Raw genomic sequence first — 144179 nt, 5'->3', positions numbered from 1 at the left:
TTCCTCCCAGCCTTCCCCAAAGGATTTGTGGCTGCTGTCCCCATTATAAAAGGGAACTAATCAGACTTTTCAGGAAGTACTGAACACTGGCTCTGAACTGACACGAATTCTGGAAACCCAAAGCATCACAGTGGTCCACCAGACTAGGTGTTCTTGGGGTCAAGTGGTCAGCAGAGTCTTAGGTCAGGTTTGTCTCACAGTGGGCCCACTGGGTCCTTGAACACACCCTGTGGTTATTTCCCCAGTTCCCAAATTCATAACTGGAATTGACATATTCTGCAACTGGCAGAATCCCCACAGAATCCCCCGCTGTGCCAAGGAGAGATGGCTCTTGGAGAACTGCAGTGATTGTCATAAACTTAACCAGGTAGTGACTCCAATTGCAGCTGCTGTTCCAGATGTGGTTTTGTTGCTAGTGCAAACCAACAGGTCCCCTGGCACCTGGTCTGTAACAGGTATCGGTTTCTCTCTAGGGAGAGATGAGTCTTGGTCCTTGTCCAGAAATTCCCAAGGAAGGTCAGTGACTAGCCAAGTGTGGGGCAACCTACCCCTGACCCAATTGTCCTTGGAGTGGGAGGCAGAACGTTGACCAGTTGGAGTCAGAGTGGGGCTTAGGGGATGTTCCCTGAAAAAGTAAGGTGTTGCTAGCTCCAGAAAGAGAGGGACAAGGGGGTACAGGGCAAGCTGAATGCTCACTGCACATGCTGTTGAGAAAATAAATGCATGGAATAATCAGTACTGTCCAGAACAAACAAACCAACGAAAGTCCTAATATGACTTTGGGGCCTGCTTAGCCACTTTGCACCCGAGTGACCTGACTAAAAGAACTTTGCAGATGACTTAACTGATAACCAGATGGTAATCAGATCAGATAAGTCCCTGTAAATGTCATGTCCATCACAATAGAGCTAGGACCCAGCAGGTGCCCCGTGACTGCTCATGCTTCCCTCTTCTGCAGGGAGGATGCTCTGCGTCTCTGGAGCACGTCCCCCATTGCCTGAAGCACCTCCCCTTGCCTACCCTGATACCGAACAATTCTGCCTCAGCCTAGTCCAGCCCCAGCTGCTGAGTGACAAGTGGGTGTGGATTTGGGGAGTAATGACACAGTGGGAGGCTGATGCCACGGCCAACCCACTTCATTCCACTGGACTTTCACCACCTGAAGAGGCTAGGGCAGAGGGCCACCACATGCTGGTGCCCAGGGCCAGTCCACATGCTGACATCATCGCACACACAGTGGGTGCCCAGGGACCAATCCCCAGGAGCTCCTAGCTGATGAATCAGATGCTCTGCCTGATGGACAGGGCCATGAGGAGAACCCAGCGAAGGGGACATTGTGTGCCCCCCGCTCTCTGGGAGGTCCAGATGTTGCACCTTCCTTCCTTCCTCCCCCAGGACATGTTCAAAAAATGGAGATGGAGGCTTGTTTCTCATGTGGGTTTGAGGCTCTAAAATGCACAGGAAAGGAAGAGCCACATGCAGTCACAATGACCGTGGAAGATCCCCTCAGTGACTCACACCTCCATGGGGAGCCAGCTCTCGGCAAGACAGAGGTTGCAGTGTTTTCTCCCCCAGGGGCACTGATCCTGGCCCCTCAGCTGATCACCAGAGAAGCAGGTGGCTTGTCTTAGGGCTGTGCTGTGTGGCAAAAACATCTGCTGCCACCCTACCCAACTGACAGAGGTCTCCAGCCTCATATGTCTGCAGAAGGGAGCTTGCCTGGCCTCTCAGTGGACAGCTGGACGTGGTGGGGAGTTATTCCCAGGAGGAACTTACTAGTCCAGGACAATTCTTCAGGGTGGACAATTGCTCCCCTCTCAGTGCATGATGCACAGGCCCCTAGAGGATCCCCAGGGGATAGAGCCCAGCTGCCCTCAGCAGCTACAGCTCCTCAGCACACTGCTGGGTGGGTCTCCTCCCCTCCCTCTCTCGTGTGCCCACTCACTCACTGAACTGCTACAGCCTGAATAAACTACCAGCACCCAAAAAATTGCCTTGAGGTCTCCTTTTAGGAGGAACCAAGGCCAGGAGACAAAATGACTCTTTAAACCCCAAAACTGTCCCTGTGCTACTAGGTATGTGTCTGCTGGCAGCCAAATGGCCTGGGGCCGTGGGCACTGTCCACTAGGAGGGTCCACAGCAGGGGACGCTCACATCAACACTTGCCAGAATCTGCTCCGATTGCCTGGTTTATAATCAGAGATATGGGCAGAGATAGAAAAGGGGCACTTTGGAGAACTTGGCCAAAATGTGTGTTATCGAGGGCCAGGGCTTCGTTCATCTCAGGGCTTTGATCCACTGGCCTCACTGCTCAGCACATCCCTCTTGGCAAACATGAAACTCTGTCGTGTGTGAAAGCAAAGGATGGCACCTTCAGAGGCCAGGTGCAGATCCCCAGACCTGACAGGCAGGAGGGAGGGGCTGGCCGCTGACCCCACTGCTGCTCGTCTGAGCTGCTCCGCCTCTGATTACCTCATCCCCTTCTCAGGCAGGGTGAGGGATGGAGCTAATATCAAGTGCAGTAAATTTATTTTCAGCTCAGGCAACACTCTTTATTCTTAATTTGACCAGGTTGTGCACTCAGGTTAGAGTGCACCTTGGAGAGAAGATGAAACATGTGGCATAAGATTTTAAATTATACTCACTCTGCCTGGAGAGCTCTTAGAGGTGGACTAAAGGGGAGGGGCTCAGGGCCCTGACATCCCTCCCTGTCCTGGCTGACATGCCTGGTGTGAGGAGAGAGCAGCGCAGGTCCACTAGCCAGCAGAGAGATCTTCCTCGGGTCACAAGGAGCCCAGCCGTGCACCACCGAAGACAGGAACAAGGAAAGGGACGCCCACTGTGCAATTTACTTCCAACCTCCAGGGGCCATTTCAAATGCAATGGAACGGTGCTTTCTTATTCAGTATCTTTTCAGTTTCTTGCTTTTATGTGCAATGTCTGTGAGAGAGGAGAGTGAAGGGTGGCAGCCCAGGGGTCCTTGGTTGGGAACTGGCCCCGACTGCTGGATCTCCCAGGGTCACCGCCAGCCTCTTGGATGGCCATCCCTCCATATGACCAGCTGCCCCAGCCTCCCCAGCCTCCCCTCAGCCGGAGGGCATTAACAGAGCTGCTTCTGCCGGCAACTTGTCTGTTTTCTGAAAGGTGCTGATGGTTCTCCTACAGTGCACTGACATCCCCTCTATGTTTGGAAATTAAGACTCATTAAATGATGAAACAGCAACTGGTCCCAGGACAACAACACAGCAGGGAAAGAAACAGAGCAAGAGAGGGTGACCCTCACCAGCGAGTCACCTCAGAACACAGAGGACATGTGGGAAAGGCACAAGGAACTAGAATTCTCACCTGACTCTGTCCCTATCAACTGTGGACAGTGTCCTCAGTTTCCCCATCTATACAATGATGCCGTTGGGTGAACTGCTCTTCAAGGTCCACAGGAGGGCCCTGATAGTCCATGAACCATCCTCATTCCTGGCCCTGATCAGAGAGAATTCGATGAGGGGGTGTCAGCAGGGCTCTCCAGGGCTCTGCAACACCTACATCACTCGGGACCCCAATGCTGAAAGCTAAGGCTACACATTATAACAGCCATCTGCCCAGATGGTGATTAACTGGGGCTCTCAGGATCATTGCTTCCCTGGCCTCAGCCCTGTGATAGGAAAATCTTACCTGCCAGCATGTGATTGGCCCCCACTTGAAGATAGGGGATGTCTACTAACCCCCTATCTTACAAGGACGCGTTGATATTACAGACAGAGCTCCAAAGCTTGGCTAGAAGATGTGTTAGTTTAATCACCACTTTAAACCTTCTGTATTGCTTTCATGTAATTTACTTATTGGGAGGTGTTTGGTTGGGCCTTGCAGGGTGCCCCCTTGCTCTGTTCATTGCTGCTCTTGATTTTTTAAATTATGCAGCATGTTCAGTTTGCACCCCTGGAATCTGCTTTGATGTAGATGAATTAAAGTGCAGCCTTGCCCATAGCCCAGCCAGGCCTGAGGGAGCATCTCTGTGGCACGTGGCACCTGTAGAAGCACAAGCAGAGACAGACCACAACTCCTGACGGGTCAGTGTCCAACAACTGGCATGAGGAATGTCTGTGCCTTGGTTGTCTGGAAGGGAGAGCTCAGGTGAGGTTGAGCTCACACACCATGCAGGACATGTAAGCTCAGAGAGTGAGGGACAAAGGAAGGATGCAGCATGCAACAGGGTATGTCCTGGAGCTGGCTAGAACTTCAGAATGAGTCACACATGGCAGTGGGTCACTGTGCTCCCCTGGACAACATGAGATTTCACAAGGAAGCAGCAAGAAGAACCCACCCCTCAGAACAGACCACAGGAGAAAGCTCCTTCCCCTTACTACTTCCCTCTGGCCAGGGTCCTCCACCCTTCAGCAGCATGTCAGGAACCAGGTTCCACACCTCAAGGAGTGTGACTCCTCCAAGCCTGAATGTGGAGGGGACCACATGGATGGGGCACTGAGCAAGGATAAGAAGGAAGGAGGAGGCTGCAGGGAGGGAGAAGTGTACACCACCGTGTCCTCAAGAATGAAACATGACAGTCCCAGCCCCCTAGGTGAAGAAGGAATTAAAAATATGTACAAGTCAACACGATGACTGCTCTCAAGAACATTGGTGTTATGTTTCTATGTCAAACGCAGCTCACTCTGTCTAGAGATGCTCATGGAAGTCACCTCAATGAAGGTCATTTTCCTATTCTCTTAACAGAAAAAAATTGTAACATAGAAAATACAAGAAATAATAAGAACGAGAAGGAAAAGGAGATGGAAGAGGAGGATAAAGGGGAAGGACAGCAACATCATTGACATTTCAGTGTGTTCTCTGCACTACGCACGCTTCCTGAACTGTTCAATTCTCACAACTCCTTGCTGAGTACCATTGTCATTCCATCTTGACCACGAAGACACAGGCACCACAGATTAACTGTTTGCTCAGGTTGCACAGGCAGGCAGGTAGGAGCCAGGATTTCAGTTCCAGCCATGGACTCCAGCACCCACATCCCAACTACTGTGCTGTCTGTAAAACAGCACATGTTCTTCAATCGCCTGAAGATATCTTTCTGGTAATATCTCTGACTTTCCTTCTCCTCAGCCTCTATGCATATATTTACAATTCATTGATCATGCTATATACAAGGGGACTTCAAAATGTTCATGGAAAAATAGAATTAAAAGATAATATGAATCATTCCATGAACTTTTTGAAGATCCCTTGTATAAACTTCTGTAATTTACTATAAGTATCTTCCCTCGCTATTACAAACTCTCTCTGAACATCACTCTCAATAAAGGCATAATATGCACCTCAGCAATATAGCTTATTCCCCTATTGATAGAGATGTAGGTGATTGATTGACATAAAGTTATAGGATAAATGAGAGTTCACCAGGGTTGAAGAGCAAATGGTGTAGAGACAGAAAATCCAGGAAAAGGAAGGTCTCCTGGGCTAAAAAACATAACTTTGCATATGAATACAGCCTAGGGTGGCCAGAAAGGAACACAGTCTGATCCCCACAGCTGCTGCTGCCAGACTCCTGTTTGATAATGGAAGACAAAAATATAGAGGTGGAAAAACTTTTTTCCTCTAACTTCCTAAGTTCAGTAATTGGGGGCCCTGCAAATTAAATCAACAAAAGACAGATTAACAGGGGAAAACATACACTTGGGAGTTCACGAAGAAATGTTGCTCAAGGAAGTGGTTAGAATTTGGGGCTGATAAATACCATCTTAGAGGGTATAAAGTGTTGAGAAGAAGCTAGGCAAAAAAAAAAAAAGGGATGTTTAGGGCTTGGGGGAAAGGAGGTTTGCGATGGAAGGTGACTAGGAAATGTATAGTAAACAAGTGTTGCTTAGTAAGGTTTTTAATGCAGATCAAAGTCACCTGAAGTTGTCTCTAGAGTCATTCTTTTCTTTCTACTATGACAGAAGAGGACACTTCTACAAATGGAGGTTTCCTTTATAAATGTAAATTTCCTTTAAAAAAGAGAAAATTTATGTTCTGTTTTTAGAGCTTTCTCTGCATTTGCTCTTGATCAATTACCTTCAGCTCGAAAGAATTCTTATGCCAAAGTGGGATATTTTGGGGTGGCATATTTTGGCCTCCTTCATTCTCCCATTTGAAACTTTTAAGTGTCATGTAGTAAAAGACAATTGGTAGGTGTAGAGAGAGAGATTCAGGTTAGAAGTCATGAGATAAAGAACATGAGCAGGTGCAGGGCGAGGAGTGGCCAGAGCCGGCTGGCCAGAGACGGTGGGGGGCAGTGGGTCCATACAGGAGCAGGCTCCATGCTCACACCATCCCACTGCCCCCAGGACATGTTCCTCATGATCTGACACCACAAAACCACCATCTTCACAGACACCAAGGAGTTGAGCACCATGTTCGAGCTGAAGCGCATTGTTGAGGACATCCTCAAGCAGACCCCTGACAAGCAGCAGATGTACAAGGACAACCAGCTCCTGGATGATGGCAAGATGCTGGGTGAATGTGGATTCACCAGCCAAAGAGCACAGCCACAGGCCCCAGCCACAGTGAGGCTGGTCTTCTGGGCAGATGCCTCTGAGGTCCTGCACATCGAGCCTTTCTCCAGCCCACCCGAGCTGCCCAATGTGATGAAACTGCAGGACTCAGGAAGCAGCACCAATGAACAACCTGTGCAGTGAGGGTCCCCTGCCCACTCCCTGAGGGCCATTCCCCCCAATAAAAGATATTTGGGCATCAAAAAAACAGTTGTGAAATAAGAGATCTGTAAAGGGGAAGAAAAAATACAAAGACTGACATAAACCCAGTTTTTTAGTCCAAAGAACAATCAGTCAAGAAGATTTCCAGATGTTGAGCTGAAATTATCTTTCTTTTCTTTTTTTTTTTTTTTAATGGATGACCGGTAAGGGGAGCTTAACCCTTAATTTGGTGTTGTCAGCACCACGCTCTCCCAAGTGAGCTAACCAGCCATCCCTATATAGGGATCCGAACCCGTGGCCTTGGTGTTATCAGCACCACACTCTCCCAAGTGAGCCACAGGCCCGGCCCTGAAATTATCTTTAGATGGCAGAGTGAGGACAAGCAGTGGCAATCCGATGAGGTTCCTGGTTTTCAGTTTGAATGTCTTTGGTGATAACATATACAACAGTGTCACAGTCATGGTTATTTTTTAGAGCAGAGCATAGAAGCATCAGCTTCAGCTTGCAGGGCTTTTTAGATGTCCTAATAAGGAGTGGGGCAGTCAGATTTTAGTTGTCAGTGCCACCAAGTCAGGAGGGTGAGAGAAAAATTGGAAACATTAGTTACTGACAAAAGGTACAGAATACCAAGACCCAGTTTACAAAGAGGTGAAAATAGCTCAAAGACAATGAACACTCAAAAGGGTGGTTTATAGTTTTTCACTGAAACATAACATCTCTCTATAATCACCCCTATTTTTTCAAAAATAATGAAAGACATTTTTTGTTTGTGAAATAAGTCTAGTCTCATTAAATTTGGCCTGCTTATTTACAGAAGAGCAGCAAAAATGGTAATTGATTATGTAGGCTCTTTTTAAGTATGTTTTGCTAGAACTTTTAATAAGGAATCTCAGATTAGACGTATAAAAGCCTCTTAGGCTGGCCGGTTATCTCAGCTGGTTAGAGCAGGGTTCTAATAACACCGAGGTCTCAGGTTCTATCCCTGTACCAACCCAAAAAAAAAAAAGCCTCTCAACTCTAGGAAGCCAAACCAAGAACTTTCCATCAGACTTTGCCTGTAATACTTAAATATTTGGGTAAATTTCTCTCATTGTGAGGTCTCCAAATTGTTCTTAAGTTTCTAAGGCTGACAGGGAGTGACATTCCTTACTCACCCGTAAGGCTGGGAACACTGAAAGCCAAGTTCTGGGCCACGTTTGTAAGCACTGGCTCCTTAAAGTCGATCTCACTTCCCTTCCTTTAAACGGCCTGGTCATATCCGATTCTACACCATCATCCTCAAATGTGACATACCCATCAAAGCCTTGGTAATATAACCAATGTTACCAATTGTGTCCTGTTACGAGAACAGATTCTTATGGAAGTTATACAAATAACTGTATTGCCATGAAAATGAGAAAATTCACTAAGAGTTTCTGAATTCTGGAGGGATAAGGCAGGGAGAAAAAGATCAATGTTTCAGTTTTCATTTGCAAAACTATAATTTACCAAATTGCTGTAAGTTACAGGCAGCTTAAAAGAAAAAGAGTTCCTTAAATCCTGAAAACATAACATTAAAAACCAGCAGAGTTTCCAACACAAAAAGCCCATCAAAGAAATCATAATTATTTTTCATCAGTACATTCGGTCCCGTGTAATTAATTCTTGTTTTGCTTGATCTTGGGCTAGCAGTTTTATAAACTCATCAGCTTCTCCACTGGTTCTGAAAATCCTTACCTACTCTGTTCATATGATCTTAGAGTTATCAGAAGCTTGAACTCCAGCCTGTCAGTCTTTTCCATGAGTGTCTTTGAAGAGGGAGCATTTTGGCTTGTAGCTGAGCAAAAGCTTTCAGGAAAACGTCAGAGTAAAACAATAACTGTGACGGACAAAAGACTTAGTTAGCATAGCCATTGCTAAAGACCTAATGGGAGTTCATTATAAAACTGCTGAAATTGACGAGGGAATTTTGTTATTTCTGTGACCTACAGTATTTTAAGATAATAACTAGAATCATGACTGATAACATTATACCAGGACATATCGTGAACAGCAAGGACATTTACACATTTCTAGGAACTTTTACAGCTCCTGAGATACTCATGTTGATAAAACATATTTTGTTATGCAAGTACAACATAAAGAAGGTTTAGCATCAATTCTTATCTGACAATGCTTCCCTTGTAATTTAACGCATCAAAAACCTAATTAATTTAACATCTCTCTTTTTACAAGGTGAGAGAAAACCCTTTGAAATTTTCAGGGGCTCTCTGGGAAATCCCAAAGACAGTTCAAAAGTCTTTACTTATAATTTGATTTTAGGAAGTTAGCAAAAATGTCAAAAGATTTGAAAGCTTGGTTAAATAAGACCACAGGTCACTGTGAAACGATGCTTAGTTATCCATTTAACCAAAGTGACAATAAAAAAATTTTGAAGGCAAATATAGAAAGTCACGTAACTGTAAAAAAAATAAAACAACAAAAAAAGCCTTAGCTTTCCCAATATTGAGAAGACTTGGTTTTTTTAAGTAATCCAAAACATGATAAAGATAACACGAAGCACAAGAAACTGTTTTGATAAGACACAGAACTCTTGTCTTCTAGGCAGATGACCCAACAGATAAAGAAAAACCTTTTGCAATCTCTTATAAAAATAGACCATTAATCTAAAAAAAGTTGTCTTTTTAACAGAGAAAGAAAATCAATTCTAGCTTTGCATTGGTACACTATTGATATTAAAGCTCATTTTAAAACCTTATAATAAAATTTATTTAATGTTATCCCCTTGACCACATGAGATATGATTTTTTATCTCTTTTCTGCAGACCCTTTACAACTTTCTACGTCCATTCAGGCTTTGTCCTTCATTTTCCTCTTTCCAATTAAACAATATTTAAACTATTTTAGGAAGAAATTACTTTCTTTTTTCTTCAACAAAAATAAATCTTTCATCAAGGTTTCAGATCCCCTTATCAGCCAGTTGCCCCCCCCCAAAAATGCATCTTTCACACTTATATACTTTTCCTGACCAAAAACACATCTTTCTGTCCTTTGACACAGAGTTTTTTTTACCCTTGATATTCCTAGTAGTTCATTTACACGTATTGACTAAAATTCTTAGCCCTTTGTAACCCTAATTTCTAGTAAAAATAAGGAAGGAGTAGCAGGTAGTTATGAACTGTCTGTCATTAATCAGCATTCTGTAGTAATTAGCAAATTCATAAATACACCATTTCATAGTTTGTAGAGTCACATGCTTCCTTATACTATAATTTTTCAATGTGGCAAAAGAACATGCTTACTAACAGACCCAAATATCTGTACCCAAGTCTCTCTGTAATAAGAAGCCAAAAGTAGATAAACTTATGTTCAGTAATTAATGTTTCAGTATTTCGTTATACTTAGAAATGGTCTAGATGTTCAATGACTATCTACCATTAAATGTAACTTAGTATAACTTTAGGTTTCAAGTTACCACCAAGATTGGGGAAACTATTTTTAAGCAGACATATTATAAAATATATTTGTTGAGGGCCGAGCCCGTGGCGCACTCGGGAGAGTGCAGCGCTGGGAGCTCAGCGACGCTCCCGCCGCGGGTTCGGATCCTATATAGGACTGGCCGGTGCACTCACTGGCTGAGTGCCGGTCACAAAAAAGACAAAAAAATAAAAAATAAATAAAATAAAATAAAATATATTTGTCGAAAAGTTCAGTTATAAATTTTTATCCCACCTACAACTGTTTTTAATAATTGTGCTTATGTTACTTGTGAAAATTTCATGAGACATTAAACAAAGCTAGTCATCATCTGAAGTTATTTTCTTGTTGACCAATTTTGTAACATATGCATGTTAATCGAATATTAAGAAAGCACAGAAGCAAAGAACCTAAAAAGTTGAACATGTGGGCTCTTTTTCTTTTAACTGCCATGCTTAAAATACATCAAGCAATTAATTTTTATTGTGCACTTTTTTTCTTAGGTTAAACATATTTCTGTAACTTTAAATTTCTAGTAGAAATAATTTCTAGTATTATGAGGATACTTCAAAAAGTTCATGGAAAAATGAAATTCAAAGATAATAGGAATCTTTCCATGAACACTTTAAAGTGCTCTGGTAGGCTTATTTAATTAGTAAACCCAGGTAGAATCAAAATTGTATATCTCCATTATATTTAATGTTGAAAACTATGAAGGCATACCTTATTTTTATTTAACCAACAATATTAAACTAGCTTTATTTATCAAAGATTATCCCAGATCATGTAAACTTGAAAAACATTAGGGTTAATTTCTACATTTCTGAGAATTTAAAAGATTTTAAAATGTATATAAGGGCTTATTTTTCTTTAAGCCACTTAAAGTAGAACTCTTTTAAGGGATTTTAGAAATAAACTGGATAATACCATACAGAAGTAGAAAATACCAGATATATTTAGTGTATATACAGACATACATAAACATATAGATAGACACAAACAGAGATCTTATAGCTTTTCTTTCAAAATTTTAGCCATGAGTCAGGCAAACATAGTAATACAAAACTCACTAGTTTATATTAAAAAGTTAGATCTGAATTGTGTTTCTGGTATATGGAACAAGTTCAGGTTACCTGGTCAGTGAACACTGAAACTTTTTAGTAGTTTTATATTTATAGAGAAGACTATTAAGATTATCTTTCTGCTCTGGTATGTAATCTCATTGGAGGTTATAGGCTAAATTTGGGGCGAGGGAACTTTTGGAAATACCAAGCAGCTATCCGGATGTTTTTAAAGCCCATCAAAGTGGATAAAATACCCAGTTTGTTTCCAACTAGCCATTTTTTCTTAGGAAAGAAGGCCTTAAAATAGCTCCTATAAGGCCCTAAATAATAGCCTTCAATTGGGCCAACTTCTGACCATAGAGCTCTTTATAAAAAAAGAAAAAGAAGAAGAAGAAAGAAAGAAAATCTTTTGACTATCGTATTATGAGGTTTTGGCTGGGACAAACAGTAAATTCTCCTGGCAGTATTGAAGCCCGTTTTTCTTTCTTTCTCTCTATCTTTATTTCTTTCTTTTTTTTTTTTTTTTTTTTTTTTTTTTGCCAAAAACATATCTATTCTAGTGTAACTCAAGACCAAAACCAATAATTTAACCACAAATACAAGAGGTGTCCCGGAAGAGAATGCAAAAGATGAAGGCTCATAATCCAATCACTCCCAAACATGGCCAAAAGAAAGACTTAGATGAACCCCCCCAAAGATGGAAACAGTTGGTAGGATGTCAGCTTCAATGGGGTGCAACCCATATTTCTGTCCAGCTATCCACAAATTCGCAGGGTCCCCAACCTGACGGTTGACCACCTACAGGTGCAGGCCTGACAACCTGTGTCCCTGGCAGGCAGAAAGCCAAGGCAAGCTCTCAGGACACAAGACAGACAAACAAGAAAGTGGTGGCTGTCCCTGAGAGGGAAAGGATCATAACCAAGGAGAACCCAAAACCAAATTCACAATAGTCACAACCTAAAGAACGAATTCTTACAAATGCTTTTCTCCTGTTAATCTAAATTTAGAAATCAAAAGACAAAAAGATTTTTATTGTCCTCATTTGATTAGGACCCTGCAGGCAGGAATCTGGGTGGCTGATTCAGTAAGAACTTTTACCTTTTTATTTCCAGCCTTGTCAGACATCCCAAGGGCTCAGCTGCAACCTCCAAAGTGAGTAGTGTGTCCCAGCTGTCCCTTCGTGGTCACCAAAAAAGTAGGGGAGGAAACATTTTTCTCCCCTGCCCTCCTAGGTTCAATGACTGGGAGCCCTGCAAATTAAACTGACAAAAGACATATTAACAGGAGTAAAAAAGATTTAATTATGTACATAGGCTCAGGAGTTCACCAAGAAATGTGGCTCTAGAAGGTGGTTACAGGGACCTGAGGTATGGAATGGGGACCAGACCCCCCTCCCACAACAAGGCACACTGCACCAGTGCCTCTGGGCCTGCCCAGGGACCCAAGGTATGGAGCTGGAGACCAGACACACCCCAAAACTAGGCACACCACCAGCACCAAGGAGCATGCCGAAAACATCACCTCCGTGTGGGTGGCCCACCACAATAACCATGGCTGCTGCAAAAGCAGCTAGATGCCACAACCACCACGCAGACGGTCCGCCAGCCACTGGAGTGCATTGACACAAGGAGAGTCACCAGCAGAGACAAAGAAAAGAAGAGGATGTCTCTCTCCACAAAGCCCACTTCAGAGTGACAGAAGAAGCATCTGCTCTATGATAATATTGGGGGACCTGAACACACCTCTCAGCATTGGACAGATCATCTAGGCAACAAATTAACAGGGTAACCATCACTCTTTCAGAAGGAGAGAAGAAATCTAGAGTAATTAGAGGTAATTAGAGGGGGAGGGGGGAGGGAGACGGGGATGGGGAGAGATTGGACAAGGGGCATAAAGAATAATTATGATTTGTAGAAAAATATATGCTAGAAATATTGATCTGATCAACATATCTCAATGTTGAACCCCAAAGATATGTATAATCAATTTTGATTCAATAAATAAAATAAATTTTTAAAAATAAAATAAAATAAAACAAAAAATAAAAGGACATCTTACCAAAAAAAAAAGAAGGTGGTTATAATTTGGGATTTAAAAGTACCATCCTAAAGAGTAATAAAGTGTGGAGAAGAGGCTAGACGAAGCAGAGTGTGTTTTGGGCCTCAGAGAGGGGTTACATTATGGGAAGGTGACTAGAAAATGTATGGAAAACAAGCGTGGTTTAGTAAGGTTTGTTATGCAGATAAGAGTCATCTCAGGTGACAAGAGCTGTTGCTGGAGTCATTCTCCTCTCCTGGGAGAGGAGAACACTTCTACAAATAACAGATTTCCTTTATAAATGTAAGTTTCCTTTACAAAAGGGAAATTTATGTTCTGTTTCTAGAGTTTTCCCTGCATCTGCTCTTCCTTAATTCACTTCATCTCAAAATAATCCTTATGCCAAAAAGGCATGTGGTCCCATTGAAGGGCCATCATTCAGCAGGGTGACCTATGTCCCACTAGGCAGGACCCCCACTAGATCTCAGCAAGCTTCCAAGAGCTGGCATTTGTGTAGGTAGTGTGGATGGACACAGGTCTCCTGAGCTTTCTGCAAACGTGTGGCATCTCTGAGTGGTTTGGGTGTATACTCTAGAGCAGCAGAACAGTTGCTGGACTTGTGCTTAAATGTCCCAGATTGAGCAAATGTGCTTCTTCCTAGTGCCCCCCAGAATCCTACTGCAAGGGTAATAAAGGAAGACGAAGCCGGGAGCTATAAGACACCACCAAAATGCTGGAAGCTGTGAAGCTAGTGCATGGGGGACATCTGGTTTAACCAAGCATAAGAGGCCAACCCTGCAGCAAGCCAGGCCAGCGACAGGCTGAAATGGAGGTACAAGTTAGCTTCAAGGACGGTGGTACAGGGTGAAGGGGCAAATAAGAAGATTGATCAAGGAACAATTGATCCCCTTTCCCACCCAATACCAGGAGGCGGGTCCATGCCCTTCTCCCACATATGTCTCAGGATTAGATAGAGTCAGAAAGGAACTGGGCCCAGGTGCCTCAGGCACAGTTGGGAACAGCCAGGATGTGCCTGACCCATAACCAGTGAATAAGGGAAGCTGTTGGCTGGACGTGAGACCCAAGGGCGACGGCAGACCGGGCCCTGAGCAGGTGGTCAGAGATGCGGAATCCCTCTGGGGAAACTGGCCAGATGCACAGACGTTGGCAATTGTGGATCCCCCAACAAAACTGCCCACATCACCCTTCAGTGAAATTCAGAACTTGACAGAGACCTACCCCTTGCTTAGACAGAGCTTTTCGTTTGCATTTTAATGTCCCACATAAATATAAAATAAACCGTTATCTAACCACTATCAGTTTGTGAGAAAACCTCTAACTTGAACAAAGGAAATCAAAACAGACTTACAAGAGACAAGTACAAATAGAAATCAGAGGACACGGAGCAATGCAGAGTAGAAGAAAAGTGCAAAAACTCTGATAAATATCCTCAAATAGATAAAAGGTTTTGCAGCCATAAAATGAGAACAAAATGATACAAGAAATGTAATAATCAGACAAGTTCTTAGGAATTAATACACACACTATATAAAACAGAAATATAAGAAATCAAACAAGTTTTTGAATAAAATGTTGGTAAATATCTCTAAATGTATAACAGAAAGTCAGAGAGAACCAAGAGAAAAGAAGTCCTTAAAAAGTGTGTGAGGTCTGTATGAAAACAATTTTCTGCAGTTTCAGTGGGAAAGTATGAAATGTCTCTGTATTATCTGATTTTAGTCTTTCCTTGTCTTTGAGCTATTTCACAGCGCTGCAGTTTGCAGATCTGGTAGACACGCGGATCCTGACCTGCTCAGTAGAGCCTCAACTGTCTTCCTCCCACTCCTGTGGAAAAACCAGTTTTGCTGCCATTTGCACATTCATTTCAGTGTTCATATTTTTCCACCTAAATTTGTGGGGTTTTTTGATTCTCCTTTGAAACAATTATAGTATAGTATCCGCTTAGTTCCCTCATTGATTAGGAGAATAAAATGTTTATTGCTTGTCATTTTTATATCTGTACAAGAAACATGATTTTACCATTTCCTACAAATTATCATCTTTTAAATACACACACACACACACTCACTTTGCACTGTAGTGTGTGGCGTTAAAATGGCCAGGCAAGCTGAGATCATACAATGTCATCTTCGTAATCAATGGGAAAAATTACAATTGTTCTGTGATCTTTAAAATTTTTGGCCAAAATATGAAAACTCTCTTACTGTCAATTATAAATATATAAGAAAATGGAAAAAAATGAAACTAAGGTTTACTTAGCACATGGTAATTTTAAACATTAGAACTGTGAGAACTAAATTGTTTCTTTTTAAAAAACTTATTGAGAACTTTAACAGTGCTTATATTCTCATCATACAACTTGCAATATTCAGGGAGCCTCTTTTCTATGCCTTGGCGAATTGTCATACTTCTCTCTAAGTTTGGATCCACTTCCAACATTTTATCCTTTGCACTTTCAACGTTATGAAACATCTCCAGGAGTCCCTTTAATGTCAAGATTCTTGCCTGTTTCACTTCCTCTGGAGTGCCTTCATCCCTCCCTCACAGCCCTGTTCCTCATCTACGTTGACAAGCCCCCTCACTCAGTTCCTCCCACTGCTAAATTCTCCAAACTGTCAAGTGTGCACATTCCCATGGGCAGCTATTTCTTCTATAACTCCCTTTATGTTTGATGCAAATTTCATCCTCAGAATTACCATTTTTCCTTTCTTTGCTACCCTTTTATCTTCTTGGGCCAAATCCCTCTTTCAATTATCCATTTTGGTAAAATGTCACATTGATTTATCACTGGGAGACAAGGCAGCAATGCAACTACATGTTTTGCTGTCCGTGTGGGACAGCTGAGCAACCAATCACTGACAGACTTTGAAAGAAGTGACATGATTGGTCACTGATCATGATGTGCATCTGTTATTTATGAAGTGATTAGCAGACTGAAGACCTAGTGACAAAGTCTGTACCTTATGCAATTGGAGTTAATATACCTCTGGAAACTGAAATGAGAACCCTGTTGTTGGAGAACTGGTGTCAGATAAGTTACACTTTATGCATATCAAAATTGTGCAAAGCAAGGACTATTGCATGTGTGTGTGAGCATGCACGTGTATGTGTGTGTGTGTGTGTGTGTGTGTGTGTGTGTAATCAGCATCAGATTATTAGGTATTAAAAACAGAGGAAAGAGAAGCAGAGTGGAAAAAATAATATTGTTTGATATTTTCCTATTATGGAACAACATGAATTTACAGATTCAATGGGCTTTAGAAAGACCTACTTCCAGGAGCCAGGTAAAGAAATGTTGTGCACACTAAGTTAGTGGGTTAAGAATGAGACTTGGCATCTCAACATCAAAAACTAGAAGGAAAAGTGTCTTCAAGGTACTGAGGGGAAAATACTTCTAACCTGGAATCCAGCTGAGCCATCATCCAACCACAAGGGAAACACACGCCAGGTGTCCACAATTTATTGTCCATGAATGCTTGTGCAGGAAGTCATTTGTGAGTGTCCTCCATTAAAGAGAAGAGTTAAGAAAAAATAGGAAGAAATGAGATCCAGGAAACAAAAGATCCTGCACAGGCAAGAGTAAAGAGCATTGCTAGAATGATTAAGTCCTGATTGTAGCAGAAACAGGGACTATTCTAGTTCCAGGAGAATATCTCTGGGGGCAGGAGAAGGGGAGGGGTTGGTAACTGAGATCTGTACTTGCAGGAAAGGCCATTGCTGTGAAAAGATTTGAGAGGAGTCAGATTTAAGCAAATGGAAATCAAGGCAATTTTTAAAGTTGGGAAAACAAAATATCTATTTTGAAAAGAATGTAATTATAAAACACTCAGGTGCAACAATATTTACACCATCATAACAACATGAGTCACAAGTAATGCTTTATTCAAAAACTGTCCTATACATATATAAGGAACTATGCCAGGGGAATGTGGGGCTGTGGTGCTGTTTTTCTTTTGTTTTTTCTTTTCTTTTCTTTTCTTTTCTTTTTTTTTTTAAAGAAGGAAACCACTGACCACAGGCTGGAGTGCCGTTTTTCTGTTGCTAATCAGAGGTTGCGATACTGAGCCAATAGCAAATAGTTCTTTCACTAAGTTTTTCTAGTCAATAATAAAATTAGAAAAACTAAGAAAAAAACTAGAAAAAATGCACAATAGCGCATTTGCTCAATAATTAGCTTAAAATAGCTTAAAAGCAACATTAGCTCTCCACTTGAGAGCTGATAATGTACAACCACATTTTGACAAGTCACTGGTGTAAGGCTGGTGGCAACACAGCCATGAACAGGTCAGGGGTCTGTTGGGTTTGTCCAGAAGCACTCGACACGGGTCCTCTGTGGGGTGACAGTGTTTGCAGGGGCCACACTGCCCCAGGAAAACCTCTTCCTATGCAGCACACCCTCAGCTACCACCCTGTTCCTGGCAGGGGTTCCTCTGAGTAGCTGCTCTGCTTCTCCCTGATGGGGTCCTGTGGTGGTGCCCCACCTCTACTTGCCTGATGTGCCTCGGCGGCCCCAGTGTCAGGAGAGGCTCCCTGGGTGAGCTCCTGTACTCCAGCCCCTTTCAGGAGGCTGCTGGGCTTGCAGGTGGAGACAAAAGGACCCTCCGGTTGTGTGCAGCACAGCCACAACCCCAATCCTAACGCTAACCTCAACCCATGATCGCAGGGCACAGGAGAGATGGGCTGTGCTTCTGTCCCTGGGCCTTCCACAGAGTGGCGGGGTGAGGGGGGACGGTTTCTGCACAGGAGAATAGGTGGCTCCTTTCTGGCAAACCCAGTGAACCCCTGACCTGTGCATGGCTTATTGCCACCAGCTTTACACCAATTGGCTCATCAACACATGGTTGTACATTATCAGCTCTCAAGTAGAGAGCTAATGTTACTTTTAAGATATTATGAGCTAATTATCAAGCTAATGAGCTATTGTGCGTTCTTTGCTTTTTTTTCTAGTTTTTCTAATTTTACTAGTGATTAGAAAACCTTCATGAAAGAACTACCTGCCACAAGCTCTGTTGTCCATAGAAGAATGGGCAGGGCTGGGAGGGACCTGCCCACCCAAATCCCTCTTACACGTGGTAACCGGAGTCACCACTGCACACGTGTCTGGAGGCCAAAGGGGAAAGAGATGATCCCGCCCACAGCCCCTCCATGCTCACAGTCCACAATTGACAGGACTCTGAACCAGAGCTGGGAAAGACCCTCAGAATTCTCCGAGTCCATGCCCCTCCCTTTATGGGTGGGAGTGAGGCTCTGCCCTTGTACACAGCTGGTTACAAGCATGGAGGAGCAGGGCCAGGGGCTCCTGACTTCTAAGCCAGCAATGCTGGCTCTCATCTGAAAATAAATCTTTGCTATTGGATTGGGTTAAACAGGTGTCTCATTGGTCAATGGGCCCTTCTACATTCACTAATTGAGCAGCACATTTTCCTGCTTGCTGGCCACTTGTGTGGAGCTGGCCTTGTCTGAGCTGCCGCCACAGGGCAGGCACAGTCCTGGACGTGTTAGTTGCACTGTCCTGAGTACCTGCAACTCAGACGCTACCCCACTTCACAGAGGCTCCACAACTTCACCTTGAATCTAAATCCATCTCTTTCTATTTAGCCCTTTTTTAGTTCTTCATTTATTTGGGGGTTAGTAAATTAATATTTGCAGAGTGCTCCTTCTTTGTGGGGCTCTGCAGGCATCAGGAGGTTACAGAGTGAAGAAGAAAGCTGTGACCTGTATTCCAGCCCCTCAGGGCAGCCACCAGCAGGTCATCCCAGCCTGTGCATGTTCCGTGGGAGAAGCAGGACCCTGAGATACTAGATTATGCTGGTCCTGGGGAGATGGGACGGGATGCAGAAGAGAGTCAGAGAAGGCCTCTCTGGGATCAATTCTGAGCTGGGGATGGATGGGTGAGTGGGGCCTGCCCATGTGAAAAGCAGAAGATGGTTACCCAGACATAACCACACAGGTCCTCAGACAGGAAGACATGGTGTGTTCCTCATGGCCAAAAAGAGAGGGAGAGAGGGAGGAAGGAGGGAGGAAGGAGGGAAGGAAGCAAAGAAGGAAGAAATGGAGGGAAAGAAGGGAGGGCGGAAGGAGGAAGAAGGAGGGCCACCTTTACCTCATACCTGATGTGGTTGAATCAGAAGTCATTCTTTAGGGGGTTAAAAAAAAAAAGGCCCAGAGAAGTTAAGTGACATGTCCCAGGTCACACAGGGGTGTAGCAGAAATATCAGTAATGAGCATTCTCTCTCGTTCATTCATCATTTCTAAGCAAACTCAAACCAAGCAATCCCTGAGAAATCAACGTTAGGTCAGGAAGAAAGGCAGTTTCCTGGAGGATACCAGGGAGGTGAGCACTGGCGTTGCCCCGTGCTGCTTTATCTGAGCTCGGCAGTTCTGGCACTTTCCTGCTGCCCCTGGAGAGACAACCATTGGACTGGCTGCCCCAAGATCCAGACCCCCAGATAGTTTAGGAACCCGTCTGCATCGGGTCCATGCACCTCAGTCCTCACAGGCGTGTCTCTAGTGTGTGCAAAAGGCAGCTGTCAGAATTGGTCCAGTGGGGACTCCTTTCTAAAAGCATCATAGTGGATGCACGGAAGGAAGATCAACCAAGTTCAGCTGCAAGTCCCTTCACCCAGCATCACCAGTGGTGTGATTCCACCACAGCGTGAGTGAAATTCCAGGGTCCAGTACCATGCTCATGGCTTAAAGGACTCAATTGTGTTAACCACATTTCAAGACTGTACGTGTCATATTCCTCTTTTAACAAATGTCCCTTTGTTATTGTGCAGATATTGTCGGGTAGTTACTGGTGCACAGGACTGAGTGAGGGGTAGTGGGAAGAAAGGAAGGATAGAACAAAGCATTGCTGCTCAAGGTACTCACAGCCCGGAGCGCAAGGTGTGCCATGGCGGGCACGGTCCCACACGCACACGCCACATCAGACCTCAGAGCTCCACGGCGGGATATCAAGTGTATGGGTTGGACAGACTGTACTTCCAAGACCTCTGGGGCCACAGCCAGGGTAGGGGAGCCTAGTGGGCCAGATCTTGCCCATTAGGGCTGCTCCAAAGGGATGATGCTCCAGAGATCCAGCACATCAGTCCTTAGCTCTGCCCAACGTTTCCTGTGTATCCAAGAACGCAGCTGGGACCAAATACCTGGGGAAATGGCCCTTGCAGCATGCCACCCCCAAATCTGAATAAGTCCCCAAACTGAAATCATACATGCAACATTCTCCAGCCACAAAACAATAAAATATAAAGCAAAATAGCTGCCCAACCAAAGCCAAAACCAAATAACCAAATAAATCTTAGTGACAAGAAATTTAATTGACTGCCCTAAGTGATGATGGGCTCAAAGAGGAAAAGACAATTTTCAGTGACAGAAAATTTCAAAAGGAAAATGAGAACACCCTATATTGAGTTTTGGAGTGCCCTCGCACAAAATTGTACTCAGAAATTAATGTACATTCTCAAAGTCACTCATCATCACGCAATTAAATGAATAATCCACGAAAATTCAACTCAAATAGGACAGCAACTTTCAACAAAGAAGGAGCAGAACAAAAACACAGGAGTAACCACGGAGCAGAACAGACGAATCCACCCACAGCCAAGCCTGAGAGAGTCCAGGCCCACGGGAGACCGAGTGGTCAGTGTCATCAAAGGGGTGGAACAGGACAAAGGCCCCAGAGCTCTGGCCAAGGCTCACGCAGAATTCAGCACCCTCAGGGCAGGAGGACCAACCCCACCCCTTTACCTCTTAGCAGTTTCACATCCTTTTTTTTATTATTGGTTATTATTCATGAGATACAAAGCTGATTGTCACAACTCGTGCCCAAGATGTGATGGCCAGATCCTTACTGGCAGCATTCCCATTACTACAAATTGTGATTATACCTTGTGTCCCCCACCCAATTATCCCCAACCTCCCTCCCCATGCCCCTTTCCCCTACCCCACTTTATATCCCTAGGTCTGCTCTCTCTCTCTCTGCAAGTCCAACACACCACCGTAGTCTTTCTTTCCTTCCTTCTTTCTCTCTTAGCTCCCACTTGAGTGGTATTTATCCCTCTGTGCTTTGCTTATTTCACTCAACCTAAGTTTCTCCAGGCTCATCCATGTTGTTGCAAATGGCAGAATTTCGTTCTTTGTTATGACAGAGTAGTATTCCATGTGTATATATACCATATTTTCCTTATCCAATGGTCCATCGATGGACATTTAGGTTGGTTCCATATCTTGGCTATTGATAGAGCTGCGATGAACATGGGAGTGCAGGTGTCCCTTAGACATGATGATTTCCATTCCTTTGGGTATATACCCAGAAGTGAGATTGCTGGATCATATGGAAGATCTATCTGTAGTTGTTTGAGAAACCTCCATACTGTTTTCCATAGTGCTTGTACTAATTTACAGTCCCACCAACAGTGTAGGAGTGTTCCCTTCTCTCCACACCCTCGTCAGCATTTGTTATTCTCTGTCTTTTTGATTACAGCCAATCTAAGTGGGCAGTTTCACATCCTCTTGACCTCTCTTCGAAGTTCTTTTCAGACTTCTGATCAAGAATAGACGGTCCCCAGCATCACCCTCTCCCACAATCAACCAATTTACAACTATTAGAAAGCAACTAATGACAAGCTGGGGCCAATAGAGCCCAGGGGAAGAGGAGGAGAGACCTACAGCGTTCGTGAAGGCAGGAGAAGCCACAATGGGAGAAAGACGGGACTGTTGACACCATTTCAAGTCCCAGCCACTTCAAGCCTGGCCCTGGTGAGCGCACAGAGCAAAAGCTGGCAAAAGCCACCCCGCTGTACCCTTTGAATGAAGTTGCTTGGAGGCTGCAGAGGAAAAGAGGGCCTTGGTGGCCCCCAGGCCAGCAAGGCCACTAACAGCATTCCCATGGACCCACATAGGAGGCAAGGGGCCACAGACAACTGAAAAAAGGAGCCACTCAGAGGTCAGTGAGTCATCACAAGGGACCAGCACATGGCACATCCTATGGGAAGTGTTCGGAGAGCAGGGGGCTGGGGGAGACAGGCCATTGGGGGAACATTGGGGTACAACATGGACAGCTGATCTGCTCTCTTATCAGCACAGGCCCACTCAGTGGAGACTGGTCAGGAATATAGAACTGCAGGGGTGTAGTTTGCTGAAAAGACTCAGGCCCAGACCAGAGTTTCCACACAACCCAGTGTACCTGACCTCACAAGACCCAGAAGTGCTTACAGGGTCAACAGTTAAAACCTGAGATGTACAAAAAGCCTTCCCCAGAGAATCAGCAGCAAAGCAGCAATTTAGCTCAACCACAGGGCTCAAGTGCTGGTCCCCACAGGAAATTCCCCCATTTTAGAATTAAGAAAAGGACAGTAAATTAGTTCCAGTGCATTTTAAGTGGTGGGAATAATGAATAATTCAACACAGAACTGAAAGAAAAAACAAAAAACCCACAGATCAGAGACAAGGTTCTGATATTAATCAGTAAAGGTCTAACACCACTGTAGTGGATTGAATTATGCCCCGACAAAACTCCCTGAAGCTTGAATTGTGTCCCCCAAGTTTTATGTATTAGAAACAGCCCCCACTGTGACTGTTAAGAGGGTGGGAAATCCTATTACGGTAATTGGAAGGTGGAGCCTTGAAGAGGTGATTGGATTGTAGGACCCTGCAGTAGTGAATGGATTAAAAATGGTGGTCAGGGGCGTGGTTCTGAGAGCTTTAAAAGAAGAGGAGAGTTTGTCTTTCTCTCTCTCTCTCTGCTCTCTCTGCTTCCACCATCTTGCAATGTGAGACCCCTGGGTTGCTGTCGCCACCACCCGATGGACTTTGGACTTCCCAGTCTCAGAAACTGTAAACAATATCGTTTTTCTTTACAAATCACCCCGTTTCAGGTATTTTGTTTTAAGCAACAGGAATGGACTAATACAACCACCAAAGAACACCTATAAAACCTAGAAGGAACAGAAGCCCTCCAGGCTCCCAAGCCAGGATTGCGGGAGCGCCGAGGGCTTCAGCCATGCTCCTTTGACATCCGCGTCCAGCCCAGCAATGACCACTGAGCTGCCACCAGAAGCGCCCCGGGCTCCCGAGCCAGAACGAGGGGAGTGCCACAGGCCGCGACCACAGCCCCTTCATCCTCCTCCCACCCTTTCCCCCTCCACTTTCCCCTTCTCCCCCTCCCCCAACTGCTCCACAACAACGTCTTAGACTGTAAAATAATAATAATAATAATAATAAATAATTTTAAAATGAAATACAAATAAATTTTTTTTTAAGTTCTTTTCAATTTTCCATTATGGTACTTGCTGACTACTGGTCTCACGCTGGTATTTAGTCTTAGATGGAACTTACCCACCACTTTAGGCTGCATTCCCAAGCAACCCCACTCCAGAAGACCTGGGACCAGTGCCTCCGGGGTGCCTCCTGCCTCACAGTGATCAGAAGGGCATGGGCTCCCCCCGAGTAGAGCACCAGTTTCATGCCAGCCAGACATGGAACAGTCAGGGCAGGGAAACTGCATGAAACAGAAGGGCAGAGAGAAGGGGCTTCAGGCTGGGGGCCCAGCAGAGATGCCGTGGGGGCGGGGAGAGACCTGCCTGTCCACAGCTCCTACCTACTCCTCCCCCAGAGGGCATCTCGGTTCCCCCTCCCCAGGAAAGCGCCCTGCCCTCCCAGACCCAGCCTGGCCCCCACAGGCCCTTCTGGCTCCCGGGACTTCTCTCTCACATAACTGCAGCTTTACTTGGGAATTATCCCAAAGGGTGATCCCTCAGGGCAGGGTTGCACCTGGCTTAGCTCCCTGGTGTGTCCCCAGAGACAAAGCATCTGGCACAGAGTAAAGGCTCCACTGAGGTCTGTGAAACAGACATTGTCAAAAGGTCGAACAGTGAAGTGGGACAAATACGCCCCCCGTACGTACATGTCTTCCTCAAAACCAGTGAATATGTCACTTTACATGGCAAAGAGGGATTGAGGTAGCAGACAGATGGAAAGCTACTAATCGGTGACCTTAAGACAGACAGATTATCCTGGTTTATCCATGTTGGAAAAGGCTAGAAAGCAGATTCTCTCTTAGAGCCTCCAGAAGGAATGCAGCCTGACCAACACCCTAATTTTAGCCCAGTGAGACCTGTGTTGGCCTTCTGACCTCCAGGACTGCAGGCTAATAAGCTCCTGTTGTTTTAAGCTGCTCAATTTGTGGTAATTTATCATAGCAGCAACAGGAAACTAATACAAACAGATGAGTCAGGCCTCCAAGCTGCTTCTCCATTAAGCTCCCAGCACTAAGATCCAAGATATTTTTAGGGGGGCCCACAGAAATGTTTAATTTTAATGTTTTATTTTAAAACTAGAAGAAAAAATGAACATAACAATAATGAATATATAATAATAAATCTAGCTTGGGCTGTATTTGTCTTTATACAACACAGTCATAAAAGTAATTTTAAATATTTTTTTTTTATGGAGACAGAAGAAAAAGTGCCTCAAAGGGGCCGATGGGGAACAGAATGGAGATTCCCTGCACTCCTCAGGTGGGGAAGCAGTTCAGGGCTTTTGCAGCAGCCAGAGCCCATTCCCTGAGTCAGGAGAGCAGACACTTGGAGATATGGAGAACACAGGGTGACAGTGACCCCCTCTTCTGTGTCTGCTCCTTTTCCAGGAGGAAACTGGGAGCAGGTAACTCCCTTCCCTCTGGCAACATACAATTTGGCATCTGCATCCCAGGTGTAGAGCACAGAGGTGCCCTGGGCCTCAGACCTGCCCTTCCAGAGGCCTCAGCATTCACCTTCAGAAGGCGATTTGCAGAGCAGACTGCAGGCTAGGGGCTGGCTCAGGATTCACACACACATGGAAACATGCACACACGCACACGTGCACACATAAGCACACACGTGCACACATAAGCACACACATGCACAGACTCACACACTCAAGGCCCCTTAGCCCATGCTGGGCATGAAACTTACTGTTGGCACCCCAGGAATTTGCATGTGTCAAATCCCAGGGGTGACAGCCCCCACTGGTCCCGCTGCCCATCACTCACTGCCCCCAGGACAGAGAGACCAACCAGGCCTTGGCCCCTGTATTGTGGAAGGTACGTGTTGGTAGGGAATACAAGGGTAAGGAAGAGACCCGGGCTGCTTTTCTCCGGCTTCATCGCATCGTCATGGGAGGACAAACACACCACTCATTTCTCCTCCCGTGCTGATCAGCTCCCTGGGCCCTGCCTCTGCACAGCAGCCCCCTCCCTGTACCTGGCTGCTTTAACAAGCCAGCAAGATATTTCTGCCTGCGAAGGTGAAAAGAAAAACTAACCCTGCCCCCTCGTGGAGAGTTGGTTTATTTCTTTGGGATGGGTCCTGAGAATTGCCCTGATTATTTTTAACAGGACTGGTACCTTTCTGGAAGCCCTGAAAACACAGTTTATTGCCATAAGGCATGTTGTTGCTTTGCCAAAACCTAGTAAGTAGTTCTCCCCAGCAACTTTGACAGACAGAAAACCCCACCTCAGCCCATCAGCACCCCCTGCCCCACCCCAGGAAGGTAAGGGAGGACAGAGGAAGGAAGAAAATGCCAGAAAGCTGCTCTTCCCTGGAGAGCCCACTTAAGTCCCATCTGGTGGTCGATCTGAAACCTTCTGGGATGCCTGGTTCACGCAGCTCTCAAGACCACTCTGGGGAGAGCAAGTAGAAAGGCAGACCCCACACAGGCGGGACCTCTGCAGACTTCTCTGTCCTGTTTCTGTTTTCTTTTGTTTTAGATTGTTCTTAGTGACAGAGATTTGCTGAGATTAGGACACTTAAGATCACTGACAAATATCCTAGCTGAGTCACAGACATCTGGACCAGCGAGAGGACAGCAGCAGCTGGGATGGGTGGGAAGGATCCCCGATGCCACCTGCGGTGAAGAGCTTCCTAACCCTCACTCCTCGTCTGCCCTCCTGGCCATGACCATGAACAGGGAGGCCTGAGTATATGCATGTCCATGCAGGGAGCAGCAAAGGAACAGGAGAGGGTCTGTGGTCCTGTAGCCTCCACCAAAAAGTCATGTGGGCAATGAGAATGAAGAGCGTTCTTGCAGCTGACACCCGGCTGCCCAGCTCAGGATGGGCCTGGCCTCTGAGGACTGACCCAGCCCCTGGGCAGCCCAACTCCCAACATCATGCCACGTGAGCCGCTTCTGTGTGTACATGGGCACCAGGCAGTTCTCCACACACAAAGAGTGCCCAGGACAGGCCCTGTCAAGGCTATGACTAGTGGCCTGCTCCCCCCGTCCAGGCTCCTGGCCCAGAGGCTCTGCTGGGCACAGCTGGGTCAGGTCACGTGTCCAGGCCAGAAACCCTCTGCCCACTGGGTTAGCATTTACCATCTACCAACCTATCCTTTCAGGGTACCCGGTTCCTATCATGGTGAATAGTTGACTCAGTCATGGAAGTCATGGACGGGGTAGGAGGCAGAGAAGATGCAGGGTCCCTGGAGGCACCGAGAGCTTGCAGAGTGCCCTTCAGGGTCTGATGCAGGGTGGAAAGCAGACCACACAGTCACTGTACACTTGAGGGTTTCTCACCTGCTGGGGGCTCCTCACTTGCCAGGAGCATCATCTATTCACTCGCCCATTTCAGGAGCATCTACTCTGTGCTGAGCCCTGAAGTGAGCTCTGGGACCCAGACAGGAGCCAGGAGGACCCCTGCCCTCTGGGAGGCTCAGCCTGGTAAGGAGGAGGACACATAGGCCCACAGGCAGGACAAAGGATCACAGGATCTCTGAGGGGGACACCTGGGCTTCCATCCCACTCACGATCTCCCTCCAGGGATGCCCCCTCCAAGGCCATAGGGAGGTTAGATCTGCAGAGCTGGGAAGGGTCTCCACCCCCTCTCCTCACACAGGTGGGCGCTCAGATGAGAAATGAGAGAGGAGGTGACGCCTTCACAAACCCCAGGCCACAGGACAGCTGTTAGAAAGTGCTGCCTCAGAGGGATTCCCTTCCTGTCACTCAGGGAAGAGGGCACTTTGGGGTCTTCAAGCCACAGGGAATTGTTGGGCCATATGAGGGTGGTGAACAGGCATAGGAGGAGGAGATGTGGGGGCTGTACCTGGCCCTGCAGAGCCCTCTTGAAGGATCACAGAGGAAATTTTAACCCTGGGTGGGAGTTGCCCAGAACACCTTTGAGGGACTTTAATCTTGGGCCCCTCCATTCCCACCCCCAGACTCAAGAGATCGAGTGTCGTCAATGTCTCTGTGTCTTTGCATGAGGCCACTTGTGGCTGACCAGATTCCAGGCCCTGTGGCTTCTGCTGGGCTGGTCCTTGCACAAAGAGGCCTCATCTACCCATGAAGACCCCCCTCCATCATGAGACACAGACCTCTCCCTTACAAGATCAATGGAAGGGACTCAGAGACTGCTCCCCTGAGTCAGAAAAGCCTCTAATTGCTAGGGCTTCTCTCAGGCCCAGACTGCTCAGAGAATTACACCCTAGCACCAAGCCCTTCTTATTTTAAAAGCCTTATTCCATAATTAGAGCTTTTAAAAAGAAAAAAAAGGCATAAAAGTATACAGAAGCTCATCTGCTTGGAACAGAGCAGTAATCTTGGAAGAAGGATAAGCTCCCAAAAGTTCAGAAATGGCAGCAAAGCACGTCCTCCATGCTCCGAGGCCTGGCTGGGCTGGCAGTGGGGCTGGGCGTTGCTGGTGCACGGTGTGGGAGGTCCCTCTCTGTGGAGATGGGGCAGGGTCAGCACAGAGGAAATGCATCTACTCACCCTGGCCAGGGCCAGGGGCCTGGGGTGCGAACAGCAGCACTGACTGAGGAGGGGCTGGGGGAGCAGATTGTTCCCAATCCACGGGGGGAGCCCCCCTCCCACCCAAGGGAACAGGAAGCCACAGTTGAGCCTGTGACACCCAGGAGGTCACAGGCACTTATTCGGTGCAAACCCAGGCTCCCTTATTTAGAGAGTAAATGTGGTGATGGCAAGAGGGGACCCCAGAATTTGAAATGGCAGGTCCTGGACAGAGTGGCCATCAAGAGCGCAGAGCATGGAGAATTTGCTGGGAGAGGGTGGAGGGACGTCGCAAGACAGAAAAGGGAACTGACCTTCAACATCCGGACCTGAGGAGGGCACCATGGTATGTCTCCTCCCCATCTTCTACCTGTCCCCTCCCTGGTCCCTCTCACTCCCCTCTCGCCGAGCTGACCCAGCAGCCTTATCCCCCAGCAAGACCAGGGACCCCACCCCAGGACTTAGCCTCAGTGCGCCCACCTAGAGACAGAGCCGGCTCAAAAGGAGTGAGGCTGGTGATGCAGTTTAGCCATTGGTTAAGCAGAAACAATGGCATAATCACTGGGTGACAGACGAATGCACAAAGATTCCACCAGACAAACAGTGTATTGCCAAAGAGTCCTTACCAGAAAAGGCGTGGCCCCAGGACTGGTCTTATTTAAAAGCTCCTCGAAAAATAAGACCAATACCTTAAAAAGTGACTTCACCTGGGACATTGCCACCCCTTGTAGACAGTGGAGATGGAGGGACACCCTCCTGTTTACCTGGCCCCTTCCATGGCTGCCTGTGCTGGGCGAGCCTGTGGTCCCTGACCTCACAGCTGTGTCCCTTGGGTGGTCTAACCAGACTGTCATGACAAGCAAAATAAATCTGCAAAGAAAAGATGAGATCTTATCTTTCCCAACATGTGGTTTGCTTCCCCAATTCCACATTATGCTTCACTTTCAATATGAAAACTTAATTGCAACAGAGATGCTCAGATGATATTTCCCAGCTCCCCGCTTCCACAAGTTCAGGCTATTGCAAATGAGGTAAGGAGACCATAATTTCTTCCCCAAGAACCATTATCAACATCCCCTCTGCTGTTGTCTCCTCCCTAACCCCAGCCCGGCTCAGAAATTCTCCTCCTGAAGGGCTCAGCTCAGCCCGTCCCCCTTCCCTGACTCAGGCCCATCAGGATGGGCCCCTTTCTGCACACACAGGCCACGAGCCCCAGTTCTCCACGTGTGGAGTGGAGAGGGCTCCTGGCGGATTCTACTCCTACCACAGCTTCCGCAAAGGAGTCATCAAAGGAAACTGCTGAGAAAATCTTGGGGTTGCTCTATTCCTTTGTCTGAAATTCCAGAAACATTTAGTATTACTAGAGGAAGAAACCTAGATTGAGTCTGACCCCCATAAATTAGCTGCACCTGTGTGGATGAAAACAGAAGATTTGTTGAACTCAATGCTTGCATTACATTTGCATAATACTCTTATTTAAATAATGAGGGAGGGAGGAGGTATAAAGAAGAAAGATGGGTGGGAAATGGCCTATGTGCCTGAGGGCTCCCCACAGCCAGGAGCCGAGGAAGACAGCCCCTCCCCCCGGCACAACCTCCACATCTCAGAGATCACTTGGCAAGTGGTGTATCCAGGGAGAAATAAGCATCACCCATGCTGGTCTCCATTGCCCATTGTCACCTGGTGGGAAGGCAGAAGCAAGTCCCAGGAAAAGAGTGCAGGAGCCACTTGAAGCAGAAGGCCTGGACCAGTGCAACGACTGCAATGCTTCCCGAAAACCCCATATGCTTCCTCCAAGCTGCATCAATCATGGCTTTCCTTTTTTTTTTTTTTTTTTTTTTCCATTTTCTGTATCTTATGGTGCCTTGACACCCTGGGGCCTCACCCACCTGGGAAAGACTGCCCCTCCCGGGGCTGGCTAATTCCTGTGCCTCTCACGTGCAAACCGACGAATTCACACCCATACCTCCAACAACCTCCTTTATGGGCTCTCGCACTCCAGAACCAATATCTCTGAAAGAAAGTGAGCCGAGACGCCAGGTACCGATCAAGCTTTATTAAAGGAAAAGAATCTGCTGGGTTGTGCTCAAAGTGGAGGACAGCACTAGGCCTGGGGGTGGGAGAGCTTAAATAGACTGTAGGGCACCAAGGACTGAAGGAAGCAATCGAGGAGGAGCACTGGGAGGGAGGGGCATTGCACCCATGAAGAAGCAAAAGAGTTTCTATTTCACAGAAGTCACAAGGCTTCTCATAAAAGGAAGCGGGGAGGGGTTGGGGGCAATTTTGTCCTTGGCCTTGCCTAAAATGGCATTGGTCACATCCAAGATGGTGCTGGTCACATCCAAGATGGACACTGGTCATGTCCAAGATCCATCAATTTCCCCTGCCCTAAATCACCCGGGACCAGGAACCAGACAAGTAGAAGCCACCATACAGCCCAGAGCCCACTAAAATTGTTCAAACTTCCAACACTGGGTCTGTTCAGCTGCTCACCCTGCCTCACCCATTCCGTCCTGTGAAAACCACATCAAAGGATTCTGTCTATGCTCACCTCCTAACCCACCAGGTGCTTCCCCATGTGGCCCTGCATGGTGTGGCTTGCCCCTTCCTCATGGGAAGTATGTTACTACTCAACTCGCCTTTCAAGGCAGTTGTCATCTTACCTACCACACCTAATTAAAACAAAGCCCAAGCAGATCACAAAACCCAAGCCCCAGCCACCCTAATAGCCTAGAATGAACAGGAGATGCCTCACAGGTGCCCAAACACTGGGCTGATAAAGCAATATAAAAAATAAAGCACTGGGCTGCAGAGATTGGCATGGGAGAACAATCTGAAGCTACCAGCCCAAGGGACAGACTGCAGGAGCTCAGACAGGAGAGGCATGTGGATCCTCCTGGCCAGGGACTGAAATCACCACTGTTAACACCATCTTCCAAAATAGTACTTTGCATCAAGGTAGCGGCCCATGTGGGGACATCTGCTCTATTTACAGAAAGACTGTTCCATGTGCAGATAAGATGGGCTGTTTATAGATAAACTGGCCTGTCTGTACATATGCTGGGCCATATGTAAAAAGGCTGGCCCATATGCTCCTCTGGCTCCCCCAATTGCAAAGATGTCATATAAATGTGTTGCTCAGAGTTGGTCTGGGCTGAGGCAATTCAGAGCTGACATCAAAAAGTAGCTGCCCTGGACCTGGGCTCAGTGTCCAGCCCCAGGACAGCTGCTGGCCCGTGAAACATACACACTGGCTCTTTGACCCTGGACCCTGCCACCTAAGTGTGGCTCTGCTACAGGGTGTGACTTCATTTCATGCATGTTGCTGCTGGTCTCTGCCCTACCTTTCAAAGCAAGAAGGCAGGAGGGAAACAAACCTGAGCTGCCCTGACTGCCTGCAGAAACCCCAGGCCTGAGGCTCTGGCTCTCAACCCCGGTTCTCCGGCCATGATGCCATGAGACATGTGTGATGTGCATCTGGGCTTCCACCATGCCTCCTGCGGGACAGCATGGAGAAAACCCTCCTCCTGTTTCTGAAATTATTCTGCTAAACCCCTCTGCCCACCCAGCAGATAAACTGGTACTTGCAACATGCTTTCAGCTTTTGAGTGGGAATGAGGTTGCCTGTGATGCATATTTATATCTAATAAGAAACTAAACTGAAACCTCATTACATGAAATGAGCATTTTGATTCTCATCTGGGCTCATAAACAGTTGGGAAATCATTGGAGATTTATGCATCCCTGCAGGCATCTCTAGAATCCAGAGTCATCTGGCCTCTATGTGCACAAACTATTCTGCACCAAGGTGATCCTGTGGGTCCTAAGAGACACTGGCAAAGAGGCCTCCAGACTGCAGTAACACAGAACTCCTTCCTGGCCCCTGTTCCTTACACGCAAGCAGAGATTTGAGGAAACACTAGGTAAAGCCAGCAAGGGCTGTAAGAGCATCTTGTGTATGCCCAGCCACCCTGAGAAGCCAAAAGCGTGGGTGTGGGGGGGACACAGCCCTGCCATTGCTGAGGGTAGAGGTTGCCAAGGCCACTCCTACCTTTGGATACTCTATGGAGGTGCAGGGGGGTCACCTCAGCCCTCAGCCTCTGCCCTGGGCCCACCAGATTCCCAGACTGCTATGGTTAGTTGCAGCCTTCCTGGGCCTTGCATCTCAGGGCTGAGGAGACCAGGAAGCCCAGGGATGGAGCCTGGTGCTGGTCTTCCATGGAGATGCCCCTGTCTCCAGCCTCATGTTGGGACTCTCCACAGGGTCTGTGTGTCAGGCAAGTTGACCCCACCCATCCCCACACTGCATACAAGACACCCTTGTTCCAACCATGTTGCATGAGGTGTGCTGTGGCTAACGGCTCAGCTCTGGAGTCAGACATCAGGACAAAAACACCGGCCTTGGCCATGTGTGCTGTGTAGTCTTGGACAGGTAACTATACCTGTCTGTGCTTGTTTCTTTGTGTTAAAATGGGGAGAGTGAACACATACACATTAAGGGGTTTTGCTTACTTTGAATACCAAAAACAGAGCTGGAGTCAAGGATTTGAGGTACTAATCAGTTTAGAGATGATACCAGGCAGAGGGAGGGAGAATGCCCGGAAGCAAGTCAGGATGTGATGATGGGGGCAGTCGGAGGGGCCGGGATATCAGGCCAGAGTGAGGGTTCAGAGATGGTGAAGGCCACCCCGAAGGAGCGCACCATCCAGAGTTGGTTCACTTGTTCGTTCTTTCACAGCAGCTATTTACGTAGCCAGGCACCATGCTCGTAGATAGATTCTAGTCTTTGGTGTGCTCTCTGGCCCAGGAGAGACGAGGGCAGCTAAGAATTGTCCCCTTCTGAGTTCCTGCCAGGGCCCTGATTTCACCTGAGAGAACCCTCCTCTGTGATTGAGCACATGGTGTTCAGAAGGGTCTTGACATCCTTCGGCAGGAGGGGATGCCTTGGCCTCAGACTGATTGACACCAATACAGGCAGAAGGGACGCCTTGGCCATAGAGATGGCCCAGTAGAGCCACACAGGAAGCTGCTCACCCATCCAACCATTATTTGCTGAGCACCTGCTCTATGCCAGACACTGTTCTGGCACTTGGGGACATGGTGTCCAACGGACAGAGAAGCCTTCGCCCTCATGAGCTCACAGTCCCACAGAAGAGACAGACAATTCACTAAAAAGCAAGTGGACACTACTTCAGGTGGTGAAGGGTACAAGGAAGAGACATGGATCAGGAGAAGAGAGAAAGCACAGAGAGGGGCCGGGCTACCTTGCGTGGAGTGGCCAGGGGCAGGGCTTTCTGAGGAGGTGATGGTGGCTGAAGCCTGACACTTCAGCTCTTAATGACCTTCTGCTCAGGCTGGGCTGAGACCAGGGATGGGTCATTTTCTTGGGACCACAGCTGCCCGGGCCTGGCCCTGAGAGGAGCAAGCTCCACCCGCCTGAGGACAGCCACGCTGGACCCCACGGCATTCCTTGTCTTTGCACTTGCTGCTTAATGCCTCGCAGTGTCCAAGAGAGGACACATGTTCGTGGGATCCTCTCCCCAGTTTGTCAGCCCATGAAATAGGGAACAGTGCCCACGGGTGACATTCAACTTCTGTAGCTTCTCCAGACCAAGCGTTTCTCTGAAACAGGACTGTGCAGCCCCCTCCAGGAAGGGGCAAAGTATAAAGCTCAAATTCCCATTTTATCTTAAAAACCTGAGGTCTTCCAAACAGAGAGGTTTTTTTCCAGTTAGAAAAGAGAAGGAAAAGGAAAGAATAAGAATAAAATAGACCTTGAAAACCCAAGGGAAACAAACCAAATTGGACTTCCGCCAATATAATTATATTAAACTTTTCATTGAAGTATCGTGTATTTACAGAAAAGGAATTAATGGGTTTTTACAAGCCAAGCACAGCCTGTGGCCAGTGCCCAGACCCCAGAACAGGACATGAGCTGCCCCCAACCCCTCTGGGGTCCCTCCAGGCACCACTTGCTCCAGGGAAACCAGTATCCCTCGCCCTCCCCTGGCAGCACAAATTAGTTTTCCCTGTGGAATTTTTTCCCCTAGGACGAAAAATGAAGCAGGGCTGCAGGGTGTGGGGGAAGCTTCCTTTTTTAAAATGACCTGGTTAGAGGGCAGGTGGAGTACAGGCAGCAGCTCTTGGAGAGCTCCAAGGAGCCCCTCGCCAGTCAGAGTGTGGCCACACTCCACACGGAGGCCAAAGGTGCATCTATCTCACACAGTAATGGAAATTAGCAGTTTTACACCACTTCTGCAGATTCTTCTGAAAAGAATAACATGATCACACCACCTTTCCCATATGGATTTTTAAACATGAGGGGGTTTACAGCAATTGGATATAAATTCAATTCTGTCTTGATTACCTCTGACTTCAATGAGCTAATGAGTGCTAAATAACCCACCTTTCATTTAATCAGGGAGCAGGGTTATAGCGATTCTATTTGCATTTTAATTATAGCTCTTCTCAGGATTTCCCCAAGTAGCAGGATCAGAGCAGAGACTTCATCCAAACATCCAGAGTAGAGGCCCCATCGTGTCGGCCAGTCATGGTTTTGGTGGCAACTGGGCTGCCTTTGTCCCTCTCCCTGAAGGGTCAACTCCAGCCATACACAGCTGTTTCTCTTTGGTGCCTGACGTGCTTTTTCTTCATGGTCTCTCTTTTTTTTTTTTTTTTTTTTTTTTTTTTCATTTTCTCTCTTCATTGAGGGAGTGGATGCCTTCTTTACAGAGAAAGAGAAAGATCTGAGAAACTCCCTCCTGAGCAGCTGATTAGAGGGTGAAGGGGTCATGGTCCTGGGGGAGTTTACAAGAAGACCAAGGAGTTTACAAGTTTATGAGAAGATCGAGACATTTACAAGAAGTCCAAGGAAGACGCAGACATCTCCCTCATCTCAAGCAGGAATTACGGACCGTGGTAGGTGACCTGGGGGTTCCACCTCCCCCAGCAGCCTGTCTTCTGTGTGTGCTTGCAAAGAGGCCTTCTCTGGATAAATCCAGTTGCTCTGAGACTGCCAGGCAGCAGACTCCTCTGCACAGCCTGGACTTGGTCCCTTAGGGCAACCCATCCCCCAAAAGGCAGACGAGATCATGTCTGTCTTGGATGCCTTTTCCAAGCAGGAATGTATGTGATCACTGGGGCATGTTTATCTCACCTCATTTAACAGGGCTCCAAATGTGAACTTGCCAGGGATGGTGCTGATTGCAGAGAACACGATCAAGGATACAGAGCACCTCTCAACCGCTGTGGGGGATAAAGAGGGGGTGGGAAGCTTCTATGCCACGTTGCTGCCTTTAAATGGTCTGTCCTAGAAACTGCTGGAAATGACAGTTGAAGGAAACAAGAAAATAATGCGTTTTGCCCTGTGCATTCTTGAGAATTGCTTCTGTAAGTGACAAAAACATGCCCCCAAATGACACCAAACCAGTCCATTAAATCTCCATTAGTCCGTTGTGCGTGCAGCCTCTGTGTGCGTGTGTGGGTGCACAGAGCTGTGCACATGCAAAGGCTTGCGTGCACATGTGTGTGGGCTTGAGAGCGTGCTCAAAGGCATCTGTGCTCATATAGGCATTTACACACCCTGTGTGGGCAAGGTGGATGGCCCTGGGGAGGAAGGTGACTGGGAGTAAGGTAAGGGAAACTGGGAGTCAGAAAATCAAAGCAGGGTCCTGGAGGGGAGGAGTGCCAAGCTGCTGGAAGCCTGGTGGCCTCAAAATGTAAACCCTGGTGCAGCCACACAGCTCATAACTCCTGCTGACCCCGGGGAGTCAGCCACCTGTTGGTGACTGACTCCTGATGGTACCAGCCACCCTTCTGCCCTACTCCCAAAGCCTCGTTGATGGTATGATGTCGCTGGACAGCAGGGCCCTCCCAGAACAATTCTAGCCACACCCTCACCAGAAGGGACTTCCTGCTGGGGGAAAGGTCAGGGAGGGGAAGATTCCCCAGATTGTCACCCACCTTGGACATTCTGAACAAAGGATACTCCAAAGACCAAGCTACCCCTGTCTCCCAAAGGTCAATGACCAGCAATGGAGACCTGTGCTCTCTGACAGCTACCTTTGTCATTTGGACAGAGCTTGGAGCACAGGGGGGCTCTGAGCAAAGGTTTGATCAAAGGAATGAATGGTTGGTCGGCACATGGGGCAATGGGAAGGGTGTCCCAGGCTTCAGAGGTCATGGAGAGCGAGATAAGCAGAGGAGGGACTGCCCTGGGAATTCAGGTTCCAAACCACTCCTGAGAAAGGGGGCTGAGAATGACCCTGACCCTCAGTTGTGGGGGCTTTTACCAAAAAGGAGCCTATTCCATCACCTATCACCCACCGAGTGCACGAGAGAGACACTTAGGTGCATCACACTCTCTGCTTGAGGTGAGCCAACCACCCGATGGGGCAGATCAGGAGACAAGTGGGAGCATGGTAAACAAAATGCCTGAGCACTTGAGGAAATGGGAGGCTAGGACCCCATAGGGAGGGCCTCTGGAGAAAGGCAGGAAGCTGGGGTTCGTGCAGAAGTGGTATAGGGGGAGGACTGGTATGAGGATAGGCCCAGGGATCAGACTGTCTGCAGGTAGGTCTAGATCTGCCATCCTGATTCTGTGTCCTTTTGCACATTACTTATTACATTTATATTTCCTCAACTGTAAGTACTGTTGGCCTCATAGAGTTGTTGTGAGGGTTAGAGGAGTAAGCATGACTCAGCACTGAAAAGTGTGCTCAGCACTGCTTCTGTTACTGGGTGGCATATCCAGGTTCTTGATCCATGAAAGAAGAACCTTTCATGGACCAGCAAAAGGAAAGGAAGAGAGAGACAGAGAAATGGAACATGATAGGGTTTTATTACCAAGCAAAGGTACATGCCAAAGTGCACAGGCATCTCTGCCAGAGAGAGACGCACATGCCCCCCACCTTCCCCATCCTCTCTGTCTCGTGTGCAAACTCTTAATGGCCAACCTCTGCCCCTCCTGTCCCACCTACTGTTCAGGCTGTAGCCAATCCGGTCTGAATATTTATGAGCAGCCTCCCTGGGGTATATCCCTTCTCTGTCTTGCCTCACTTCTACACAGCTCTTAAGCATCTGTCACTGAGCAAAACAGTTACTTTGGGGTGGGCAACTCCTCCCATCCTATGCACTAGAGTGCAGGCACCTGGGGTCCTCAGCCAGGGGCTTGGTGGATGGCGTTGGGTCTACAGCTCTAGGGAGAGCTCAGGAGAAGCTCATTCTGCAGGGCCGATGCTAGGCCAGACCCTCCCTAACCCTCCACCCCATGGTTACCAGCTTGGATACAAGCTGTGGACCTTGTGGGGCACCTGATGATCAGGCCTGATCCCTGATATCAGTTTAGGCACCAGCAAGGACCCAGCATGGAGCAGCCAAGCTATAAATATTTTAGAGTAGAATATAGGGGAATGTTCTATGGGATCTCATTAGAGAAAGATTTGTTGAATATAACACACAGAATCAAATCACAAGGGTGAAGATTGATAAATTTAAATTAATTCACATTTAAAAGTTTCTATAAAACAGAGCAAAGAAGCACACACCAACAGTACATCAAGTCAAGCCACAGCCAGGGAGATATTTGTAATGCTTATGTTCTTCATATTCAAGAATTAGTGTTCAGAGTATATTAAAACTCTCATACATTGCCTGCTAACACTGTACCAGCATTGCTTGGGATAGACTGCCTAGCATGGAGACCTGGAGCAGCAGGTCAATATAGATAAGTATGCTCACAGGTAATTCCCAAAAGAAAAACTAAAAGACCAAGGAGGTATGAAAAGACTCCAAAACTCACTGTTAAGAAGGAAAATTAAAATAAGAATAAGACACCATTTCACAACCAATAAGTCAGCAAAAGTTAGCACCTCTGTCCAGAAGCAAGCAAGCAGCAAGGCACACCCAGCACACTGGGCAAGGGGCAGGAAGCAGCCTTCTCCTCCCAGAAGCAGGTGGGCAACAGAGCATGCCTGAGGTCCGAGGCAGGAGCCAAGGGCAGCATCCCCTCTCCCCAGAAGCAGGCAAAGAGTATGCTAAAAACACCATTTCCACGTGGGTGGCTCACCACAGCAGCCACCACAGCCATGCTGCTGCAAAAGCAGCTCAGTGCCACAGCAGTAGCCACAACCACTGTGCAGGTGGCCTGCCAGACACCCAACTGCATTGACACAGGGAGAGTCACCATCAGAGACTGGAAAAAGGAGAGGATGTCTCTCTCCTCAAACCTCTCTCCAGAATAATAGAAGAAGCAACTGCTCTACCATATGATCAGACATCAACATAGAGATACCAGAAATATAAGAGTCCAAGAAAATATGACACTACCAAAGGAAAACAGTAATTCTCAAATACCAGACCATATAGAACAGAAAACCCTTGAAATGACTGAAAAGGAATTCCAAGCAACAATCTTAAGGAAACACACTAAGATATGAGAAGACTCAGTTAAACAACATAATGAAATGAGAAAAGAAATCCAAGATATGAAGGAGGAAATTTACAAAGAGATTAATAGCTTAAAAAAGAATGTAGCAGAACTCATGGAACTTAAAGATTCACTCAACAAAATATAAAACACAACTGATAGCTTAAGCAGCAGGCTAGGACAGGCAGAGGAAAGAATTTCTGGTCTTGAAAATAGCCTTTTCAAAATAACCCAGATGGACAAAAAGAAAGGAAAAAAGAATCTTAAAAAATGAAGAAAATCTAACAGAGAGAGCAGAAAACCTTAAGCACACAAACATTCAAATCACGGATGTTCCAGAGGGGAGGAGAAAGGAAAAGGCATGGAAAACCTATTCAATGAAATAATAATGGAAAACTTCCCATGTTTAGGGAGAGACACAGACATTCAGATCCAGGAGGCTCAAAGATCACCAAACAGATTCCACCCAAAAAGATCCTCTCCAAGACACATTATAGTCAAATTGGTGAAGCTCCAAGACAGAGAGAACCTTAAAGGAAGCAAGAGAAAAGCATCAAGTAACTTATAAGAGAGCCCCTATCAGACTAACAGCAGACTTCCCAAGAGAAACTCTACGGGTAAGAAGAAAATGGGATGATATATTCAAAATACTAAGAGAAAAAAATTGCCAGCCAAGAATACTATACCCATCAAGGCTATCCTTCAGAAAGGAGGGAGATATAGCATATTTTCCAGACAAACAAAAACCGTGGGAGTTCACCATCACACAACCAGCCCTACAAGAAATCCTCAAGGGAGTCCTGCATCAAGAATCTGAAAAATGATAATAACTTATCTTACTAGCTGTAGTTCTGTTCAAACTTTCTGGCATTTTCATAATTCAGTCTTCATAGGCGGTGTGTTTCTAGGAGTTTATTCATTTCATCTAGATGATCTAATTTGTTGACCAACAATTATTCATAGTATTCTCTTATGTCCCTTTTGATTTCTGTAGATTTGGTTGTAATGACCCCTCTTTCATTTCTGATTTTAGTTATTTGATTCTTCTTTCTTTTTTCTTAGTCCATCTAGGTAAAGGTTTGTCAATTTTGTGGATCTCATCAAAGTAACAACTTTTGGTTTCATTGATTTTCTCTATTTTTTTTTCTATTTTCTATTTCTTTTATCTATGCTCTAATTTTTATTAAAGTAAATACTTCCTTTGCTAGGTCATGGCTTATTTTTCTAGATTCTCAGTGTGCAAAGGTGATTGTTGATTTGAGATCTTTCTTTTTTATTAATGTACACATTTACATTAAATAAATTTCCCTTTAAGCAAAAAAAAAAACCTGCTGGTCCACAGAGAGCTTGTGTGTAAAAGTTATAGGTCCAATCCTACCAAAAATTGATGAGGATACAGAAAAACAGTGTTACTCATTGCTACTTTTTTAATTTGATGAACTTTATTGCATTATAGTGTATGCACAATAAGCTATCCCATTTGAAGTGTACAATTCAATGAGGTCCTAATGGTACTTTAAGACTAAATGTATAATGGGCCGGCCCCATGGTGCACTCGGGAGAGTGCAGTGCTTGGGAGTGCAGCAGCGCTCCCGCCGCGGGTTCGGATCCTATATAGGAATGGCCGGTGCACTCACTGGCTGAGCGCGGTGCGGGCAACACCACACCAAGGGTTGCGATCCCCTTACCGGTCACAAAAAGACAAAAAAAAAAAAAAAAAAAAAAAGACTAAATGTATAATCACCCTGGAGAACAATATGACATCATTTAGTAAAATGTACTTCAACCCACCAGTTTCACTCCTAGGTATATACCACAGAGAAACCCTCACATGGAAAACTGGAGAAATGAACATTTTACAAATTGGAGTATCACCTAAATGCACATCAACAGAAAAATGGGTCAATAAATACAATACTGAAATTAAAATGAATACACTAGAATTATATTTAGCTACATAAAAAAATGCATATTTCAGAAAAATACACACAGTACACTGCTATTTATATAAAGTTTAAAGGCATATAGTAAACCAAACTACTGCAGTTTAGGGATACAATATATATAGTAATAATATGACATTCATAGGAATGACAGACACCAAAGTAAGAATGGTGGTGAGCCAGGAACAGAAGGTGGAGCAATGGGGTGCCCAGGGCTGCCCTAGTATTTACCTATGTCATTAATTAAGCAGGGATATGGGCACATGGCTGTTTGTGTCATTATGTTATTCTCTATACATTTTTTATATATGAATTATTGTATAAGAATAATAATTGAATGCCTGGAAATAATAAACACCAATTCAGGACAGTGGCATGGGGATGCACAGGGGTCTTCTGCTGTAATAGTAAAAATGTGTTTGTCTGTCTGTAAAAATTTGCACCAAACTTTAAAAATATTAATATACATTTAAATGGAAGATGGGAGCATAAATGTGCTTTATATTATTCCCTACATTTTTCTGTATCTTGAAATACAGTATCTATGACATTAGGCTCCAAAATAAGTTGATCACAGTTGTTAGATAAGAAGATAGAGGGATAGAGGGTGTGCAGAAAATAAAATAGTTTAGTCGGGCCCCCTCTCCTCAGGTCCAGCTGGAGGTGGTTCAGCACATTCTTTGTAAACAAGTTGTGTGTGGGTGGAGTTAGTGCACACGCATGCCAATGTATCTTTTTAGTTTGTTGCTATTGTGCATTCTTCAGAGTTTGTGGAGCAGCAGACTGAACTGCTGGTCCACAGAGAGCTTGCATGTAAAAATAGAACATGTTTACTTTGCTGGCAGCTGCTCAGTTTTTCTTTGGACTTTGCCTGTAGCAGTTAAGTTTTTGAGTCTCTTTTTGGACTGCCTAGCTCTTAGATGTGTGTGTACTAAATAAAGCTTACTATTTCTTCAACCAAGGCTCCAAGGACCTTTTTTTCCTGTTACCTAGCTCATAGACCTGCATGTGAAGGGTTTGCAACCCAGTCTGAAAACTGTGCTTGAGAGGTCTGTGAGCTCCAAACCCAGCTCAAGCTGTACAATTGGCATAGACAGAGCAGGATTCTGAGCAGGGACAGAAGCCAAAAGTTCTTGGAAGAAGGAGGAAATGTGGCTACTTTTGAATATGTTGTGCCCTGTGGCCACTTCCCTGCTGACCAGGATCTGGTTGCTGCTCACTATACTGCAAGGCAGCATAGACCAGGCACCACAGCAGAGAGTCCCTTAGGAGGGAGAGGAGGCGTGGCTGTCCTTGGGCTTGTGGTGCCCAGTGGCCACTTTTCTGCTGACCGGAGTCTGGCTACTGATCACTGTGCTGCAAACTGATTGAGTTTTGAGAAGAAAGCAGAGTTGTTGGAAGCACGGATGATTGTCCTGGAGGACGACATGCAGTGACTGGCCATTCCTGCTTCTCACACCAGGGAAGATGACAAATCCAGTGCTGATCGAGATTTGCAGCAGAAATCAGAGCTGTTGGGAACATGGATCAATGTCCTGGAGGATGACATGCAGAGACTGGCCACTCCTGCCTCTCACACCAGGGAAGATGATGAACCCAGTGGTGAGTTGGGGGAGACCGTGTGTCTCCAGGCACGACCTATCATGCATCAGAAAATGAAATGCAAGCAGCGTGTGGGACCAGGTAGACAACCAGTGGGCAATCCACAGGTGACCCAATTCACCACCTATGTCCCATATACCCAGGTTGAATTAGTGGACTTGAGAAGAGTTTTGGCAGAAATCAGGGGAGCCCCTGGCTGATTGGCTGTTGCAGTTATGGGACCTAGAGGTGGATAGTGTGATGTGCTCTGGTGAGGAGATGGAGAAATTGGCCTCCATCACCATGCACCCATCCCTGAGGCAGCGGCTACAGAATAGCCATAGATATGCACCAGGACCAGGTAATCACTCCTTAACGGAGTGGGTGAGTGCAGCTGCCCGAACCATGTGGGTGAATGCTGGAGAAATGCCCAAGATTGTTAGTAAATGGCAAACGTATGCTGAGTTGGCTCAAATAATTCCAGAGCAGGGGATGCAGCAGTCCCTGTTTAATGTGAACACTTGTGGCCCAGACAATGAAAATTTTACAGATAGCATGAGAGACATAGTGCTGCAAAATGCCCTGTCAACATCCTTTGGGTTGCTGATGGCTATACTGGCCCCATACATTGGTCATCCTATACATGAGGTAACGACCATGACAGCCAGCCTGGGTGAAGTAGAGGACAGGAGACAAGCAAAAGGGGTCCAAAAGGTGGCTAAGACCAAACCCCCAACAAAAGCTCAGGATTTTATCCCAAAGCGACCAAGCAAGACTAGCCATAAGCAGATGTGGCTTGACTTGCAGCAGGGGTTGATAGCAAGAAAATTGACCGGCAGCCAAATGCAGTCCTGTCTGCTTTGTGGCAGCAATTGTGCACTGAACAGCATTTCACCAAACGTCTGGAAACAGGTAGCAAGTACTCTCAGTGGATTTAAAAGATGTTTTGGTTGCTCCTGAGGAGGCGGATGAAATGTTCCATTTAGAATAGGGAACAGGCCAAGATACTCATCTTTTGGGGGCAGGCAGGCAAGGACCAGAGGCCTCATGTTGAATTGGCAATGATGAAGCTGATGTGCTGGATAAGGTAAGATGGCTGGAGAGAGCTCCAGCAGGTGATGTAGATGGGTGGCTACATTGGAGAATGCAGCATGCTGGCTGCAGGACTGGGTGGTCGATGGCTCACCAGGTGCTGCATAAACCCAAGAAAAAATGCCCCTGATGGGCTAATAGCTCATGTGAGAGTGCCCCTGACACAGTGGCAGGTGGATCTTCTGGGACCACTGCCAAAGTCAGAGAGTTACTGGTTTTCTGTATGTATGGCCTTGTTGGGCCCCAAACCAGGTAAGATACCTATTCCTGCAACCATCCTTTCTCAGGATGGCAAACTGGCACGTATCTTACCAGAGGGGTGAGAATTCCCCCTATTGGTACCAATAATCCTTCTGTCGTTTTGCACATAGTGCTCTGGCTGCAGGCACAGCACCAGAGTTGCATGATCAGTATGTTGGCCTACTGAATATGCATTGAACTTCCCATCAGTATGACTGCAGGATTCCCATGGAAAATCACACCAATGATGACTACCAACTGGACATGTGCGGCTAAAGGACAGAACTACTACAAGCCTTAAGGCATATTGAACAGACAACAGGTTATGTAAATGTTACGGGTCATTTATTCTCACTAAGGGAACATCATGGAAGATTTTGAACATGTAGATTGTATGGCAAGGGACCCCAAAGGGGTGGATTGTGGGAAAAATAGAATAGTTTAGTCAGGCCCTCTTGCCTCAGGTCTGGTTGGGGGTGGTGCAGCACATTCTTTGTAAACAAGTTGTGTGTGGGTGGAGTTAGTGCACATGTGTGCCAATGTATCTTTTTAGTTTGTTGCTACTATGTGTTCTTCAGGGTTTGTGGAGCAGCAGCCTGAACTGCCGGTTGGCAGAGAACTTGTGTCTAAAAATAGAACATGTTTACTTTGCTGGCAGCTGCTCGGTTTTTCTTTGGACTTTGCCGGTAGCAGTTGAGTTTTTGAGTTTCTTTTTGGACTGCCTAGCTCCCAGACATGTGTGTGCTGAATAAAGCTTACTATTTCTTCAGCCAAGGCTCCAAGGACCTTTTTTTCCTGTTACCTAGCTTGTAGACCTGCGTGTGAAGGTTTGTGACCCAATCTGGACAATGGGCTTGAGGGGTCTGTGAGCTCCAAACCCAGCCCTCGCTCTACAGAGGGGAAGGTGGTGAGGCAATATTTAAAGAGTTAATGCCCAAGAATTTTACAGAATGAAGAAAGACTTAGTGTCCATAGAGCCAAGCATGAGAAAAAAGATACACCCATTCCTAGATGCATCATGGCAAAACAGCACACTTATTCTTCAAGAGGTGGAAAGAGCTTGATTCCTCCAAAGAAAGCTGCTCACAGGTGAGAAAGGCCCTTCCCCAAACCCCAACCCACATTCCCAAAGTCCTCAGCATCAGAAAAGTACAAAGAAGAAATGATTCATCCTGAAAGTGTAACTCTGAGGGGAGGACAGATAAGTAGAGACCTCCTGATGAAATCACAGAATGAGATAAAATGGCAATGACTCATTGAGAATCGATACATAACTACCACACAACTAGTAAATCAATTTAGAACACTATAGACATGGCCGGAAGTCAAATTATTAATATGGAGGAAAAGTTTGGGAAAATCACAGTAAGACTGATAAAAGATAAAACCAAACAAATCAAAGCAATTACAGAGAAGATGATTAGCAGCAGGACTACACCAACTGGGTACAGCGAACCCAGCAGATGAAATAGAGAACTTTTCCCAGAGATGATGCGCTGAGAACATCATTGAAATGAAAGAGTGGGGTCTTCAGATGGGAAGAGCACACATTTTCCTGGGAAATGAAAAGGGGGCCCTAGTTACCCCAGCTTCACAGAGGAAAAGGCACTTGCTGGTTCAGGCATCTGGGGCAGGAGAAAAGCCATACAGCAGGTGGGGGGAGGCCAGGCTTGCCTCAGAGCCCTATAGTCACATCCAGTGCAGAAGAACACTTTGCTTTCTTTTTCTTCTGTGAGGCCCAAGGGAAACGAACTTTATGTTTAACCAAAAAGTAGCATGCATCATATTATATGCAGCATTTTTTAAGATGGTCATTGAGTATTAGCCACAGCATTTTTATACAAATGTATTTGTCTAACTAGCCAGCTGGCTACTGCTATATCAATCTTTACTTTTCCAAATAAGTATACCATTCTATCTGCCAACTTTCTATTCTTCCACCTCTGTATAAACATAGGTGGAAGATTCACGTAATGCTGATGATGGCTTATTTCAGTATTGTGGATAATTGGGTGGTTTACAATTTCTATGTCCTTTTGTTTGAATTCTGTATAGTAAGCCTGTGTCACTTCTATTTTTTTTAAAAAAGTCAATATAGGAAGGAAGGGAGGGAGGAGATAGAGAAGAGGGAGAGGAGGGATGGGAAAAAGGAGGGATGGATTCTGCTAAACAGCAGCTGTGCACAGCTTTGTAGCAACACAAATATCATAAAGACCTTTGCTCAGGGATGGCACGGCCCAGGCAGGTGGAGACAGGGGAGTACGTTTCGCTGCCAGATGATATAACCGAGCTCTAACATGGCACTTTTCTTTTCATCTTGTTGATGAATGAGTGGTAATTAATCACAGAACTTGGACATATCTCACAATTTACATGATGATTTCCAATACTTCTCACAATTGGATCAAGTTTCTCACAGTAGCCAAATGTTCTATAAGTCCAGAAGCTGGGAAGGTGGTTTGCGTGTTCACTAACACCCCCCACCACGCGCGCGTGCGCACACACACACACGCACACACACTCACCCTGCCAGACTCACTCACCATCTACCTCTGCAGGAAGCAGTCTTCCCACTGGGATTTGTCCTGAGCAACAGCCCACCAGGCAGGGTGCCGGCTCCCTTGGCCAGGTCCCAGGGGACTGTTCTCTTCAGGCCATCTAGGCCTTGCCCTCTGGCCCAGGGTCATTTCTGGAAGGGGAGAGGGTGGATACACAGCAAGAGGGAGCCCTCTCCCCTTCCTTGGGGCTGGACAGTGCCTAGGAGTCGGTGAGGGTGAGAGGCTGCACCATAGCCTCTGGTCACTGAGGAGAGCCAGCTTGCCCAGGCTCCATGGGATACCAGTCAGCACTGGCCCCGCACACAGGGCTGGGGGACACTTGTTCGGAGTGGACCACAGCCTGGAAATGAGGTTCTCTATCACACACACCCTGCTGTCACACCCACAGAGTCAGATCTAGCTGCAGGGGGAGCAGCTCCCACCCCAGTCCCCCTAAAGCAGGGTGCAGAGGATAGATCTGAGTAGGGCTCACAAAGGGCACCAGAGGCCAGAAAGAGAGGCCTAGCTCTGGTCCTACCTCGTCACTAACTCTTTGTGGGCCTTGGCCTGGCCTTTCCGCTCTCGAGGCCTCAGTTTACCCATCTGTACAGTGAGGCCCTTCCCATCTCTGACACTTGGTGGAAATGGAGTAAGACCCAAAGGGGCAGTGGAAGATTCACTGATTCTGACCCAACATACCCTTCAATAACCCAGGGCATTGTCTGGAAAGTGGCCGGAACAGAGCAGAAGAGCTCCCAGAGGATCCTTCCAGAAGGATGAGGATCCCTCATGTCCCCGTTTGGTCCTGGGACCCCAGACAGTTCTGTGAGGCAGAAACCCACTATCACCACTGTGTGAGCTATGCGATAACACAGCCTGGCTCACTGCGTCCACCACCACTGAAGCCATCAGGGTCAGCGATGCTGGTCAAAGCCAAGCAATCCTTTCAGTATTGTCACTTCCCTTTAGCACAGAGACGGCAGCTTTAGAGTTACCCTCCTCTACACCAGTGAAGCAAATTCCTGCAGCCTTCTGACTTGATGGGTCACCTGGCATGCTTTTGTAACAGGGTATGAAGAGGTGATAAAACAACCGTCTCCATTCCAAAAAACATTAGCGATCTCTTCTCTCTAAATCACAACTTTGATAAAGTAATTTCTATTCAGAAGACTTAGTGCAATTATGGTGCAAAGCTCAGATCCCAGCTCCAATTCATTTACAATCAACCTGGCGTCTCCAACACACTAATTGAAGCATTATTGCTATTGTCTTCTGTATAAAATATGCACAGAGCATATTTCTCTCTCTTTATTCCCCAAATAAATAGCATATTCTGGCCACAGAACATTTTAGTGGACGTGCTAGTGGGCCATAGGGACCACTGATCCTCACGTCCAGAGAACACTGAGGCTCAGAAGGTTCAGGGACCCGCCCAATGGCACAGAGCTCATGTCAGTGCCCCTGGGATGGCTTTCCTCTGAGGCGGTCACCCCAGGTGACTGTCACTCCAACATTTGACTGACACACACAGAGTTCCTGATTCTGTCCTCTCGCCAGCCACACACACAACCAGAGTTCCCCTCCCACCTGCCGCACACCAATAAAAACTCTAAATTCCCTAGGGATAAATCAAGAATAATAACTTTATGAAAAAATAAAAGTTTGAGTGAAGAATATTTTTTAAAGATCTATACCAAGGAGGGGTCTGGTGGGACTTGTATGGTAAAGTGATCAAGCCTCCCCAAATGAAGCAATACATTCAATGAGATTCCCGTCAAGCACATGTGCCTAAGGGGAGACGTGAGCATGCACCTTTGTTTACCCGATTGCTTTTTTAAATTTGGCTGGCTGACTCCCAAAACTATATGGGACAAGAATAATCAAGATAATTTTAAAGGAGAAAAATAAAGTACAGGACATGTCATACCAGACATAAACACTTATTATCTGTTGTTAATTAAAACCACATGGTGTCTTTGTAGGAGAGACAAATAGACCAATGGAAAAGAATACAGACCACCAAAGAAGACCCTCCAATATATCAAAACTTAGTCTACTAGAAAATAAATAAATGTTGTTTAGGAAATTGGCTCTTCATTATGAATAAAAGATATCTTTAGATCCCTATGTCAAGCCATACACAAAGATCGTTTCCAGATGGAACAAGAAACTTTATAAATCTAGCAGTACTTTAAAACTTTTAGATGAAAATATAGGACAAAGTTTTATAAAACCGTTTTATTAGTTTCATAAACTACATAGAAAAATCACACAACCAAAAATTAATAAAATTAACTAATTTACAACTTAATAACAATAATAAATCTATATAATAAATATTTTAAAATAATAATAAGAGCTGGCCAGTTAGCTCAGTTGTTCAGAGCATGGTGCTGATAACACCAAGGTCCGGGGTTCAATCCCTGTTCCATCCAGCCACCAAAGAAAATAATAATAATGTAGTGGATTGAATTATGTCCCCCCAAAACTCCTTGAAGCTTGAATTGTGTCCCCCAAGTTTTATGTATTAGAAACTTACCCCCCACTGTGACTGTTAAGAGGGTAGGAGATCCTATTATGGTAATTGAAAGGTGGAGCCTTGAAGAGGTGATTGGGTTGTAGGACCGTGCAGTAGTGAATGGATTAAAATGGTGGTCAGAGGTGTGGTTCTGAGGGCTTCAAAAGAAGAGGAGAGTATGTTTTTTCCCTCTCTCTGCTTCCACCATTTTGCAATGGGAGACCCCTGGGTCACCACCAGATAGACTTTGGACTTCCCAGACTCAAAAACTGTAAGCAATAAATTTCATTTTCTTTATAAACCACCCAGATTCAGGTATCTTGTTACAAGCAACAAAAATGGACTAATACAAATAATACAGTCTAAAATTTCCATTCAACAAAAGATCGAGACTATGATAAGATATTTGCAAAGCCTATTGCCAACCTAGGGTTCCTATTGAGAGCACTTAAAGATTTTTGTCTGTGACACCAGCTGTCCTTTCACGGAACAGCTCATTCCTCTGGCAGGGCATGAGCACCTGTACCACCCCCGGCCAGCGCCCACTGCAGTGCACTGAGAAGCCCCACAGCACTCAGGGAATGGCCTCATCCCCTGGACTGATGGAGCCATCCAGACCACAGCTCAAGCGCTCTGACTCACTGTCCTGCTAGGCCTCCCTGAGCCGGTCACACATCAAGATCTCACAGCAGTGCATGACACAAGGGCCTCACACAGGGCATTTATCCCCAGCGGCTCAGCGTTTTCCAATGGGCTGCACTCCCCCAGAGTTGACTGAGGGTCTAGAGGGTCTAGTCTGTGCCCAGGACAATAGTTCTGCCTGTCCGGCCTTCAGAGAGGCCGTGAGAGGTTGGACACTCTGTCTTCATTTCTTTCTGTGGCCATACAGGAAATGTGGATACCAGGGAAGCCCCTGCAGAGGCCCCTCCTTGAAGCATGTCACATGCTGACACACATGTACCAAGATGCCCCACCGGTCTGCCAGCAGACCCCACCTCCTTCCTCTAGCCTTGAACTTGAACTTACCCTGTGTTACCGCCCTCTTTAGTGGCCACAAGATGCAGAATGAACAAGCAGCATTTCCCGTCCAGCTTCCAGAGAGGTATCTCAGCATGCTGGGGTGCCCTTTGTATTAGGGAAGAGGCCACATCTTCCTTCCCTCAAATGCTGAAATAGCATCCAGATGGATTAGGCTTTTGGTTCATGTCACACTCTTAGCTGAGCGCTGAATTAAGAAATAGCATATTTTAAAATTGAAACTAAGTCTATATTTTTATGCTTCTATACCTCATATGCACGGGATATTTTTGGAATATTGGCTCCTGCAGATATTTCCAACATTCAAACTAAAAAAAAAAACTGTGAGGGAGACTAAGTTTAAAACTCTGTAAGTGCTGGAGGTCACCCACAGAGGATGGCAAAAGGAAAAATAATCCTCCAACAGATCTATAAGAAAAACAATTCATAGATCGAGCAACATGAATTGCCAGAAAACAAGATGCTCAATCTTCTTAGCAGAAATACACACATTTTAAAAACAATAACGACAAAATGTAATGTCTGGTGACACCAAGTGCTAAAGAGGTTGTGGATAGGAGAGAGCTGCCCTATGCTGTCAGTACCCCTCCCTGGTGTAGTTAAGGACGCACATTCCCTAGACCAGCAGCCCCATTCCCAGGGTCTGCCCTAGTCACTCCAGCTTCTGTGCTCAGAGGAGGACCTCCACATGCACCATCGATTAAGTGCAGAACTTCCTGAAATAGCGAAAGTTGACACCAACCTAAATGTGAACCAAAAAAAGATTGAACAAATTCTGTTACAGTCACATCTAAAATGACATACAGAAGTTAAAATGCTCACATTTCATTGTCGAGCATAAGGCTCTCAGCTTTGTCCGAGTGCCAGGGGCAGGGAAGAGCAATCCTCCTTTGTGGTCACATGAGAGGGATCCAGAAATCACATCTGCCCCGAGGAGGGCACCGCCAGCCTGAAAGTCCGGGGAACACGTCCTGAAAGAAGCCGGCCCTGGCCAAGTCCTAAAGGGTTCAGGAGAGAAAGACAGGGAGGGGATTCCCGAGGAGGGGAGGCAGGAAGTCACTGCAAGCAGATGTTCCTGAGTCAGCCCCGAGACCCCTGGGGGCCCAAGCTGCTTCCTGGGATCCTGAAGTCAGAACAGCTTTCCTCACAAGGTTGAAGCATCATGTGTCTTTGTCACTCGGCAGACGTGTGATGTCACCAGACTGAACATGGAAGCCCACGTGGGAAACCGCTGCCTCCTTCACACCAGACGACAGGGACGTTCACGAATCTAAACACTCCTGCTCTTCTCACCAGGTTTTTAAAGAAAATATATTTTTCACAAAATGTATAATTTATGTTAGCATGTCATAGATTTCTTATTAACTAGTTAATTAGTTACAATTTTAAATTTTTCTCAGTTCTCATCTTTAAGATGGTAAATGTCAATAAACAAACAATACTGTGGGTTTCTCCATAATTTTTACAAGTCTAAAGAGATCCTGAGAGAAAAACATTTGGGGGTTGCGGGTGCTGGGGAGCTCTGGAGTGCCGCCCCAGGGAGTGCCAGGTCCATCCTCCTAAGGACAGTAGGAGCCGATGGAGGGCTTCCAGCAAGGGGCAGATGTCACCACCATTTAGGATGTGTCTGCAGGCTGTGAATGACAGGGAGAAAAGACCTGGAGGTGGGAAGGCGGGAGGGTCCGAGGGGAGGCCCGGAAGAGGATGTGCCTGGGGAGGTCGTGCTGCCAACGCTGCAGTCCTCCCTGCTGGGCCCTGGCAATGCCCTCTCAGCTGCCGCCCCACTCGGTGTCTCCTGTGCCCATGGAAGGGGCTCGGAGCTGGACAGAGGAACAGAGGCAGGAGGGACGCAGTTCCTGGTCTGGGGGAGCTCAGCGTTGACAGGGAAAAGAGGTGGGAGGTGGAAAACTGGGTGGGTCACAAATGCTGCGAGATCTTCCCTCAGTTGATGGTGTGGCTGGGTGGGTACAGTGTCTTCTATGTCCGCACCTGTGAGACAACACCTGCCCACCCACCTCTGACCGTCCCAGGTTCACCTACAGCCCTGGGTGAAGGGCAGGGCTGGGACTCGTGCTTGTGTTGCTGTAGCTGACACTGAGACGACAGAGAAGGTTCCAGACACACATTATCAAATACAGAGTGAGATAGGATGAATTTTCCAAATTTTATTTGAAGTTCCATTTAAATCCAGCTGCTAGCCTGAACCCCTCCATGAGTGGGCTTTTTCCCTGAAATGGTTAACTTCTGCCTGAGCTCCAAAACTTGTGTCACCCAAAATGTGGCAGCGTCAGGGCTCAACAGGAGACTTTCATGCCCCTGACCCAAAGCAGGCTGGGCGTGAGGTTACTGGGGCCCATCACACCCACGTTCACACATGAGCCACAGAGAACCCTTCACTCCTATTTACAGCAGGACTCACTCGTGTTCCAAGTCAAGATGGTGCTTAAGAAGGGGCCTGGGGACAACAGACAGCTGTTGGAGCACACATTGGACGAACATGACCACAGGCCTGAGGCTCACATCCATGTCCTGTCTCTAACTTGGTCTTTACGTCCTTTTATTTCTCCTTCCTCAAATGCACATTAACTGCAGATGCCCAGCTGAGAAGACAAGAGAAAGTTAATGAAATTACACGGCTGCTTCTCTGAGTTGCATTTCACATTGCAGCTCGTTAAATTAAAACAGCAGAGCGTAGGGCATAGCTCTCTCTGGGGTTTCTGGACGTGGCCCTGGCTTCATGGAGGCTCTCAGACTTGAGGGTGCAGGGAGTGTGTGCCAAGGCAGCCCAGCAAGAGGTGGCTTGTGACAAAACTCTGGCCCCTATGGCCCTGCCTGCCCTTGCTGGTTTCCTACCGCAGACCACTCCCCATCCCTGCTCATGTCTGTAGGGCTGCACTGCTGATCCCTCAGGTGCACCCAGTGCCTGCACACAGCACCTCAGATGTGGGCGTCCATGACTGAGTTCCTGGCTGGCATGTCACCCCCTGACCTTCCTATCTCCCGTTTTACTTTCCTCATATCCAGATTTTATTTCTCATGCTCTTTGTTTGTTTTCTCTGTGGAACATGAGCTCCACAAGGGCAGACACCCCAGCTGTTTAGGTCTTGATCAGTGTGTGACCTTGGGAAAGTTACTTACCCTCAGCGGCCAGATGGGGCTCCAATGGTGCCCACCCTGTGAGCTTTTAGAGACTGAATGGGTGTAGATATATATGTCAGTGAGTGCCTAGACATGAAGTCCCTTAGACTTAGAATATTGCCCAGCATATCTTAAGCACTGTTATCACTATCACTGCCAGCTTGTGCTTCTGTGGACCCAGCACCTTGCACAGGGCCTGGCATGTGGGGACCTTCAGTTGACACTTGTCAAATGAATGAATGAATGAATGAGGGGTGGAGAGAATGAATGATGGTGCTCTGGACAGGGGAGCTGGCCTGGTTGGCTCAGGCTCAACACAGCATGCTGGAGCCTGTGTTCTCAAGCCCAATCTTTTTCTAAGTGCATTTAGTTTCTTTTTTGTTTCAAGTTCACAGAGTGAGGAGTAAATACTCCTTTGGTGTATACAATAGACAAGGACGCTGTGTGTAGGGGTGGGGGAGCGGTGCAATAAGTGAAAATAGCACACGCGGCACTCTAAAATGAGGGCAAAGTGACTGGAAGGGTTGGAAGCAGGGAGGAGGGATGAGGGCTGGGGAGGGCAAGACTTCTTCCTGCTTGGGAACCTCTGCTTCATCCTAGTTTTCAGCAGGTTAGAAACACCCAACAGATCATTCCTAAAGGAGTAACACAGCGTAATTTCTCCCCTTTGACCCTGCAGAGAGGTTCCATTTCCAGCAAGATGGACCAAGCACACTGCACAGCCTCTCCCTGGTCAGAATACGTGGAGCAACTAGCTGAGGTCTCTGCAAACAGTAACAAGTGGGTTGGGGAAGGAGACCAGTATTTGACAAAGCACCACCTCGCAGAAGGCCGAAGGGAGTGGGCAAGGCTTGGCAGTAGCGGGTCTAGTGTGGCTGGAATCAAGGATGAGGGCTGTGGGGGAAACCAGGTCAGGAGCGTCAGCCCCTTCAAGTGGCAGAAAGGCATTTAGTTCTGCAGCCACCACTCCCTGCCCCTCACTCAAATCCACCTCTGAAAATGTTTCCTTCACGGTCACTTACCCTTTGCTGGCACAGCCTGGAGCCAGATTGCTGGTTATCTGAAGACAACATTCCTGTGAGATTTCTGAGACAAGAAACAATTATGCAAATTATCCTAATCCCGTTTTAAAGAATAGAGAGATTGATTGCAGAGACAAACCATTTACACAGACAGTGATGTAGAAGGTGTTTCTGGTGCTAATCTGCCTTCACAAAGAGAGGGATTTTGTTTGTAAACTTCAGACCCAGAAAATTGATTGCTCCACAAATGTCAGATAATTATCTGTCCTCCCCTGAAGCGCTAAATTTAGCAGAAATGCTCTTTCTGATCTCCCCAAAGGAGTTGGTCAGGAGCCTGCCTGACAGGACCTGCGGCCAATGCAGAGTGGCTATGTCCTAGGAGGGCTGGGGAGCTGTGGCCAGAGAGTCCTCCTGGCCTTCCTCCCCTTGGCCGGGTCAGGGGACAGGGAGGGCAGAGTCTACACTCACTTCTAAGCAGGGTGTGCACGAGGGGCGTGTAGGCCTAGCCTTGGCGTTGTGGATTGTTTTTATAAAAGGCCAGAGGAAACCGGTGGGGCCTGGCCTGTGCATTGAGAGAAGAGCTTCAGGGGAGCTAAGTGCGGAAGCCTCTGTCTCCTCCCTGAGGTGGGACCCGTCTGTAAAGCAGGTTGCACTTTGTGGAGAAACATCACCAAGCAGAGTCCTTCCTCATCTGTACTCGGACACCTCCATCTCTCCTGCTGCTTTCTCTCTGCCTCTCAAGAGCATCCATCCCCTGCAGGATCTCTCAGGACAGTGACCTGGGCCTCACCTTGCAGAGCTCCCCTCCTCTCCACAAGGTCTCGGGCAGCTCTGCCCAGCCTTCCATGCCCCGCAGTCCTGATTTTCGAGCCTAGAGCTGTCTGGACCCAGGCTGTGTGAGGATTTTGCTGAGACCAGGCTGGGCAGGGGAGGCGCACCATTGTGCATCTGTCCTGGGCTCTGCATCGTCTGTCCTTCCATCAGATGCTGGTGTCAGGGCCTCCTCAGGGACACTGCAGAGCAGGGCCTGCTCAGATGAGGGCTCGACTGTAGTCCAGGCAGTGCAGACCCTGCCTAAGGTGCCACATGATCCCCTGTGAAGCTTCTCCTCATGGGGAGAGAGCACTGCTTGTGCCCCCCAGTGAGCTGGGAAAGTGCTGCTGGGGTCATTGCCCACATTTTCATTTCATATGTGAATATCCTAGGACTACTGATTCTCTAAAAGGTGAATGCAGAGGCCCTTTCCAGATAACAGGACAGACAATATTCTGTGAAGGTTATTTTTCAGATGAAATCAACATTTAAACCAGTATACTTTGAGTAAAGCAAATTACTCTCTATACTGTAGGTGAAGATGAAGACCTTAAAAAAAAATACTGACCTCCCAGAGGAAGAGGGAACTCTGCTAACAGACCACCTCTGGACTCAAACTGCCACGTCAGCTCGTCCCTGGGCCTCCAGCCTGCTGGCCAGTTCTTCAGATTTTAGACTTGCCAGCCTCCATAATCACGTGAGCCAATTCCTTAAAATCTCTCTCTCTCTGATACATATACACATGCACACACATCCCGTTGGTTCTGTTTCTCTGGAGAACTCTAATATTATTCCTGTTAAGCTGCTTTGGAGAACTGTTAAGAAAATGCGAAAAGGATATATGAGTTCTGAGTAGGCAGTATGATCTCATATTGGCGGAGATCTCCCTTGTGTTGGCATTGCAAAGACACTGTGTACTCATTGGGGTAAGAAAAAGTGTAGTCTCAATAGCCCTCTTACTATTTAGGAAGGATATTGGCTGGCCAGTAGTTCATGAATTTACATAAAACAAATCAATTGCCACAGGGGACCATAAAACCCCAGGGGTACTGAATCAAAATAAGTTTGTCTGCATGCAAACTGTAAGTCGAAGTTTCTACTTTCAAATTTGCTGAGTCACATCAAGTGAGAGCCAAGGAAGAAAAAGCCGACCGTGGGGATGTGCCCAGGATGCAGCTTCCAGAGCAAACCTCAAAGTTTCCCACCATTTCAACTAAGAATTTTCTTCAGACAGACTGGAAATGAACAAAGAAGCATTTATTTTGTTAATATGATGGAAATTAAAATACTACTAATTTCATGAAATACTTGAAACCAATTGTTTTTATAAAGTCATATTTTTAATTTTTTAGGTTCTAATTATCATTCTTGCTCTTATAAAAATCATTCAAATGTTTTTTAATGCCAACATTATGCTTTGTTCTTGGCCACATTAATCCCAAAGAAAGTCAAGGTCTTCATGCATAGATTGAAGATTCCTTGCAGCAGTTGTTAAATTCTTTTCCTACAGCGCCTGGGTGTCATCAGTGTCATGTCTGTGCATTACTTCAGCCCCAACACACACACAGGCAGAAGGAACCAGAGCTCTGCAGTGCAAGTCAACTGCTGATAAAAATCTGGTCTCCTATGAAGTGGTGACTCTCTTCTGCATGCATTTTAGAGTTTCTAAAGTCTGCTGAATTTCAGGAAACTAATCTTTTGGCCTCTTTAGATCATGGATAAGTTCTACAAACCTGTACTTGTGTCACTGTTCCTCAGCTTCCCTTTCCCAGGCTGTTTCATTAAGGAATCTCCATCCTCCACAATCACTGCCTGAGAAATTCCCAGATGAATTTATCTCCCATTTACAGCAGTCACATCTCCAAAGCTGTAACCTTCTTCGGCAGCTGCCTTGTTGCTCGATTTCAAGCAAAAGGTAGCCCTGGGTCTTCATCTGAGCACCAGGACCAGAGTTCTTGCTCTGTGCCCACCACACCAGCCCTTCCTAGCCAGCCAGTCTCCCTTCCTTTGCCTACACAGTCCCCTCAGCCCCAGACACCCTTCCCAACACCTTCTCCTAAGGAAATGCAAGTCATCCTTCAGAGTCAACCCAAATGTCACCTCCCCAGGGATCCTTCCCAACTCTCAGTAGAACAAATGCTCCTCCTCTGAGCTCCCTTCCCACATAGAGCCCATGGAGGAAATACTGTCTGCCAGACACTTAGGTTGGAGAGTCAGACAGAGCAGGGTTATCCCGGCCCCTTGCTTTACTGCTGTGTGGCCCTGAAGTGTGCGTTTGCTTTAGAGAACATTCAGTGACATTGGTGAAGTTGAGTATGTTTGTGGTTTGTACAACAAAGGCAAGATGTTTTTAGTTATGTTCAGAATAGATTAGTTATAGAGCACATGCATGTTACACATGGGCAGGAAGAGATGAAAGGGCCAAGAGACACTTAATATGCATGAGGCTCCTGGGCACTACATATCCATGATGTACCCAACATACCATAGGCACTAAACCTGCAGAATCATGAGGTCTTACCTCACCACCCATTGGTGGTACCTGGTTTGGTCCCAGGTGTCCTCTGCCCAAGAAGCACATAAAACACATGGCTGTGCAGCAGCTGCTTGGCAGCTCCGCTGTGGCCAGGCACACTTGTTCCCATGTCTGTCCAACTGAGCCAATGTGTGTCACAGACCCTGGGCCTATTCAGCAGTGCACACTCTTGCTCAGACCTCAGCTCGTCCTTGTGTCACACATTAGTGGGCAAGGGTGACTGGCAGAGAGAGATGGAGGCTGTGAACGTTTGCACACTGGGAATCAGGTAACGTGGTCCTCCTATCTCCTTCTTACTTCTCACTGTGTCTTTGAATTGATTCAAATATATTAATTTGGTCCTTTCTGTTCCATGAACTCTAAGATAGCTTGCCTAGTTCTGTAACTGGAGGATATCACTGCATCCAGAGAATTTCCCACGTGACAGCCCATTAGCAAGAGACTTCACCTCCCTGGATGACTGTTTTCTCTTCTGCAAAAGGTGTATAATAATCTCTACTTCCCAGGATTAGTGTGAAAACTGAATAGAATAAGGCACGTGAGAGTGTATGGCAGGTAGTAGATGCTCAATGTGAAATCTGTCCTCCTTCCCACTGCCTGTCCCTCCCTCTGTTGGGTCTAGACTTCCACATTGTCCTAAGGTTTGAGATCCTTGGTCCAGTGTCTCACATCATCTCAGAAGCTCCAGCTCCTCACTCTTACACTGACCACTGCCCCTGGGCACAGCCTGGGAAATGCAGCTTGGATTCACTCCTCAGCCAAATCAAGGAAACTGCCAACCAGGGAACCAGAGGACGACATTCATAGCAACCAACAGCAACAGCAGAAGATAGTTTTGCCTTTTCACCTTTCCATCAAAGCACCCAGATTCCCCTGTGGTTTCACAAATGAAATAGGAAAAGATGACCGGCTTGCATAGTCATCTTGCAAAAAATATTCATGTGTCTGAGTGATTCAACAAGACTGGGTCTTGGAAAAATTACTAATAGAAATAGCTTATGCCCAATGTGTAGAGAAAATTTATTGAAGTCTTTGCAGTATAATTTTCAAACTACCTAGCTGCTTGTTTTTTGTGGTGGTTTTTGTTTTTCGATTTATTTATTGCTATATTACAGTTGTTTTGTTTTGTTTTTAAGAGAGAGGATAGGCAGGTATTTTGCACAAAAAAGGTAAACACATTCTAGAATTTTTACTACTGACTTGCAGGTAAGAAACAACCTTTGTCTGGCCCCTCAGTGGGCTCTCCCTCTTAGAGTAAGCTGGAGCACCAGCAGAATCCACCCACATTTCAGGCAGAAAAAGGCATGAGATATAAATAAATAATCTAAAAATTGTGGTCACTGTTGAGAGAATTATATTAAGTGAAACAAGTCAGGCACAGAAAGAGAAATACCACATGTTCTCACTGATTGGTGGGAGCTAAAAATTAATATATAAATTCACACAAACACAAACCGGGGGGGGGGGGGAGAAGATATAACAACCACAACTACTTGAAGTTGATACGACAAGCAAACAGAAAGGACATTGTTGGGGGGCAGGGGGGAGGGAGAAGGGAGGGAGGTTTTGGTGATGGGGAGCAATAATCAGCCACAATGTATATCGACAAAATAAAACTTAAAAAAAAAAATAAAAATAAAAAAAAAATAATAATAATAATAAAAATAAAATAAAAATTGTGGTCACTGAAATTCAAACCACCCAGTGAGCAAACATTTGATCTACACACCATGGCTGAATTGCAAAAGCTGCAGTATGGGTGGTGAGAAAAACTTGGTATGGTCCTTTGCAACAGTGTTCACGGGCAGTATTTCTCTGATGTCATTTCCAGAAGACCAAATTTCTGGGTTCTAAAGTTTGAAGGGTTTGATTGTCCTCAGTCAGTAGGTTATAAAAAGGTTCCTTTACCTGGTAAAGGCCTTGTAGCATTTAGTCTTATCAGAGTTTAGGAGAGCAGGAGATACATTAGGCTCTGTTATAAGGGGCAAATAGGCCTTCTGGTGTCTATTTCATAGGGGGTCAACTTATGTTCTCCACTGGGGGTGGATCTGATCTCCATCAATCTGAAATACATTTGACCAAAGCAATCAGTTGATTCAGTTAGCTTTGCCCAGTGCTATTGTATTTGTAATACCTTATTTAACTGTTTTGTAACTTGTACAGTGAAATGAGTACTTCTATCACTGGAGATTTCTCCAGGAATGCCCCATGAGGGAAACACATTTTCTAATAACCTTTTAGCTACTGTTATGGCATCAACATTTCCAAACAGGAGAGCTTCTATACAACCAGAAAACATGCACTGAAAGTGGCAATTGAATAAAATCCCTCTGTGAATGTTTAAATAGCCCATCAGCTAGCAGAAACGTGCTTGACATTTTGTCTTCCCAGGATTATGAATGTGAGAAACTAAACACTGGTCATAACCCATTGTAGCAACTTTAGAACAGTTACCACACCAATTTCATAATTTGGATCTTTTTATCTCTTTCATGAAGAGTCATGCAGGCAGAGCTTTTAATAATGAAGCTTCAAGGACTGAGGAAGGACCAGAAGGCTGTCCAGACATAGAAATGCTGGTCAGAACTCACTCCATCTTCATGGCCTTCAGCTCCGGCTTCCATAGTTACAATATTTCCCCTGCACAGGTTGCTTAGCAACTGAGAAAGGGAAAGGAACAGAAGGCTATGCTTGTATAAGATAAGGGGAATGACACTAGAAACCCCAAAGATAAGCAATAGGAGGCTGCGAGGCACCTGAGAAATCTTCCACTTCCACAGCCTTTCTCTCTAACACAGCTCCACTTTTCTTTCTAAGTCCCTCATAAGCTTCCCATCCTACCCCCAGGGTTGTGGAGAAAGCAACTGCACAGCACTCAGATTGATACTCTGACTGATCCTTGTAAGTAACTCGCCATTAATATTAATAGCAATAATTATAATAATAATAAACTCCTTGTAAGCCATATGTAGTTGCCTGCTTTGTTCTTCAATCTCAAGATACCTTCTCAGTCTGGTGGACATTATACTGTTAGCTCACACGGAAACACTAGGCTCTCCATGAGTCCATGCTTAACAAAACTGGATTTACATTCTCTTAAATACCAGTTTTGTTTCTCCAACTTAGGTGCATAGCTGTTTATTAAATAGGTTATCATAGGTAATTGGACTTGAATCATAGTGCTCATTCAAATTGTAATATCTTAACAATTTCAGTATTGGCTGACTTAGCATGAAAATCTGACAAAGTATTTACTTATTATTTATTTAATTATTGTCCTGTTCGATGCTGGGTTAGCAGTGTTATAAAACAGTCTCTTCATTAGAGTTCTGAGAATTCTTACCCAGTTCAATGCCATGACCTTTAAGGTTATCAAAAATCTGTATCGGTCAGAGTCCTTTGCAGCCTGTCCTTGAATCTCTTTGAAAAAGCAATTTTGGACTGTAGCTGGTTGCAAATGATTTTAGAGGATAATAATAGTCATAACTGTGAACAACAAAAACTTTCACTGGGCATGGTTAAAAATCTGATGAGTTTATTATAACCAGCAATTGAGAGAGAAATTCAGTTGTTTCCATGGCATACAACATTTTAAGATAATAACTGGAATTATGACTGACAGTGTTATACCAGGATTTTTAGATTTATATGAATTTTATACAATTTCTAAAACAAACATTAATAACATATCCATGTGTATATAACTCAAAGAAAGTCTAGCATCGTTTATTATTTGATAATGGTTCCCATATAACTTACATATCTAATAAGCCTAATTAGTTTAATATCTCTCTACTACAAGGTGAGAAACATATCCTTTAGATCTCCAGGGGCCCAACTGGAAAATACCAAAGTTAATTTGAGATCAAGAAAAAGATTTAACTTAGAATTTGGTTTAGGAAAGTTTGTCAATAACATCAAAGGTTTAAAATATTTAATCTAAACAAGATCACAGGTCACTGTGAAATAGTAGTTATACATTTAACCAGAGATATAATTAAAACACTTCAAAGGCAAATACAGTAAAGTCACATAGTTGTAGAAAATCTTAACTCTTTAATAGAGAGGACTCAGTTTTCCTAAGTGATAGAAAACCAAATAAAGAGAACATGAAGCACAGAAAATTATCTTGGTAGAACACAGAATCTTCGTTTCCTAGGCTAATTACCTAAAAGTTAAAAAAAAAAAAAAAACCTTTCACAATTTCCTATCAAGAGCACACCGATATTTCAAGAAACCTTGTTGTTTTCACAGAGAGGGCAAAATTGTAATTTTACATCAATGTACTCTAGATATTGATGCTCAGTTTTTTAGAAAAATGTTAATTATCTTCTGATCTTAGTCAGCTTGATCACACATAAAATTTCTTTCACAAGATTCATCTTCCACAAACCTTCTACAACTTTCTTAACCACTCAGTTTTGTCCTATATTCTCCTCTTCCCATTCTGATATAATTCATTCATTCTACTTTAGGACAAAAATTACTTTTTCCCTCAATAACATAAAACATCCTTTAGCCTTTTCTTACCAAAAAGAACATCTTTCTCTCCTTGTATACTTGCATAGTTTATCCTTTATTATTTCTAGTAATATTAGTTATACATATTAATTAGAATTCTTAACCCATAGTGACCTTAATTTTTAGTGAACACTAGGAACCAACTGATTGTTAACTGTCAAACCAACAATCTGTGGATTAGCAAATCTATGCATCACAATTTCTATAAGCATGTACCTTTCTCGTTTTTCAGTATGAAACAGTACATAACTAACAAACCCAAATATATTTTGTCTTCCTATAAAATTTAGGAAGCTGAAAGTAAATGAACTTGAGCCTGTGTTCAGCAATTAATGTTTCAGTATTTTATTTTATTTGGAAATGATCTAGATATTCAATAAATATTCATCATTTAGCAAAATTTTTAAGAGTTTAGTTATCAGAGAGACTTGGGAAACTTTTAAATTAAACATATTATAATAAAATGTAATTATTGTTTTTAAAAGTACATTTAATCTACCAAGACTGAACCAAGAAGAAATAGAAAACCTATCTAGACCAATAGCAAGAAACAAGATTGAATCAGTAATAAAAAATCTCCCAACAAAGAAAAGCCCAAGACCAGATGTCTTTACTGCTGAATTTTACCAAACATGTAAAGAACTAATACCAATATTTTTTAAACTATTTCAAAAAATTGAAAGAAATGGAATTCCTCCAAACTCACTACAAGGCCAGCATCACCCTGATACCGAAACCAGGCAAGGACACAACAAAAAAAGAAAATTACAGACAAGTATCCCTAGTGACTAGAGATGCAAAAATTCTCAATAAAATACTAGCAAACCAAATCTAACAGCACATCAAAAAGATTACACACCATGACCAAGTGGGATTTATCCAAGAGATGCAAGGAGGGTTCTACATATGCAAATCAATAAACATAATACATCACATCAACAGAATGAAAGAAAAAAAAAAGCCATATGATCATCTCAATAGAAGCAGAAAAAGGAGTTCCAGTCAAGATGGCAGAATAGATGGTACCCAACGTCACTCTCTCCCACAAATCAACCAATTTACAACTATAAGAATGTAACATCAGCCAAGCTGGGGCTGCTGGAGCTCAGGGGAAGAGGAGGAGAGACCTATTGAGCATGAAGGCAGGAGAAACCATGATGAGAGAAAAAACTGCTTGAAGTATTTTGGGCTATGGCCACTTTAGGGCTCCAGCTGCTGAGCACATGAGCAGGAGCCAGCAGAATCCGTAGCTGTGCCCTTCAAATGGAGTTACTTGGAGGCAGCAGGGGAGAAGAGGACTTTGGTGGCCTGCAGGACAGCAAGTCCACTAACAGAGTTCCCGTGGAACCATGCAGGAGAGAGGAGCCAAACAGCTGAAAAAGGGGAGCCATTCAGAAGCCAGTGAGTCAATGCAAGGGACAGGCACAGGGCCTGCCCCATGGAAAGTGTTTGGAGCACGGGTGGTGGGGGAGACAGGCCCATTAGGAGAACACTAGGACACAGCAAGGACACCCGATCTGCTCCCTGATCAGCACAGGACCACTCAGTGGAGACTGGTCTGGAATGCAGAATTGCATGGGGTGCAGTTTGACAAAAAACTCAGGCCCAGATCAGAGTTTCTACACAACCCAGGTGCACTGAGTCTCTAGAGAGCCGGAAGTACCTATAAGGTCAACCATTAAACTCTGAGCTGCACAAAAAGCCTTCCCTAGGGAACAGCAGCAAAGCAGCAATTTAGCTCAATCACACAGCTGAAGTACTGGTTCCCACAGGAAGTTACCTCGAGTTAGAAGTAAGCAAAGGATTAAAAAATTAGTCTGGCCCAGACACACCACCAATGCCTTGGGGCCCACCCTGGGGCCCAAGGTATGGAGCGGAGACTAAACACCCTCCCTCCCACAACCAGGCATACCTCACCAGCACCTCAGGGCCTGCCCAGGGATCTGAAACATGGAGAAGTGGACCAGACACCCCTCCCACAACCAGGCACACTGTGCCAGCACCTTGGGGCCCATCCAGGGACCCAAGGCATGGAGCCAGGGACCAGACCTCCCTCCCACAACCAGGCACACCACAGCAGCCCCTCAAAGCCCAACTGGGAACCTGAGGCATGGAGAAGAGGACTGGACCCCCCCCCCCACAACCAGACACACTGCACCAATGCCTCAGGGCCCACCCACCAACCTGAGGTATGGAGCCAGGGACCAGATCCCCCTCCCAGAACCAGGCATACCACACCAGCACCTCAGGGTCTTCCCAGGGACCCAAGACTTGGAGCCAGGAACTGAACCCCCCTACCAGAACCAGGCACACCACACAAGCACTTTGGGGCCCACTCAGGGTTCCGAGGCATGGAGCCAGGGACCAGACACTCCTCACAACCAGGCACACTGCCAGCACCAAGGAGCATGCCAAAAATATCACCTCTATGTGGGTGGCCCACCACAGCCACAATAACCATGGCTACTGCAAAAGCAGGTAGATGCTGCAACCACCACACAGGTGGCCCACCAACCACTGGAATTCATTGACACAAGGAGAGTCACCAGCAGAGGTAAAGAAGAGGATGTCTCTCTCTATAAAGCCCATTTCAGAGTGACAGAAAATGCATCTGCTCTATGATAATATTGGGGGACCTGATCACACCTCTTAGCACTGGGCAGATCATCTAGGCAACAAACCAACAAAGTAACCACTACTCTTTCAGAAGGAGAGCAGAAATCTAGGGTTATCAGAGGTGGGAGGGAGAGGGAGGGGGGATAGGAAGAGATTGGACAAGGGGTATAAAGAATAATTGATTTGTAACAATATATAATGCTAGTAATATTGATCTTATCAATATATCTCAATGTTGAACCCAAAAAATATGTATAATCAACTGATTCAATAAATTTTTTTTTAAATGAGCAAAGGAACTGAATAGACATTTTTCAAAAGAAGATACACAAATGGCCAACAGTATATGAAAAAATGCTCAACATCACTAACCATCAGAGAAATGCAAATCAAAGCCACATGAGATATCATCTGACCCATTAGACTGGTTATTATAAAAAAGATTTTAAAAATAATAAATGCTAGCAAGGATGCTGAGAAAGGGAATTCTTATATTTTGTTGGTAGGAACGTAAATTTGTACAGCCATTATGGGAAACAGTACGGAGGTTTCTCATACAACTACAGATAGAACTACCAAATGATCCAGCAATTCCACTACTGGATATATGTCTAAAGGAATGGAAATCAACAAGTCAAAGGGACACCTGCACTCCTATGTTTATCATGGCTCTATTCACAACAGCCAGGAGTTGGAACCAACATAAATGTCTCTCAACAGACAACTCAATAAAGAAAGTGTGATATATACACAGAATGGAATATCACTCAGCCATAAAAAAGAATGAAATTCTGCCATTTGCAGCAACATGGATGAGCTTGGAGAAAATTAGGTTAAGTGAAATAATCTAGGCACAGAAAGAGAAATACCACATGTTCTTGCTAATATGTGGAAGCTAACAAAGTTGATCTCAGTAGAATAGTGGCTGCAAAAGATTAGTAAGGAGGAAGATGGGGAATGGGGAGAAGGTGGTCAGTCAATACAAGATTGAAGAAAGACAGGAAGAATAATATCTAGTGCTCTATATTAGTATAGGAAGACTACAGTCAACAACCAAGTGCTGTGTATCTTTGAGTAGCTAGTCCAGATGATGTTGGATGTTCCCAGCACAAAGAGGTGTCAAATGATTGAGGTGATGGGTATACTAAGCACCCCGATATGGTCATTGCACACTGTATGAATGTACCCAAATATCATACTGTATTCCATAAATATATACAATTATCACAGGTCAATTAAAAAAACAAAAAGAAAAAAGAGAAATAGAGAATAGAATAGTGGTTAACAGAAACAGGGAAAGGGATTGGAGAGCAGAAGACAGAGAAAGGTTAGTAAACGAGCACAAAGTTATAGTTATGATGTCAGAGGTAGGGTTTCAGGGGGCCCAATAGTCAGCCTCAACCAACCCTGTCCTCTTACCAGGTCCTTGACTCTGCCACAGTTAAGAATTCAAGAGCAGAGTTACAGCAGAAAACAAGAACAGATTTAACATGAGATACAGATTTCACAGAGTGTGGCATAACTCCAGAGGCTGAGCAGATCCCAAGTTTAACACAAAGGTAAGAATACATACCTAATGTTCAGTACACAGTGCAGCCTAGCTCAAGAGAATGAGCAGCTGCTTGCTTAAAGTATGTTTTATATGAAAAGAAATACACATTCCACAGGCAGAGTATGGACTGGCTCCACGAGAGTGAGAAATACCTGCCTTCTGCTGGGACTTGGTTTTAATAGTTTTGCCATCTAATGAGTATTCTTAAGGGGGTAGTTCCCAGCTATTTAACACAATCTTCCACATACTCATTTGGTCCCCCTTTTGGAGCATGTTCACTGGTCAAATCCTGTCACGTACACCAGACACATTCAAGAATATTCTGTGCTCTCTAACACCTATAGTGGCAGGTCATTCAGCTAACAAGGTTATATGACCCTTCTCTACTGAGCATGCCCAGCCACTGGATTTGCATAAGCCACCCTCTTGTGGTCTCATTTTCCCCATGTTGGTGCTGAAAATAGGTCTACCTGGCAACATTAACTCTCCTCTACATGAGGTCCCTGAAGAGGGATCTGAGACCTTGGAGTGGCTTGAAACAGAGAGGTGTGTCCTGAAACCTGAACCCAGGGAAACTGAGCAGCTCCTGTCTCATCCCCCCTCAGAGATTCCATTCCCTTAAACTTAAGGGAAGCTGAAGGACGAAGGTCCGTCTTCAGTAGCTGCTTCAGGCTGACTGGGACTGTAGGCTCTGCCTATCTGGGAATACAATCTCTGAATTCCTGATTTAGGGGCCCCAGCTCAGTTTCAGGCAGTTGGGTCAGAACAGGGTACAAGCCACATAGAGCCATCATCTTTGCATGAAACTCTTGGAAGTCTAGAAGAGACAAATTTTAACAAGGTTAAAAATACATGGACCGAAGATCAAAATACAAAAGCTGCTAGTGGTCCTAACAAAGATAAAAACCAAGTAACTGAGGGTAGGTAATTCTTCACAGATTCCCAAATGCCTTGAGAGTTCTGATTATAGAACTCAAATGACCAGATACCTTGTTTATATATCTCTTATACGTCTTCTTCTACTCGGCTTGAAGCGTTTATGCATGTGCAACAAGTTTTATTTATCACAGCAGATAGTCCCCCTTGTTCAGCTAGAAGATAATCTAAGGCCAAACGTTTGTCCAGGACAACACCAGCTAAAAAGTCCAGGGATACCTGTAGTCTTTGTAGGGCATCCCGTCAACATGGCTAACTCTGCTACAGTGTTAGTCAAACTCCTTAGAGTAGCTTAGTGATAGGCAAATCCTCCCCAGGGAACGGCTGGTCCAATAATGGCCCCGATATCAGCCAATATTAGGCCTATGACCCATTTCTTTCTCTGTGTCCCATTATAGATCTTGTTATAGATAAAAACACCATCTGGGGCCAGGTGTCCCAGTGTTCATTGTCCCATGAACACTACATTGTCCATACATGGGTAAGTCCTTGCTTTAAGGGAGGAGGAAAACCTTCCCTCTGGATACACAGAATCTGGGGGCCAATTTGCTGGTGGCCTGTATGAGGGACCTGCACACAAGGAGATGTATCCCAATGGAGCACAAGCCCTTTTGGGAGAAGGTGTGTCTAATTCCTTAGTTATTTGTGATACCCAATTAGGGGAATCAGAAGTGTTACAATTTGGGGAAAGCAGCCCTTCTGATTGAGGAATCATATCCTTAATCCGCCTACTCCATTAAGCATTATTAAATGCTGCCTCAGGAACGTCCAAACTTACTTTCCAGACACCTAAGGGCTGGTTGTATCCTTCCCACAGACTACATAAATTTTTGGTACCTGAAGTTCCCTTGCCATTGGTGATCTTAACAGTGCACCAATGGGTGTCGTTTGGAGTACATGAACCTAAGGAAGACACTGGGAATATTACTGAGGTGGTCCAAGCCATGGAGCTTCCACAAAGCTGGCAGACTGTACTGAAAGTGGTGCAAGCTGTGGAGAAGTGTCAGGTTTATGGATGTCATTGGTTTAGTATTACCTAGGGGCACTTTGATAGTTGATGGGTTAGGTTCCCAATTCGGAAATGTGATATTAAGGTTCCCTTCACGAGAAAATGCTCTTATTGTATATGACCAGACATGTGGATTGTAGTGACATATCCAGCAATCAGAGAGATTTTCCCCTTTAGCTATAGTTAAAGACATACTGATTACAGCATTGTTTGTCCCGTTTTGCATAAATCATTTTAAGTGGTAGGAGGATAGTTACGTAACTGATGTTAATTCTCATCATCGTGACCAAAGTTTCTAGGCCCACGATGGACAAAATAATTCTTTACCCAGAGATGGGGGTCTGGTGAAGTAGCAGAATGACAATACGATAGCCAGTATCAACAGGAAAACCACTAGACCTAGTACTATCTGCCATATCACTTATTTGGTTGGCAGCAGAACCTTCAGGAATTTTCTCTCCTGAATAGGTAACTTGAGGCCTTTCACAGGTTCACACAAGTAGATTAAGTCACCTCTGTCCTCCTGAGGTTCCTGTAAAGGCTCATAAGAGACTGGTTTTGATATGGACAAGCCCAGACAAACTTAAACCTGTACCTGTACTTCCACTTTTTGTTTCATGCCTGTATTTTTGCTTTTCGTTTTGCCTTTGTAACACTCACCACCTTTTGTATCAGCTTAGTCCCCACTGCATGGCTTCTGAGAAAACAAAACTGAAAACCCCAGAAGGATGTAACCTATATAACCCTTTGCAAGCCTGGAGTCGGAGCTCAGACTTTGGAGTGTGAACTCCTCTGGGCCCACCAGTGTACTAAATCTTTGAGTTCCCCAACCCTCCAAGTGACGCTTGGTTTCTCAGCAGTCTGTCCTGTAACATTTCTGGTTCCCTGACCAGTAAGCCAACCAGACTGGCCCCCTGAGCCACCAGCCCAAGAGGGGGCCACCCTTGGAGCGGAGGAGCCTCGGCCCTCGAATGGGGTGGTGCCACCTGAATGCTTTCTCAGGTCCTCCTTCACCAGGACTCCAATGACTCCAGGGTGACTAGCCTTGGACGGACTCAGTGGTGGGACAGACTAACACACACAAGAACATTAGGATCAGGTAAAGTCCCAGGACTCACACCCAGTTCAGTTCAGGCCTGCCTTCAGGCCAAAGGGAAGCCTGATCACCTCCCATGGCCATCTTGCATGTTTTAAACTCTGGGTGTCTGGGTGAGTGAATGAATCTTGTGGTGCCAAGGTGACTACGCCGTGGCACCTGAGTGGGTCCTAACCTGTGATTCCAAAGTCATGTCACATGGCACAAAGGTGACTCCAGCTCCTGAGGACTGCAACAAGGCCCCAGATTCATATGGTTACAACTTAACCAAGATGGACCTGAGAGTCCCACAGGGGACATGGCCAGGCGGACATCTGAATGGCTCTTCCTCTCTGAGGAGGGGCACCCCACCCTTGTTCATCTGCATCACCGCAGCAGAGACAGCAACACGGGAGGCTGATGATGGGGACCCCTTGCTGCCCTAGATGACATGGTAGGTGCTTTTTCGAGGCCGTAGGTGAAGTGTACCTTGGCATCCAATTGCAGAGACTTCTTTGCCACCTCATCCTCCTGGAGGCAACTTGCCCCATTTGCCTCTGAGACATCATCCCCAGGTCCTGACCCCCCTGGCCTTTTTACTCCCCTTTTGGACCCACTTCTCCTCACCACCCACCTTTTACTCAGGAGAGATTTTTGTTCCCCTCTCATTTGCTTCACTACCCCTATTCGGTTTGCCCCCCACCCCACACCAGAGGCCTCAAGTCCCTGCAAGGCCTGGCCGCTTGGGTCCTTCTCTCTCCCCTCCTTGAAAAGACCCAGTGGGAGCTCTTCACCTTTGTGGAGTGATGACATCAATGCTACACTGCTTGGGCTACAGGCCACAGTGGCATGACCTCCCCCTTGGTATTGTGAAGAGAAGCACAGGCATTCTCATCACCATGGGAGGGACCACTTCTAAACCCACTGTCTTAGAATGCATGCTCACGGACTTCAAAAAGGGATGTGCGGGGGATTATGGAGTCAAGATGACTCCTAGAATACTCCGAGCCCTTTGTGAACTTGAATGACTCACCTTTAATGTGGGCTGGCCATCGGAGGGAACCCTCTCTCTACCAACCAGTGGGGCCATACACAAGAGAGTGACAAGGGACCCTGGCCAGCCAGATCAATTTCCTTACATCGACTCCTGGCTGCAAATTGCCCAAACTATACCCCCACACGTCTGATTCTGCATGCATGAGGGACAGTGCAAGTCCCAGCAGCACACACACTCTGAGACCAGCAGCCTACAAAGCTTATCCTTCAGGGGGCCACAGACGATAAGCTATTACCCCCACCATATACCCCATCTCCCCACTGAGCCCCACCACTCATCACCATCCTCCATTGTCAGTCCACCAGCATCGGTCCTGTCACCTCAACGAACACCATCAGCTCCTCCTGCCCCAGCCAGTCCCAAGCCAGTGAGAAGATGCCTCTGCTCTCTGCAGCAACCCCTAGCCCTCAAAATGCCCCTCCAAGAAACCTGAGGACCACCGCAAGTCAACCCAGATGGCAGCGTTCAGCCAGGGCAACCTCTTTTCTACCACCAACTATTCACTACCACTGACCTCTAATAGTGGAAACACCAAACGCTGCCCTACTCAGAGCAGCCCGAGGCCCTTGTCAATCTCCTGGAATAAATCTTCCTCGCTCATCAGCCTACCTGGGAAGATTGCTGCCAGCTAACTTCTCACCCTCTTCAACACTGAAGAACAGTGGTGCACCCTGATAAGGGAAAGGCAATGGCTCCAAGAGCAGGCACCTGCCAGCACTATGGATTCAGAGGCATGGGCTAAAACCGCTGCCCCAGATACCACACCAAATTGGGATTTCAATGATGAGGAAGGAAGAAACAACCTCCAACGATATCAAGAGGCTCTCCTCCGTGGACTAAGAGCCAGTGCAAAGACACCAAGCACGTCTAAGACTAAGCTGGTGACCCAGAAACCAGATGAACCCCATGCAGAATTTTATGAAAGACTATGTGAGGCCTTCCAGGTCTACATACCCTTCAATCCTGAGACAACCAAAAACCAGCAGATGGTCAAGTCCAGTGCTGACATCCACCACAAGCTTCAAAAATTTGAGGGCTTCACGGGAATAAATGCCACACAGCTGATAGAAGTGGCTAACAAAGTCCTTGTCAACAGGGGCTGAGAAGCCCAGAAAGAAGGTGAAAGACACATGAAACATAAGGTGTCCCTCCTAGCTATGGCACTCAGGAATCCAACTCCAGCCTTGGGGCCTGGCCCTACTTGCAGAAAAGGGGGGACAGGACGCCCATCCCTCTGCCAGGATCAATATGCGTACTGCAGGGAAATGGGCAACTGGAAAAACGAATGTCCATGAAGAAGAGGGCCTCCATAGTCATCCCATGATGGGCCAGTCCCCACAAGGGAGAGATATAACCCAGAGCTTCCTCTCCACAATCTCATTGGCTTCACTGGGACAGATACAGACTAGGAGTGACCGGGCTCCCTGCTCCTTGGCCCCAGGGTGCCTATGGCCTCAATGATGGTATGGGGCCAACCAATGACATTCATGGTAGATACTGGCACAGAACACTCTGGTCACCAGGCCTGTTGCCCCCTTCTCAAGCCAAAAAGCAAACATTGTCAGCACTACTGGCACACAAGCAGAGTGGCCATTCAACAAGTCCCAGACATACCAACTTGGAAGACATCTGGTTACCCACAAATTCCTGTACCTGCTGGACTGCCCAATCCCCTTACTGGGAAGAGACCTATTGAACAAACTAGGTGCCCAGATTGCCTTTTCCCCTGGGAAGCCCACAAATCTGTCCCTGGCCAACCAAGAAACATTAATAATGGCCATAACAGTGACAAAGGAGAAAGAATGATGCTTCTATACCCAAGAGGGGACAAGCAAAGGCCTATCAAAGCTCCTAGAATTCCCTATGGAGTGGACAGAAAAGCCCCCCCCACCAACATAGCAAAGAACCATTCCCCCATACTTATTGACTTCAAGCCTGGGGCTACTCCAGTCAGAGTAAAATAATACCCTGTGCCTAGGGAAGTGCAGCTGGGAATCCAAGAAAACATCCACCAGTTGCAAGAGGCAGGAATCCTGGTAAAGTGCCAATCACCCTGGAACACACCACTCCTGCTGGTCAAGAAGCCCAACAGAAAGGAGTACTGTCCAGTCCAGGACCTGCGTGCAATTAACAAGGCTACTGCTACCCTCCATCCCGTGGTTCCAAATCCCCTACATGCTCTTCAGCTTACTCCCCTGCACAGGCTAAATGGTTCACCTGTCTCAACCTCAAAGGCACTTTCTTCTATCTCCAGCTGGCACCCAAGAGCCAACTGGTTTGCCTTCAAATGGGAAGACCCCCACTTGGGAAGGAAGACTCAGCTAACCTGGACCAGGCTACCACAAAGGTTTAAAAACTCTCCCACACTCTTCAAAGAAGAACTAGCCTCAGACCTGACCACCTTCCCGGGAGAGAAGTTGAACTGCGCCCTACTCCAGTATGTAGATGACCTTCTCCTGGCCAGTCCTACTCAGGAAGATTATTGGGCAGGCACTGGGGCCCTGCTAAATCTACTCTCCACATTGGGGTATAAGGTGTCCTGGGAAAAGGCCCAAATATGTCAAAAAGAGATTCAATATCTCAGGTTTCACATCTCCAAGGGACGTCACCCACTGGGGATAGAAAGAAAGCAGGCTGTATGCACCATACCCCCACCAGACACCAAGAGGAAAATCCAAGAGTTCCTCCAGGCTGCTGGCTTCTGCTGGATTTGGATACCAGAATACTCAGAAAAAACTAAGCCTCTATATGAGACTATCAAAGGGCCTGAAAAGGATCCCCTAGTATGAGGACATGAACAAGAGTGGGCCTTTTCAGAAATAAAGGCCCTGCTGGTCCAAGCCCCTGCCATAGGAATACCTGATGTGACCTAGAACTTCAATCCATTTGTGAAAAAAATCATGTGGCTTTGGGGACCCCTCACACAGACTATAGGACCTTGGCAAAGGCCAGTGGCATACTTGTCCAAGCAACTGGACACCATGGCAACCAGCTGGCCACCCTGCCTGCAAGCCCTGGCAGCCACAGTCACCCTAATTCAGGAGGTGAACAAACTCACCTTGGGACAAAACCTCAATGTGAAGGTTCCACATGCGGTGACTACCATGATGAACAGTCAGGGGTACAAATGGTTGACCAACTCCAGAATGGTTCATTATCAAGGGCTGCTCTGCAAGAACCCCCAGGTGCACCTTGAAACAGTGCAGACCCTGAACTCGACCATGCTTCTACCTGCTGAATCCAACTCCCTGGACCACAACTGCGAAGAACTAATAGATGAGATATACTCCAGCAGGCCTGATCTGACAGACCTGCCCTTGACTAACCCAGACCTAGAACTGTTCACAGATGGGAGCAGCTACATCCAGGAAGGACAACAAAGAGCCACATATGAAATAACTACAGAAGAGTTATAAAGGCAAAGCCCCTGCTTCAAGGTTGGCCAGCACAGGGAGCAGAACTATGGGCACTAATCCAAGCACCCAGATACTCGAAGGGGAAACAGGTCAATATCTATACTGGCTCTAAGTATGCCTTTGCCACCTTACACATCCATGGGGCCATATATAAAGAAAGGGGACTGCTGTTGGCAGGAGAAAAGATGATTAAAATCAAAGAAGACTCTCTCCCTCCAGCCCCAGCCATTGCCAACCCCCAACCCCCATCTCCTGCCTTTATCTCCCAACTGGCACCAGCATGTCTTTCACAGCTGCAACATGGGCTGATCCTTCAGGAACAGAAGCTCACAGGCTACCTTGCAAAGACTCTCAAGGAGAAATGAATGCAGGAAGAGATTTTGCTGCAGGACATTCAGCAGCCTAGAAATGTCAAGATGTTTTATTAAAACCATCTAGTGAGTTCTGGTCAAGATGGCAGAATACACAGTTCCCAGCATCACTTTCTCCTACAGTCAACCAATTTACAACTATAAAAATGTAACATCAGCCAAGCTGGGGCCGCTGGAGCTCAGGAGAAGAGGAGAGACTCATGGGGTTCAGGAAGGTAGGAGAAACCACAATGAGAGAAAGAAAAAACTGCTCTGAGCATTTCATGCCTCAGCCTCTTTAAGGCTGGAACTGCTGAGTGCATGGAGCAGGAGCCAGCAGAAGCTGCAGCTGTGCCCTTCAGATGGAGTTACTTGGAAGTGGCAAGGGAGAAGAGGGCCTTGGCAGCCCCAGGACAACAAGACCCCCGCAGGAGGAGCAAGAAGAAGTGAAAAAGGGAGCCATTCAGAGACCAGTGAATCATCACGAGGGACCAGTGCAGGGCCTATCCCATGGGAAGTGTTTGGAGCACGGGTGGTGGGGGAGACAGGCCCACTGGGAGAACACTGGGACACAGCAAGGACAGCCAACCCACCCCCCAATCAGCACAGGACCACTCAGAGGAGACTGGTGAGGAATGCAGAATTGCATGGGGTGCAATTTGATGAAAAAACTCATGCCCAGATCAGAGCTTCTACACAACCCAGATCCACCAGGTCTCTGGAGAGCCAGAAGTACCTATAAGAGCAACCATTAAACCCTCAGCTGCACAAAAAGCCTTCCCTAGGGAACAGCAGCAAAGTTGCAATTTAGCTCAACAACACAGCTGAAGTACTGGTTTCCACAGAAAGTTCCCCTGAGTTAGAAGTAAACCAAGGACAAAAAATTAGTTCTGGCCCAGGCACACCACCAGCACCTTGGGGCCTGCCTGGGAACTGGACGCTTGGAACCAGTGACTGGCCCCCACTCCCACAACCAGGCAGACTAGGCCAGCACCTCAGGGCCCACCCAAGGACCTGAGGAATGGAGCCAGGGACTGAGCGCCCCTCCCACAACCAGGCACATCATGCCAGCGCCTCCAGGCCCACATGGGGACCCAAGGCATGTTGAAGGGGACTGGACCCCCATCCCACAACTAGGCACACCATGCCAGCGCCCCGGGGCCTGCCCAGAGACCAGAGGCATGGAGAAGGGACCCAGACGCCCCTCCCACAACCAGGCACACTGCACCAGTGCCTTGGGGCCCGCCTGGGGAACCAAGGCATGGAGAAGGGGACCAGACCCACCTCCCACAATCAGGCACACAACACCAGTGCCTTGTGGCCTGCTTGGTGACCCAAGGTATGGAGCCAGGGATCAGACCCCTGCCCACACCCAGGCACACCACCAGCACCTCATGGCCCTGCCTGGGGGCCCAAGGCATGAAGCCAGGGAGTGGACCTCCCCCACAACCAGGCACACCACCAGCGCCAATGAGCATGCAAAAAACATCACCTCCATGTGGGTGGCCCACTACAGCCACCACAGTAACCATGGCTGCCATGAAAGTGGCTAGACACCACAACCACCATGCAGATGTTTCACCAGCCATTGGAGTGCATTAACACAAGAGTCAACAGCAGAGGTTAAAAAAAAAAAAAAAAAGAGGAGAATGTCTCTCTCCACTAAGCCCATTTCAGAGTGACAGAAGAATCTGCTCTATAGTAATATTGGGGGACCTGATCACACCTCTAAGCATTGGACAGATCATGTAGGTAAAAAATCAACAGAGTAACCATTACTCTTTCAGAAGGAGAGAAAAAACCTAGGGTAATAAAAGGGAGAAGAAAGAGGGGAATGGGAAGAGACTGAACAAAGGGCATAAAGAATAATTATGGTTTGTAACTGATAGGTTCTGAACATAACCAGTGCCATTTTAGGAAAAGCCATGCACAGAATGGCTGCCAGTCACCCCCTTTCCCTTTACAAGAAGACTCATGACTTCTGCGGAATAGAAACTGTTTTGCTTCTGCATGGGTGCAATTACCCACCCCGATTGTATCAGCCAGGTGGAGCTTCCATATTAGCATAATGCCCCTCCTTGATTATATCAGCCAGCCCTTGGCGCCCCACAACCTATATAAGCTCTCCCACCCTGATGCCTGGCACGCTCTCCCCTTTGAGGGCAGGCTTGGCTGCTCCCCATTTTGAGTGCAGGCTGGCAGATTCTTTTCCTTTAATAAAACTTGATCACTTCCTGGCATTTTGGCTTTCTTTCATTTTGGTGCTGAAACACGGGAAGGGTCCTGGCCAGGACCTTTGGATGATCCCCTTCTCAGGTTGATTAGCCCCTGGCCACCATTCCCAGATCTGCCAAACCAGGTACCTCCAGGACTCTCTCCTTTTGCCATTTCAGACCAATGCATCCGCCATTGGCCTCAGTTTAGGGTGAGTCAGTGGTCCACTCCCACTGCTACGGGTTTCCTTGATTACTCTCTACTTGCTACGAAGCCCAGGCGCCTCGCCAGAGAAATCCCTTTTGTGCCCCCCAGCTATTGGAGAATGCTTCTCTATCCAGTCGGTGGCTCCTCTCTCAAAAAGGTGAACACCAATGAGGACACACCTTGGTGTTACCCTTCTTCTACTGGGACTGATCACCTCCTTTCTCACCCTCGAAATGGGATCCTCACAATCCAAACCTCCATGCTCTATGCCTCTGGGCTGTCTCCTGGACAATCTCTCAGCCTCCAGGGAGACATTAAAACCCAAACACCTCGTTTTCTACTGCAATCAGGTTTGGCCTAAATACAAACTAGACAATGGATCCCAGTAGCCAGAAAATGGCACTTTCAATTTGGACAACTTTTGTCACCAAAGTGGCAATGCCGGAAAGATTCCTTATGTTCACACCTTCTTCTATCTCCTATCATGTCCTTCTCTCTATCAAAACTGTCCTACATCTCAAATTCTCCTAACTCGTGCCCAACCTCCCCTTCTGGACTGAGATCAGATCAATCTTTTGATCCATCAGACCACTCTGTGCCCCAACTACCTCTTTATTCTGTGGCTCCTTTATACCTTCTCTGGGAAGTGGCTGGAATGGAGGAAATCATCCAAGTCCATGTCCCTTTTTCTCTTTCAGACCTTTCCCAAATCAAATAATGACTTGGATCCTTCCAGTCTGACCCAGACACATATGCATCCCCTAAAGACAGGGAGCAGGTCTGGGTAACTACCCAACAGCAGGCAGATGAGGTACATGCTCAAAATAATAGGTGGCCTGTGGGAGCCATTTCCGTACCTCACACAGACCCAAACTGGGACTACCAGGCTGGCCAAGAGGATTGGGATTTCTGGGATAATATGATCACACACCTACTTCACTGCCTCCAAAAATCTACTCACAAGTTGGTCGATTATCACAAGCTTAGAGAAATCACACAGATATCCACTGAAAATCCCAGCAAGTTCCTAACCTGCCTCTCTGAGGCTTTACCTAAGTACACACATATAGACTCAAACTCCCCTGCAGGCATGGCTCTCTTACACTCTCATTTCATTACCCAATCAGCCACTGACATTTGAAAAAAACTTTAAAAACTTGAGGATGGTCCAAATACAACCCAAGAAGACCTCCTCAATGCAGCTTTCAAGGTTTTTAACAATAGGGAGGAGGAGGAGAAGGATCCATACAAAAGAGATCAGGCCAAAACAAACTCCTGGCTAATACAATCTAAGGCTCACATACTCCAAAGCTGGCTGCCTATAGGGGCCAGCTGCCTGGAAACTGCTTCAAATGTGGCCAACTGGGCCACTGGGCATGGGCCTGTCATAACCTCAGGCCCCTTCCTGGGCCCTGTCCTCACTATAAACAGCCAGGTCACTGGGGGTTGACTGTTCCACTCACCAGAGACGAAGTGGCCCAGTCCCTAAGCCACAACCTTTAGTTCGGTGGCTATCCCTACTGGAGCATCTTGGCTTTGCCCAGGAAGAGGACTGACAATGCAGAGAACCCAAAGCCCCCATGGAGATCACCATGCATGAGCCCAGGGTAACTCCTCATAGCAAGTAAGCTGATCTCTCTTGTCATCATTAGAGGAGCCACTTACTCTACCCTTCCTGAATATGCAGGGCCAACAACCACATCCTCTATCACAATAGTAGGAGTCACAGGATCAGAATACCACCCACGGATCACTCAACCCCTTTCCTGCACCCTACATCACACCCAACTCACACAAATTTTTAATAAAGCCTCAATGCCCATCCCCCTTGCTGGGATGGAACCAATCCATTCTTTTCAAATTCAAAGTAAACACTTTAACTCCAATTACAATACTCCTGCTACAGGGTGCCCCCAGATCTGGCCCCTGAGGCTTCCACTTCCCCTTACCCTTGGACAAAGTTAATCCTGTAGTATGGGACATTTCTTCTCCCTCCATTGCTATGCACCACTCCCCTATCCTTTTAAGTTGCAGAAAACCTCTTTGTTCTCTAATGTGCCACAATACCCCATCGCTAACAAATACCTAATAGGCTTAAAACCCATCATACACAAACTCCTTTCTTTGTTGCTTTGCCTCCCTGGGATTCGTCACCCCTTTTCCCCTGGGTGACAGAGCCGCCAAAGATTACTCAAAACCCATGTCTTTTAAGCAGTGAGAAGCCCCAGAAAGGGATTAATATACCAGAACTTCCTCAAGCATGAGGCATTTCTTCCATTTGGGAAATTAACTGCAAACTGTGATTCTCTTCCTGCATTTATTCTCCAGACCAGCAAGTTAGAGGAAGAGACATTGGTAGGGTTTTGCTAAGCACAGTTTAACAAGTTTTAACAATAGAAGCTGGTAACATGCAATTAAGTCGATCCACTAACAAAAGCTTCATCTAGCAAACATTCCTTCTCCGTCCAGCAGCTTTGTAGTAACTTTGCATATCAATTAGTAACCTGTCTTTGAACCAGCAGCCTTGCTGTGTTACGATTCTTATCTTGCAACAGAGACTCAATAGCCTAGGGAAAATGTCCTGTCCTTTGCAAAGCCAATATTTGAAACTGCAAGGCTTTGGAAAACCAGACCCTGTGAAGTACATTTGCTTTATGAATCCTCTACAACTCCCCCCATTTATTTAAAAGAAAAAGCAAAGACTATAGATCATGTTCGTACAGTTAAGACAAGAGCATTTAAAGCAAAGTTGGTATCATTTAGCATGGCAAGTCCTTTTAATTTACTTCAGGTGAGGACTGATGATGTCATCATCTCAGAGTGCAGCTGCAGCGGCATCACTCCAGGTGCTGTGAATTGGGTGTAATAACCAATTGTTGAAACTCTCGAATGGGATTCTGCTCCATATAATAGTTGATTCTGAGACCAGAGACTTTGTTAATGTTAACCTGTCCAGGACATTACTGCTTTCAGAGTGTCTGGTCTTATATAAAATTTTTGATCAATTACGAGTCTTTTGTTTAAGAGCAAGATGTCTCATCCAAGTTACAAACACCCTCTTTAAGGCCAGGAAAATTTAGAGAACGGCTTTTGTAGAGAAGATGTTATTTCCCCCTTTAAGATCAAGGTATTCCTCATAAAAGCATTGATGATTAATATCTTGATTGTAAAGGTTTACTTTTCTTTGTATAAATCTCTTGGTGTTGGGAAGGCTCTTTCCCAGATGGTGAAAGAAGCATCTCGGCTTACTTTCTTTCAGTGATCTGTCCCACGTTGCTGGGATTAAGAGTCCCATGCTCTACCAACTGAGCTAGTTGGGCAGGGAAGGACATTTCCCAGGTGGTCTGTGTCCCAGGTTGGGGGGAAAGATGAACAGCAGGATGAAGCAGCAGTGAGGCCAAATTGAGGCAACATGAAAGAAGGGTCAGAACTTAGAAATGAGACATGCTATCTTGTATCCAAAGTTTTAAATTATATCCTGTTATAAAGAGAGTTAATTTTCATTGAACTTATAAAAATAGCCACATTGCCATAATAATCATATGGACACTTAAAGTTATTAAATTTTGGGGGGATCAAATAGGGAGAAAACAAATACTTTACTTCTGTTTTAAATGACATTTTACCAAACAGTTGGTAGTTAAAGATACCTTAAGAGAGAAAGAGTTTTCTTACATTTGGAAAAACATTAGGAGAACCAGCAGTGTTTCAAAATAAGGAAATTGTAAAAACCCATAATTCTTTTTAATTAATTTACCAATTAACTTTTGTTGTTTTGACCTTTGTGAATAATATCACAAACCCATTAGTTTCTTCATTAGAGTTTTGGAACTTTAGTTTAAAGCTATGAACTCAAAGTTTTTCGAAAACTGTATCTATCAGAGTTTTTACATGAAATATTTGAAGACATAACATTCTAAAATTATAATTAAACCACGATTATGACCAGTAGCATTTCTACCAAAACACAAATATTTTAAAACCTTACAAGATTTTGGAACACATATCCATAACACCTTCAGTACTGACAATGCTTTCCCATATAGTCTAATTTATTAAATAAGCCAATTAGTTTTGATACATTTTTTTATATATCCTTTGAGAAACTCCAGGGCCCTTGGAATTCCTCAAAGTTATTCTAAACCAAAAAGGTTGGGCTTTTGATTTTGGAAAGCTTTGTCAAGCAACAAAAGACTTAATACACTTAGCTGAACAAAATCACAAATTATTACAAAAATAAAACCAAAGTGACAAAGCATTTCAAAGGCAGAGAGCACAAGAAATTATCATGAAGTAAGTTTCTTAAACCAATTATCTAAGGGACAAAGAAAACCTTTTACAATTTTGTATTAAGAGCAATTAAGTGAAAAGACTTCTAGTAATCCTGTTTGATTAGTAAACCCAGGCAATGATGTGTGCTGACAAGAACATTTTTATACATTCAGGTTAGTAAATAGGCGTCCATTTATCCTAGCAAATTATACAAAGCCCAGTTTGAGTTTTAGCTATATTTACCAAATACATATTTATGGCTTCCCAGCCACAAACTTGGTGTATTAGATCTATACCCTTATCAGTTAATGTTAACTAGGGCCTATGCAATATTTTACATAGGTTTCTTTTCACTAGCCATTACAGGTCCCAGGTTTCCATGTGGCATTGTCTAAAAGATATTGTTTCTCCCAGCATGACCAGGAGGCAGAGCTGAAATAACAAGGAGACATATTGACCTACAAATTTAGGTGAAAGGTCTAAACCAAATTTTGAAGATATATTTATCAAAACTTTAGAAGATATAAGTCACGTGAACTTGAAAAGTATGCTTATTTAATGAGCGTGCATTAATTATAAGCCAATTTGGTAGCTAGCACATAAAATGATTACACATACAGACATGAACATATAGACATAACATACAGGTTACAAATGCATATATGCAGACATCAACAAGAACAAACAAGGTTTTGTTCAAGATGTAAAAAAAGCTCACTAGTAAAGGTTTAGATTGTGTTTTTGTTTAAAAAGACTTATTGGTGAGGCCTCACCCTGCCTTAAAGAAAGCAAGATAACAAATTTACATTGTAAAGCAAAGTATGCAAGCCTTTTCAAGAAGATGCACAGAAGACTCTCTTCCTTTAAGAAAATAGGATAGAATTCTGCCACAGGATTTTGTGAAGAAATACATAAATGAGACTAGAGTTTGAAAGTCTGTTTAGGATGCCAGAAAATTTGAGACCATCTAGTTTAGCAGGTAGATTTTAGGTTAGTTTTTGGTTCTTACATGAGTTACTGAGCTTAATGGCTATATGACTGTTGAAGTTTTTTAATTTACCCTGGGTCAATTTGGAGCTTGTTGTCATTATTTTTATCACTGGTGGTCTGATGTGTACCATCCCCGGTGAGATGGTTTGAGGTGTGATGGTCAGGCGTTGAGATTTGGGGATCAGGCTCAATTCTTCATCTGGTTTGGGGTTCCCCATAGGTTTAACAGCCTTATTAGCAGGAATCCATGGCGGGCCTGTGGGTGACAGAACAGACACATACCCTCTCCCCCGTGTTAACAATTCAGCAGATCTCAACCATTGTGGTCCCGTCGGCAGGTGGTGGTATAAAACCAAGGGTCTAGGTCTCTTTTTAGGTGGTATAAAGTGTCATTCTGTGGCCGTTAATTTTTGGGAATTACAATTTTAAAAATTTAGTGTAAACAGAGCTTTAAGAACCTGTTCATGAGAGGCCAGTCCTATATCTATATTACCCCTCCTTTGCTTACTTATTTGAGATTTAAGAAGGCCATTAGTTCTTTCAACAATTGCCTGGCCAGTGGGGTTAAATGGGGTTCCTGTGACATATTTAATGTTCCAGTTGTCACAGAATACTTGAAAGACTTTGGAGGTGTATACCGGTCCATTATCTGTTTTAATTTGATTTGGAATCCCCATGGCAGCAAAGGCAGAAAGACCATGTTTTTTTAACATGTTTAGCAGTTTCTCGTGTTTGGACAGTGGCATGAATAAGACCAGAGTGAATATCAACAGTAACATGTAAATAGCTAAGATTGACTTCCACTTGCCGAATTTCATTACCTGTTATTTCTCCAGTGGAATTAGATTTAGAAAAACCTCTGACAATCGGGAAAAGCACTAACAATATCCTGAGCTTGCCTGTAAGAGATCAGATGCATGTTAGCCAGAACTCGTGCACCCTGATGAAAAACTGATGAAAATAGCTTCCTCTAAAACATTATTATACATAACAAAGCGATCAGCCATATCATTTCCAATTGATAAAGGACCAGGAAGACCAGAATGAAAATGCATGTGAATTACATAGAAATAATAACGTCTTTTTTGAATGTTTTTGTAAGTGTCCAAACATTTCAAATAAAAGATCATTTCCCTCATGGATAGATGCATCTTGAATTACCTGTAAGACTCCAACTACGTAGGCAGAGTCAGCTACTAAATTAAGTGGCTGATTGTAAAACTGTTGCAAAGCTGCAGTGGCAGCTGTCAACCCAGCCCCCTGAGCAGACCCACAATGGACAGCAACAAAATGCCTCCAGATTCCCTGCTCCCACCATGCCACAGATTCCTTTCCTGATCTGCCAGAACCATAGATAAACACAGCCAGTGCCCAAGGGAGGGGAACAGAGGACAAACAGGATCCCAACTGCCTGGGCAGCATTCAGAGTCCCTGAAAAACTCTATCATGGGGTAATGAGAACTGCATATTACCAAAAAAATAAATCATAGCCATCTGCAAAGATTCCGATCATTCAAGGGCAGTGCAAAAATCAGCCCTAGAAAGACCAGAATTAACAACATCAGGATCACACCCAGCAAGCACTCAACCAGGGTCTCCCTTTAAGGTATTAAACAAATGTTGTAATTGATAATTTGGAATACTCGTAGAAGGGCGGAGCCAGTTAATGTGGCCAAGTAATTTTTGTAAGTCATTTAGAGTAAAAGGCTCTTGAATATGGGAAGATATACTTTCTGGCTGTATACTTCTCTGAGTGATTGAAAAACCAAGGCATTTGCAAGGCTCCTTTTTTCGAATTTTATCTGGAGCTACTTGTAAACCATCATTATTAGCTTGTTTGATTAAATGTAAATAAACTTGTAATAGCAGTTCTGGATTGTTATGAGCATTGTCAATTTGTCTAGTTACAGCATCTTGAAGACAATGAATAAAATCTATATAAGGCACAGCGGGTCCCTGTCTAACAGTAGCAAAAGATTTAGTGGGAGCATTCCTGGGTTTATGCGATAGCTCTAAATGTCCCATTTGTAACTGTTGTTTAACAAGTGAAGTACCTTGATTTAATTTTTCCCCTTTAAGAGGCCACTGTTCCACCCAAACCAGAGAACCAGGGGTCCATTGTAGTTTGGTAGGACTGTGGCCGTGGCCATCATGATAAATTCTGAAGATGTCCCAATATAAATATCCCATTGAGCAGGGAGGTCCTGGCCCCATATAGTATGAGGGAGATCTGGAACACAAGACATAATGGAGGCAGTTTGTCCCTCAGGGCCAGTACACAACAAAGGATCTTTACTTTGATAAGGGATTTTGAACCCGCCTAATCCAGTAAGTGTAACTGGTGAAAAAGTTACTTTCCATAGTGCGGTCCAATCCTTTTTAGCAATTATGGTAACATCAGCCCCGAAACCTGTAATTAATTTTTGTTCAACAGATGTCAACAGTGGCGGAGTCTTATATATTCTTTGTATCAAAAACGCATCAGGGGAAGCAAGAGGTTGAAGTCTAGATTTTGTTTCAGGAATTTTGTCCCAAGCCTGTATGGCTCCTCTAGCTGTTTGGTCAAGTAACATGTCCATGCTAATTTGAACCTCATCTCGTAAATTTTCGAGTGAAACAGCATGTAAGGATTCACGATATTCTTGTAGCCATACAGCATATTGAGCAGGAGTTAAAATAGTTTTTCCAGGCCGACCCCATGGCTCACTCAGGAGAGTGCGGCGCTGAGAGGGAAGCGGCACTGGGAGAGCTGAGGCCACGGGTTCGGATCCTATATAGGGATGGCCGGTGCGCTCGCTAGCTGAGAGCGGTGCAGACGACACCAAGCCAAGGGTTACGATCCCCTTACCTCACAAAAAAAAAAAAAAGTTTTTCCAAGTATTTTCCATTGCCAAGCAAGGGGTCATATTATACCCATTAGCAGTTGACTGTAAGCATTCCTCAGTAAAAGTACTATGTAAGCTATTTTCTGTGATACTCTAAATCTTTTAAGCAAGGAGAATGGGAAGTTTTCATGTCTCGATTGAGTCCCAGTTCTTCCAACAGGAGAGACATGATGAGCATCAACTCCCATGTTATGTCTTTCTTTAAGACAGGACTCCATCAAGGGAATAAATGAGTTATTTGCCTCCAAAGGTGGAAGTGGGGGGAGAGGGGGAGGAAGAGGAGGCAAGCATTGTTTTTCATCCTCTTTAATAGCACAAACACAATTTTTCCTTTTGTTAAGGTTCTGAATAATTTTTAAAGCAATTTGACAAAATTTCCAAACCACTATAAGCAATAATAATTTAATTAGATGATGGTTAGTTACTTTATAACCTGCTGCCTTAAAGAGACATAGAAGGACTGAACTACGTTGGATTTTTCTCTTAGACAGTAAACTACCCATAATCGCAAGAATAGAGAGTTGAGAGAGTAAGAAAGCAAAGCACTAGCTAAACACCGCAGCAGGCATGCAATTGCTTAATTGAAAGCCACCCGTAATCCCCTTACCAAGATTTCCCTCTTGATGGGACGAGTAGATGTCCTCTTTTTCCTTCACCTCTTTTGTCAAGGTCCCCCCTTTTGTCAGGGTGATTGGCAGATATACTCTGTATTTTCCTTTCCAAGGCTTGGCAGGTTGGTCTCCGATTCGTGGACGCAGAATTTCCTCACACGGGACACCATTTGTTGCTTTACCTAACAAGGATTTGTCACCCCTTTACCCCTGCATGACAGAGCTGCCAAAGATTACTCAAAGCCCATCTCTTCTAAGCAGTGAGAAGCCCCAGAAAGGGGTTAATATACCAGAACTTCCTCAAGCATGAGGCATTTCTTCCATTTGGGAAATTAACCATGAACTGGGGTTCTCTTCCTGCATTTATTCTCCAGACCAGCAAGTTAAAGGAAGAGACATTGGTGGGGTTTTGCTAAGCACAGTTTAACATTTTAACAAGAGAAGCTGGTAACATGCAATTAAGTCGATCCACTAACAAAAGCTTCATCTAGCAAACATTCCTTCTCCCTCTAGCAGCTTTATAGTAACTTTACATATCAATTAGTAACCTGTCTGTCTTTGAACCAGCAGCCTTGCTGTGTTGCGATTCTTATCTTGCAACAGAGACTCAATAGCGTGGGGAAAATTTCCTGTCCTTTGCAAGGTCAATATTTGAAACTGCAAGGCTTTGGAAAACCAAGCCCTCTGAAGTACATTTGCTTTGTGAATCCTCTACATTTCTTCTCATCTCTTATGGCCTACCAACTTGCCTTTTAATACACCTATCCTTCTGGTTAAAAATTCTAATAGCTCATACCATTGAGTTCAAGACCTCAGGACCATTAATGTGGCCATTTTACCGATAACCACAATCGTTTCTAACCCCTACACTCTTCTATCCACAATCCCAACAACAACCCATTTCTTCTCTGTACTTGACCTCAAAGATGCCTTCTTTTCTATCCCCTTATACCCTTCCTGTCAAAGTTTGTTTGCCTTCACTTGGACTGATCCTGATACACATCACTCCCAACAACTCACCTAGACAGTACTACCTCAGGGGTTTCAGGAAAGCCCCCACTTCTTTGGCTAGGCCTTAGCAAGACTTACTTGAACTTCCTCCAACCTATAGCAGTTTAATACAATATGTGGATGATCTCCTCCTTTGTAGCCCCTCCTATGAGGATTCACAGGCCCACACTGTTGTTCTCCTTAATTTCCTGGCCTCCAGGGGATATTGGGTGTCCCCCAGCAAGACACAAATTTCTTCTCCTTCAGTCATCTACTTGGGAGTCCACCTCACCCCCAACACTAGAGAAATGATAGTGGATCACAAGAGTCTAATTTCTGAACTCCCTACTCCCACACAAAGGGTAAAATCCTTTCTTTCTTGGGGCGTGCAGGGTATCTTCACCTATGGATTCCTAACTTTGGCATGCTAAGAAAACCACCTTATGAGGCAGCCAAAGGGGATCCTGCCATTCCCTTGATCCCACAAAATCCATTCATTCTCCCTTCCAGCGATTAAAAACTGTTCTTCTGAGCCGAGCCCGTGGCGCACTTGGGAGAGTGCGGTGCTGGGAGCGCGGCAACACTCCCGCCGCGGGTTCGGATCCTATAAGAATGGCCAATGCACTTACTAGCTGAGTGCCGGTCACGAAAAAGACAAAAACAAAAAACAAAAAACTGTTCTTCTCACAGCCCCAGCTCATTCCTTTTTTTGAAACATGAAGGAGAATTTCCTCTTTTTTTTTTTTATTTAATTTTGTCGATATACAATGTGGTTGATTATTGTAGCCCATTACCGAAACCCCACTCCCACCCAACGATGTCCTTTCTGTTTGTGTGTCGTATCAACTTCAAGGAATTGTAGTTTTTATGTCTTCTTCCCCCACCCCCACCCCTGTTTTTTTCTGTATGTGTGAACTTATTTATTTTTAGCTCCCACCAATAAGTGAGAACATGTGGTATTTCTCTTTCTGTGCCTGACTTGTTTCACTTAATATAATTCTCTCAAGGTCCATCCATATTGTTGCAAATGGAAGTATTTCATTCATTTTTATACCTGAGTAGTATCCCATTGTGTAGATGTACCACATTTTCCGTATCCACTCATCCAATGACGGACATTTGGGCTGGTTTCAACTCTTGGCTACTGTAAAGAGTGCTGTGATGAACATTGGGGAACAGGTATACCTTCGACTTAATGATTTCCATTCGTCTGGGTATATTCCCAGCAGTGGGATAGCTGGGTCATATGGCAGATCTATCTGCAATTGTTTGAGGAACCTCCATACCATTTTCCATAGAGGCTGCACCATTTTGCAGTCCGACCAACAATTTAGGAGAGTTCCTTTTTCTCCACAATCTCGTCAGCATTTATCATTCAGAGTCTTTGGATTTTAGCCATCCTAACTGGGGTGAGATGGTATTTCAGTGTAGTTTTGATTTGCATTTCCTGGATGCTGAGTGATGTTGAGCATTTTTTCATATGTCTGTTGGCCATTTGTATATCTTCCTTAGAGAAATGCCTACTTAGCTCTTTTGCCCATTTTTTAATAGGGTTGCTTGTTTTTTTCTTGTAAAGTTGTTTGAGTTCCTTGTATATTCTGGATATTAATCCTTTGTCAGATGTATATTTTGCATATATTTTCTCCCACTCTGTTGGTTTCCTTTTAACTCTGTTAATTGTTTCTTTTGCTGTGCAGAAGCTCTTTAGTTTGATATAATCCCATTTATTTTTCCTTTCGTAGCCTGTGATTTGGGGGTCGTATTCATGAAGTCTGTGTCCAGCTCTATTTCTTGAAGTGTCTCTCCTATGTTTTCTTTAAGGAGTTTTACTGTTTCAGGGTGTATATTTAATTCTTTAATCCATTTTGAGTTGACTTTAGTGTATGGTGAAAGGTATGGGTCTAGTTTCATTCTCCTGCATATTGATTGATATCCAGTTCTCCCAGCACCATTTGCTAAAGAGGCTGTCTCTTCCCCTGTGTATAGGCTTGGTGCCTTCGTCAAAGATCAGATGGCTATAGGTGTGTGGGTTGATTTCTGGATTCTCTATTCTATTTCATTGATCAGTGTGTCTGTTTCTATGCCAGTACCATACTGTTTGGTTATTATAGCTTTGTAGTATAGTTTTAAGTCAGGTAGTGTTATGCCTCCAGCTTTTTTTTTTTTTTTTTTTTTTGGCTCAGCGTTCCTTTGGCTATGCATGGCCTTTGTTATTCCATATAAATGTCTGTATACTTCTTTCCATTTCTGACAAAAATGTCATTGAAATTTTTATGGGAATTGCATTGAATTTGTATATCACTTTGGGTAGTATGGACATTCTCACTATGTTGATTCTTCCAATCCAAGAGTATGCGATGTCTTTCCATCTTCTTGTATCCTCTCTAATTTCTCTCAGCAGTGGTTTGTAGTTCTCATGATAGAGATTTTTCACATCCCTGGTTAACTCAATTCCTAAGTATTTTATTTTTTTGGTGGCTATTGTAAATGGGCAGGCTTTCTTGAATTCTCTTTCTGCATGTTCACTATTGGAGAAAAGAAATGCTACTGATTTTTGTGTGTTGATTTTGTATCCTGCTACTGTGCTGAAATCATTTATCAACTCCAAGAGTTTTTTTGTAGAGGCTTTAAGCTGTTCGATATATAGGATCATGTCATCTGCAAACAGGGACAGTTTGACTTCATCTTTTCCAATCTGGATGCCCTTTATTTCCTTCTCTTCTCTGATTGCTCTGGCTTGTACTTCCAACACTATGTTGAATAGGAGTGGTGAGAGTGGGCATCCTTGTCTAGTTCCTGTTCTTAAAGGAAAAGCTTCCAGCTTTTCCTCATTCAGGATGATATTGGCAGTGGGTTTATCATATATGGCTTTGATTATGTTGAGATCCTTTCCGTCTATAGCTAACTTATAGAGAGGGTCTTTGTCATGAATGAGTGTTGAATTTTATCAAATGCTTTTTCAGCATCTATAGAGATGATCATATGGTCCTTGTGTTTGATTTTATTGATATGGTGTATCACTTTTATTGATTTGCATATGTTGAACCAACCTTGCATCCCTGGGATGAATCCCACTTGATCGTGGTGAATAATTTTACGTATGTGATGCTGTTTTCTGTTTGCTAGTATTTTAGTGAGGATTTTTGCATCTGTATTCATCAAGAATATCAGCCTGTAGTTTTCTTTTTTGGTTATATCTTTACCTGGTTTTGGTATCAGGATGATGTTTGCTTCATAGAATGAGTTTGGGAGAATTGCCTCTGTTTCAATCTTTTGGAATAGTTTGTAAAGAATCGGTGTCAATTCCTCTTTGAATGTTTGGTTAAATTCTGCTGTGAATCCATCTGGTCCTGGGCTTTTCTTTGTTGGGAGCTTACTGATAACAGCTTCAATCTCCTTTATAGTTATTGGTCTGTTCAGATTTTCTACATCTTCATGGCTCAGTTTTGGGAGCTTGTGTGTGTCCAGAAATTTATCCATTTCCTCCAGATTTTCAAACTTGTTGGCGTATAGTTGTTTATAGTAGTCTCGAATGATTCCTTGTATTTCAGATGAATCAGTTGTAATATCGCCTTTTTCATTTCTAACTTTTGTTATTTGAATCTTCTCTCTTCTTTTTTTTGTTAGCCATGCTAATGGCTTTTCAATTTTATTTATCTTTTCAAAAAACCAACTTTTTGATTCATTGAACTTTTGTATTGTTTTTTGGGTTTCAATTTCATTAAGTTCTGCTCTGATCTTAATGATTTCTTTCCGTCTGCTAACTTTAGGTTTGGATTGTTCTTGTTTTTCTAGATCTTTATGGTGAAATGTTAGGTTATTCACTTGCCATCTTTCCATTCTTCTGAGCTGAGTATTTAATGCAATACATTTCCCCCTTAATACTGCTTTTGCAGTATCCCACAGTTTTTGGTATGATGTATCATTGTTTTCATTAGTTTCAATAAATTTTTTGATTTCCTGCTTGATTTCTTCTTGGACCCATATGTCATTAAGTAGAATGCTGTTTAATTTCCATGTGTTTGTATAGTTTCCAGAATTTCGTTTGTTATTGATTTCTTGTTTTAATCCATTATGGTCTGAGAAAATACATGGGATAATTCCAATTTTTTTGAATTTGTTGAGATTTGATTTATGACCTAATATGTGATCTATCCCGGAGAATGATCCATGTGCTGATGAGAAGAATGAATATTTTGAGGTTGTTGGATGGAATGTTCTGTAGATATCTGCCATGTCCAATTGGTCTAGAGTATTGTTCAGATCTTGTGTTTCTCTGCTGATTCTTTGCCTAGATGATCTCTCCAATATTGACAGTGGGGTGTTCAGGTCCCCTGCTATTATGTTATTAGTGTCTATTTCCTTCTTCAGGTCTAATAGAGTTTGTTTTATAAATCTGGAAGCTCCAACATTGGGTGCGTACATATTTATGATTGTTTTGTCTTCTTGATGGATCAGTCCTTTTATCATTAAGTAGTGTCCCTCATTGTCTCTTTTTACGGTTTTTACTTTAAAGTCTACTTTGCCAGATATAAGAATAGCTACTCCAGCTCGTTTTTCTTTTCTGTTTGCATGGTAAATCTTTTTCCATCCTTTCACTCTTAGTCTGTGTGAGTCTTTATGGGTGAGTTGGGTCTCTTGAAGGCAGCATATAGTTGGGTCCTCCTTTTTAATCCAGTCAGCCAGTCTGTGTCTTTTGATTGGAGAATTTAAGCCTTTTACATTAAGAGCTGTTATTGAAAATTGTTGATTTATTCCTAGCACTTCATTGATTGTTGTTTGGTTGTCTTAGGTATCTTTTGTTCCTTGCGTTCTGATTTACTGTTTGTTTTCTGTGTTTGTTGGTTCCTTAGGTTGTAGATAGCGTTTTTGTTTGTTTGTTTTCTCTTCATGAATGCCATTTTTATTATACTAGTGGGTTTAGATTTTTCTTGGGTTTTTATGGCAGTGGTAGTTAATTTTCAGGAACCAAACCCAGTACTCCTTTGAGAATTTCATGTAAGGGTGGTCGTGTGGTAGTGAACTCCCGCAGTTTTTGTTTGTCTGAGAAATATACTATTTGCCCTTCATTTCAGAAGGATAGCCTTGCAGGGTTGAGTATTCTTGGCTGACAATCTCTATCTTTTAGTATTTTGAATATATCATCCCATTCCTCTCTGGCTTTTAGGGTTTGTGATGAAAAGTCTGATGTTAGCCTGATTGGGGCTCCCTTATAGGTGATTTGATCCTTCTCTCTTGCAGCTTTCAAGATTCTCTCTTTGTCTTTGAGTTTTGCCAATTTGACTATAACATGTCTTGGAAAAGGCCTTTTTGGGTTGAATACGTTTGGAGATCATTGAGCCACCTGGATCTGAAGATCTGTGATTTTTCCTATACCTGGGAAATTTTCTGCCACTATTTTGTTGAATATGGTTTCAATGCAATCTCCCTTTTCCTCCCCTCCTGGGATACCCATGACTAGGATATTTGAGCACTTAAGGTTGTCTGATAGCTCTCTCAGATTTTCTTCAATGCCTTTTTTTTCTTTTTTTTTGTTGTTGTCTGCTTGTGTTATTTCAAACAGCCCATCTTCAAGTTCAGAGGTTCTCTCTTCAACTTCCACAAGCCTGCTGGTTAAACTCTCCATTGTGTTTTTTATTTTGCTGAATAACTTCTTCAGTTCAGCAAGTTCTGCTACATTATTTTTTCAGGGCATAGATTTTCTTGTACATTTCCTCTTTCAGGTCCTGTATACTTTTCGTCATTTCATCATGATGTCTAGCTGAGTTTTCTTGTATCTCATTCAGTTTCCTTAGAATTATCACTTGAAATTCCTTGTCAGTCATTTCAAGGGCTTCTTGTTCTATAGGATCTAGAGCTTGACGTTTATTGTCTTTGGGTGGTGTACTTACTTAATTTTTCGTATTTCTGGTAGCTTTTCTTTGATGTTTATTCACTGTGGCAGGGGATTTTACAGTCCACAGGTTTGACACTATTGACTGACTAGGATGTTGCTGTGGTTACCAATTTGATATGGCTATCTCAGTGACTACTCAGTTGGCCACTAGTGCCTTGAGTGTGTTGTTGCCTCGGGTCTTGAGCCTCTCCAGGAAGCCACATCTCTGGTCAGCTTGGACTCTGCCAGGCTGCTGGGTGACGGGGAAGTACCACAGGGTGTTGCTCCTGCTGCCGCCGCTTCCCCAGCTGCTGCTGCTGCCGCCACAAATGCCGCTGCCGCCTGCACCACTGCCGCCGGCTCCACTGCCACTGCTTCCCCCGCTCCCGCCGCTGCTGCCGCTATCACTGGTGCCGGTTCCCCCGCTGCTGCCGCTGGCACCGCTACCGCTGGCAGCACTTCTGCTGCTCTTGAGGGCGCCGCTACTGCTGCTGCTGCTGCCGCTGGCTCCTCCACTGCTGCCGCTGCCACTAGCTCCTCTGCTGCTGCCGCTGCCGCTGGTTCCTCTGCTGCTGCCGCTGCCACTTCTGCGGGCAGGCTCAGAGTCGCGCGATCACCAACTGGAAGTGGCAGCAGCTCCAACCTTTCCAGGGGCCCGCTCTGGGGTTGGGCTGGGGCAAGTCGCTACCTTTTCTTCTTTCCATGTAGGCACTGAGGTTTCTTCCAGTCCCTGGGGCCCCCGAGTCTTGAGTTTCCACTGCTGCTGCTGCTTTCAGACCGCCATCTTGCCGCGGGGCAGGCTAGGAGTAGTTTCTGAGGCTGAGAAGTCGAAAGTCCATCTGGTCCCCAGCTCTTTCTCTCCCAAACTTATCTCATCTTTTTGTTCTATACATCACCGAGACCCAAGGACTGGCAGTCACGGTCCTGGGACAAGAGACAGTAGATATTTTCTCCCTGGTTGCATACCTCTGTAAACAACTAGACACCACAGCTCAAGGATGTGCCCCTTGTTTACGGGCCTTGGCAGCAACTGCCCTTTTAACACAAGAAAGCTCTAAATTAGCTTTTGGGCAACAGTCATTTGTTCTCCCCACCATTTTCAAGACTTTCTCAGCCATAAGGCCATGTCGACTCTCTCCCCTTCTTGTTTGCAACTTATCCACCTCACTTTCATTGAAAATTCTCAGTTCTCCTTTAAACCTTGCCCCCCTTCTAAACCCAGCCACTCTCATCCCTATATCATAACCCTATACCATAATCCCTATATCATAACATAATTGCATAGAGGTTTGCTCTCCCCACATGGCCAAGTTACTCAAACAAATCACTCAAAATTGTCCTTTGTGTACTCATTCCTCCTATCAAGGTGGCCTCCAAGTTTGGTCCTTTCCCTCCCACCAGGCCAGAGGGTACACTCTTGGCCCGGATTGGCAAATTGACTTTACTCACATGCCTCCCCACAAAAGGGCATGCTATCTTCTAACCTTAGTAGATACCTTTTCAGGTTGGGTTGAGGCTTTTCCCTGCACTTCAGAGGATATTACAACAGTAACTAGTGCTCTCACCTCAGAAATCATCCCTCATTTTGGACTATCTACCAGTCTCCAACCTGACAACAGCCTGGCATTTATTTCCCAAATCACACACCTCACAGCACACACATTACACATTAAATGGAACCTACACATGCCTTATCGGCCTCAATCTTCAGATAAAAAGCCAATCACCTTACCAAATTGTCCATGGAACTTCACCTCCCCTGGACACTTCTCCCTTTAACACTCACTCGCTTGTGAGCTGCCCCCCACAAGCAACAGGCCTCAGCCCCTTTGAGCCTATGTATGGCAGACCCTCCACGTTCACATCTCTCCCTTCCAGTCTATCACCTTTAGGTCAGTACCTCCCTAGTCTCTCACTTATTAGGGATTTTCTCCGAGAACAGACAAATTCTCTAACAGACTCTACCCCAAATTCCAGTTAACAACAACCTGGAGGGGCCTCCTTGTTCAGACCCCACCCAACACCTCCTTTTATTTCACCCATTTTAGGACATGCAAAGCTAAAAATCTCCAAAACCTCCACCAAGATCTCTGTTCTTTCCCCAATTCCAGAAGAAAAATAATCTTTCCCCCAGCAGTCATCTCACTTTTACAGGCCCACTTTGCATCACTCGCACAAGAGTTACTCCAAGACTAGTCCTGACCTGCTATTGTGGGATTGCCATTGTGGGACATGGTAAGTATATACCACCCTATGTCCCTAACATTTCCTTACTACAGGATTGGCAGCAACTGCCCCCCAAAATTTGTTACAATATAAAGAGATTTCTCCTGGCACTCCTTTACCTCCTATCAGTAGGATGCTTCTTAGCAATTTCATTGTGGCAATGTACCTTTTAAGTTAACCCCTTTTGCCCAACTTTCCAAATGCCTCAAGAACTGACCCTCTCTCTGGTCCTTGCTTCTTTTGGTGTCTCTAATTTCTTACAGGAGCAGATGCAGTCTTTCACCAACCAAAAGGATGCCAAATTGTTCCTGGGAGGAGGATATCAGCCCCTGAGAATGGCCAACCCTTCCCCAGAAGAATATAGCCTCCCCACACAAAACCAATACCCCACCACCTAATTGTTTCACCAGCCAACATATCTTTTACCTTTTTCATATCTTCACCCATCTCCAGCAGGAAATAGCTTCAGAAGAATGAGACCTTAGCCCTTTTTCCCTTCCCCCTATACTTAAAAGATAGGAATGATAGGTTCTGAACATAACCAGCACCATTTTAGGAAAAGCCAAGCACAAAATGGCTGCCAATCCCCTCCTTTCCCTTTACAAGAAGACTCGTGACTTCTGTGAAATAGAAACCTTTTTGCTTCCACATGGGTGCAATTTTCCACCCCAGTCCTATCAGCCAGGTGGAGCTTCCACATTGTTATAATGCTTCTCCTTAATTGTATCAGCCAGCTTCTTGGTGCCCCACAACCGATATAAGCTCTCCCACCCCAATGCCTGGCACTGCTCTCCCCTTTGAGGGCAGCCCCAGCTGCTCTCCATTTTGAGTGCAGCCTGGCAGATTCTTTCTCTTTAATAAACCTTGATCAGTACCCAGCATTTCGGCTCACTTTCTTTCGGTAATTATACATATGCTAGTAATATTGATTTGATTAACATATCTCAATAATGAACCCCCAAGATAGATATAATCAATTTTGACTCAATAAATAAAAGAGGAAAACAAAGTAGAGATCCTCCAACTGCTTGAAGCAGTGTGGGAGCCAACTTAAATGGCCATCATACACTGCAAAGGACACCAGAAAGGGACTGACAAAATCAGTAAAGGAAACCAGCTGGCAGACCAAAGGGCCAAGAGAGCAGCCACCCAAACAAAGCCTGCTGTGGACTTAGGTGATCCTGCCAAAATCATGTTGGTACCAGAAACAACACAACACCCGAGGTACACAAAGGAAGGAGCTCAACGGGAAGCTAGCAAAAGGGGGAGAAAGACCGAGGAGGGACGGTTCCCCAGCAGTTGGCCTACCGGCTGATGCCACAATATCACAAGATGACCCATTGGGAAAAAACAACTCTCGAAACCACACTGAGCAGATACTACTTTATAATCAGTTTCCCTTCGCTGTGTGCCCAGATCAGTTACCTAAGTCCAACATGCGCCCAGAAGAATGGCAGACAAAAACCCAAGCTGCCTCCAGGCACAAGCCGCCAGGACTGCACCATTCGAGGACTTAGTAGTAGACTGCACTGAAGTAAAATGACTCAGAGGCTGTAAGTACCTCCTGGTTTTAATCCTTGGGTTGACATGCTACCCTTAGCCTTACTCCAGGCCTGATGCATGCTAGGGCCTTTGGGGTATTCCCCTTATGAAATCATGTATGGGAGGCCACCCCCAATTGTAGCCAAGCTGAAGGGAAATCCCCAGGAGTAAGAGAACTAGGGCTATCCCAACAATTGCAAGCTCTAGGAAAACTCTCTGTCAGATCACAAGAGAAGTACTAGAACGGGTCCCTATCCTGTTAGGGAACTGGACACAGCCCCATCAGCCTGGGGAGATGGTCTGGGTCAAAGACTGGAAAAAGAGGCCTTTCCAGACTGTCTGGACAGACCCCCACATGGTTGTTCTAACCACTCCCACAGCTACTAAAGTTACAGATCTCATGCCCTGGATCCCCCACACACAGGTCAAAAGGGCTACCACACCAGATGACACAATGCCTTGGACCATAAAGACTGACCCAACAAACCTGCTCAAGGCCCAACTGCAGGGGTGACCAAACAACAGCCCTGCCCTGGTCACTGCAGAAGCTGACCAGTCAACACACAGCTGAAGCTTGAGGATCTCTGACGAGGGAGTGCACCTCTGCAAAATTTATTGGACTGTATTTTTTGGGATTGACGATCCTTACCTTTGTTTTAATTTTCTGCTGTGTGTACCACATTATTTCTTTCCCTTGCAGATCTTCATTAGAAAAGTACCCAGGTAGGCATCACTTGGGACCACTCAATGAAGGGCACCATTATGACTCCTGACCCACGCCCTGGCTCCCCCAGTAATGCCCCCATGTGCCCTGATTGTCACTACTCCATATCCCTATCAACGGCAAAGAGCCTGAATATGATGCTCACTTAAAGAATTAGAAGAGAGCATCCAGGGTGGAATGATATGGACAAGCCCAGAAAAACTTAAACCTGTACCTGTTCTTCCACTTTTTGTTTTGCAGTTGTATTTTTGCTTTTTTTTTTTTTTTGCAACAATGACCACCTTTTGTATCAGCTTGGTCCCCACTGCATGGATTCTGAGAGAACAAAAACTAAAACCCTGGAACAATGTAACCTATATAACCCTTTGCAGGCCTGAGTCTGGGCTCAGACTTTGGAATGTGAACTCCTCTGGACCCACCGGTGTAATAAATCTTTGAGTTCTCCAATCCTCCGAGTAACACTTGGTTTCTCAGCAGTCTGTCCTGCAACAGTTTTACTAGAGAAAAGTGGACCCGACTAGGAGGGCCTTTGCCTCCATGACCTCTGATTGGCTCACCACTACATATCCTGCCTTTTGAGTTCCCATTCAAAGGCAATCTATTTTGAGATACTGTAAATGTTACTAATTTTTTCCACTTGAAATATGTAAGTTGTGCTATAACAAATCATCCTGTCAAGTGTAACCACTGTCCACATAGTTGAGGTTCTGGGATCAAGAAAGTATATTTACTGTGCCTTGGCCATGCCCAGGACCTGACTGACCCCCTGCCCACAACCAGGCACACTGTCAGAACCTCAGGGTCCCACCCAGGGGCCCAGGGCAAGGAGCCAGTCACCAGAACCCCCCCTGCCCACAACCAGGCACACTGCCAGCACCTCAGGGCCCCACCCAGGGGCCCAGGGCATTGAGCTGGGGACCAGACCCCCCCAATCAGGCACACCACCAGAGCCAAGCAGCATGCCAAAAACCACCTCCATGTGGGTGGCCCACCACAGCCACCACAGTAACCATGGCTGCCACAAAAGCGGCTAGACATCACAACTACCACACAGATGGTCCACCAGCCACTGGAGTGCACTGACACAAGGAGAGTCACCAGCAGAGACAAAAGAAGATGTCTCTCCCCACAAAGCCCATTTCAGAGTGACAGAAGAAATATCTGCTCTATGATAATATTGGGGGATCTGATCACACCTCTCAGCATTGGACAGATCATCTAGGCAACAAATCAACAGAGTAACCATTATTCTTTCAGAAGGAGAGAAAAAATCTAGGGCTATCAGTGGTTGGGGGGAAAGGGGGGGATAAGGAGAGATTGGACAAGGGACATAAAGAGTAAGTACAATTTGTTACAACATACATACTATAATATTGATTTGATCAACATATGTCAACACTGAATCCCCAAAACATGTGTAATCAACTATGATTCAATTTAAAAAAATAGGAACAAGAAATTATATTTAAACTGGTTCCCACCATACCTGGTGGGGCACCAAACTGTGAAAAGACACATCACACATCACTTCGCTGCTTATTGCATGGCCTGGGGTCTTTCTGCCTTCTCCTAAATCCCCACAACAGTGAGTATCTATTCCTTCAAGTGTCCCTGCCCTTGAAACTGCTTCTGGCTCCCTTCATAATGACAAACCACTTCCAATACCTTCCACACTTCGAGATCTTCCACCACCACACCCTCCAGACCAACCATATTCTGTTGGAGTGGAAACCCGGCCTCAGAAAGGCCCCCTACCTTGTATACCAGGAGACTGTCCATTCAGGGATAAAATGCCCCTTAACCCCCAGCCACCTTAAGGACTCATGGCTGCCCCAATCCATAGTGACCCTTGAACAAGAAGAGAATTAAACAACTGGCAATCATTTCCATTGCCCTCACAAACAGAGCCCAGGGTAGATGTGCCCAGGCTTGGGAGCATATTCAGTCTGGATACCTCCATGAATATGAATAGCAGCCCATTAGCAGGTCCAGAGTGTGAACACCCCAAAATCAAACCTTCCCCATCTACTAATGGCATTTTTTCTCTGGCTGCCAGACCTCTTCCTGTGCCAGAACTGCCACCTGGGGAGCTGTACGAAAGTGGGGAATACAGAGTATATGACTCCCTCCTCTAGGCCTGAGGGGCCTCAAATGGCTTTTGGAGACAAACCAGAGTTCACAAGCATATGACTGTGACTAGCAGTTTGAATAGCTGTACATGCGAAACAGTGCATAACAGTACCGGTCACCACCTGTCCTTGAGAACTGCACCTTTGGTGAAGGGAATTTGGCCATAGCCTATGCTGTGAGGAATCAGAAAGTGAACATGATGGATATGACGTCCCCAAGCCAGCCATGCCATCAGAGCTGGCCCCCTGAACGCCCTCAGATATCTCTAATGTCAGCTCCTTCTTTAGCTGATTATCTCTAGATGGTCATCCCCAAACGAACTTCACTGAGGTTTCTCAAGTTCCTGAAAGGCCCTCCCCAAATCATTTCCTCAGAGAATCAACTCTAAATGATGAGCAGATAGCTGTTAGCAAGGGAACGGTGCTGTGGCTGCTTCTGCCTACCTTGCCTCAGCTCTCCAGTGAGATCGAGAACCTCATGAATCGGGTACTCCTATACTAGGACATGCAGGAAGCTTTGGTCATGTCTAATTAGCCATCCCGAGGGGTCCCTGTGGAAGCCTCAGGCTATAGCTCACTGTTTCCTCCTGGGCATGTTGTGGAGGAGTATCTATTGCACTTGAGGGAGCATTCAGAGCAGGAGAGCTAATGCCTCTCTCAGAGATTTAGCCTGCACTGCTTGTCAGGATGTAAACTGAGTAGGAGCCGGCTGATGCACAGAGGGCTGGGATTGCCCTGGAATGGCTCCCAATAGTGGGTCATCTACAATGTCAGGCCAATGAAAGAGTTAATTTGGAACCAAACCATTTGACATGATGGAAGACAATGTTTGGTACACAGCTGGAATGGCAGAGGGACAAAAAACATTTATTTATTGTCTTAACAGTTGATTGACAACAGGTGCCTTATTTAGAGTTAACAAGCTATACATCAATTGATACATCAACAATTTTAAAGACTTACATACTTTTGTTAGGAAAAGGATGTCTCACCTGTCATGAGACTTCTCTTCAAGGCTATGAATACTTGTAGAGAACTTCTTGTGTATAGTTCCCTTTTTTTTTTATTAAAACATTCCTCATGAAAGCATTGATGATGAAGTTTCTGACTGAAAAAGTCTTACTTTTCTATATACTGGTTCCTCAGTACTGGGAAGGCTCATTCCCAGTGTGAGGAAAATAGAGTAGTTTAAGTCATGCCCCCTCACCTTAGGTCCTGTTGGGGGTGGTGCAGCACATTCTTTGTAAACAAGGTGTGTAGGGGTGGAGTTCGTGTGCAGGCACGCCATGTATCTTTATAGCTTGTTGCTACTCTTCTGTGTACTTCAGTGTGTGAAGCAGTGGCTCAGCAGAACTCGTGTCTAAAAATAGAGCATGTTTACTTTGCTGGCAGCTGCTCCAAGTTTCTCTTTGGACTGCCTAGCTCTCAGACATGTGTGTGTGTGCACACGTGTGTGTGTGCACGCATGCATGTGTGCACTGAATAAAACTTATTCCTTCAACCAAGGTTCCAAGGACATCTTTCCTGTTACCTGGCTCATAGACGTGCATGTGAAGGGTTTGTGAACCAGTCTGGACAATGGCCTTGAGGGGTCTGTGAGCTCCAGACCCAGCCCTAGCTCTACAATTGGTGTAGCTGGCAGGATCCTGAGTAGGTACAGGAGCCAAAAGCCCTTGGGAGGAGGAGGAAATATGGCTACTTTTGAATTTGTTGTGCCCTATGGCCACTTTCCTGTTGACCAGGATCTGGTTGCTGCTCATTATACTGCAAGGCAGCATAGACCAGGCACCACAGCAGAGAGCCCCTTGGGAGGGGGATGAAGTGTGGCTGTCCTTGAGCATGTGGTGCCTGGTGTCCATTTTTCTGCTGACCGGAGCTTGGAGACTGCTCACTATGCTGCAAACTGAATGAGATTTGAAGAAGAAAGCAGAATTGCTGGAAGCATGGATAATTGTCCTGGAGGATGATGTGCAGCTACTGGCCATCCCTCTTCTCACACCACGGAAGATGATGAATCCAGTGCTGATCAAGATTTGCAACAGAGAAATACCACATGTTCTCACTGATTGGTGGGAGCTAAAAATTAATATATAAATTCACACACACACACACACACACAAAAACCGGGGGGGGGGAGAAGATATAACAACCACAACTACTTGAAGTTGATACGACAAGCAAACAGAAAGGACATTGTTGGGGGGGGAGGGAGAAGGGAGGGAGGTTTTGGTGATGGGGAGCAATAATCAGCCACAATGTATATCGACAAAATAAAACTTAAAAAAAAAAAAAAAAAAGATTTGCAACAGAAAGAGTTGTTATAAGCACGGAAAAATGTCCTGGAGGATAACATGCAGTGACTGGCCACTCCTGCTTCTCTCACCAGGGAGAACGGTGAGGCCAGTGGTGAGTTGGGGGAGACCGTGCGTCTCCAGGCATGACCTTTTGTGCATCAGAAAATGAAATGCAAGCAGCCTATGGGATCGGGTGGACAGCCAGTGGGCAATCCACAGGTGACCCAATTCACCACCTATGTCCCATATACTCAGGTTGAATTGGTTGACTTGGGGAGAGAGTTCTGGCAGAAATGGGGGGAGCCCCTGGCTGCTTGACTGCTGTGGTTATAGGACCTAGGGGTGCATAGTGTGTTGTGCTCTCATGAGGAGGTGGAAAAGTTGACCACCATTACCATACACCTGTCCCTGAGGCAGTGGCTACAGAATAGCCACAGATATGCACAAGGGCCAGGTAATTGCTCCTTAATGGACTGGGTGAGTGCAGCTGCCTGAACTGTGGGGGAAAATGCTGGAGAACTACCCAAGATTGTTAGTAGATGGCAAATGTATGCTGTTAGTACAAACAATTCAGGAGCTGGGAATATGGCAGTCCATGTCTAATCTGAACACTCGTGGCCCAGAAGATGAAAATTTTACAGGCAGCATGAGAGACATAGTGCTGCAAAATATCCCGTCAACGTCCTTTGTGTCACTGATGGCCATACTGGCCCCATACCTTGATCGTCCTATACATGAAGTTAACAACCATGATAGCCGGCTTGGGTGAAAGAGAGGATAGAAGACAAGCAAAAGAGATCCGAAAGATGGCTAAGACCAAACCCCCAAGAAATGCTCAGGATTTTATCCCAAAGGCACCAAGCAAGACTAGCCATAAACAGATGTGGCTTGACTTGCTTGCGGCAGGGGTTGACAGCAAGAAAATAGACTGGCAGCCAAATGCAGTCCTGTTTGCCTTGTGGCAGCAATTGCACCCTGAACGGTGTTTCACTAAACGTCTGGAAACAGGTAACAAGTTACACTCAGTGGATTTAAAGGATTTTTTGGTTGCTCCCAGGGAGGTAGATGAAATGTTCCACTTTGAACAGGGAACAGGCCAAGGTACTCGTAGCCTGATATATGGCAATCCAGATAAGTTCTCAGGGGCCACAGTTCATATAGGTAGCTATGGAGGATATACTGTTGAGGTCAAAGCTGTGTCACTGCCATTAGGCATAGGACGATTACCTCTTCATGTACATACTGTATGCATATCCCCCGTAGCTGAATACATCTTGGGTATGGATGTACTTTATGGTTTGCAGCTGCAAACAACAGTTGGGGAGTTTCGACTGCGAATACGGACAGTAAAGCCTGTGTTATGGGGCTATGTAAACATGACCCACAGGTGTTATGCAAGCCAAGATGTGTAGTTAATAAAAAGCAGTATCGCCTACCAGGAGGACATGCAGAGATAGGTGCCACTACACTGGAGTTAGAGAAAGTTGGCATTATTCGTCCGGCTCATACCCATTTAATGCTCCGGTACGGCCAGTGAAAAAGCCTGATGGTACCTGGGGAACAACTGCAGATTATCGAGAACTAAACAAAGTGGTGCCTCCTTTGCATGCAGCTGTGCCTTCAGTTCACGACTTGATGGATCAGCTGATGACTCAGCTGGGAACTTATCATTATGTATTGGACCTTGCAAATACTTTTTTCTCTAATCCAATATCGGCTGATAGCCAAGATCAGTTTGCCTTCACCTAGGAAGGAAGGCAGTGGACCTTTCAAGTATTGCCCCAAGTTTATCTACATAGCCCATCTGTCACGGTTTGGTGGCTGGGGACCTAGCCAAGTGGACTAGGCCCAGCATGATTATAATGTTTCACTACATTGATGACGTGTTACTAACCTCTGACTCACCTGCAGATTTAACCCAGGCAGCTCCAGCACTGCTAAGTCATTTGGAACAATGTGTGTGGGCCATGAACACAGCCAAAGTACAAGGACCTGGGCTGTCAGCCAAATTCCTAGGAGTGGTCTGGTCTGGTAAGACGAGGGTCACCCCAGAAGCTATTATAGACAAGATACAGGCATACCCTCTACCCACAACTGTAGCTCAGCTACAGACATATTTGGGAATTCTGGGGTATTGGAGAGCTTTTGTACCCCATATGGCCAACTGGCACACCCACTGTATGCATTAACAAAAAAAGGAGCTCCCTGGGATTGGGCTGAAGAAGTAGAACAGACTTACCAAGCTACAAAAAGGGCAATACAGCAAGTACAGGCTTTACAAGTGGCCAACCCCACTAAGCCTCTTGAATTAGACGTACATATAACCCAAGAGGGGTTAGGATGGGGCTTGTGGCAAGAACAAGACCAATTCTGAACAGGTAGGATTCTGGTCTCAGCCCTGGAAGGTGCTGAAGCACATTATACTCTAATAGAAAAGCAGTTAGCAGCTGTGTATTCTGCCTTGATGGCCACTGAAGCTATTACAGGAACTGCCAAAGTCCTAGTAAGGACAACATACCCCATACTAGGTTGGCTATGCATGTGGGCAACCAACCCTAAAATGGGCATAGCTCAGACTCCCACTCTGTCTAAATGAGGAGCATATATAGGACAAAGGAGCATTGTGTCAATGAGTCCTCAGTCCAAAGAGTGGCAAACTGTGCTAGGACGAGTAGAGGTTGTGGAAAAAAACTTTGGCATAACCTTTACCCGTGGAAGTGAAAGCTACACCTTTCCATGATGGACAGAGACCTATCACAGAGGAAGCTTGGTATATAGATGGCTCCAGCATGGGACCCTCAACATCATGGACAACTGTTGCTGTCCAGCCACTAAGATTCTACATGGTATGAAAATGGCACAGGGCAGAGCAGTCAATGGGCTGAATTGAGAGCAATATGGATGGTGATAAAAAATGAGCCTGTGCCATTAACATCTGTACTGAGAGCTGGGCTGTGTACAAAGGTTTAACCCTTTGGATTGTAGCAGAGAATCCTGAGCAATACTGATGCCATCTTGGGAAGGCACTGCTCCATTCTCATTGTCATACTACCCCCCATGTGAGAAACTGTTGACCTTCTCATAGAAACAAAAACCACTGCATAGAAACAGGAGCCACACACAGTGAACCATTACATGGGAACAGGAAGTATACACAATGAAAACTTCTATGCTCGATTGCTTTAATTGCTCACTTTTGGCTTCCGTAACCTAGCTACCTAGCTTGCTTTGTGCACCTGGACAAGTCCGTGTGCCAGTGGGATGTGGTTTTTGCTTTTATAAACTCCACCAGACCAAAGCTAGCTGCTATTCTCCCAAAATACCTAGGGGAGGCAGTCACCAGCTGACTAATAAAGACTCCGTTAAAATTCTTAATTAACTGTTTGGTTCCTTTCCTGGGCAACAACCTCACAACATTTGGAGGCCCTTGCAAGATCTTGTCGCTCAGGGGAACCAAAAACGGCAGCTTCAGACATGAGGCAACGTAGAGAGTCTCCCTAGGGGAGGCCACGAAGAGGGAAATTGGCCTCAGAGTTGCTCTTGCTGCAGACTCTAGGGGAGGCCACCAAGAAGGAAATCAGCCCCTGGGTCCTTTGGCCCCCACCCAAGAGCCCAATGCAACCAAATTCTTCAATTGGCACCAGAGTCTTTATTCGTCCTATTATCCTGCATCTTGGACCTCCACAGGTAAGCTTTGGATTGAGATCTCAAAAATTTGGTTTTGCATTTGGGTATCAGAGCTCTGATTTGAGACCCAAACAGAAGGCTGGACACAGCATTACTTCCCGGCTCTAGGACTCCCATGAGACATCACCGGGTCCTTTCGTTTGTTGGACGTGGCCACTTGTCTCTGTGTTTTGTGTGTTGCTGGTTGTGTGTTTTGTGTGTCATTAACTATGGTCCTGTATAACATAATGGAACAAAATTCCTCCAAACAGATCTGTGGAGCAATCCCCCTACAGTGTATGATTAACAATTTTAAGTACTTCCAAATGAAGGCCACTGATTTGACCTAAGGAAACTTTGTGAGTTAGATTGGCCAACTTTTGAAGTTGGATGGCCCTCATATGGAACTACAGACCTCCCTACCGCCTACCAAGTACTGGAGGTTTGTTTTGGCCAACCAGGCCACCCAGACCAAATTCCATACATACAGGTTTGAATTGAACTAATTACAGAAAAGCCATCCTGGCTAAAAAAATGTTTAAAATCTTGCTTAAGTAAACCTGGTAGCAACAAGACAGAAATTCTTGTGACTAAACCTATTCCTCTCACAGGTTCATCCAAGGGAACTATCACATCCTCAGTACCCCCATCCTACAGGACATATTAGAGGATATTATTGACCTTTCTTCCCCATTCCTGTCTCCCCTAGTGCACCTGTACCTTACCTGTCCTCTCCTGATTCTACTGAACTTCTCAGCCCTCCACATACTTGGAGTGGTACTGCTTACCACTCCAGGCTTAAATCTGACTCTGACCCTACCTCTACCAACCTTTTTCCCATGCCTCAACTCCCTCTCTGCCAAGCTCCCCTTCCCCCGGGGACTCCTCAAGATCAACCGCCATTCATAGTATATGTCCCTTTCTCAACCAGTGATTTGTAAACTGGAAAAAACAAAATTCCTCCTTTTCTGAGAAACTTCAAGGCTTCATCTCCCTTTTGGAGACTGTGTTCTTTACCCACCAGCCCACCTGGGATGATTGCCAACAACTTCTTCAGACCCTCTTCATGTCAGTAGAACGTGAATGCATCTGCCAAGAGGCCCTCAAAACCATTACCAGTTTGAACGGCCAACCTTCTGATGATCCTGTTTGCCTTGACCACATGTTCCCCCTTAGCTGGCCCAGATGGGACCCAAATACAGATCAAGATAGGGAGGCTCTCGATCAGTATCGCCAGACTCTCCTTAGAGGACTCCACGCAGCAGCCCGGAGACCCACTAATCTCTCAAAGGTAAGCGAAACCATACAAGGGCCAAGTGAGTCCCCTGCCACTTTTCTGGAATACTTCATGGAGGCTTATAGGGTCTACACACCTGTGGATTACAAGGCTCCAGAAACTAAGTGGGCGATAAACACTGCCTTTGTTACCCAGTCGGCCCCAGACAATAGAAAAAAGCTTCAAAAACAGGAAGAATTTGAAGGTAAATTATCACCTGAGCTGGCTGAAATAGCGCAGAAGGTCTATAATGCCAGAGATAGCCCAGAAGAAAAACAAAGAGAATGACCAAAATAATGGTAACAGCCCTCAGTGAATCTCAAAGAACAACCAAAGGGCCTAAAAATATAAAACCCCAATTTGGGAAGAAGGGAAACCCACCCGGGAAGCCAAGGCCCACTCTAACAAAGCTGGTGTGCATTTTGTAAGGGAAAAGGCCATTGGAAAAATGAATGTCTCCTAGTAAAAGGAAGAGACCCTACATCCTTCAATAGACACCTCCTAGGACTGATGGGGCCAAGGCCCCATACTTATGAGCCCTCAAGAGCCCAAGGTAACATTACAAACAGGGCAAACCAGTAGACTTCCTCATGGACACAGGAGCTACTTACTCAGTCCTAACTGAAACTGATGGACATTTGTCTGCTAAAAGAACCTTGGTCCAAGGGGACACAGGAGAGTTCTAATCCTACCTCTGGACAGAAGCTAGAATCACTAATCTAGGGCAGTGTACCATTACCCACTTTTCCCTTGTCATGCCAGATTGCCCATGCCCACTGCTGGTAAGAGATTTATTACACAAGCTGCAGGCTACCATATCCTTCCAGCGGGAAACAGGATATCCTGCACCCCCTACATGGATAATGATAACATGCCCAATCAGTGAAGAACATACAGTAGCTACAGAGGCCCCCTACACTGACTTTAGTTCCACCCTAGTGGAACTACAATGAGAGATCCCAGGAGTGTGGGCAGAAACAAACCTCCTGGGCTTAGCCACTCACCAGCCCCCCACTGTGGTTCAGCTTACAAGCCAGGCTACACCTGTTTGAGTGAAACAGTATCCCATCCCCTTGGAAGCCAAACAAGGGATAGCTGTCCACATCCAGAGACTAGAAGAGACTAACATTTTAGTTCCATGCAAGTTGGCCTGGAATACTCCCCTCCTTCCAGTACAGAAGCCAGGCACTTCAGATTTCTGGCCTGTCCAAGATCTATGAGAGATGAAAAAGTGTGTGGAGACCCTCCATACAACCGTCCCAAATCCCTACACCTTCCTCAGCTTGCTGCCACCATCTCACCAGACCCTACACCATGTTAGACCTTAAGGATGCCTTCTTCAGCCTCCCACTGGCTGAGGTAAGCCAACCTCTATTTGCCTTTGAATGGACTGATCCTGAGGGGGGATAGTCGGGACAGCTGATGTGGATGCGTCTACCCCAAGGATTTAAAAATTCCCCAACCTTGTTTGACAAAGCATTGAGCCAAGATCTCATGCCATATTGGAAACGACATCCTGAGGTCACCCTATTACAGTATGTAGATGATCTCCTGTTTGCCACTAAAGACTATAAGACCTGCAAGGAAGACACAAAAGACCTATTATGGGAATTACAAGCACTGGGGTACCAAGTCTCAACCAAAAAGGCCCAACTATGTACCCCAAAAGCCCCCTACCTGGGGTATGAACTACAGGAGGAAAAGAGTGCCTTATCCTCAAGAAGAATGAGACAATCCTAAAGATCCCAACCCCAAAGACTAAAAAAGAGGTCTGTGAATTTTTGGGTGCCGTGGGTTACTGCCATCTCTGGATACCCAGATTTACTGAAATGGCCAAGCCCCTGTATTCCAGTACTGGGGGGAAAAAACTCCTTGCTATGGACTGAGATTGAACAAAAGGCCTTTAGTAACTTAAAACAGGCACTTACCATGGCACCTGCCCTAGCGTTACCAGATGTAAATATGCCTTTCACCCTGTTTATTGCTGAAAGACAAGGCATCACCAAGGGAGTACTCACCCAGGCCCTGGGGCCACGGAAGAGGCGTATGGCCTATCTCTTCAAGAGACTAGACAGTGTAGCCGCCGGATGGCCAACCTGTCTCCAGGCCATAGCGGTAACCACCTCACTGGTGAAGGAAGCCAACAGGCTAACCCTAGGGCAGGATATAAGCCTAGTAGCACCCCATTCTGTACAAACTCTCTTGAAAAGTGCACCCGAACATTGGCTCACCAACGCCCGCATCACTCAATAACAGGCCTTACTCTTAGATCAGCCTCAAACAAAGTTTCTTAAGACAACAGCTTTGAACCCAGCAACTCTCCTCCTGGACGATGACCCAAAGGAACCGGTCCATGACTGCCTCAAAACTGTAGAAGCACTCCAAGGACTCCAACCCAACCTGACTGACATGCCCTGGATGGAAACTGATGAGGTGATGTTCACTGATGGAAGCAGCTTCATTTCCAATGGAATCAAGTGTGCCGTGGCAGCTATAGCAACCCTGGAATGAGTCATTTGGTCTCAAGCTTTAAACCAAGGGACCTCTGCTCAAAAGGCTGAACTTATAGCCTTAACACAAGCTCTGATACATGGGAAAAACAAAACCGTCAACATACATTGACAGTAGACATGCTTTTGCTACAGCCTACGTACACGGGGACCTTTATAAACAAAGAAGACTAATAACATTGGGAGGAAAAGACATAAAAAGAGAAAATTCTAGCTCTTCTGGAGGCCATATGGTATCCTAAAAAGGTGGCCATTATACATTGCTGAGGATACCAGAAAGGTGACTCAACTGAGGCCCAAGGAAACACCACGGCTGACCAAGCAGCAAAAGAGGCCTCACTAAAACCAGTGGGGCCATCAAATTCTTTAGTAATCATACCGGCACCACAACTACCACTGGTCCCACACTACACTGAAGAAGTCACACATGCAAAAGCATTACAAGCCTCGGATAATAACGCAGGTTGGAAAGTTTTACCAGATCATAGGATTTATCTACCCAAAGCCCTAGGAAGACTGTTAATGGAACAGCTTCACCAAGGGACCCACCTCAGAACTATTAAATTGACTGAATGGTTGCAAAAAATAATAATCATTATATTCATAATTTAGACAAATTAACAAAGGACTTTGTGCAGCACTGTGAGGTTTGTTCACAAGTAAATCCAGGACAAAAGTCCGAAGTACCTGCAGGAACCAGAACACAAGGATCCAGCCCTGGGGAACATTGGGAAATTGACTTTACTGAGGTAAAATCTGGACAATACGGGTACCACTATATCTCTTGGTATTTATAGACACCTTTTCTGGGTGGGTGGAAGCTTTTCCTACAAAAACTGAGACCACTCAAATAACACTTAAAAAATTATTGCAATAAATTGTTCCTAGATTCGGCCTGCCTATGACTTTGGGGTCTGACAATGGTCTGGTTTTCACAGCCCAAATTTCCCAATTATTAGCAAAAGCCTTACAAATAAAATGGAATCTACATTGTGTCTATAGACCACAGAGTTCAGGACAGGTAGAACAAATGAATCAAACCTTAAAAGAAACACTAAGTTAAAGTTAGAGAGTGGGGAAAACTGGATAAGCCTCCTCCCCTTTGCCCTTTTAAGGGCTAGGTGCACTCCCTATGTCAAGGGAATCACTCCTTACAAAATGGTTTGTAAGGCCAACCCCTTGTTACCCCATCTCAGGGATGATGAACTTGCTGAACTCAGTAACCACAACCTTCTTCAGTCTCTCCAAGCCCTCCAGCAGGTCCTGCACCAGATCCACCCCTTGATTAAGGAGGCCTTCCCACCAGCTAAGAACCTGACTCTACACCCATACCAGCCAGGAGACCTCATATGGGTAAAACGCCACAACTCTGCTACTCTCGAGCCCAGAGGTCAAGGGCCTTTCCAGATCATCCGAACCACTCCAACAGCCTTTAAAGTAGCATGAAAGCATCAGTGGATACACCACACTCAGCTCAAATAGACACCTAAGTCATCAAAGCCAAGGGAACACCAAGAAAGATGGACCATTCAACACTCCCAGGAGGACCCCTTAAAGATAAGACTCACCCGCTCACCCCCTTAATTGTCCTATGTTTAGCTGTGCTTGTAACAGGGAGCCCTCATCGACCCAAAAATTACACCTGGGAATTGAGGGATACTGTTACTGGGGAGGTCATTCAGTCTATCCACACCCCTAGTGCCCCCATCTTTTTAGCAGACCTCTGTGAACTTATGACTGGAGGTTCTAAGCCCCACACTTATACTCTGGGAGGCTATTTTGGAGGAGGATCCACGTTATTCTCCCAACACTCATGTGGCCAGCTCAATTATGAGCTAAGCCTCCAACAGACCCAATTTTATGCCTGCCCCACAGCAGGCAGCCCTTTCTGTCAGGGGCAAGGAAACTATCACTGCGCCACTGGGGGTTGTGAAACCGAGGCTTCCTGGGTTCATACAGACTCCTACATATCCCTTAACAGAAAACCTCCACCTCCAGGTTGTAGTCAGCCAGGGACATCCAATCCTATGAACCTCACGGTCAGGCTTTGGAACCCATTCATGACCACCACGTGGGAGACAGGCAGAACCTGGGGTCTAAGATTGTATGTTACCAGACAAGACCCTGGTGGCGAATTCACTATTCAGTTAAAAGAAGTTCACCCCAACATCCCAATAGGCCCTAACCAGGATCTCCTACCCCTTCCTCCGCATTCCCTGAACCCTAACCCGTCCCCTAAAGCTCCAAAACCCAGGTCCCTCAACCAAACCTCTGATTATGCCTTCACAAATCCCTTTAAAAACTTTAGATTTGGTTTTCAAGTTTATCAACCAGTCAAACCCTATATTTAAAAATCTGTCAAACCCACAGATTTCTGGTTATGCTTAAATCCAGAACCACCATATTATGTTGGCCTAGGAGTAAACACCTCTCTGGGTGTTAATAACAAAACTGTTAGGTCTCTAAATCTAACTACAATCACCCAAGACAAACTCTGTCCATGGGGAAGGAAACCCAAACTCACATTTGGTGGCATACAAAACCAAAGGCTTTGTATAAAAACTAATAACTATAAATCTCCATAGATCCCCCTATAGAACAGCATGCACGTATGCAATAACCATCAGTGGTGCAAACCACAGGTCCCAAGCTTCCGATTACCTTGTTGCCTGCTCTAACACCTGGTTTGCTTGCTTAACAGAACTAGCCCCATGTATAGCCATCCAATTCTTCCTCACACCCAACAAAACCAAGTTCTGTGTTCTTGTCCACATCATTCCCCAGATCTATTTTTATGAAGGAGAGACAGGAAGACAACACCCTAATCACAAAAAGACCTGCCCCGGTCCTCATCCCCTTACTTGTAGGTTTAGGCATTGCTGGATCCACAGCTATGGGAACCACAACTAATAATAAGTAATCAAAACATTAAAGATGTAAGTCAACAGATTGACCTGGTCTTAGGTTAACTGGAAAAATCTGTTAGCAGACTAGAAACCTCTTTGGATTCCCTAGCTGAAGTGGTACTGCAAAACAGATGGGGCCTAGATCTCTTATTCCTAAAACAAGGTGGATTATGTGTAGCTTTAGGAGAAACTTGTTATTTCTATACTAATCACTCAGAAGTAATAAGAGACAGCCTCTCCCTAATCAGAAAAAGACTAAAGGAAAGAGAAGAATTTAAAAACACAGGCCACAACTGATGTGAAACTTTACTCTCCTGGTCTCCTTGGTTAATGACTCTCCTCACTGCCCTAGCTGGTCCCTTGCTTTTAATTCTACTGTTTTTCACAACTGACCCCCATGCCCTCACCTGTCTTAGTAACTATATCAAACAAAGAGTTCAATCAGTAAAGTTAATGGTTTTAAGAACCTACTATAATAGATTAAACACAAATGAGTCTAAGATTTGACTCATATACATAAAACCAGTGGGGAATGTAGCAGAGAATCCTAATCAATACTGACGCCATCTTGAGAAGGCACTGCTCCATTCCCATTGTCAGACTACCTACCTCTGCATGAGAAACAATTGACCTCATAGAAACCAAAAACACTGCATAGAAACAGGAACCATACACAGTTAACCATTACATGGGAACAGGAACCACATACAATGAAAATTTCTATACTTGATTGCTTTAATTGCTCACTTTTGGCTTCTGTAACCTAGCTACCTAGCTTGCTTTGTGCACCTGGACAAACTCATGTGCCCATGGGATGTGGTTTTTGCCTTTATAAACTCCAGCAGACCAAGGCTAGGTGCTGTTCTCCCAAAATACCTAGTGGAGACAGTCGCCGGCCAGCTAATAAGGACTCTGTTAAAATTCTTAATTAAGTGTTCTTAATTAAGGTTCCTGGACAACAACTGCACAACAGGATCTCTACTTGGAAATGTCAACAGGGGATGGTAGGCCACCGACCCCTGTGGGGACAAGCTGTGTAGCAAGAGTTATGGAAATTGGGACATGAGAAAGAAGTAACTCTTTTCCATGTCACAGGACATTTCCCCTTAGTCAGTCCAGGAAATGATAAAGCCAATGCCTTGGCTAAGGTAAGATGGCTGGAGAGATCCCCAACTGCTGATGTAGCTCAGTGGCTACATCAACAAATGCAGCATGCTGGCAGCAAAACCATGTGGATGGCAGCTCAAAGATGAGCCCTGCCTATAAAATGGGAAAATGTAGCAAATGCATGTCATGCTTATCCAGGATGTGCTCAAGACAGTCCACACCCCCAGTGGGTACTCCATACAGATGGGCAAATAACTCAAGGGAGGGTGCCCCTGACTCGATGGCAAGTGGACTTTGTCGGACCACTACCAAGGTCAGAAAATTTCAGATACATCTTCACATCTGTTGATATGGCTACTGGTCTTCTGTTTGCATGGCCTTGTAAGGCCCCAGACCAGGTAAACACTGTGAAGGCACTGAATAGCCTTACCGCCATGTATGGCCAGCCTGTACTCATAGAGAGTGATAATGGAATCCACTTTACAGGACATGGGGTTCAGAGGTGGGCTTCCCTGTTGTCCATTCAGTGGAAGTTACATGTGCCATATCATCCCCAGGCAGTGGGAATGATTGAACAGTACAATGGTCTTTTTAAAAAGGGGCTAAGGCTATCTGCCCAACCCCCATCCCTGAAAGGGTGGACATGGCAGTTATGGCTGACAGGATTCTAAATGAGAAGTCCCACAAGGGCGGGCCCTCTCCAGTGGAAGTTCTGTTGCATAGGGCTGCAGCACCTATATGACAACAAGTCACTACTAAAGATAAGCTTTTGAAGCCAGGATATGGCAAGAATGGAAATATTCTCTTACCAGCCCCAACCTGTTTGCAACAGGAACAGACAGTACAATGGGAATGGCCATAGAGAATAGAAGCCCCCTACATACACTGTGTAGATCTAATAGGGCCTTGGGGAAAAGGATTAGAGGAAGGCTTGGAAGTTTCACCATGAGTGGCAAGTACCTGGCCTCCTCGAGTAAAGGTAACACAGCCTGGAACAGATAAATGCTCTATTTCAAAGGGCACATTTGTATTATCGTTATGTCCAATTATGAGTTCCCCTATACTGTTGCATGTGGAACCTACAGATCCATCACTGTTAGTGGATAAAGTATGGTATCATAAACCAGGTAAGATACCTAGGCCAGCAACCATCCTTTCTCAGGATGGCAAACTGGCATGTTTCTTACCAGAGGGGCAAGAACTTCTCCTATTGGTACCAATAACCCTTCTGTCTTTTCACCCATAGTGTTCTGGCTAGAGACACCGCACCAGAGTTGTGTGATCAATGTGTCGGCCTACTGAATATGCATTGAACCTCCCATCAGTATGACTGCAGGATTCCCATGGAAAAAATCACACCAACGACGACTACTAACTGGACATGTGTGGCTAATAGTTGAAAGGAGAGAACTACAGGACAAGCCTTAAGGACAAGCTTTAAGACATATTGAACAGACAACAGGATAGAATGTAACAGTCATTTATCCTCACTAAGGGAACATTGCAGAAGATTCTGAAAGTGTTGATTGTATGGCAAGGGATCCTGAAGGGGTGGATTGAGAGGAAAATAGAGTAGTTTAGTCAGGCCCCCTTGCCTCAGGTCCAGTTCGGATGGTGCAGCACATTCTTTGTAAACAAGTTGTGTGGGGGTGGAGTTAGTGCACAGGCATGCCATGCATCTTTTTAGCTTGTTGCTATTCTTCTGTGTTCTCCAGTATGTGAAGCAGTGGCTCAGCAGAGCTCATGTCTAAAAATAGAGCATGTTTACTTTACTGGCAGCTGCTCAGTTTTTCTTCGGATTTGCCAGCAGCTGCTCGGTTTCTCTTTGGACTGCCTAGCTCTTAGGTGTGTGTGCTGAATAAAGCTTATTATTTCTTTGACAAAGGCCCCAAGGACCTTTTTCCTGTTACCTATCTCATAGACCTGTGTGTGAAGGGTTTGTGACCCAGTCTGGACAACGGGCTTGAGGGGTCTATGAGCTCCAGACCCAGCCCTAGCTCTACACCCAGGTATGCTGACCTGACATTGGTGGGGGGCATGGAGATGAAACAGCAATTAGGCCAATTAGGGTAACATGCAGTGAGGTGAGGAATTCACAAGAGACATGCTATTTTATAACCAATGTTTCCAATTGCATCCTGTCATAAAGAGAGCAGATTCTTACTGATCTTATGCAAATAACCATATTGCCAACAACTCATAAAGATACTCTCAAGAAGTATTCAAATTTTGGAGGAATCAAATAGGGACAAAAACAAATACTTCCATCTCTGTTCATAAATTATATTTTACCAAATTGCTTTAAGTTATAGATAGCTTAAGGGCAACCCCATGGCTCACTCGGGAGAGTGCTGTGCTGGGAGTGCCGAGGCTGCGGGTTCGGATCCTATATAGGATGGCCAGTGTGCTCACTGGCTGAGCGCGGTGCGGTCACCAAGCCAAGGGTTGCGATCCCCTTACCGATCACAAAAAAAAAAAAAAGTTATAGATAGCTTAAGAGAGAGTGAGTTTTCTTAGATCTAGGAAACAAGACATTTATGTAAAGAACCAACATTGAAAGTTACAAAACATTGTTTATCAGTTATTTGACTTTGTGTAATTAATTTTTGTTTTGCCTGATCTTAGTTATCAGTTTCACAAACCCGTCAATTTCTTACTAGAGTTCTGAGAAACATTCATTCTGTCCATTGATCTTGAAGTTATTTGATACCTGTGTTTAAGAGTACTTTTCATTTCACTAACCATGGACAAGACTTAAAATGACCATGACAAGACAGTTTGGTTATTTCTGTGGCATTCAACAATTTTAGATTACCAAAATTATGACTGATAGAATTTATATGTAGACACATAAGTTTCTAGGAACCTTATACAATTTTGGAGCACATATCAATAACATATCAGTCTGGCACAAAGGAGCTCAAACATCATTTCTTGTTTGGACAATACTTCCCATGTATTTTAACCTATCAGATTAGCCAATTGGTTTTAATAACTCTCTTACCGTGTAGTCTTTGAGAAGTTCTGGGGCCTTTGGAACATCTCAGTTAGTTCTAGTCAAAAAGACTGAATTCCTAGAATTTGGTTTTGGGAAGTTTGCCAAACAATAAAGGTTTAAGACACTGAGGGAGTTTGGATGTGTTGCCCCCTCCAAAACTCATGTGGAAATTTGATCCCCAATGTGGCAGTGTTGGAAACTGAGTCATGGGGGCAGATCCCTCATGAATGGATTAATGCTCTCCCTGGGGGAGGAGGAATAAATGAGTGAGTTCTAGCTCTTTTAGTTCCCATGAGAGCTGGTTGTTTAAAAGACCCTGGCACCTTCTCTCTCTCTCGCTTCCTTTCACCATGTGATCTGCTTGTACCCACTGGCTGCCTGCTGCCATGAGTAGAAGCAGCCTGAGCCCCATGCCAGATACAGCTGTCCCAGAATCGTAAGCCGAAGAAACCTGTTCTTTATAAATTACCCAGTCTCAGGTAATTCTGTTACAGCAACACAAAACAGACAAATACAGACACCTAATTAAATAAGACCACTAATCATTACAAAATTCTTTCATAAATTCACCCTTCATAAACCATTATTATGACTTAGACATTTTGAGACATGCTTAAACTTTTCCTTCTCATCCCCACGCTTCTCTTCTTATTCTGGAACAATCCAGCCAGTCTTTTTTCAGACAGAATTTACTACACAAGACACTTTCTCACACACAACTATTTTCTTTTCTTTTAACCTTCCTATCCACAACTGCCTCTTCATATCCATAGTTTTCTTCACATCTCTTCTTCTCCTGCATACTTGTTACGTCTCTATCAATGCTAAGTCAGCCTTAATTTGCCTAAAATTTGCATACAGAATGATCTTTCTGGTTTTGGCTGGGTTCACAACTTTGGCCTAAACAACCTTCAGCAGAGACAAATGTAATCCTGTTTGACCAGCAAACCGAAGCAAAAACGTACGCTGATAGTTCTGACAGCATTTCTCATAGAAGTCTGACTTTCAAAACATGCCTTTTACCTTTTTCTCTAGTTGCAGGCAGCCTCAATTCTTTCCCCGACAGTCTTCTGCTTCATCACTTACAGAACTCTGACACAGACAGACACGTTTTGTCCAGAGATGTAGCCAATTTTAACAGTTTGCTTCTCAAGTTTGCCTAGTATAGAGAGAGAAGAAAAAAATTTTTCCTTTTGATCATCAGGTCTTTAATGGCCAAAAGACACAAACGTGGTTACTCCAACCCAAGCAGGCAGAACTTCCCCAAACAAGGCACGAGATTCAATATACTAGGCAGTGAAACACAGGGCAAGGAAACGCAGAAAGGAGAGGCCATCCCTCATGCCTCCATTAATTTGGCTGTTATTGCTACCTTCCAAACAATTAGGTTATGTCTTAACTACTGAGTTCCATTATGTGCATAAATTGAAACTCTTTCAGTCACTTCAGGAAATAACCCACATTTCATCTCTAGCTCAGTGCTACACAATGTTTCCAAATGAGTCCTGTGGTGTCTAAACAAACCCTGCCAGAGACTACTGGCTCCTTTCAACTTCTTTCCTTGACTGTAAGACCCTGTACCGGACCAAGTTTCTGAAAGAAAAACCTTAAGTCACGATGGTGGTGTGGGTGGGGACTGAGGGAGAGGACGACTGCGGGAAGAGGACAAGATGGAGGCACCTCAAGGCAAGATGGCAGCTGGGGGAGGGGCCTGAAGGAGAGGAGGACCATGGGAAGAAGACAAGATGGCTGAAGTCTCCAAAGTCCCAGCCATGAGGTTGGGCCTACCACAGGCAGTTAGTACCCACAGGCAGGCCTGGTACCAGAGGAAAACCGGCTAGGTTTATAGAAGGTTTGCACACAGCTCAAACATGAGAAAACACCCACACACAGCCATCAGCAACGATCAACGCGGAGGAGAAAGACACACAAAGTCTGAAGAGGGAATACTAAAATAAAATCCTGGGGGTGTTTGTTTGTTTGATTGGTAAGGGGATCACAACCCTCAGCATGGTGTCGTCTGCCCCACGTTCAGCCAGTGAGCGCACCGGCCATCCCTATATAGGATCCAAACCCGCGGCCTCGGCGCTACCAGCGCGCACTCTCCCAAAATCCTGCTTTTTTCAGAGCATGTACCCTAACTATTGTATTTTCTTTATCTATTCTAACAGCTTGATACAAAGGGGCACAGTTTGTGATCCAGTGACACCGTGATCAGTTCTATCATGACCCACGTGGCTTGCTCAACCAGGGCGGGCTACCTGCCTAACCTGGGACCCACAACCAGGACTGGTTACCCACCTAACAACTGGGACTGGTTACATGCCTAACCTTGGACCCACAAGCCAAAAACCCGATGCAATCAGACAGAATTAAACTGATGGTGCCCTGCTGGAACTGGGATGCTAACCCACAACAAGCTCTTTATACCTGGGACTCTAACCCAAAACCAGGATTCTAACCGCCCCCCCCAAAAAGAAAACCACTTACCATGTCCATTGATGTAGGATCAGGAAAAGGAGGACCCCTGGTAGCTCAGAGCAGAGCAGTGAGCTCATGGCTGCATTGACAAAGCCCCCGCCACTAGGGGGCGCCCTTCTGGACGGTTCATCACTTAAGATGTTGGAGGTAGGGTCCAGGGAGCCCGATAATCGGCCTCAACCCACTCTCTGCCACAGGAAGGAATTCAAGAACAGAGTTACAGCAGATAGTGAGAACAGGTTTAACAAAAATAAGAGATACAGATTTCACAGAGAGAGTGTGGCAAGCTCCAGAGACTGAGCAGAGCCCACAGCAAGTTTAATACAAAAGAAAGAATATATACTTAAGGGCCGACCCTTGGCTCACTGGGGAGAGTGCGGTGCTGGGAGCGCCAAGGCGGTGGTTCGGATCCTATATAGGGATGGCCCGTGTGCTCACTGGCTGATCGCAGTGCGGACGACACACGAGCCCCTTACCGGTCACAAAAAAAAAAAAAAAAAAAAAAGAATATATACTTAAAGTTCAGCACGGGGTGCAGCCTGTCTCAAGAGAATGAGCAGCTGCTTGCTGAAAGTAAGTTTGATGCAAAAAGAAAGACATACACACTCCACAGGAAGAGTACAGCCTCCAGAAGAGTGAGTAGCAGCCCTGCCTTAGCCTAGGATTTGGCATTTATAGTTTTGCCATCTAATGAATATTCAATTAAGGGGGGGTGGCTCCTAGTTACGGAACATAGTCTTACACATGCTCAGTTGGTCCCCCTTTTGGAGCATGTTCATTGGTCAAATCCTGTCACATGCACCAGACCTATTCAAGAATATTCTGTGCTCTCTAGCACCTCTAGTGGAAAGTCATTCAGCTAACAAGGTTATATGACCCTTCTCTACTGAGCATGCCCAGTCACTAGATTTGCATAAGCCTCCCCCTTGTGGTTTCATTTTCAGCCTGTTGGTGCTGAAGATAGGTCTAACCAGCGGTAGCTTTCCTTCAGGGGAGGACCCAGCAGAGGGGTCTGAGACCTTGGGGAGTGGCATGAAACCGAGAGGTGTGTCCTGAAACAGGAGCCCAGGGAAACTGAGCGCCTTCTTCCTCAGTTAGATAAGAAGAGTAAGTTCTGGAGCTCTAAGGTGAATATAGCTAATAACATTGTATTGTATATTTCAAGATAGCCAGAAAAGAGGATCCTGAATGTTATAACCACAAAGAAATGATAAATGTTTAGGTGATAGATAAGCTAACAATTTTGATTGGATCATTATACAGTATATGTATGTATTGAAATGACAAACTGTGCCCCATAAACATATACAATGAACTGAAATTTTTAATTAATTAATTTTTTAAAATCCATTTATAAAAGTTTTATCCCTCTTATATTCACCTAATTTGTTCATTTTTAACAATTATGCTTGAGTTGCTCATTAAATAAAGCTAGCCATCAGAGGAGTTCAGAAAATGCCACCCCAAAATAAATCACTCTGGTGTATTGATTACCAATAGGTAAGCAGGCAAGGCTTTCTGAATTCCTTTCATCTGTCCAAAGACACAACTTCTTTCACAAACCACAGGCACAGAACTAAGACTTCAAGTCTAAATACCATCACTTGCTCAAACCAAGAAAGAAGGATATAGGTAAAAGCCCAGTTAACGAGTCCTCTCCACATTGGGGAGTTTGGGAACCAGCAAGTGTAGATCTTCGGCTACAAGGATGACCTTTCCTGAGACGGGAAAAACTGAGGGGTGAGTCTGACACAGATGCACCCAGCAAGGCAGAGGCCGGACCCAGTGTGATCCCAAGGAACCACCGCTGGCTCAGTTAAGGATTCCCATCAGCCTCACGGGGGCCAGAATCTACAGAGGTGCAGGGTAGGGCCGCCACTTTACCTGCAGTGAGCTGGAAAAGTGTCCATGTGGCTGAAGTGGTCATTTTCTGTGAAGCAGCTACAGGGACCTGGGTTGGAGACAGACACTTACTCTGGAAGCACTGAAGGACCATAGCCCAAGGCCCGATGACATCATCAACCCTGGGGGACCCTTCCCCAGCTGAACAGGCAGGTTTATGGTGGGGAGGCACCTGAATGTTTAGCTCAGGTGCTGACCTCACAAAGGAGTCAGATAAGTCGGCCAGGACTCCAGCAGCCTGCACCGTGCAAGAGACGTCAGCACCACGGCCCCAGCCAGACAGCAGGACTGTCCACCTAATGTGTGGGGCCAAGTGGAAAATGTGGATTCTTTGTTCAAAATCATAAGAATTGCCAGATGATGATACCAAGATATAAAGCCATATTGGAGTCTTTCTGATCACAGGGAGACCTGGCAGGCTGGCTGCTGGGAGAGAGCCGTCTGCCCTAGGCCAACAGGTCCCCAGTTGGTGTCTGGCACCAGCTCCCTTCATGACCAAAGACTGGCTCAGTTCTAGGAGTGCCCTGAAGCCAGTAGCTTCCCCTAGAATGTCATCCTGAGGCATTTCCCAACTGGACCAGACTCTGGCCTCAGATCTGTCTTATTTGACTAATAAATTATCACCCACGCTCAGAAAATTAACATTCAGAGTGATTCCTGAAAGGGTGCATAGTGCAATAGGTAATTTTCTACGTGAGTTCATTTGGGGGAATTAATAGCTGGCCAGAATCCATTAAAACACTGACAAATGTGAGGAGGAAAGGAAAATTTGGACTGGAAACTCATGTTAATTCCGTGGTGCTTTTTCTCAGGGGATAGAACAGAAGCGAACATTTCCAATTTGGGGAAACCATCAAAGATGCCTCCATGAAGCGTCCCGTCTGGTTTCTCCTAGGCCCGAGCCAGAGGCTCCCCAGTATCGTCGGCCCCGGAAGAAGTCCGTGTGGAAAGAGTCTTATTCTTCAGAGAAAATTGAGACTGTGAGAATCAGATGCAGGACCTGTGCAGGGAGGGACAGAGAGGCGGCACCATCTCCTTCACCAGGACCTAATGTGTCTGCAGCTCATCGGAGGGCATTGAAAGACACAGAGAGCCTGAGCTATCTCGAGCGCATGGTGTTTGAGGAGTCTGGTTCGAGGGATTTATTCCAGTGCAGGTGGTTGGGGGGGAGCCTCAGAAGTCTCAGGGGTGCAGGGCCACACTACAGGCCTCAGGGAGAGCAGCCCCCATGTCCCTCAGCCCTGGGCCTGGCTCTGACACACTGATGCTCCTAGATGCACACCTGCCCTGAAGACACCTGGTTCCCAAACTTTTTAACTCTGAAACGCCTAAATTGGACATTCCTGGGTAGATCAGTTTAAGTTACTGCTTCATTTTCATCCACTTTGTGCCATTATTTCAACCAAACATGTCCCCTGGGCGTGTAGGACAAAGGTGTCTATGAATAAAGGATGATGATTTGAATATTTTTTTCTTCTCCTGCCCCGACCACCTGCTTATGAACTTCTAGAAATCAATTGGTATCTCATGTTGTGTATCTTTGGATGCTTCTAGAGAGATGGTTGTATTCACAATTCAGCATATAAATAATAGGCACATCTAGAACATTATTTCCAGTGGTCATCTGCTAATAAGTTGACATCTGGTAAATGCCAGCTTTTCATTAAATGGCTACATTGCACTTAACTCAATCTATGTGACACAGAATGTGACAGATTTTGTACATTCTTTACAGAGATGCTCTTTTATGCTGCCTTTTAAAATAAAAATGTTAAATTCTCTAATCAACTTACACCTTGTTAGAGGCTTGACACTTCTAATAATTATTTTATAAAGGGCAGTGCAATGTGTCAGATCCCTCCTTCATCCTCCAAATAGGGGCAGTGATGTTCATTCAACAGTTCTTTACTGAATGCCTACTGTGGGACAGGTTCCCTTTTAATAAGATGCTTAGATCTCTGAGTGGAGGACAAAGACTGGTGGTCTTGGGGAGTGAGTTCATTCATCTCCTACACAACCTTTCTCTGTTCACCTTTCCCAGGAAGCACATCTAGGTTGGGGGCAGATGGAATTTACTCATGGAAACCTGGTCTCTATTTGATGTCACTGTTGCCTGACATCAGAATCCTGTGCCAGTCCCCAGACTTGCTCCACATCACATGATGCAGAAGCAAGAACTGTCTCGTGTGTACTTAGTCATGCACCTGTTCACATCTTTTCTACAATTTTTGCATCCTTCTCTTTTCAGTAAACATCATCACCTAAGCGTGTTTCCATACCAATAAGTGGTTTGCAAAGGTTCCAGAATGCACCGTTATTTATCTTTAGTCAGCATCACCCTGGTGGATATTCAGTTTCTTAAGTTATTATAAATAACATTCACATTCCTCAAAAACACACTTGAGTAGTATTCATGATTAAGATATTATCTTGGTAGATATTAAATTGCTTCCCCTGATTTTATTTCTCTTTTCCAAATAAAGAGTCAGTTGTGTGGGCTGTTCTCTTTGGAAACTGCACACTCACATTCCAGAGGTGGAAAGCGAGACTTCCTGCCTGCTTTTCATAGAGTGTGTAATTATGGAGGCCTCCAGTCCCAGTAAACAGACCTCAAGTTCTTCTCCCTCTCTGACTCAGACACAATATCTGGTCTGGCCAGACAGCATCTCTCCCTCATGTTCATTAACCTCAGGAGATTAAATGTCACCTGATATATAGGACTATAGCTTCTCAAGATCTAACATTTTGGCTGATAAGAGTCAGGCACGGCCAGGTGCTCACATGTGTGCATGTGACTGGGTGATACCCAGGTGCCACTAACCCAGACATCCAGCCAGCCCACCTCCCCAGAGTGTGCATCAAATTCTAAAATGAAAAAGGACTCTAAGGAGCCAAAACACACCCAGACGGTTACGTTGAGGCTTACAACTTGGCACATGAGCTCGTCTGGTTCTCCTTTGCAATCTGTTGTAAAAAGTTTAGCTGGATGACGGCTGAAGTTGTAGAAAATGGAAGGTAGAAGTGACATGCTGTTTGCAGGAGAGGCACACTGGCAGCAGTGACAGGGAACGGAAAGACTGGAAACCTGTAAATAACAGATTAAGGAAATCAAAAAGTCCAGCAGATTGGGGCAGGCAGCATGGAACCCCCTCTTTGGGTCCAAGAGCCTTGTTGCTTTCTTGTTCAGTGAGCCGTGGCCTGTAGGCATCAAAGAAAATAAAACGTTCACTCAAATCAGTATTTTCTGTTTAAGGCAGAGATGTGTGGAACTTATTTTAGAAATATGTGCATGGAGTGACTGACTGCAAAACCTCAGTACTTAGACCCATGAGTGCCCATCCCTCCAGCTGTCTCCGTGTTTGTGTATGCCATAGCTCTCCTCAGATGAACAGGCGGGCAGAGCGACACAGAGTTGTAGAACAGCCCTTCTCTGGTGCAGGCCAAACAAAGAAATGTAAAATCAGAGCCATTTCACACTCACCATGGCTGTCCTGGAGGGACACGGTTTCCTGTCACTGTGATAAACAAAGACATCCCCTCTGCATTTCTGCAAGAATCTGCATTTCTGCCGGTCCAACCTCCTTCCTTCTATGTGTCGCAGTGCTTGCTTTTTCAAGGGGGACAGCCCTGTCCCCACGTGCTGCTTAGAGGAGCATCAGTTGGGACTCAGCCCCTTTCGGCCATGGCGTACACAGATTACACCTGTGACCTGAGCTGGGTTGATCAAATGGTCTCTCCAGGAACCTGGGTGAGTGGAGCTGGCAGCTTCGAAGGAGCAGCCCCGAGCTGTGCTCCCTGGACCTCTGAACCCCTGTGCTCTCTGACTGAGCCCCAGCGGTCAGCTTGTTCCTCAATTTTGTAAGCTTCCCACATCCTCTAAATAACATTCTTCACCTGACTAGCCAGAGGCAGGTTCTGCCATCATTAACTAAATAACCCAGCAGGCAAAAGACTCCTAGAAGCCACGGTGGACAGGACTGCCCAGCTGGGTGGACTCAGCGCCCCCACCCCATCTCTGGGTCCAGTGTGTGCCTGCACCTGCACCCTGCAGGCAGCACAGAGGGCCCTGGCTGAGGGCCCCCACCCACCCTCTCATCTGCTCGCCCCCATACTCACTAGTGGCTTTCCCGTCTCTGCCTTTTAGCATCAGTAGTAACTAGGGAGCCTGAGCTTTGCAAACGGAGGAGGCCGAAGAGCTTCTATTTCTGGTCGGGATCTCAGGAGCTGCAGTGAAGCGGAGGGTGCACACGAGCTGGCCTGTCTCATCCTCAGCCAGGCTCCTCCCCTGGTCCTATGGGGTTCGATTTAGCCAGAGACCACAGGTGCTGGTGTCCTCGCCTGATGTCACCTCCACCTGTCACGTCCTCCATGCCAGTCCTTCTCAGGAACGGCCTCCTCAGTGTCTGCCATCATTACCATGGTTTATTTTATTACTATATTTGATTTTCTTATTGACTATGAATTTTGTTATTATTTACAAATACACTTCAATTCACTCACATTTTCACTTAAATTTATTTTACAAGGAATTACACAGAGACACACAGAGAAGCAAGCACACACAATCTGCAGGTGGGGGAACGAAGGCAAACATCTCGGGGCGGCTACACAAGCACAATCACGCTCAGGCAGGAGTCCACGTTGTGCTTCTCCTGCGTTTGCTGGCTCTCAGGAACTTCTTCCCCAGGCTGCACGGGGCCTCCTCTGTCCTCTGGGTGGGTTTGGAGACAATGTGAGAGGAAGAAAGGCAAGGGGACAGATGACAGTCATCATCAGGCAGCCCAAAGGAGCATCAGCCCTCAGCTGGGTGTGGTTGTGTGGGTCAAATGTGTCTCCCAAAGGTTCACATATTAGAAACTCGATCTCCATTGTAACAGTGTTAAGAGGGTCGCTGAAAGGTGGGGCCTTTAAGAGGTGATTAGATTGTGAGGACTGTACCCTCATGAATGGATTAACCCATTGATGGTTTAATGGGTGGTCATGGGTGTGGTTCTGATGGCTTTCTAAGGAGAGCAAGTGAGCTCTCTTGCTCAGCCCATTCTTGCTATGCCATATGCTGCGTCACTGTGGAGAGTCACTACCCACAAGAAGGCCCTCACCAGATGTGTTCCCTGGGCTTTGGACTCCCCAGTCTCCAAAACTATATGAAATAAATTTTATTTCTTTATAAGTTACCCAATTTCAGTGATAAGCAACAGAAATGGACTAATACAGTAGGGGAAGGACTGAGGGCCTTGGAGACCTTGGTCTGCATTTAAAGGCACCTGGTTCTAGGCCAGAAAGTACTGGGAATTGGCAAAGGGATAAGTTTGAGAAAAGTTCCCTTTGGGTACGTCCTTCTGGTCTATAGCTCAATCCCTCAGGGGAGGCTGGGGTTGTCCCTATAGAGCAAGAGTCCAGGCTGGACCCACTGGAGAGGTGACTGGAAGTCCCAGGCACTGGTCTCTAATGTACTGAAACGAGGGTGACTGGGCCTAGCCTAGCACTCAGCGAGGGGTGGGAGCCTACGTGTGGGAGGTGGGATCCCCTATGTGGGGCTGGAGGAGGCTCACAGGCAGCTCAGCAGTGGGCTGGGAATCCGTGCCAGGCCCCTGATCATGGCTACTGTCTCAACAAGAGCCACACCTTGTTGGGGATATTATGGGTACTATCCTCAAAACCTGAGCCCTCACTTAATGGAGGCATTAGTTTCCCCTTTTTACAGGCAAGGAAACTGAGGCTGAGTATAGTGCACTAGGATCTGCTCCTGGTGAGGGCAGGTGATGACACTAGGATTTGTGGGGCACTTATGCCCCTCCATGCCTGGGAGGCTGTGATTATTTTCAAACCAGGATAATCAAATCACCAAGGAGGAAGCAGGTACTCATGTCCCCCAAACTGTGAGATATGAGATGTCTTCCGAAGTTGCTGAGTCAATCATGGGACCCCAGAGTCCTCTGCTGGGTCTCTTAATATTGGTTCAGTCATTCAACCCTGATTTCAGCTTCCTCAGCTGTAAAGTTTTCTTTGTTCCACCAACAAAAACAGAATCCTGGACTGCGAGCCCTTCCTGGGTCCCTGCTTGGGCTCCCTGATGGCCTTGGACAATGCAGAATACTGATAATAGCTCAAAATAGGGTTTTTGTAGAGACAAACTCGTGGCCAGATAGTGGGGAACCTCAGGTCCTGGGCTGTTCCAGAATGAATAGTGAGCTAAAGTACATTGTACATTCAGAGAATGTGAGTCCACGGTAGGAATCCCCAAGTTCAAGGGTTCCCAAATGTTGGGGAGCCCCAAACCTCCCCTCGGCTCCCTTAGTCAGTTTTCCACAGTAACCTTCAGTCCCATCTCTCTCCTATTAGAAAACAAATGTGTAATCCCCACCTGGGGTCATTTCAACCCCACACTTCTCAAAACTTGCCACCAGCTTGCTTCTAAATGTCAGGGTATTCGTAACACCAAGGTCATGGGTTCGGATCCCCATACCAGCCAACCACCAAAAATAAAAAATGGAAATAAAAATAAATAAACGTCGGGGTCCGGGTTCCTACTCAAGTTTAGATTTTTTTTTTTTTGAAAGCTTTATTCTTTTTATCTTAAAAAAATGAACACTGCATATTATTCCATGGTGATTGTTTTAATACAAAGCTTTAATTTGTTTACTAAGGGGGAAAAAAGCAAATACTTAAGTACAAGTGATCTGTGGGACAGGGCACCACCTTATCCCATGCCTGGGAATTCTACACGCCCCTGCAGCAAACCTGGCCTGAGAAACCAGGGATTACGCAACCTGTTAGCTTCTGTGAACATGCAAGTTGGATTGATTTATTACATTACCTGGGAATTAAGCATACAGCACAAAACTTAGAAGATGTGTAAAATTCTCACAGTAAGAGATGGTCCAGGGGACATGGCCTGGTGTGGCAGAACCCAGGTCTATGCCAGCCCTGAGGGGTGAGTTGGGAGGGGACAGTTGAGAGACCATCTGGTCTCCTGCCTGACCTTGCAGATGTGCATGCCAAGGCCCAATGGGACAAGGGACTTGCTGGGTCTCTCTCCTGTGGGTTTGCCAGCCATGAGTCAAGCAGGTGCCCTTCTTCCAATGCAGTCCCATCTGACTTCAAGGTGCCTTCCCATTGGCAACATTGGTGCATTTTGGAAATGGTGTCTGACGTTTGCTAATTCAGCCTTATCAAAGTTAATAAGATCAAATTAGGTCCGATCATATTACATTAGTTGACATCAAATCAAATTAGACATTTTTGAAAATCCGAGTTGGCAGAGAAGGCAGCCCCCCACAAGTCACTTTTCCAGAAAATGAACCATCACTTACACAGCAGTAACTCAAAATCCAATTACTTGGCTGATAATGAGGCCAACTTATAAACCACCCTCCCGTGGCTCATGTCACACTCTCCTGATGCTGCCAAGTTGCAACCAACCCCCAGTACTGGCCTCCCAACCACGGCACTGTCAGAGCAACCAGAAGAACCATTGGCCATGGATGCCGGATTCAAGAACCAAAAGCATCTGAACCCAGATATATCCTCAGAAGAACCGGTGTGCAGAGCAGATCACCCCAGTTTATGGCATTTGTGGTGTTGAAATGACCTCCTCACGTCCCCCTACTGCACTTCCTCCTGCCACGATCTCCAGCTAAATCAGAGGAGGGCTGAATGCTAAATGCCAGTCTGGGTGCTGGTGGAAAGTGGGGCGTGTCGTTCCTGTTCCTGCAGGGCCTTCACAGACTAGACAGCTGTGTACTCCCTGGCAAGTCAACTCCCCCACCAGCCTCCCAGGAAGCTCAGAGTGGGGATCAGGTGGCCAGAGGCTTTACCTGGCTATGTGGGGCAGCACCTCCTGGCTATCTGAGGAAGGCCCTCCCAATTGTCCAGTAGCCCCACCCCACACTGCTAATGTCCAAGGTGGGATACTGAGGACTCTGACCATGGTCTAGCCACAGCCAGGAGAGGCTACTTTGATGCTTCCTCTAAGAGAGAAGACCAGCTTTATCATCCATTCATTCACCCAACTTCCCTGTGCCTCAGTTTCCTCATCTGTAAAATGGGGATAGAAATACCACTTACCTCACTGGATTTTTTGTAAGAATCTAATGAAAAAACCCATGGAAAGTTCTAAGCCTGGTACCTGGCTCAGGGTAATGGATAGCTGCTATCAATATCATTGTCATTATCATTATTTCTTGAGCCATGTATTACAAATTTATTCATTGAATCGAGCATTAAAATGGTCTATGAAGCTTACCAAGCAGTGACCATGTGCCAGGCTCAGGGCATGTGACGTGAGCAGGACATAATCTTCATTCCCATGGACTTGGGCCTCAGGGAGGAGATGCTGGACCGAGGAAGTACAGGGGCTGTGTCGCACGAAGGGGGTCTGTCCCCACTCCTATACTGCAGCGGCAGTTCATTTTCAGAGGCCCTGGGAGAGCCAGGCTACAGGTACACACCTGGCATCATTCTCAGGGGAGCAGCTGCCTCAATGTCACATGCATGGGCCAGTTGAAGAGCAGCGGACACTGCCCAGCACAGGGGCCAGGGCTTCAGGACAGATTTCTCCTTGGTGTCACTAAGTGTCACTTGTGGTCTTGGCTTTCTCATCCTCCACTAGCCATGTGGAGACCGCGGTTATTCATGTGTATCTTAATGCTTCAAAATCTCAGACATATCCCATCATCTGAAACCCCTGGTGTGAGCATTTGCGAGGAAGTGAAGGCAGTTACATCTGGAAGTCCTAGCAGAGGATCTTATTTCCCTGATGAGTTACAGCCGAGTGTGCACGAGTGGGTGTGAGTACCAGAAATTAAAATGCTGACATCAGCTTGATAGTTTACACTCGGGTGGTACAGACAGAAGGGGCTCCTGTGGATGGGACAGTGTGTTCAGATTCTCTAGAGTCAGAAGCAATTCCCAGTCACCACCTCCCCATCCTCCTTAGATCTCTCTGAGAAAATATATCACAGCGCCTTCATTGTCAGCATCACCTTTATTACCACTTATAAACAGTTCTGGAATGTTCCATGTGACTCCAGTGCCCACTGCCCCACCACACAGCCATCCTCTGGCACAGGCTGCTTTGGTCAATTCCCCTCAACTCCCCAGGAGGCCTCCCCACCCACCTTCCCTGGCCAGGTCAGGCACTATCTTTCGTTTGCCCCCATGCTGCCTCCCAGACCCCAAGACTGAGACAGCAGACTCCGCATTCCACACCCAGGGAGGAGAGCCCCCCTCCTACCAAGCAAAGCCCACCTGCAGGGCCACTGCTTATGGTGCTCCCCTGCATGGCACAGAATGTCCCCAGCACCCCAGCCAACAAGGCCGTGGGGGAGTGCACGTACTGCACACATATTATGCACCAGGTGTTTTCACAGGCAACATCTCACAGCCCCATCATCAAGGTAGTTATGCCCATAATCCACCCACACACACAGCCCCACATCCAGATTAGACTCCCTGGAAGCCAGAAAAGGATATTCTCCCTTCTCTCTCTCCCATACCCCACTAAAGGACACGTGGGCTTCAAATGATGAGCCCCGCCCCGAGGAAGTGCTCTGATGGTGGGAAGCTAGGCATGAACATGAGGGGCAGGGAGGCACCCCCTGTCAGGAGACTGTGGGGGGCTTGCTGCGGCCCTTCAGAGCGCCTCCCCGGAGCGCAGGCCTGCAGTCAGACTCCAGGCAATTCCAGAACCAGAATCTACTATTCTTATGACTTCTAACCTCTCTTCCTCAGTTTCTTGTCTGGAAAGCAGGGATAATAATCCTGTAGGTTAGGAGGATTCAATTAGACAACAGAGAGGCTGGAACGCCATCGTTGCTGTGTATTTTCTTTAATTTTAACACTAATTGTACATATTTGTGGGGTACAGCGTGTTGTTTCACCACATGCATATAGTGTACATTGGTTCACCTAGGGTATAGCATAGCCTTGCAGCTGTTAATCCACCACTTCCCCTCCCCTGTGCCCTCTCCCCTTCTGGTCTCTGGTAACCATTATTGTACTCTCTGCTTCTATGAGAACCACTTTTTTTTTTTAGCTTGCATGAGTGAGATCATTCCATATTTGTCTTTCTCTGCTTGATTTACATCACTTAACTTGATGGTCTCCAGCTCCACCCATGTTGCTGCAAATGACAGTATTTCATTTTTTAATAGCTGAATAATATTTCTTTGTGTATATATATATATACCACAGGTTTTTTTTTAATCCATTCACCCATTGATGGGCATTTAGGTTGATTCCATCTCTTGGCTATTGTAAATAGTGTTGCAATAAACATAGATTGTGGGTGGCTCTTCTATATATTGATTTCATTTCCTTGGGGTATATACAAACAGTAGTGGGATTGCTGGATCATAAGGTAGTTCAATGTTTAGTTCTCTGAGGAACCTCCATCCTGTTTTCCACAACACCTGTACCAATTTACATTCCTATCAACAATGTAGGACAGTTCTCTTTTCTCTGCATCCTCACCAGCATTTGTTATTTTCTGTCCTTTTAATAATAGTCATTCTAACTGGAGTAAAGTGATATCTCATTTAATTTGTCTGATTATTAGTGTTGAGCATTGTTTCATGTGCCTGTTGACCATTTGTATGAGCTCCCACTTATGAGTGAGGACATGTGGTATTTCTCTTTCTGTACCTGGCTTATTTCACTTAACATAATTTTCTCTAAGTTCGTCCATGTTGCTGCAAATAGCAGAATTTCATTCTTTTTTATGGCAGAGTAGTATTCCATTGTGTATATATACCACATTTTCCTGATACCATCAGCTGTTGATGGACATTTAGTTGGTTCCAATTCTTGGCTATTGTAAATAGAGCTGCAATAAACATGGGAGTGCAGGTATCCCTTCAACATGATGATTTCCATTCCTTTGGGTATATACCCAGCAGTTGGATTGTGGGGTCATATGGCAGTTCTATCTGTAGTTGTTTGAGGAAGCTCCATACTGTTTTCCATAATGGCTGCACTAATTTATAGTTCCACCAACAGTGGAACTTTCTCTGCATCCTTGCCAGTATTTGTTATTCTCTGTCTTTTTGATAATGGCCAGTCTCATTGGGGTGAGATGATATCCCAGTGTGCATTTCCCTGATGCTTAGTGATGTTGAGCATTTTTTCATGTGTCTGTTGGCCATTTGTATGCCTTCCTTTGAGAAATACCTACTCAGCTCCTTTTCCCATTTTTTAATTGGGTTACTTGGTTTTTTACTGTTAAGTTGTTTGAGTTCCTTCTATATTTCGAATATTAATCCCTTGCTGGATGCATAGTTTGCAAATATTTTCTCACATTCAGTAGGTTGTCCTTTCACTCTGTTAACTGTTTCTTTTGCTGTGCAGAAGATTTTTAGGTTGACATAATCCCATTTGTTTATTTTTTTTCGTTTCTTTTCTCTGCTTCTGGGGTATTATTCACAAAGTCTTTGCCCAGTCCTACTTCCCAAAGTGTTTCTCCTATGTATTTTTTTAGTAGTTTTATAGTTTCAGGCCTTATATTTAAATATTTAATTGGACAGAAGTGAGCGGCGGGGCCAGCTGCGGGTAACCACACTGAGAGGCTGTTGGCAGAGCAGGGTTGAAGATGAATGCCAGAGGACCTGGATCTCAGCTGAAGAACAGTATTCCGGTTACTGAACTTTCAGCAAGTGTACTTTTTGAAAGTCATGATCTTCTTCGGAAAGGTTTTTTCTTGTGTGAAAAATGAACTTTTGCCCAGTCATCCTCTTGAATTACCAGAAAAAAAATTTCCAGCTCAACCAAGATAAAATGAATTTTTCCACACTGAGAAACATCCAGGGTCTGTATGCTCCACTAAAATTACAAATGGAATTCAAGGCAGTACAGCAGGTTCAGCGTCTGCCATTTCTTTCAAGCTCAAATCTTTCACTGGATATTTAGAGGGGTAATGATGAGACTATTGGATTTGAAGATATTCTTAACAATCCGTCACAAAGTGAACTAATGGAAGAACCACACTTGATGGTGGAATGTAAACCTGGTTTACTGTAATACAGTGTGCTGTTCATGAATATAGAGGGACAGAATCTTGTTTATAGTGTCTTTTTACTATAATTTGATGTACACAACATTAAAAGTGCTGACACATAAGAATTTTTGCCTAAATAGTATCAGTGATCATTTGAAATTATTTGGGTCTTTGATTTATGGCCTTGTAACACTTCAAGACACTAAAGGGAGATGATTTTTAAAACTCCTACTTTATATTAAACAATAACCTTGTATGTCTTTAAAAAATTGTTGCTCATGATAATTATAAATCTGTCCATAGGTTTCAATTCATTTTTTAGATATTCTATAAATTTAATTTTGAATAACCATTATCAGTATTTGAGTCTGCAGACTTCATAGTGGCATCTTTCAGTATAAACATTTGTAATTGATTTCGGCGGCAACACTTCAAATGGAGTACAATATAAAATATTTATACTCTATCTTATTTCAGTATAGCCCATTAATAGTCATATAATATTTGCTGTATTCATGAAATTTTAGAATTATAGCTATTCTTTGATTCTTTCAGGTTGCAAAATACAAGTTCAGAGGTTTTGATTTTGGTCTTCTCTTTAAAGTGAAAAATTAAATAAAGCAATCAGCAGGTGTAAGAAATAAATAAATAAATATTTAATTGATTTTGTGTTGATTTTGGTATATGGCAAGCAGTATGGGTCTAGTTTCATTCTTCTACATATAGATGTCCAGTTTTCCCAGCACCATGTATTGAAGAAGTAGTCTTTTCCCCAATGTATGTTCTTGTCAAAGATCAGTTGACTGTAAGTATGTGAGTTGATTTCTGGGTTCTCTACTCTGTTCCATTGGTCCATGTATCTGTTTTAATGCCAGTGCCATGCTGTTTTGGTTACTATAGCTTTGTAATATATTTTGTGTCAGGTAGCATAATGCCTCTGGCCTTTTTTTTTTTGGCTCAGGATTGATTTGGCTACTTTGGGTCTTTTGTTATTCCATATAAATGTTAGGATTGTTTCTTCTATTCCTGTGAAGAATATCAATGGTATTTGATGGAGATTGCATTGAATATGTAGATCACTTTGGGTAGTGTGGACATCTTCACAATGTTAATTCTTCCAATCCACGAGTATGGAATGTCTTTCCATGTTTTTGTGTCCTCTTTAATTTCTTTCAGCAGTGATTTGTAGTTCTCATTGTACAGATCTTTCACTTCCTTGGTTAAATTGATTCCTAGGTAATTTTTTTTTTTTTTTGCTACTATTTATTTTTTTAGTAAATGGGCTTGCTTTCTTAATTTCTTTTTCTTTTTCTTTTTCTTTTTCTTTTTAAGATGACTGGTAAGGGGATCTTAACCCTTGACTTGGTGTCAGCACCACACTCTCCCAAGAGAGCTAACCAGCCATCTCTATATAGGGATCCGAACTTGTGGCATTTGTGTTATCAGCATCACACTCTCCTAAGTGAGCCACAAGCCAGCACCTTGATTTCTTTTTCTTCTAAGTTGTTGTTGGCATCTAAAAACACTACATATTTTTTGCATGTTGAATTTGAATCCTGCAACTTTACTGAATTCATTTATCAGCTCTGAACCTTTTTGTAGAACCTTTAGGATTTTCTGTATATAGGATCATGTCATCTGCAAACAGGGACAGTTTGACTTCATCTTTTCCAATCTAGGATATCCTTTATTTCTTTCTCTTGCCTGATTCCCTGGCCAGTAATTCCGTTAAATAGGAGTGGTGAGAGTGGGCATGCTTGCCTTGTTCTGGTTTTTAAGGTAAAGCTTTCAGCTTTTCCCCATTCAGGACGATGTTGGTGGTGGGTTTGTTAAATATGGCTTTTATTGTATTGAGATACTTTCCTTTTATATCTAATTTGCTGACAGTCTTTATCATGAAGGGATGGTGAATTTTGTCAAATGCTTTTTTTGCACCTATTGGTTTTCACCCTTGATTTTGTTGATGTGCTGTATCATATTTATTGACTTACATATGTCGAACCATTCTTTTATCCCTGGGATGAATTGATACATGATGATTTATTCCTGCCATTTTATTGATAACTTTCTCTCTCTCTCTCTTTTTTTTCTTTTTCTTTTTTTTTTCCTTCTGCTGCTGGCTAGTATGGGCATCTGAACCCTAGACCTTGGTGTTATAAAGCTATGCTCTAACCAACTGAGCCAACCAGCCAGGCTTTGTTGATAATTTTCCAGTTGCTTTATATATCCTTTGTTCCTTTCTTCCACTTTTATTGTTTATCATTGCAGTTTGGTGTTTTTCTATGGTTATAAGGCTTGGTTCCTTTTTCTTTTCTGCTTGTGTACCTGCCTCACCAGTGAACCTTGTCCTTTCAAATGTTTTCTTGATGGTGGTTATCTTCCTTTCACTTCCAGATGTAGGACTCTCTTGAGCATTTTTCTCATAAGGCTGGTGTAGTGGTGATGAATTCCCTCAGTTTTTGCTTCTCTGTGAAAGACTTTATTTCTCCTTCATTCCTGAAGGATAGCTTTGCTGGGTATGGTATTCGTGGCTGGCAAATTTTTTCTTTCAGCACCTTGAATACACCATCTGATTGTCTCCTGGCCTATAATGTTTCTGCTGAGAAATCAGCTGTTAGTATAATAGGAATTCCCTTATATGTGACCTGACATTTTTCTCTTGCTGTTTTTAGAATTCTCTCTTTGTCTTTGACTTTTAACATTTTGACTGCAATGTGCCTTGGAGAGGACCTTTTGGGTTGAATCTATTTGGGAACCTTTGAGCTTCCAGGTCTGTATGTCCCTATCTCTCCCAAGACTTGGAAATTTTTCAGCTGTTATTTTATTAAATGCATTTTCTAGCCTTTTTCCTTCTCTTCTTCTTTGGGAATACCCACAATTTGAATATTTTTTCACTTGGTAATGTCCCATAGTTCCTGTAGGCATTTTTCATTTTTTTAAATTCTTATTTCTTTTTTTTTCCTCTCTGATTGGGTCATTTCAAACGACCTGTCTTCTAGCTCGGAGAGTCTTTCTTCTGCTTGCTTTACTCTGCTATTGAAGCTCTCTATTGCATTTTTTAATTTCATTTGTTGAATTCTTCAGCTGCAGGATTTCTGTTTGGTTCTTATATATATATATATTTGTTAAATTTCTCATTTATATCATAGATTGTTTTCCTGATTTTGTTGAATTGTCTATCTGTATTCTCTTGCATCTTGTTGAGTTTTCTTAAGATCATTATTTTGAATTCCTTTTCTGGAAGTTCATTAATTTCCTTTTCACTGGGGTCTGTCACTGGTATGTTATTGTGTTCCTTTGGTGGTATCATATTTCCTTGTTATTTATGTTTCTTGTGTCCCTGCACTGATGTCTGTGCATCTGGTGAAACAACTGCCTCTTTCAAACTTTACAGAGTGGCTTTCATAGACAGTTTTTCATCTACAGTTGAGTCTTAGTGTGCTGGGTGAAAAGGGCATGGTGGTTCTGTTTCCACATAGAGGCAGTGGCTTGGTCTCTGGGTAGGTTCTTCAGCTGTGGTCAACATCACTAACTCTGGGTGTCTCAGTGCCATAGGCTGTAGAAGTCTGTGGCAGCAGTGGCAACATAGGTTGTTAAGGTCTTCAGTGGCAGGGGCTCTTGGAGTCCTCCTCTTCTCATTTTTTCCCACAATGGGGAAACTTTGTCAAGGGGATTTCTCTTAGTGTTGGGTCTTCCCTGACCTACAAGTGGCTGCAGTGGTGCTGGGTTCTAGCTGCAGGTGCTTGAGCAGCTATAGATCCAGGATCCTGGGCTCAGTGTCTCACAAACCTTGTGGCACATAGGTCATACAGTACAGGTTCACTCTCTGTTGTAGTGTTGGATGTTGATTTCCCACAGCACCAGGGTCTGTGGCTCTGAGGCCCCACTGGCAGCTTGGGCTCTGTGGGCCATGTTATAGCAGTGACTCTGATACTGAGGGGGCTGAGCAAAACACTGGCCTGACTCTGTGAAAGAAGGGGTGCTCTGGAGGTTAGGGCCCAAGGAGCAGAACCAGAGCAAGTGGGGCTCAATTGTCACTTGATTCCCAGGGGGTGAACTCTATACCCTGGAATGGTGAGACTTGGCAATATCTCAGTCTCTGTGAAATCATGTGTAGTGGCAGCAGAACCCAGAATGGCTGGGCACAGCTGTTGTTTGGCCCTTGGAGAGCACGGAGCAACACAGTGCTGAGTTCACTCCTCCAGGGAACAGGTGTCTCAGCAGCTTAGTCTCTAGGGAAATAGTCCAGCTCCAGGGAAGCAAAGTATTAGAGTTGTTCATCCCCTAGTGCAGTGTGTCTCAGCTCAGCCACTGCTCTGTTTCCCCGGGACATGAGGTGCTACATCAGCTCAGCCCTGGAAGGCACAGCTGCTCCACTCAGCATGCAGCTTCTTGGCCAAACAGCAATTCCCCAGGGGGTGATGGGCCCCTGCAGCTCAGTCCCAAGGGCTGGGGCACAGCCATGACTGGAAGGGGAGGTGAAAGATTCCCCCCAGAGGGAGTGTGCAGCTTGGTAGCTTCAGTTTCAGCCTGAAGGGGAGAGGCACTGGTGCAACTGGAAGAAATGGGTGGAGCAGTTCCACCACCACCTATCCCCTCTCAGCTCTGCTTGGGGTAGTCAGTTCAATGGTGGCTTAGTCTCTGAGATGAGAGGGTATCACTCATTCCCGTGGTAAGACACTTTCCAGCAACAATTCCAGTTCCAAGATGGCACTGTAGCCACCAGAGCTACAGAGGGTGTTGGATCCCCTGGGGGAGCACAACTGTGTGGACTCCAGGCAGCATCCTCAGCTGGGCTTAGTGCCTGTGATGACTGCCAGGGTCCCCAGTGGTGAGTGTGGTAGGTGTCCAAGGTGTTGATAAGGGCTGCTGGGGTCCTCTCACTTACCTTTTTCCCACGGGGAAAAGTTCCTCCTAGTTCTCTGCTGTTCTGGCTGGGTGACGCGGGGGTGGGGGCTCAGTTGTTTCCTTCCATTCTCTATGTGGCTATTCTGAGTTTCTAACTGTCTGAGTATTTAAAGAGGCAATAGAGTGTAGGGGTTAAACGCCCACATCCTGAAGAGCACGTGGTCCATACCTGACACTTCTGTTTGCCTGCTGTGCGACCTTGGGCATATTAGTTAACCTCTCTGTAAGTCAGTGAGCTCATCTTCGTGAGGTGTATAATACTGGTACTACCCAATTAGGGGTTGCATAAGAATTAAGTGTGTTAGTCCATGTGAGGCCCACTGGAGAGTGCCCAGCGAGGAGCAGATACTCAATAAATGGGAGGCTTTGTCCCCATGGCCCATCTTCCTCATCAACGTGGTCATGGCCTGGGTCTGGCATCTTCCTCTTCAGTCCATCCAGTCCTTTGCATGTGCAGCAAGGACTGGAGTAAGACTGTACTCGAGGGGTGTCTGTGCCATATGCTGTCTGAGCTTCCAGGGTGATCACTTCAGGATTAGGGGAATTCAATGGCAGGTCTCAGAATTATTCACCAAGGACAATCCCTCATGTAGAATCCCTCATGTGGGAATGACTTACAATAAAAAAAGAATACACAATTCAGAACAATTAAAGACAGCAACAGTTTCACACTTTAAAACCAGCACCTGACTTGGGTCTGGTGTCAGCAACCAGAGGTTCTCAGCAGGAGGATTCCCTGTTGGCCAAAAGAAGCCAATAGTTTAAATTAATCAGATTAGCAGGTACCCCAGGAAGAGCCCTAAAGGATGAAAACTCCAAACAGGTAAATGTTAATAAGAGATAAAAACCAAGGGCCAGCCCGTAGCTCACTTGGGAGAGTGTGATGCTGATAACACCAAGGCCACAGGTTCAGATCCCTATATAGGGATGGCTGGTTTGCTCCCTTGGGAGAGCATGGTTCTGACAACACCAAGTCAAGGGCTAAGATCCCCTTACCAGTCATCTTTTAAAAAAAGAGAGAGAGAGAGAGAGAGAGAGAAACCATCAGGAGAGGTCTGAAGGTTTGGGGTACAGAGGTTTGTGTGAAAATGCTCAGTCTCCAGGGCATCTAGTAAAGGGCTGAATGGTATACGAATCAGCAGAAGACACTGGTAAGACCAGGGGACCCCAAGGAGGGAACCAGAATTTTCTTCATCTGCACAGATGTGCTGTAACCAGGCCTGGCCTGTGAGTGTGACTGGCTGTGGTCATGGGGACAGCCTCCAACGCAGGGCATGAATAGGGCAGTGGCTTTGACCTTGAAGGGAAAGGAGGAACACAGTAGTCCAGGGACTGGAACATAGGAGGACTCATCAAATGGCAAAGCACGAGGAGGGTAAGAGAGCAGCAGTTTCATGTTGCATATGGATTTCCAGGAATGTGCCCGCAGGAACCTTGACATCTTCCCAGTGACCCCACTGCAGGTAAACATCCATTTCCCATGACCTGCCAATCAAAAAAGTCCTAGCTGACACATCAGAAGCAATAATCCCTGAGACCCCTTCCAGCATAGCCTTATAAGTGTCTCACTTCTGTTAAAAATGGGGTGACAGAGGTATCCTCACTGGGAGGGGCATGGCTGGGGGAAGCAAAGTCACTCGGTGAGGCTAGATCTCAAGGGAGCTGCCAGACAGTTCTGTCCCTGTTCCTTCTCTGCCCCAGGATAGGGAAACTCCAAAACAATGAGAGGACCAGCAGGGAGAGAGCTAGAGTCCTCGACTGGAAGCCTGCAACTGGAAGGCTGCGACAGATAGCTTTGCTGGTAAGGAAGGCAGTTGCTACAACAGGAAGTGGGCCAGACACTGCCTGAGGCCCTGGTGGTCAGTTCATGACTCAGGGGCCTACCCCCAGTGGAATAGCTCCCTCTGCAACACTGAACAAGCTCATTAACAATATCCAGCATCCGGATGCAGTTGCTGCCTGCAGAAAGATAAAATCAAAAATTTGGTTGAGGGATGAAGCAGCGGCATGAGGTCCTCCGAGCTAATCAGAGGTAGGTCACTGCATCCCTAGTGGGAACCACCCTCCAGACTCTCCCTGGCAGGTTGAGTCCTGTGGGGCTCCTGGAGTTGCCTCCAGTCCTGGCTGTCCTTCCCAAGGAAGCACCTATGGACCAGGACGCAGGCCTGGGCTTTTGCGCACATCCTGAGGTGGAACCTGCATCCCTCCTGAACTTAGTGTCTACATTTGCGATGTTTCCATCCAGAATCCACTTTGGCCCACTGTGAGGCACAAGGGTAAGGGCAGGCAAGGTGGCCCAGGTGTGGACTAGAGCAGAGACCTGGAGGAACGCAGAGACCCCAGGGCCTCCATTGCACAGATATACTGCAGTCTTGTTCATTCACCTATTGAAAGACATCCTGATTCCTTAAAGTATTTGGCCATTATAAATAGAACTATGGCATGTAATTGCATGCTGCTATTTAGACATACGTTTTCACAGCAGTTGTTTAAATTCTTAGGATCATGAATGTTGACTCATCTAGTGAGACCATGTTTAACTTTGGAAAAAATTGCCGAACTATTTTCCGAAGTTATTATGCATTTCACCAGAAATGAATGAGAGCTCCGTTGTTGCACATCTTCCACAGCAATTGATTTGCATTTTTTAAAAGATTTTAGCCATTTTAATAGGTGTACAGTGCAATCTCGTTGTTTTAGTTTACTTTTCCCCCATGACAGTGATGTGAAGCATAATTTTGTATGCTTATTTACCATCTGTATATCCTCTCTGGTGAGGTGTCTCTTCAGATCTTTACCCATTTTTAATTGGGTTGTTTGTTTTCTTACTGTTGAGTGTTAGAGTGTCTTACTATGTTTTGGATACAAGTCTTTCTTAGGTATGTATTTTCCAAATATTTCTTCCAGTCTGTGGCTTGTCTTTTTGTTCCCTTTTTAGGATTTTTCACAGAGTAGACATTTTTTATTTTAATAAAGTTCACATCAGTTTTTTTTTTTCACAGATTAGCTTTTGAGGTTGTATCTAAAAACTCATCGTGAAACACAAGGTCATGTACATTTTCTTCTGGAATTTTTACAGTTCTGCATTTTAAATGTAAGTCTATGGACTATTTTGAATAAATTTTTGTGTAAGTTATAAAGTTTGTGTCTACATCTAATTTTTTTCTGTATGGTTTCCAATTGTTCCAGCACCAATTGTGGACTAGACATTCCTTTCTCCATTGAATTGCCTTTGTCCCTTTGACAAATCAATTGACTATATTTACATGGGTCTACTTGGGAGTCTCTATTCCTTTCCATTTATCTGTTTGTTTATTCCTTCACCAGCTTCATATTTTCTTCATTACTTTAGCTTTATAATAAATGTTGGGATCCAGATGTGGAAGTCCTTCAAATTTGTCCTTCAGTCAATGTTTTCTATTCTAGGTTTAGAAACAGTTTTCTGGGAATTTGCTTGGGACTGCACTGAATCTACAGATCAAGTATGAAAGAATTTTAACAATATTGAGTATAGTGATTCTGCACAAGCAATATCTCTGAATTTATTTACATTTTAGTTCATTTCTTTCAAATGTGTTTCAAGGTCTTCTCACTGCATAATTGTACTTTTTTATATTTATACTTAAGAACTTCAATTAGGGTGCTATTGTAAATGGTAGTGCTTGTTCAAATTTATATATTCCAGTTTTTAAATTCCAGTCTTCCTATACATTATTGCTGATGTATAGAAAACCAATTGTCTTGTATCTATGGCCATCTACCTTGTTTCTTGTTATCTCCATCTATGCCGGTCAAGGCACCGGATGGTGGGCCTCTGTTTCAGTTTGAATTTCCAAAGTTATGGCACAGAATAATCACAACACCGAATTTCGGAGATTCACCATAACTGCCGGGAGGGGGCGCTCGCCCGGAGCGTCCTGTGCGCTGTGCACCGGCGGCCGGCAGGGGGCGCGATCCCGCCGTCCCTGGCGGAGGGAAGAGGCCCGCGCTCTGCCCTGGGACTTCTGGGCTGCGTCTGCGGTGACGACCGGAGCTTCCTTCTCAGGATCCACCCAAGGAGACACCGCCGAAACTTAGGGACTCCTGCGGGTCGCGAGAGGAAAGTGAGGGAAGAGCTTGCCGTCCGTGTCCCTGCGTGCTGAGCTTTGCCGTCTGCTTCACTGTCTCGTGTAACGTTCCAGCAAGACATCTCACACCGCAGCTTTGAGCGCGCAGCATCAGACATGCCCAAGTATTTTTTTACAGATTCGGGTTTGTTCCTGGGGAGAAATCCCAGCACAGAGAAAGGAGAAACGTAGAGGAGCCACGCTGGACCCGAGGGGAAAGGCCAATGCGTTTTAATGGCTCACTGTTTTTACAGTGTTAAAGTACTTGCAAAATATTGAAAAGAAGATGTGTTTAAACTGACCACGTTGTTTTAAGCTTGATATGAGGTTTATGTCTGTTAACCAGAGAAATCTTAGAAAAAAATTAATTTAAACGGTTTATTTGAGCAAAAGAATGACTCATGAACCGAGAAGCACCAAAACACCGAAAAGGAAAAAAAAAAAAAAAATACACGAAACTTAGGTTGTGGGCTCCTCAATAGCCGCGTGGGCAGCGAGCTCTTATTGGCTGAAGCAACAGAGACGTTACCTGATTGGCTACAGCTAGGCCATTTGGGTATGGCTCTGTGGGCGGTCCCTAGTTATAGAAGCAATCGGCTGCTGTTTGTGATTGGCTGAGGATGGTTTATTGTTTTCTTTAAGTCACTTCAAGAAATGCCTCCAGGTTTTGATTTGCTTAGGTGAGAGCTCTTGGTATAGGGACAACGTCAGGCTAATGACCGTATCTGCTTTAACTTGTCAAACCAGAACTCGTTTTTATTTTACCTTCCTGACTGTAATAGAAGTAAACTCACAACATTTTTGTTGTTGTTTTGTTCAGGAAAGCAGGTTAATTGGCAGCATGTTTGTAATAGTACGTAAGATAGTGTGTATCTTACAAACACTGGTGTCTTAGATTAGATGGAATACGTTAACTCTATTAAGCTTTATTATAAACCTTAAAATGAGTTCTGTTCACTCTTTTCCCCTAAGCTTGAACCATTTAAAATAAAATCAGAGTTAGTTAAAGGTCAGCTAACACTAAGTTGTGAACCCAGATGGTCTTGGGGTCTTTTCTAGTGGGAAATCTTTAAACACCATTCCAGGCTTTTCTCTGATACAAGTAATTGGTCTATTCATAGTTTTCTTATTTCAGAGTATATTTTGTTAACGTGTGTTTTTATGAGGAAATCACCTATTCTGGGTTTATTCTCATATTTGACTTTTAATTTCTCTTCTCTTTCTAGATTTCTACAGAATTCTTAATCCTACCTACTTTTGCACTCTCTTTTTTCATCAACAATCTTTTTAAAATATACTTCTTAGCTTATTTTTTTCTGTTGAAAAAATTGTCGTGTTTGACAATTTGTCATTACCCAATAATGATCTTAAATGATTTTCAATTAATTTCAGCTTCATAAGACATTTTTTGCAGGACCCACTGTCAATGGTATTGTTTTAAAAAATATGTGTGTGTAGCTTCATTTGGTATATCTCCATTTCACAGATGAAATTAGCATGATTATAATCTCCTTAATTTTTATATAACTATTTCTTGTACTAATTGAAACTTGCATCTATTGATTCATCTATATCTCCAATTTCTGTTATTTTTTCAAATAAAGAAAGTATACTTACATGCCTCATTTAAGTTTTACATCATTAAAAAGTTACTTTCACTCATTCTAAGCAAGGAGAAAGGCCTTCTAATAGCATTCTGCTTTATATATGGTCAGAATTTTTTGTTGGAGACCTTTATTAACTCTTTGCTCTCTGTTTAAAATATAATTCCATACTGATAAGTTGTATTTTTAAAAGCACCAAAATGCTTTTTATTTCAGCATTGTCTATTTTCTCTTTTAAGATTATATTGTAGGAGAGGAAAAAAATTTTCCTTCTACCAATCTTCGGATCATTGGCTTGATCCTCTATAAGAAAACATATAGATAACATGAGAAAAACAAGCAGCAGTTTATTAGCGTGCATATTTCATATATACATGGGAGATACCCACGGCATGAGTAGTTCTCAGAGTGGCTTAGAACTCCAGCTACTATGGCATCTTCAACAAAGAACAGTAAGTTTTTAGAGAAGTGACAAGCAAAGGAAAAAGACTTTGAGTCTCCAGGGACAGCAAATTGTGGAAAGTCAAATAAATGGTAGATAAAGACTAGTTAGTAAATTTGTGATGTAGATTCTTCTGGTGCTGACTCCAGACTGATAAGGCTCATAAGTTGTCTTTAGTGATCAACCTTTGTTCTTTCTGTTAGAGAGGGCAGGAAGGACACCTTTGTAAATTTATGTCCTGCTTTTAGGCAAATAGGGGCAGACAGAGAGATTTTTTGTGCCTGCTTCTTCTCAATTGCCTTCAGTTCAAAATAATCATCATGGCAAAGAGGTATGTTTTGGGCTGGCATAATCTGTTCTCCTTTAGTCACATTTTTTGGGTAGCATGTCCTGAATCCCATTAATTTTAAAAGGATATTGTATTTGAATTACTAGAAAGAGAAGTTTGACATATTAAATTAAAATGGTGAGCTAAACAAAGTGCAGATTTGGTATAATCATTGCTGGGAGGGGACATAATGGCTTCTGCACTTTTCTACACCTGCTGTAGTTGTCCATTATCCTCTCTCTGGACAGGAGCATTTTTATGTTAGAATCACGTTTCCAATTTATTAATAATTTCTAAAGCTAGGCCATATCCATTTTTTCTTTCCTTTCAGTAAAATCAATAAAGCTTTCTCCTATTGTGACATATTTAATATGAGCATACTTCGATATGATACATTTGTTCTTAATGAGGTACTTCTGCTGTATAATGAAATGTAAGAAGTATTTTGATTTTGATATTCTCAATTATATTTCAGGTCTAACATGTTTTCCTAGGAGCTTTAGGCCTCAAAGAACTTGAAGAACAGCAACAATCCAAACCTAAAGGTAGCAGACAGAAAGAAATAATTAAGATCAGAGCAGAACTAAATGAAATAGAGACCCAAAAAACAATAGAAAAGATCAACAAAACTAAAAGTTGGTTTTTCGAGAAGATAAATAAAATAGACACACCATTAGCTAGGTTAACAAAAAAAAGAAGAGAGAAGACCCAAATAACAAAAATCAGAAATGAAAAGGGAGACATTACAACTGATACCACAGAAATACAAAGAATCGCGAGAGACTATTATAAACAACTGTATGACAACAAATATGAAAATCTGGAAGATATGGACAAGTTTCTAGACACATATAAACTACCAAGACTGAACCAAGAAGAGAGAAAATCTGAACAGACCAATAACAAGCAAGGAGATTGAAGCAGTAATTAGCAATCTTCCAAAAGAAAAAGTCCAGGTCCAGATGGCTTTACAGCTGAATTCTATCAAACTTTTAAAGAGGAGTGAATACCAATTCTCCTCAAACTATTCCAAACAATTGAAACAGATGCTACTCTCCCAAACTCATTCTATGAGGCCAACATAACTCTGATAACAAACCAGATAAAGACAACAAAAAAAGAAAATTATAGGCCAATATCCTTGATGAACCTAGATGCTAAAATCCTCAACCAAATATTAGCAGTCGAAATACAGCAACCTATTCAAAAAATTATACACTATGATCAAGTGGGATTCATCCCAGGGATGCAAGGATAGTTCAACATATGAAAGTCAATAAATGTGATACATCACATCAACAAACTCAAGGACAAAGACTATATGATTATCTCAATAGATGCTGAAAAAGCATTTGACAAAATTCAACATCCCTTCATGATAAAGACAGTCAACAAATTAGGTATAGAAGGAAAATATCTCAACACAATAAAAGCCATTTATGACAAGCCCACTGCCAGCATCATTCTGAATGGGGAAAAATTGAAGGTCTTCACCTTAAGGACAAGAACAAGACAAGGATGTCCACTCTCACCATG

The 144179-nt window shown here is 45.0% G+C and overlaps 2 pseudogenes; both read left to right on the top strand.

Moving 5' to 3' along the window:
* Window positions 1-29567: 29567 nt before the first annotated feature.
* LOC134372466 (E3 ubiquitin-protein ligase CBL-like) lies at window positions 29568-98658 on the top strand (annotated as a pseudogene).
* Window positions 98659-130850: 32192 nt separating this feature from the next.
* On the top strand, window positions 130851-131278 carry LOC134371508 (proteasome maturation protein-like; annotated as a pseudogene).
* Window positions 131279-144179: the final 12901 nt, after the last annotated feature.

This window comes from Cynocephalus volans, chromosome 3 (genome assembly GCF_027409185.1).
Source record: "Cynocephalus volans isolate mCynVol1 chromosome 3, mCynVol1.pri, whole genome shotgun sequence".
NCBI lineage: Eukaryota > Metazoa > Chordata > Mammalia > Dermoptera > Cynocephalidae > Cynocephalus > Cynocephalus volans.
Note: the sequence above shows the minus strand (reverse complement) of the source record. Positions and strands in the feature narration are given on the sequence as shown.